The sequence below is a fragment of the Balaenoptera acutorostrata genome, chromosome 2, assembly GCF_949987535.1.
Source record: "Balaenoptera acutorostrata chromosome 2, mBalAcu1.1, whole genome shotgun sequence".
Classification (NCBI taxonomy): domain Eukaryota; kingdom Metazoa; phylum Chordata; class Mammalia; order Artiodactyla; family Balaenopteridae; genus Balaenoptera; species Balaenoptera acutorostrata.
The window spans coordinates 185,790,147-185,898,427 of record NC_080065.1 but is presented as its reverse complement, the minus strand read 5'-3'; the positions used below and the strand labels follow the sequence as shown (position 1 = coordinate 185,898,427).

General features: G+C 60.3%; 8 protein-coding genes and 1 non-coding gene across 16 annotated transcripts; 7 read left to right on the top strand and 2 right to left on the bottom strand.

Annotated features, from left to right (window-relative positions):
* Positions 1–482: 482 nt before the first annotated feature.
* AZU1 (azurocidin 1) lies at positions 483–2,898 on the top strand. The gene is made up of 5 exons (XM_007176686.2): positions 483–540; positions 820–976; positions 1,404–1,545; positions 2,080–2,316; positions 2,734–2,898. The coding sequence occupies exons 1-5, from the start codon at positions 483–485 to the stop codon at positions 2,896–2,898; spliced, it is 759 nt and encodes a 252-aa protein (XP_007176748.2).
* Positions 2,899–9,990: 7,092 nt separating this feature from the next.
* PRTN3 (proteinase 3) lies at positions 9,991–13,059 on the top strand. Its single transcript, XM_028165067.2, has 5 exons — positions 9,991–10,057; positions 10,856–11,015; positions 11,408–11,549; positions 12,246–12,476; positions 12,889–13,059. Exons 1-5 carry the CDS (start codon positions 9,991–9,993, stop codon positions 13,057–13,059), a joined length of 771 nt encoding a protein of 256 aa, XP_028020868.1.
* A 3,679-nt stretch (positions 13,060–16,738) lies between these two features.
* On the top strand, positions 16,739–18,920 carry ELANE (elastase, neutrophil expressed). The gene is made up of 5 exons (XM_007176644.3): positions 16,739–16,805; positions 17,146–17,302; positions 17,501–17,642; positions 18,316–18,546; positions 18,714–18,920. The coding sequence occupies exons 1-5, from the start codon at positions 16,739–16,741 to the stop codon at positions 18,918–18,920; spliced, it is 804 nt and encodes a 267-aa protein (XP_007176706.1).
* Positions 18,921–21,294: 2,374 nt separating this feature from the next.
* On the top strand, positions 21,295–23,702 carry CFD (complement factor D). The gene is made up of 5 exons (XM_057540957.1): positions 21,295–21,484; positions 22,143–22,299; positions 22,386–22,530; positions 22,627–22,884; positions 23,487–23,702. Exons 1-5 carry the CDS (start codon positions 21,427–21,429, stop codon positions 23,646–23,648), a joined length of 780 nt encoding a protein of 259 aa, XP_057396940.1. The 5' UTR covers positions 21,295–21,426; the 3' UTR covers positions 23,649–23,702.
* Positions 23,703–27,687: 3,985 nt separating this feature from the next.
* MED16 (mediator complex subunit 16) lies at positions 27,688–44,185 on the bottom strand. 3 transcript variants are annotated; one of them, XM_057540950.1, is made up of 17 exons: positions 44,035–44,185; positions 42,494–42,671; positions 41,823–41,930; positions 41,373–41,542; positions 38,492–38,923; positions 37,717–37,822; positions 35,523–35,678; positions 34,534–34,745; positions 33,569–33,775; positions 32,389–32,599; positions 31,846–31,979; positions 31,473–31,665; positions 30,758–30,974; positions 29,564–29,647; positions 28,913–29,055; positions 28,407–28,444; positions 27,688–27,739 (listed from the first exon to the last, which is right to left on the bottom strand). In XM_057540950.1, the coding sequence occupies exons 2-15, from the start codon at positions 42,624–42,626 to the stop codon at positions 28,929–28,931; spliced, it is 2,490 nt and encodes an 829-aa protein (XP_057396933.1). In that variant the 5' UTR covers positions 42,627–42,671; positions 44,035–44,185; the 3' UTR covers positions 27,688–27,739; positions 28,407–28,444; positions 28,913–28,928. The 3 variants fall into 3 exon arrangements, with proteins under 3 accessions (XP_057396933.1, XP_057396935.1, XP_028020850.1); XM_057540952.1 differs by having other exon boundaries at positions 42,494–42,635; XM_028165049.2 differs by lacking the exons at positions 27,688–27,739; positions 28,407–28,444; positions 28,913–29,055; positions 29,564–29,647 and adding an exon at positions 29,662–30,017.
* A 245-nt stretch (positions 44,186–44,430) lies between these two features.
* On the top strand, positions 44,431–44,537 carry LOC114236995 (U6 spliceosomal RNA). Its single transcript, XR_003622818.1, has one exon. It is a non-coding gene; the product is annotated as a U6 spliceosomal RNA (small nuclear RNA).
* A 1,778-nt stretch (positions 44,538–46,315) lies between these two features.
* R3HDM4 (R3H domain containing 4) lies at positions 46,316–55,406 on the bottom strand. Of its 4 annotated transcripts, XM_007176642.2 has the most exons (9): positions 52,469–55,218; positions 51,956–52,114; positions 50,500–50,654; positions 49,983–50,107; positions 49,444–49,567; positions 49,164–49,249; positions 48,610–48,695; positions 48,476–48,531; positions 46,316–47,321 (listed from the first exon to the last, which is right to left on the bottom strand). In XM_007176642.2, exons 2-9 carry the CDS (start codon positions 51,967–51,969, stop codon positions 47,218–47,220), a joined length of 750 nt encoding a protein of 249 aa, XP_007176704.1. In that variant the 5' UTR covers positions 51,970–52,114; positions 52,469–55,218; the 3' UTR covers positions 46,316–47,217. The 4 variants fall into 4 exon arrangements, with proteins under 4 accessions (XP_007176704.1, XP_057397489.1, XP_028020870.1 ...); XM_057541506.1 differs by lacking the exons at positions 51,956–52,114; positions 52,469–55,218 and adding an exon at positions 55,267–55,406; XM_028165069.2 differs by having other exon boundaries at positions 51,956–55,218.
* Positions 55,407–59,099: 3,693 nt separating this feature from the next.
* On the top strand, positions 59,100–62,361 carry KISS1R (KISS1 receptor). Its single transcript, XM_007176641.2, has 5 exons — positions 59,100–59,444; positions 60,232–60,356; positions 60,863–60,998; positions 61,309–61,541; positions 61,731–62,361. The coding sequence occupies exons 1-5, from the start codon at positions 59,201–59,203 to the stop codon at positions 62,178–62,180; spliced, it is 1,188 nt and encodes a 395-aa protein (XP_007176703.2). The 5' UTR covers positions 59,100–59,200; the 3' UTR covers positions 62,181–62,361.
* Positions 62,362–69,816: 7,455 nt separating this feature from the next.
* On the top strand, positions 69,817–105,191 carry ARID3A (AT-rich interaction domain 3A). Of its 3 annotated transcripts, none has more exons than XM_057541151.1 (9): positions 69,817–69,941; positions 73,488–74,142; positions 75,141–75,459; positions 94,225–94,297; positions 97,638–97,821; positions 98,159–98,406; positions 100,561–100,842; positions 101,808–101,906; positions 102,390–105,191. In XM_057541151.1, exons 2-9 carry the CDS (start codon positions 73,754–73,756, stop codon positions 102,563–102,565), a joined length of 1,770 nt encoding a protein of 589 aa, XP_057397134.1. In that variant the 5' UTR covers positions 69,817–69,941; positions 73,488–73,753; the 3' UTR covers positions 102,566–105,191. The 3 variants fall into 3 exon arrangements, with proteins under 3 accessions (XP_057397134.1, XP_057397135.1, XP_057397133.1); XM_057541152.1 differs by lacking the exon at positions 69,817–69,941 and adding an exon at positions 70,013–70,104; XM_057541150.1 differs by lacking the exon at positions 69,817–69,941 and adding an exon at positions 70,120–70,266.
* Positions 105,192–108,281: the final 3,090 nt, after the last annotated feature.

Genomic DNA, 108,281 nt, shown 5'->3' with positions numbered 1-108,281 from the left:
AAATTGGGGTGATGGCTGCGTAACTCTGAAGATACTAAAAACGATGGAATAGCACGCTTTAAACAGATGAATTGTGTGGCACTCGAATTATATCTCAATAAAGCTGTTTAAAAAAAATAAAAAGCAGTAAAACACACACACATGCAAAAGCCAGCAGGACTCAATCCCAGGCCAGGTGGGCAGTGGTGGAACGCCCAGCACTCAGGCTGGAAAGCTGAGTGGAGGCCCCATTGTGAGTGGCACGGCTGGGTGTCAGCCTCACCCACATCTGAGGGGTCGTCTACCGTACAGAGGGGAGGACGGGGCACAGGGTGGGCAGTTGGAGGGCCCAGGCAGGCCCCAGGAGCGGTTGGCTCTGGAGGCCTTGGGCAACTTCCCCTGCTCCTGACGGGAGGGGCCAGGCCCTGGGTCGGGGGTGTGCCGATGGCCAAGGCCCCGGGTATAAGGGCGCCACCATCCCAGCCACCCCCAGCGGCCCCGTCATGACGGCACTCAGACTCCTGGGCCTGCTGGCCGGCCTGCTGGCGACCTCCAGGGCCGGTGAGTGCCTGCCCCAGGCCAGATGTCCCCATCTATGCAGGGGTCCAGCTGCAGGGGGCAGGCCCTGGTGGGAGGGACCAGCGGGCGCCAGCCCCTGCTTCCCTGGACTCAAGGCTCAGGGAGGGAAAGCGACCTAGCCCAGGCCGCACAGCCAGGCTGGCCCTGACTAGCCCCGGGAGGGTGGGCCCCTGTCCTTTTGGGGAACAAGGGGGCGGGAGGCCGGGGTCTCCCCAGGGATGGGGCTGAAACTGGGGGAGCTGCAGTGCACCCTCTCCCCAGGCTCGGCACCCCTGGCGGACATCGTGGGTGGCAGGAAGGCCCAGCCACAGGAGTTCCCATTCCTGGCCTCCATTCAGACCCAAGGGCGGCACTTCTGCGGGGGCGCCCTGATCCATCCCGGCTTCATCCTGACAGCCGCCAGCTGCTTCCAAAGCCGGTGAGGAGGGTGCCACAGGGTGGGGAGGGGGGCTCGGAGAGGGAGAGAGCTCTGGCGATCCCTGGGGGGGACGGTGCCTGGTAGGTGAGAAGGGGAGGGGCTTGGCAAGGGGGAGGGGTCTTAGGAAGGGTTGAGGGGCTTGGAGAGGGAAATGGGGGGACCCAGGATAGGAAGGGGGCCCAGGAGGTTCTCTATCTGGCAACAGAGGGGAGATACGGCTGCAGAAGGAAGGAAAGAGGCTTGACCGTCACCGCTGTCCTTCCTTTGGCTCCTGGGCTGTGGTTCAGTGGGCTAGTAATTCCCTGCCTTATTTGCAAGCCTGCTCCCCATCAATGCCCGGGCCCTGGGGTGGGTGTGGAAGGTTGGGGACTTCCCCACAAGCCCCCAGGACTGCCCCAGCCTGGTGTCTGCCCCCACCTGCTCTTAGCAACACCGGGATTGCCACTGTGGTGCTGGGGGCCTACAACCTGAGGCGGCGGGAGAGGTCCCGGCAGACGTTCTCCATCAGGAGCATCAGTGAGAATGGCTATGACCCCCAAGAGAACCTGAACGATGTGCTGCTGCTGCAGGTGGGGAGAGGGGTGGGGGGGCTGATGACGGCCTGGGGGGCTAAGGAGGGACGAGCCACGTGTACGGAGCCTGTGGTTAAATCGTACAGCCAAGTGCACAATCCATTTACCTATCCTCCGGATCCTGGACACAGGAGCTGGGCCAACTTTCCCTCCCACCAGCAGAATTTAAAACTGCCCCTTTCTCTACATCATTACTGACACTGCATAATATGATTTTTAAAAACTTTCTGTCAATTGTGATGGGGGATGGTACCTTGTTTTATCTGCATTTCCTGGGCAAGCTCTTCACCTTCAGGGTCTCTCAACCACCTTTGCGATAAGAACGATTGATTCCTTCTCTGGAGGAACCAGAGGCCCAGACAGGTAAAGTCACTTGGCCAGGACCCCACGGCCAGTTACTGCCTAAACTGGCCAGGACCCAAACCACTTTACAGACCAAAACTCACGTCGCTGCCGCTCTGGCTCCCAGCTGGGCCCCGTGAGGCTCTGGTCCCCAGCTCCGCCCTCTCCTGACTCAGTTTCCCTCCCCAGCTGGACCGTCAGGCCAACCTCACCAGCAGCGCCGTGGCAGTGGTACCACTGTCCCCACAGAATGCCACGGTGGAAGCGGGCACCAACTGCCAGGTCGCAGGCTGGGGCACCCGACAGCATAGAGGGCGTCTCTCCCGAGTCCCAAGGGTCGTGAACGTCACTGTGACCCCGTCGGACCAGTGTCGCCCCAACAATGTGTGCACCGGCGTCCTTACCCGCCGGGGCGGCATCTGCCAGGTACGGGCTGGGCGTGACCTGGGGTGGGCTCCAGGTGGTGGGAAAAGCAAGGACAAGTGCCAAGCTCTGGGCTGCGGGCTGGAGACACGACAGGGAACAGGACAGGGTAGGGTCTGCCCTTTTGGAGCCAGGGGCTCCCAGACCTTGTGGGTGGGGGAGTCAGGTGTCAAGACAAGGGCGTGCACGGGACAGGCCCAGCCCGGGGCAGCAGGGAGTTCCTGGGGGCATCTGAGACCTGAGTTGCAGGTAGGAGTTAACCCAGCAAAGTTGAGGGAAAAGCGTGCAGGCAGCGGGACAGCACGTGCCAAGGGCCAGGGACGGGGACAGGATTTGCGGGTGGCATGAGCAGTGGTTCTGGGTGGGAGCAGAGTAGGGGGGCTGGGCCTGGGTTGCCCTGACTCTCCTGCCGCCCTGCAGGGGGACGGGGGCACCCCCCTCATCTGCAACGGCCTGGCGCACGGCGTGGCCTCCTGGTCCCGGGGGCCCTGCGGCAGGGGCCCCGACTTCTTCGCCCGCGTGGCACTCTTCAGGGACTGGATTGACTCGGTTATAAACCAGCCAGGCGGACGTGTGCCAGCCTGACGGACCCCCAGCCCAGCCGGTGAGGGGCGTGTGAGCTGCCACGGAGCCCAGCCCCCCACGCCTCTGTCCCATCCCGCAGCCCCACCCTGGCCCGCGCGGTTGTGACTCTAATAAAAGATCTGTTCCCATTCTGTCCACGGCACCTGATTTCTGCTTTGCGCGGGCGGGAAGGGGCTCGGTGCCGAGCGCAGGGACATCTTCCGGCAAGAGTGGCATGCACCCCAGGGGCCTCCACTCACGGAATCCGCTCGCAGCCCTGAGGACCAGGGGCTCTTGTTATCTCCACCTGAGGCGGCGCCGAGGCTCAGAGAGGTTGGGTGACTACCCTGAGGCCACACAGCCAGAGTGGGCTCTGAACCCACATCTGTGAGATTCCAGGCGCCCTTAAACGTCTCTCATTTTGGTCGAGAACACAGTCACCCCTTAGTATCTGCAGGGGCTGGGCTCCAGGACCCTGGTGGATACCCAAATCCGCGGATGCTCAAGTCCCTTATATCAAATGCCGTAATATTTGCAAGTAACCTACGCACATCCTTCAGTGCACTTAAAATCATCTCTATATGACTTAAAATACCTGATAAAATGTAAATGCTGTGGAAATATAGTTGCCCGCCTACGGCAAATTCAAGTTTTGCTTTTTAGAACTTTCTGGAAATTTTTTTCCCAAATATTTTTGATCTGCGGTTGGTTGAATCCGAGGTTGGTTCAGTCCACAGGTGTGGAACCCGCGGATACGGAGGCCCGGCTGCATATTATGCAGCAAAGTCAAGAGACACACGAGAAACTGGCTTAGACTATTTGCCACTTGAATCGGTTAAAGAGCCTAATATGAAAGGAACTAAAATATAAATGTTAAATAATAAATATAATTTTATAGGGACTTCCCTGGAGGTCCAGAGGTTAAGACTCCACGCTTCCACCGCAAGAGGCACGGGTTGGATCCCTAGTGGGGGAAATAAGATCCCACATGCCCCGTGGTGCAGCCAAACTATATATATATGTATTTATATATTTATATAAATGATATATAAAACATGACAAACATAATCGTATAACATACAAAACATAATAAAAATAATTATATAAATGATATATAAAACAATACACATAATATAGTTTATTAAACTAAATAAAATTGTTTCATTAAAATAAAAATTAGGGCTTCCCTGGTGGCGCAGTGGTTGAGAATCTGCCTGCCAATGCAGGGGACACGGGTTCGAGCCCTGGTCTGGGAAGATCCCACATGCCGCGCAGAAACTGGGCCCGTGAGCCACAGCTACTGAGCCTGCGCGTCTGGAGCCTGTGCTCCGCAACAAGAGAGGCCGCGATAGTGAGAGGCCCGCGCACCGCGATGAAGAGTGGCCCCCACTCGCCGCAACTAGAGAAAGCCCTCGCACAGAAACGAAGACCCAACACAGCCATAATTAAATAAATAAATAAATAAAAATTTAAAAAAATAAAATAATAAAAAAATAAAAAATTAAAATTAAACCATACATTACATTATATATTAGTATTTATTACATATTATACTTGTATTTTTAAAAATATATACTTAATAACACATAATAAAATATAATAAATCCATTGTGTAAATATTATACATTAATATTTATAGTATATATTTATAATATATTTATCTTATATATTTATAATATAATACATATAATGTGCACCTAAAATCAGTAAGGAAAAAAATTAAGAGCCCAGTAGTAAAAAAGTGGGTCAAGGATGTAAACAGTTCACAGCAAAGAAACACAGAAGGCTCTTGACGATGTGGGAACACTGACCCTCACCCAGTGCGTGAGAAATGCCCGCTGGCCTCCTGGGAGGTGGGCTTTTCACCCAGGGGGGTGATCACAAAGCCTGCCATCTGCGGTGTCTCGTCTGGGGGTGGGGGCGGGGTGGCAGGGACGGGTCGGGCATCCGAACCAGGTGCCGCCCTGGGGGTTGCCCACGTGTCACCTTGCACGAGACGGGAACAGGTCCTGCCATGTGGCTCGAGAGACAGAGGCTGCAAAGGATCCAGTGTTCCGGGCTGGCGGTGGGGAGACCACAGAAGCCCGGGGCGGGCGGGTAGCACACAGCTGTGGAAGAGGCTCAGCCCAGCCGGCGTCGGGGCCAAAATGGAGATGCCCAGCTCTGCCCTTTCTCCTGGGGGCCCTGCTGACGCCCCAACACGCAGGGGAGGGGAGGGGCTCGAAGGGGCGGCGCTCTGCCCTGAGCCGGGTGGTGTTGGGGTCTGTGCGGTCCCGAGCCCCCTGCCCTGACCGCGCGCCCTCCACCCCCTCACTGCCCCAGAAGCCCCCAGCGATGGCCCACACTCACCGGCCACCGAGGTTAGTTGTGTTGCCATTAAGCCATTTTACAGATGGGGAGCCCGAGGCCCAGGGAGCTCCAATCACCACTGGCGTTGCTGGCACTTATTGGGCACCAGCTGCGTGCCAGGCCCTCATCCCATCCTACAGGCCTGGTCTGTGGGTCCCGGGTCTGTTTATTTGTTTTTCGTAATTTATTGCAGTGAAAGTCACATAACATAAAATTCACTCTTTTAAAGGGAACAATTCAGTGGTTTTTAGTGTATTTCACTAGGTTGTGCAACCCTCACCGCTGTCCAGTTCCAGAACATTCCATCACCCCAAAAAGAAGCTCCGTCCCCATCAGCAGTCACCTCTCCTCCCCCTCCCCCAGCCCCTGACAACCACTAACCACTAACTCTCTGTCCCTGTGGACTGGCCTGTTCTGGACGTTTCCCATCAGTGGAATCACACCCTGTGTGTCCTTCTGTGTCTGGCTTCTCTCACTGAGCATCGTGTTCTCAGGGTCCATCCACGCTGTAGTGAGTGTCAGTGCTTCACCCCTTTTCACGGCTGAGTGATGTTCCCAGGTGTGGAGGGATGTATATCCATCGTCCGTCGATGGTCATCTGGGTTGGTTCCACCCTGGCTATTGTGAATCACGTCGCTGTGGACATTTGTGTACCCGTTTTGTTTGAACATCGATTTTCAATGCTATGGGTTTGTACCCAGGAGTGGAATTGGGGGTTCAGAATTGGTCCTGCTTTATAGAAGGGGAAACTGAGGCCCAGAGAGGAATGTCAGCGGCTCAGGAGCCCAGAATGGTCCCAGGGGCCCCGCCTGCTGATTGTTCAGATGGGGAAACTGAGGCCCTAGGGCGTTGGGGTCCAAGAGCATATCGTCCCAGCTTGGAGCCCCCAACACTGGCCCCCTCAAGAAAGGAGTGTTTTTCTTTTTTCAGGAGAGAAGAGGAAAAAGAGGCAGAGACACAGAGACTGAGCCTCTCCCGCCCTCCTTCCCTCGATCCTGGGTGGGTCGGCTCGGGTCCGCTTGCCCCCTCACCCCGCCCCAGCCCGTGTTCCCGGCGAGGCCGTTGCCTGTTGCACCAGCCACAGTTGGAGCGGGAAGGGGCCGAGGCCACAGCTTCCAGCCCCACTTCCCCTCCACCTGCCGGCCCGACCCCCAGAGGCCCCCGATGGTTCCCTCCCTCCCAGTTACAACCCCCAGGGCTCCCGGTGCCCCCAGCTCCCCAGCCAGTCCCATGCCTTCCCAAGCCTCTGCCTTCAGGCAGCCCCCCAGCCCTGCACTCACCTGACTGCCCCCACCCCAGGCCTGGAGCAGAGAGGAGGACCCCGGGCCATCCCTCTGTCTCGTTTGATGCTGTGACTCCCCTCCCCACCCCACCCCCACCCCGGGAGGCTCCCTGGGGGGGTGAGAGCTTCCGGCCAGGACCCCGTGGGCAGTTACCTAGCAAGGTTGTGTGTGTGTGTTTCTTTTTCTTTTTCAGTTAAAGCTTTATCGAAATGTACTTCTCCTACCATACAACCCACCCGCTTAACAGTTCAGCGGCGTTTAGTATAGTCACAGGGTTGTGCAACCACCACCTCTAATTCCAGAACATTCTCACCACCCTGAAAAGAAGCCCTGTCCCCAAGGGCACTCACCCCCATGCTCTCCCCCAGCCCCTGACAACCAGGAACCCATGCTCTGTGTCTGTGGACTGGCCTGTTCTGGACGTTTCCCATCAAAGGAATCACACACTGTCCGTCCTTCTGTGTCTGGCTTCTCTCACTGAGCATCGTGCTCTCAGGGTCCGTCCACGCTGTAGCGAGTGTCAGTGTCTCTCTACTTTTCAGGGCTGAGTGATGCTCCCCTGTGTGTACCCCCTTTCATCAGCTGATGGTTCATCGGGCTCTTATCTGTATTAGGGAAGTCAGCCCCTGAGGTGGGGTTGTTCTCATGACTCCCCATCATTAACAGATGGGGAAACCGAGGCCCAGAGAGGTGGCGTTTCTAGCCCAGAATCAAAAAGCACAGCAGAATGTGAACCCAGGCGAGGGGCTCCGGACCCTGGGGTGTACCCGCCCCGCGTCTGCTCCCAGAAGAGCCTGGATCTGAGAGAGGCACATGCTGACCCGGCCCAGCCGCCGAGAGGATGGGCTGAGACGGGGAGAGGCACCGCAGAAAAAGGAAGGGAGTGGTGGGGTGGCAGCGACAGGGCTGGCACCTGTGCTCACCTCACCTCACTGCGCGCCCACACACTCCAATACTCCAACTTATCAAATCCTCCTGCTGTCGCCCCGGGGGAGGGACCATTAGTACGATCACCCCACTGTACAGGTGGGGAAACCGAGGCACCAAGCAGCCTGCCCCGCTGGACCGGACAGTGCCAGTCCGCAGAGATGTTCTTGTCAAACGAGAAAAACCAGTTCTGAAAGCAAAAGGCACAGCAGCCCCGGGTTTCTGTGGAGACATGTCAGGGCCACACCCAGGGCTGGGGCCTTTCCCGAGTGACTGGGCTGATGTGTGACTTAAAAACACGTTGGCAATACAGATGGCCAACAGGCACATGAAAAGATCACTAATGATTAGAGAAGAGGAAATCAAAAATACAATGAGGTGTGAATTCTGACCTCACACCGCTCAGAATGGCCACCATCAAAAAGTCTACAAATTACAAATGCTGGAGAGGGTGTAGAGAAAAGGGAACCCTCCTACACTGTTGGTGGGAATGTAAGTTGGTGCAGCCATTAAGGAAAACAGTATGGAGGGTCCTCAAAAAACTAAAAGTAGAGTTGCCATATGATCCAGCAATCCCACTCCTGGGCATATACCCAGACAAAAGTATAATTTGAAAAGATACATGCACCCTTATATTCCTAACAGCACTGTTCACAATAGCCAAGACATGGAAACAACCTAAATGTCCATCGACAGAGGAATGGATAAATAAGATGTGGTACATTTATACAATGGAATATTACTCAGCCATAAAAAAGAATGAAATAATGCCATTTGCAGCAACATGGATGAATCTAGGGATGATCATACTAAGTGAAGTAAGTCAGAAAGAGAAAGACAAATATCATATGATATCACTTATACGTGGAATCTAAAATATGACACAAATGAACTTATCTTCGAAAGAGAAATAGACTCACGGACATAGAGAACAGAGTTATGGTTGCCAAGGGGGAGAGGGGTGGGGGAGGGATGGATTGGGAGTTTGCGGTTAGCAGATGCAAACTATTATATATAGGATGGATAAACAGCAAGGTCCTACTGTATAGCACAGGGAACTATATTCACTATCCTGGGATAAACCATAACGGAAAAGAATATGGAAAAGAATATAAAAAATAAATTAATTAATTTAAAAAAAAGAGCCTGGGGGGGGAAGAATATATATATATATGTATAACTGAGTCACCTTGCTGTTCAGTAGAAATTAACACAACATTGTAAATCAACTCTACTTCAATAAAATTTAAAAGATAAAAAATAAAAACGCATCAGCAGAAGGGCAGCCGCCTGCAGGAGGAGGGGCGGGAAGCAGTGAGGCACGCAGGCTGCACCAGGAGTCATTGGTGGGCAAAACTCAGAGCAGGTGTTTCTGCCTCAGAGACGTTCATTCATTCCAAAGAGGAAAGTGTGACTCGGCGGGAGGGACACGCAGGCACCTCAGAGATGATACCCCACGTCCTGGGGACCGCCACTCGGTATACAGACCCCATCTCCGTGTGGGGACCCCGCACAAGCCCATTAGGAGGGACGTTCCCCCCAAAAACCCGCCAGGTTGCCACCAAGGACACGGCACGAGGGACAGGAGAGGCTGAGGGGCTGCCCCAGAGCCCAGGAAACTCGGGGAGGCGGGGGGTGGGGGGGTGGATCCTGGACCAGAGACTGGCTGATTGTGAAATCCAGGCGGCCTGTGAGGGGGCAAACTTTGTGCAAGACGGGGCCCCGGGGAAGCTGGGGCAGCACATCCGGGAATTCTGCGGACTGCTGTAAGCGTGAAATGATTTCAAAATGAAACGCTTAAAAACTTTCTTTTTGGCCCCCAAATTCCGTGGGCTCCTCTATCTATGCTTCTGTAGGTTTAAGTTTTTCATAATAATGAGTCAGTTATAAATAGATACATAAATAAATGTCTCCCCGGCACCAGAGTCTCCCCCTGCCCCCTCCCGTGTCGGGCAGCATCCCTGGTCCCAGCCACTGCATGCCAGGAGCTCCCCAGTCGTGATGACCACAGGTGTCCCTGGGGGAGGAATCGCCCCAGGTGAGAGCTCTGCCTTAGAGGGAAGAGTGAATCCCCCAGACAAAGTGAGGGCAGAGAGATGAACCTGTGGGTCTCAGGAGGCGCAGGGCTCTGAGACCCTCACCCCCTTTTCTGTCCCGCTGAGTGGGACTCATCCCACCCCTGCACACGTCGGCCACATCTCACCTTGCCGGGGCTACAGGGACCCTCTGGGGGCAGGCAGTGCCCCCTTGGGGGTGTGGAAGCTGGGGTGTGTGTCACTGTGAGGGCTGTGGCCACAAGCCCCCTTGTCCAGAGGACCCCCAGCATGGGGTGGGTGGGAGCCAGCTTCCTACATCTCTTGGGGTGCCGGGACCCCGAGCCTGAGCCTGAAGCCCCTGCAGGCTTCCTGGGGTGCAGCTTTGACCCCCAAGCTCCCGAGCCCTCGAGCTGGAAGGAGGAAGTGGGGGCGCCCAGCCCGGGTATGGGGCAACCCTAATGGCCTTCCTGAATTGGGGCTATAAGAGGGGGCGGGCAGGCAGGGGGCACGGCCCAACCATGACCCGAAGCTGCAGACCCTCCAGCCCTGCCCTCGCCCCAGTGCTGTTGGCTGTGCTGCTGGGCGGTGAGTGGGGCCCAAGTCCGTCCGTCCGTCCGTCCGTCTGCCTCTCCCACGCCCTCACGGCTCAGATGGGGAAAGTGAAGCAGGACCCGGCTCGACTGGCTGCTTGGGATGAATGCCTCAAGGGGAGGGGAGGAGGAGAGAAAGGGGGGGCCTGGGATATGCAGCTCTGTTTCCGCCTCTGTAAAATAGGCAAAACCTAGTGCCTCCTGCCCAGGGAGGTGTCCTAGGGACTCAATATAACCAGAATCCCTGGACAGCACCTGGCACCCAGCAAGCACTCAGTAAGTAAGTGTGCACGCACGAACGAATGTGTCACTGGGTGAATGACGCACGTGTCAGAGGAAAAACCGGAGTGAGGGAACCCCTCCGCCCTCATCCTGATGAGGCTTTTTCATGCCTCAGTTTGTCCATCTGCAAGACGGGTCATCTTGCCAGCTTCTTCCCCCTCCTGACCTCCAGGACTGGGCGCCGCTGCTTCCTGGGAGCCTTCAGAAATAATAATGATAATGACCACCGGGATCTCCCCAGCGCTAACTGTCCCGGGCCCAGGCCTCTTCCCTCCACAGCCCCCAGCCCCCCTGTGCTGCTATGGGACCCCCAATTTGCACATGGGGAAACGGAGGCTCTGAGGGGTCCCAGGCCTGGTGGAGGCCACACAGCGGCTCTGCCCTCGTCCCCCGACCCCCGTCTGGGCTCCCTGGGCGGGGGATGGGGCGGTGGGGTGGGGTCGATCCCCCGTCCAGGGAGCCGCGGAGGGCGTTAGGCAAGGCGACGGCCGCTGACCCCCGGCGTCCCCAGGTGCAGCCCGGGCCGCGGAGATAGTGGGCGGGCGGGAAGCCCAGCCCCACTCGCGCCCCTACATGGCGTCGCTGCAGCTGTTCCCCAGCAACCACTTCTGCGGGGGGACCTTGATCCACCCGCGCTTCGTGCTGACCGCAGCCCACTGCCTGAGCAACTTGTGAGTGAGTGCGCCTGCGCGGTGCGGGCCTGCCCGGGGAGGGGGCGGTGCTCCGAGGGAGGGGGCGCGGGGCTGCCCCGGGGGTCCGAGGGGGCAAGGCGCCGCCTGCCTCCGCTTGCCTGGTCTCAGCCCCTCCGTCCATCGGCCCAACCCTCTCATCCCAAACTAGGCGGGCACCTGCCCTGCTCCCCAGCCCGCAGTGAACCCCTGATGCCCCAGGAGGATTAGCTCAAGCCAGGGGTTCAACCCTCGGGGGCAAGATGCAGACGGGGGGGGGTCTCCTGGGACGGTGGGCAGTCCCCGAGGGGCTGCACCCTGGGCCTCAGGACGGGGGTGGGGGGCACGTGGGGGGGGGGGGTCGGGGTCCCAGCGATGAACGCCCTGACCCTCAGGAACCCGTTGCTGGTGAGCGTGGTGCTCGGGGCCCACCGCCTGCAGACCTCCGAGCCCACCGAGCAGAGGTTCAGCATCAGCCGCCTGTTTGAGAACAATTACGACCCACAGGAGAAGCTGAATGACGTCCTCCTCCTGCAGGTGGGTGGGCGGGGCCAGCAGGGCCCAGGGACCCCTGTTCATTCATTTTCCAGCACCTACTGTACAGGAGCCCCGGCGGGCGTGGGACACGGCCTGGTGGGGAGAGAGCCAGTCACCACCTTCTGAGCACGCGGGATGCCCCCATGCCCCGCCCCCAGCCTTTGCCCGGCTGTGTCCCCTCCCTGCTCCCTGCGCTGTTCCCAGATACCCTCAGCCTTGGCACCAGCCTCCCCTCCTCAGGGAAGCCTCCCCTCACCCTACTTGAGTGACAGCCACCCCTCCCCCATACACTGTTCATCACTGGGCTATGTTTCCCTTGACTGTGCCACCTGCCATTCTCTTCTTGGCCCCTCCCAGCCCCAAAGATCAGCTCCCAGAAGGCAGAGGTAGGATCCCCAGGGCTTAGCCCAGGATCAAGCATACAGTTGGTGCTCAATAAGTGCTTTGTAAGTGAATGAATGCAACAGTGACCAATGCTGCAAAGGGGAGTCTCTTGGCCTCGGGGAATGTGAAACTGAGCCCTGGCAGGTTTGGAGGGGGATCAGGGCAGCCTCCCTGGAGGAGGCGACCCCTGAGGTAGAGCCAGGCGGAGGGAACAGCATGTGCAAAGGCCTGAAGGAGGCACTTTGAGATAATCGTCCATGGGTGGCTGCGGGTCCTGGAGACTCACTGCCCACCAACCGCCCTCTGCCCCAGCTGGACCGCCCGGCCACCCTCAACGCCCAGGTTGCAGTGGCCCAGCTCCCCCAGCAGAACCAGCTGCTGCCCCACGGCACCCAGTGCCTGGCCATGGGCTGGGGCCGCCTGGGCACCTTTGAGCCGCTGTCCCAGGTCCTGCAGGAGCTCAACGTCACCGTGGTCACTTTCCTGTGCCAGCCACAGAACGTGTGCACCTTTGTGCCCCAACGCAGCGCTGGCATCTGTTTTGTATGTACTGGGGGCTGCAGCTCGGTGGCTGCAGGGACAGCCGGGAGAGGGAGGGAGGGCAGGCAGGCGGGTGCCTCTGTCACACCATCTGGAAGGTGAGCACGCCCATCGTGAGGGGGTGACGGGGCCTTCATGGGTCTGGGGGCTTTTCCATCCCGCAGCCCACCTCGGGTGGGTGCCCCAGCCCCACTCCGGGGGCCACACCCAGAATTCTGGGGTCCAGGTATATAGCAGGGGGCCAATAAATGTCCGCTCTCCTCCAGAGGGGCCTCCCCTCCCTGTCTCACCCACATTACTTTAAAGAAAATTCTAGGCTGGAAACATCTCACCCCTACGTGGCCCCTTCCCCTGAGGTAGCCTCGTCTGGCTGCTGGCCTGGCCTGAGTGACTGACCGACCTGCCCCCTCCCCAGGGGGACTCGGGCGGCCCCTTGGTCTGCGACGGTGTCATCCAGGGCGTGGACTCCTTTGTGATCCGGGGGTGCGCCACCAACCAGTACCCCGACTTCTTTGCTCGCGTCTCCCTCTACGTAGACTGGATCCGCTCGGTGCTGAGCAACGCGGGGGGCGAGGACAGCCCCTGAGCACCCCCGGGCACTGAGGCCATGCTGTGGACAGACGCGGCGGGTCTGCTTCTGTGCCCGTGCCCCCCTTCCTGCCCCCCACCCCGGCTCTTGGGAGCCAGGCAGACCCACGGTGCGTCAATAAAAGCTGAACCATCCCCCTGGCTCCTGTGTGTCCTTCCCACGGGGAGATGTGGGGGAGAGTGGCCCAGGGTCCTCAGCGTCCCAAGTCCCCAAACCCCGAGCTCGGGGTGGGGGTGGGAACAGAGGCCTGGAAGTCGGAGGAGGGCGCATGTCACAGCGGATCCCGCTCCCCAGATGCCCGCAGACGTGTGTTCTAACCCAGCCCCGCCAGTGTGACCCAGGGCAATTTGCCGCCCCTCTCTGTGCCTCAGTTTCCTCATCTGGAAAACGGACTCACTCCAGACATTTCCCAAGTGTCCAAGGAGCCCTACCCTGGCCCTCAGGGCTAGGGGTGTCCTGTCCAGTTCTGTGTCTCCCAGCTCCGGGGCCACTTGAGGACCAAGCTCTCATAACATGGGGTGCCCAGGGCTGTGGGGCTCCTGACCAGTCAGGGGCAGGCAGAAGGGCTATTAGGGAGGCTTCTTGAAGGAGGCAGCAATGCCTGAATACGAACAAAAGGAGAAGTGTCGCCAGGCAAGGCACAGACAGTGTAAGGGCCCTGCATCAGGACAAGCTTGGGGGTGTGAGGAACAGCAAGGCATGACGTGTGGGGGAAGGAGAGCAGGTCAGGGAGGGTCAGGGCTGGAGCATGCAGGGCCACAGAATGAACTGGGGTCTAGAGGAGAGGCCTGAGGCCAGGCAGAGGTAGGGGTCATTGGCCAGCCGTGGAGAGGGCACGTGGCCATGGCAATGAGGCAGTGGAGGCTCAGAGAGAGGGGCCAACCAGTTCACCGGACACACCAGAGTTGGAAGGCAGCTCTTTTGTTATTGATTTACTCTGCCGCCATCTGGTGGCAGCATGCGAATTCAAGCTGGAGCCAGAACCCCCAGGGCTGCCCCCTTTTTAACTGTTTCACACCTCAGCCGACCACCCAGGGGAGGAGATGAGACTGGTTTTCCGCTTCAGCAGGAGCAAGGGTGTGCTGAGACCTGGGACAAAGCCGAAATCCTGGGAAACGCACGCTGATAAATGTTGTGGGAACGCAGGGAATTTTCCGCATTTCCCACGGGCCAGCGGCAGGGAAGTGGTTTCTATAAAAAGCCCAGAGGGATTTTGGTGCCCAGCACTGGGGGTAAATGAGGTTTGCTGGAGGGAATGTTGGATTGAGCCCATTGATGGGAACAGAAAGACCCAGAAAAAACAGCCCCGGGTGTTTTCTATTTTCTTTTTTTAAACTTTTTTTTTTTTTGGCTGCCTTGGGTCTTTGTTGCTGCGCGTGGGCTTTCTCTAGTTGCGCGAGCGGGGGCTACTCTTCGTTGGGGTGTGCGGGCTTCTCACTGCGGTGGCTTCTCTTGTGGAGCACAGGCTCTAGGCGCACAGGCTCAGTAGTTGTGGCTCACGGGCTTCAGTAGTTGTGGCTCACGGGCTCTAGAGCGCAGGCTCAGTCGTTGTGGTGCACGGGCTTAGTTGTTCCGCGGCATGTGGGATCTTCCCAGACCAGGGCTCGAACCCGTGTCCCCTGCACTGGCAGGCGGATTCTTAACCATTGCGCCACCAGGGAAGCCCGTTTTCTATTTTCTATGAGCTTGTGTACATGTGTGTGTGACAGAGGAAAGTTCTGCACAGCAAAGATCAGATCCAAGAAGGGGAGGTGAGGCTGGGGGATATAGGGGCCTGGGTTGATTTGCTGGAGGTTGGCCGGGGTTGTTGAGATTCAGGGGACAGACCCACAGGAATCATAAACAGGATGTTGGGCAGATACGACCTGGGGGACCTCGCGGAGAGCAGGGCGGCTCCCAACAGCGCAGGGGTCCCCCAGCCTCCAGCCGTGGGAAGGACACGCAAAGCATCATTTTCCTGTTGCGGTGTGACGGGGATCAAGCGAGAGACTCCCCGTGGCATCACGGCTCTGATTGTGAATCAGAATTCCCCCAGATGCCCAGCCCTGCTCCCCAAGCCAATCACCACCATGCCCTTCGGGAGCCGGTTAATGGTTAACAAGCCCTCAAGGACGGCACTTTCTCATCTGAGAACTTTACAGAAGTTCATTCATTTAATCCTCGGGATTAAATGTGAGATGGGAGCCTATAACTTCCATTTTACAGACGAGGAAACTGAGGCATGGAGGGGTTACACCCATAGCCTGAAGTCATAGTGGGCAAGTGGCCACTCCAGGATCTGAACCCAGAGTCCACAAGCTTAGCCCCCATGACCTGCGAGGAAACAGCATACAGGTGGTGCTCAATATAGATGCAGCTTTTGTTTAAATCCGGTCTCCCTGCCTGAGGCATGGTCTCCTCCATTCTTCCCACCCCCACTGGAAACAGTGTTGTGTATACAGCAGGTGCTTACCAAGTGCTCTATGGTAACTTTAACTCAACAGGGTGGGGACCCCACTGAGAGGGGAGAGATGGGGGTTTGCTTGCCTGTGGCCACAGACCAAGGAGGAGCCCAGGGACAAACTGGACTCCAGCCCCAGCCCACCTCTGGGTGTCCCTGAGGGCCCCCGCCCGCCTGTTCCTGCAGATGGATCCGTTGGTTCCCTCCCCTGAACCCTGCTCCGAGCCAGGAGAACGTTGCTTCTTGCGACAGCCTTGGCTACGGCCGTTGCAGCTGGAGCAGCCTGGGATGGGGGTGGGGGGGTGAACGGGGGCCACGGGGCTGGGAACTGGCCCTGGTGGACCCCATCTCCATTGTTCGGCTTGAGTTCTTCCAAGGTCCAGGCTGAAGTTCTCAAACTTGGTTGGAGATCCATGGTCCAGCCTCCAGGCCTGGGCGGGAATTTTTTCCTCTGCCTCAGGCTGGAAGGGGGTTCAGAGAAGCTCAGAGGGGTGCGGGTGGGGTGGGGGTGGGAGGGATTCCTTCCCAGAACCTCTGAGGGCCCCCAGAGACTGACCAGGTCCCAGGTGGGAGTGAGTTCCCCGTTAGGAGCAACAACCAAAGAGAGGTTGGAAGTCCGGGCTCCAAGAGGGAGATCCAAGGCTGAGGAATAGGCAGCAAGTCTCCCTCCAGCTGTGCATTGTGGGCACCTGGGTTCAAAGCCCGGTTCCCCCACCATGTCACTGGGTAGGCAGCTCATGGGGGGGCCCCTGCCACGCCTCCCAAATGTCAGGACAGGGCTGCGTGCACGTGGTTGCCGTTGCCCTGGGTAAACTGAGGCACGTGGGCGTCCCAGCCAACTCCTCTGGGCCGGGGTGGCCAGATTTAGCAAAAATACAGTACGCCCAGCTAACTTTGAATGTCGGATAAACAAAGACTAACTTTGTACGTAAGTACATCCTGTGCTTATACTTGGGATATACTTATGCTTAAAAAAAAAAGTTTATCTGACGTTCCAATTTAATTGTGCATCCTGAGTTTGATCTGGGGACTCTCCTGGAGCCAGCCCCGCCCCTTGCACACATCCTCTCCCCGCTGTTCTTCCCATCACCCCTTCATCCCCCACGTCCCAGGATGGGGAGAGGAAGCGGGGGCACCAGGCCCCCCCACGGGCAACTGCAACGGCCTCCGGCCATGGGGGCTATAAGAGGGGCAGGTGGGCACAAAGGGCAGAGACGCCAGAGCTCCTGCCCAACCATGATCCAAAGCTGCAGACCCTCCAGCCCTGCCCTGGCCGCTGTCCTGTTGGCCGTACTGCTGGGCGGTGAGCGGGGCCCAGGTCTGTCCCTGGGGTCCATTCCTGCCTCTCCACCTGCTGGGGACCCTCCCGGCCCCCTCATCCTCATGGGGAGTGACAGCTGGGATAAGGAGGAGGCTGAGGTCCTGAGTGGTGAGGTCTGAACAGCGGGGTCTCTGGGGACTCCCAGCGGGTGAAGTCCAGATCTAGCTGCGCCCTGGCAGGGGGACCGTGCAGGCCCCCTCCCCTCTCTGGGCGACAAGCACGCCAAGAACCCGACCCAGTGGGGTCCTGGGAGAGGAGCGGTTCCCGGGCTGGGGTGGGGCTCCTCCGCGCCGCTCACCGCCGCCACCGCCCTTGCCCCCAGGCCCCGCGCTGGCCTCGGAGATCGTGGGGGGCCGGCCGGCCAGGCCGCACGCGTGGCCCTTCATGGCGTCCCTGCAGAGGCGCGGACACCACTTCTGCGGCGCAGCCCTGATCGCGCGGAACTTCGTGCTGTCGGCCGCGCACTGTCTGAGCGACCTGTGAGTGTCCCCGCGCGTCCCCATCTCGGGTTCCAGTCCGCCCGCCGCGCGAGGGTCGCGCGGGCCGTGCTGCGGGCCCGGGGTGGGGCCTTCCGGCGAAGGCGCGAGGGTCTGCAGGTCCTCCTGCGCTCGGGCGGGCTCTCTTCGCCGCTCCCGACCCCGGGGGCGCCCCAATCACCTGCTGTCCCCCCGCCCCAGGAACTTCCGGTCGGTGCGCGTGGTGCTGGGGGCACATAACCTGCGGCAGCGAGAGCGGACCCGGCAGACGTTCAGGGTCCAGCGGGTCTTTGAAAACGGCTTCGACCCCTTGAGCCTGAAGAACGACATCACGGTTCTCCAGGTGCGCGGCCGGGGGCGAGGCAGGAAGGGCAGGTGCAAAGGCCCGCGGGAGGCTTGGGGAGGGCGGGGGAGGGGCAGGAGCCTGGGGGACAAGGCTGGCGGGCGCAGACCTGGTGTCGTCCCCATCTCTGTGTGCCTCAGTCTCCCCCTCTGTAAAACAGAGAAATACTCCCCCCCCTCACTCCCGCCGTGCAGGACTGTCAGAGAACAGATGAGGTGACAGAGAGAAAGGTATTTTTGTGCCCGCTGGCGGAGGGCAGGGACAGTCTCCCTCTTTGCCAAATGGGGCAAAATTCCCCACATTCGAGCCAGTGGGAGACTGGAGGGAGAAACCTGCCTTTCCCCTCTGTTTGCCCAGCTATGATTATTCTCAGGGAATGTTCTAGAAGAAGGGTTTTATGGTCGTTGCTGTGGCCCATAGTTTGCTTTATTACCTACTGTTTATTGCACTCAAGACAGATCCAGGGATGCCCTGAGCCACGGTGACTGCTCCCACTTTACAGACGGGGAAACTGAGGCTTGAAGTGGGAGGCACCCTGCAGGGCGGGTGTCCTGCTCTGAAACATCCCAGGACCATGGTGGAGCCTCGGTTGGGGAAACCAGGGCCCAGAGAGGCGAGGGTCGTCACTCCCCACCCTCTGTGACATGCCACTGCTCCGTCCCACCTGCTGCAGCTCAGTGGGATGGCCACCATCAACACCAACGTGCAGGTGGCCCGCCTGCCCGCCCAGGACCAAGGCGTGGGTGAAGGGGTGCAGTGTGTGGCCATGGGCTGGGGCCAGCTGGGCACGAACCGGCCACCGCCCCGAGTCCTGCAGCAGCTCAACATGACCGTGGTGACAGCCCTCTGCCGCCCCTCCAACGTGTGCACCCTGGTGCCAGGCCAGCATGCTGGCATCTGCTTTGTACGTACCCCATGTCCCCTCGAGCCACCACCCCACTCCCATCCAGGCTGCAGCAACCAGGACTACAGCCAGACCCGTGGAAGGAATCCCCGACCCTGAAGGGGGTGGATGGGGGTGTGAGGGTGGGGACTGGAAGCCCAGCCTCCCGAACTTGTCTGGCTCCACAGGGGGACTCCGGCGGGCCCCTGGTCTGCAACGGGCTGGTCCATGGGATCGATTCCTTCATCCGAGGGGGCTGCGGCTCTGGGATCTTCCCAGACACCTTTGTCTCCGTTGCCAAGTTTGCAGACTGGATCAACTCCATCATCCACCTCTACGGTGACGATAACAGCCCCTCTCTCCACCCTAGGGATGCTGCAGGCAGGACCTGCTAGAAGGGGCTTCTCCTGTCACCCCACCTCACCTGCCCCTGGCTGGGCCCTTCCCATGCAGCATCATGCGGCACCTGGCACAATAAAAACATTCTGTTTTGTAGGATGTGTCTGGGTGTTTGTTGGTTGTGCAACCGAGTGTCGAAAGTCCTCAGGAGAATGTCTTGGGCATGTCACGAGTACGCTGCCACCAGGTGGCAGCTAATTCAGGGCATTGGGGTAAGAAGTCCCTTCCCCACCCTCTACAAAAGGATACTGATTGCCGTTTCTGGTTTTTCCTCCTATAAAGCATAATTAAACTAATGTTGCAGGTGGCGATAATGAAAAGCACTGTAGCAAGTGTTCATGAGTGCTTACAAGGCATAGAAATCATTCTGAGTCTTTGCAAGTATTCACTCAACTGGTCCTCTCCACCCTCGAGGCAGGTCCTATGAGTTGCCCCACTTTACAGATGAGGAAGTGGAGGTGCAGAGAGCTGTGAAGCCATGCTCAGGAGCCTGGGTTTGAGACCCAGCTCTGTGACTTTGGGCAACTTGCTTGCTGTCTCTGAGCCTGTTTCCCTGTGGGGAAGAGTGAGGCGCTATCTGGGAAGGACCCAGCCAGGGGCTGGGGTCCTAGGCCAGCCTTGGCCTCACTGGGTGGGGAGACAATCCCTCCCCCACCTCCCCAGCCTTCTGCCTTGGCAGGGGTCGGGGGGCAAAGCCGATCAGATGTTTCACAAGGAAACACCCAGCCCCGAAGGAGTCACAGCCCTGGGGGAGACGACCAGCCTGTACCCCTCTTCTGCCTCTGAGCCTGAGAAGGAACCTCCTGGGGCCACAGGTGGGGGACCACGACACATGTGGCCTCTGCCATCACTCGGCTCACAGTCTGATGGTGGGGGAAACAATCACCCAAGCAAGCAAATGAGAGAAGTAACATCAGGCAACACCCCTTACCCCACCCCGGACCCCACACCAGGAGGCCAGGATAAATCTCTCCCTCTCTGTCCCCTCGTGCCAAATCCTCAAATACCCCATCCCTGCAGCACGCCCCCCCGGGGGTCCCACCTCAAGGTCGTTACGTTTGCTGTTCCCTCTGCCTGCCAGCTCTTCCCGCAGGTTGTCACCGGGGCACACCTCCCCCCAAGTGCCAGCGGCTCAGAAAGGTGACCCACTGCCCTGCAATCACTTTTTCCACTTAATACTACACCCTGGCGGTCTTTCCATGTCAACAAAGCATCCGGGGACATGCAGGGTTATTTATTGAACCATCTTGTCTTGTTGGGTCATTTCCAAATTTTGTTGCAATTTCCAACACTCTTACTTACATAATCTGGACTCCACATGTGAATGGGCTTTCGTTTCAGAGTTTCTGATTTGAGTAAGAAAACATGTTGGGATCTAACAAATCGCATTTGCTATGTTGTTTTCTATTTTTCTTTTCACCATGAAAAGAAGTAGAGGGGAAAAGATTGTGCACTGTTCCCACTGGGAACAGCTTGAGGTCCTCCCCGCCCTTCTGGTCACACGCAGCATCTCCCCCTAGTAGGTTCATGAGATGTTGACCCACCATCCCGAACTTATAGAGGGCCACGTGACCCAGGTTCTGCTCCTCAGAACCTGCCATCCCCTGCCCACAGTGACGGTGTAGGGGCATGAGATCCAAGCTCGGCCAGTCAGAGGCAGGCTTGAGATTCTGGCTAGAGCGATGGGGAATTTGCAGAGGGGCTGACTGAGCTCCTGGGCTGAGTCTGGGGCCCCTGGAGTCACAAGAGGGGAGCCTGGTGAGGAGAAAAGCTATCAAGGAGGAAAGGAGGAACCAAAGGCAGAAACCTGACCTTGTTCAGGTAACTGGATCAAGCTACACCTGAAGGTAGTCCCATGAACTTTCCACGTAATTTCCTTGTAGAAGGCTCCACCCAGTTTGCCTCGGTTTTTCTGTGACTTGTATCCAACAGTCTTTCCAGCTGCCCCATACACACCACCTTTCCAATATTCTACATGTTGGGGTATCAAGCTCCAGAGCCACAGCAACAGGGACAAGGGTGTTGGATGACCTCTCCCTTACCCCCACCCGACCTCCTCTCCAAGTTGCAGGAGGAAGAGAAAGAAGAGAGAAGCAGAAAATGAGGAAGTGGGTTGTTTACAAACTGTGGTTTCCAGCTGCTGTTGTGAAACTTTGGGGCTGCAAAGGCACTCTGGGGAGACGGGGCCGTGGGGTTGGGTGTAGGTCCATCCCTCTGCTCTGCCTGCTGCCAGTCCTGAGGGGCTGCTCCCCACACCGGGGCCAGCCCCGGGCCAGGCTCACAGAGGCGGGACGCACGCCCAGCAGCCTGTCTATACTCATGGTACAAAGTCCGTGGAAGACAACCACACCCCTGGGGAGGGTGGACAGGCGGCTTCCCCTTGCCCAACTGGGCTGCTGCTCACCCGGCCGATAGGACCTGTGGGAGCGCCCGCCCCCTTCCACTCTCATAAAAGCACCCCCAGGGCCTGCCCTGGGTCAGTGTCAAGGCCACGGCAGCATCATGGCGGACCGCTCCCTGCACCTAGCGGCTCTGATCCTCCTCGGGGCGGCCGTGTGTGGTGAGTGGACCTGGGCCTGCGGTGACCGCTGGGGGCCACCAGCCTGCAGGGCGGCCAGCCAGGGGGCCTGCTCCGTCAAACAGGGCTGTCCTCCAGCCCCCTAAGTGGGCAGGGAGGGGGGCAGGTTTCACGTGAACAGAAGGCTCTGAAAACCAAGGAATTCTTACAATTTTGGTGAGGTTTTTTTTGGGGGGGGGAGGGGGCCGGGCTGTGCAGTTTGTGGGATCTTAGTTCACCCACCAGGGATTGAACCCGTGCACTCGGCAGTGAAAGCAACGAGTCCTAACCACTGGACCACCAGGGGGAATTCTCAAAACTTTGGACCTAGCTTTCCACACACTGGAAAACCGGCAGCTTGAGGGGCAAATGGCTGGCAGGGGTGCTGGGTTTGGACAGTCCGGCTTTCCTTATGTTTAAATTGAAGCCTCAGGCCCAATGTGTAGGTATGGAGTTTGCCCCAGACTCAGTCACTCCCTATCATCTGTCTTCTCGGGCATTCCTCCCTGGGCCCCCCGGAGTTTGCAACTCTGTGGGGGAGGATTGTAAGGATGGAATTCCAGGTCTGAGGGGTGCTGGAGCCGCCTCGGGATAGAGATGGAATCCTAGCGGGGGGCTGCAGTCACCCCCGAAGTCCTCACGCTGACCTGACTACCTCCAGGGGCTCAGCCCCGTGGCAGGATCCTGGGCGGCCGAGAGGCCATGTCCCACTCGCGGGCCTACATGGCATCCGTGCAGGTGAAGGGCAAGCACGTGTGCGGAGGCTTCCTGGTGGCCGAGCAGTGGGTGATGAGCGCAGCGCACTGCCTGGAGGATGTGTGAGTGGCCTGGGGCAAAGGGCGGGACGGGGTGGGGTGAGGTGGGGCGGGAACGTGGCTCTGATGTGGGTCCACCCCACTCCCAGGGCCGACGGGAAGGTGCAGGTGCTCCTGGGCGCGCACTCCCTGTCACAGCCGGAGCCCTCCAAGCGCCTGTACGACGTGCTACGCGCAGTGCCCCACCCGGATAGCCGGCCGGACACCATCGACCACGACCTCCTCCTGCTGCAGGTCTGCTGAGTCTAGCCCCAGTCCCCCGTGCTGCCCCGGGGCCCCCGCCCCCGCCCCCGCCCCGACGCTAACATCCCCTTCCGCCCCAACCCCCAGCTCTCTGAGAAGGCCGTGCTGGGCCCCGCCGTGCAGCCCCTGCCCTGGCAGCGCGAGGACCGCGACGTGGCGGCCGGCACGCTCTGCGACGTGGCCGGCTGGGGCGTGGTCAGCCACACTGGCCGGCGGCCCGACCGCCTGCAGCACCTACTCCTGCCGGTGCTCGACCGCGCCACCTGCAACCTGCGCAAGTACCATGACGGTACCATCACCAACAGCATGATGTGCGCAGAGAGCAGCCGCCGGGACAGCTGCAAGGTGCAAGGGCGGGGCTGGGCCAGTAGAGGGGTGGGAGCCGCGGCCTCGGGAGGGCGGGGCAGAGGGGGGGGCCGGCCTGCTGGGGGCGGAGCCAACAGAATGGGCAGGGCGCGCGGGAATACGGGAGGCGAGGCTGATGGAAAGGCCGGGTCGTGCGGGGGAGCTCGCAGAGTGCCCCCCCCAGGAGAGTGGGCGTGGCCTGAGGCAGGTGTGGGGGCTGAGATGGGAGGGTCAATGACACAGACTGGGTGGGCGTGGCTGGCCTGAGGTCCAGGCTGGGTTGGGAGGAGAGGTGGGATTTGGAAGAGGGTGCGGACGAGTTGGGGCCCGAGCTTGGAGAGGGCCAGGAGTGGGGCAGGGTCGGAGTAGGGGGCTGCTCCACTTCCGTGGGACGGAGTGCGGACTGGAGCCCGGAGAGGGGCGGAACCGAAAGCCGGCGGAGGTGGGGCCTTGGTGGGGCCTTGGTGAGCGGGGCCTGAGATTGACGAGCGAGGGAACTGTTGGGACCGGCGGGCTGAGGGGGATTGCAGCAGGCGCCTGTGGAGCAGGACCGGACGCCTGCGGCGGCCCTGCACCGGACCTCATGACATCGTTCCCTGCAGGGTGACTCTGGAGGCCCGCTGGTGTGCGGCGGCGTGGCCGAGGGCGTGGTCACCTCGGGCTCACGTGTTTGTGGCAACCCCAAGAAGCCCGGCATCTACACGCGCTTGGCGAGCTACGTGGCCTGGATAGACGGAGTGATGGCTGAGGGCTCAGCTGCCTGAGGACATGAGGGGCGGCGGTCACGGGGGCCCGAGCAATAAAGTCATCCACTCCTGCGCCCGGTCCGCCTTTACAGATTGCACGCTGCGTGAGGGAGCGGATGGAGGCGAGCCAGACTGAGGGGGGCGGCAGCGTCCTGGTAATGCGGTACCAGGAGGTGACCCAAAGGCTTAGACGGCGTGCCTGGCGGAGGGATCTTCGGGGACAAAAGTCCGGAGACCCCACGCCCTTCAAGCCGGGCTGGAGCTGCCAGGAGTCGCTTCACGTCTCGGCCACGCGGTGGCGCCCTTACTCTCCCCTGGAAATAGGAGAGACGCCCGGAGACACAGGGAGGGGCACGAGTGGGGGTGGGTGTTCCCTTGGTCCTTGCTTCCCGAGCAGAAAGTGAGGGCCTGCTGTGTGCCAGACCCTGCTCTGGGCTGAGATCTAGGTACACAGAGAACTTGTGTTCTTAGGACCCGTGTCCCAAATGGGAAAACAGGCTGAGAGAGGCCGTGCGACTCTCTTGACATCACACAGAAGTTCCTGAGGTCACACACAAGCTCCTGAGCAAAGCCTGGAAATGAGCCCAGAGCCACAGGGCCTGCGTTCATAGGCCATCCCCAGGTGCTGTGCGGTTCACTGAGCAAAGCTGACTGGTGTCCCAGAGCAGCTCCATTGATTGGAGGCCCAGGGGACTCACTGTCCTCCTGGGTCTGTTTACCCTTTTGGGAGGTGACAGGGCAGAACCCAGGTCCTGAGGCCCTGTGCCCTCTCTCCCACTTGGACGAGGGGCCACTGAAGCCCAGCACCCACTAGGCCCCAGGTGTTAAGCCTGGTCCACAAAGGGGGTCTCTGACCTCTCTTCGGTCGAGGAGACTGAGGGTCTGAGAGGTGGTCGTGTGCGCCACCAGGGATTGGAATTGGAACCTATGGCCAGTTTTTGTTTTTCTGCTATGGAGCGTTCATTCATATGGAAGCACTAGTTGAGTGCTTACTGTGTAGACACAGCTGAGACCCAGCCCTGCTCACAGGAACCGGGTCAAATATTCCATTGCACAGGATGGAGCTCATGAGTCATCCTGAAGATGGGCCTAGGGTTCTCCTCAGCGTACTCAGGAATTCCGTGTGGAATTTAAGAAGCTGTTCACATTTAAATGAGTGGGGAAAGGGAAACATAACTGCTGGTCATTCAGCCATCACAGACTCATTCATCCCATAGGTATTTTCTGAATGAAGCGATGACACCAGGAAGTGGCCTTGAAATGATCCACTGTGGAGGTGGCAGGAGGTGGCACTGGTAGGATTACCTACCAGATTTAGCAAATAAAAATACAGCATGTCCAGTTACATGGGAATTTCAGGAAAACAACAAATACTTTTTATATCTCATGTAATATTTGAGACAGATTTAGACTAAAAAATTTATTCACTGTTATCTGAAATTCAGATTTAACTGTCGTTCTGCATTTTACCTGGCACCACTAGTGGGGGCTACAGACCAGACTAGGCTGTCCGTGTTGGTGAGCCGGGGGCCCTGCGGTCAGAGCAGGACCAGATGGAGTGGGTGGGGCGGGCAGAGGGGGAGGGGTCTGTGGGTCTCCAGGCAGGAGACATAGGCTCCATGCTTTCTACCCCATGGGGGGTTTCTGCAGTCACATGAAAACTCAGAAGTCCCTGTGACACAGCCGTCTGAGAGCCCTGTGACCCTGCAGGGCCTCTTCCAGCAATTTCCCCACAGATGCTGGTGGGAGGGGGAGGGGACAACCCTGAGCCACAGGGGAGGAGGAGCGTGCAGGGAGGGTGGCCCACGTGGCCGTGCCCCCCCACTGCAGACGGCAGCCCACTTGCCATGGGGAGTCAAGGGCAGCTTCCCGCTTCTATTTCCAGAGGATGGTGGCCTCGGCCTCCTCACCTGCAGCTGGGACCCGTGGACCTGGCTCTGAGGAGGCTGAGGGCACAGTGGACACGCAGCCCGATGGACTGACCTGCCTCTTCCTGTCACAGTAACACCTGCCCTTGTTGACCCCAGAGGGGGGGACCCGTGTGGACACATGGTGGGGGCAGGACGGGGGGCAAGGGAACATCCCCACCCACAAATCCCCTCCCAACCTGGAGGAACATTCCAGCAGGGCCCTCAGCAGGTGGCCCCCCCAGGGCCCCCAGATGAGCCCGACACTTCTGGACAGCCGGGCCCGCTTATGCCCCCTGGGCTTGTCACAGCAGTTCACAGAGCGTTCCGGTTATCTGCTGCTGCGTAACAAACTGCCCCAAACTCGGCGACGCAGAGCCATCCCCGTTCGCCATTCACTGCGCTCAGCTTGTGCGGGTCCGGGTCACAAGGATGTGGGAGGGAGGGGCGCGTGTCCCTGTCCCACCACCTAGATGACCAGAGGCCTGGAGGCTCCAGGATGAGGGCCCAGGAGCCAGGCCGGTTCCCACCAGCCTCAGGGTCACCCGGGGCCACTTCCCCTGCATAGGACAGATGGGAACAGGTGTGAGCCCCAGACCCAAGGGGAGGATATGCAGACCCACCTTCCAGGGAACGTCAGAAGATGTTGGCCGGGGTGTAAATGCCCACAATTTAACCTTAACCAATGAAACATGAGTGCAAGAAACAGGCTCATCTTCCTAAGACAAATAACTGGTTTAAAGACTTCAAATGACTTGAGAAACACAAGTTGCTTAAAAAAACATGGTCAAATGGGGTAGAAGGCTGAGAAAAAATATGTAGGAACGTGGACCACATGCCCCTCGACCAGGGAGGCAGCCCTGGGTCCCCTTTCCCCAAGGGGACAGAAGGCAGTGGCAGCAGCACGGGAGGTGAGTCCAAGGCAGGGTGTCTCCACCCCTCCCGGCACAGCCAGCAGCTCCGGGTCCCCACAGGTCCCTGCAGAAGCACCTCTCGGACGGCAGGACCTAGACACCAAGTGCTGCTGCCGCAGGTGGGCGGGCCGGCGGGGAAGCGGCCCCGGCCCAGGTAATGGGGCCCCTGGAGCGCTGCCAGCCCCTGAAAGCCCGACAGACACCGCTGCTGCGTGTTGAACTCCGCGGGGCGCCCAGCCAGCCTGCCCTCCCTTTCGCCTCCAGAAGGAAAACAAGAGAAGCAATCACCACTTAACAGGCAGGCGCTGTGCCGGGGGCCTGCGGGGAGCCAGGCATAATGGGTGGAAGCGGCTGCTGGCGAAGCAGGACCCCTGGGGGCCACGGAGCTCAGGAAACCCAGGGGAGAGGGGAGGGGGAGGGATGCAGAGGGAAAGCAGAGACAGAGACACTCATGTGCGCAGGAACCCAGGCGGCGGGGAGCAGCCCCCACCCACGTCCAGCCCACTGCTTCCCCCGTGCAGGGACCCCTGTGCCTGGCAGACACTAGGTGCTCAATAAATGCTGACAGAGCAGGAGAGCAGCACACACAGGGGCAGAACCACATGCCTGTGGAGAGGGAGGGAGGCTCCGGGGGCGAGGGGGCTGCCGGGTGGCGCCCAGGACACCGACAAGACACCAGCCACCCAGTGGGGACGTTTACTGGTCTGCCCAGGTCAGAGACGGCGGTCGCGAGGGCTCAGCAGTGACAGGTACAGGTGAGGAACCCGAAGCAGACGCCCGGGCTGGTGTCACTGACAGTGGCCACTGGACACCCGGCAGGTTCATGTGGGATGTTCTGAAGGACAGAGGCCTGAGCTGTCCTGGACCCTCTGAGCTGGGACCTGGGAAATCCAGGGCGGTCACTGCGCTCTGGGGTCCCAGGGGTCGGGACACAGCCGTGGCTCTACCCGGGGCAGTGAGATCCTCAGGGCAGGCCCAGGCCTGTCTCAGTCACCACCTGTTATGGTGGCCATGCGGCCAGGCCCTCCACCCGGATCCGCCAGTAGGCTCCGAGGAAGAAAGAGCAGGGCCCGCTGGGCCGAGGCTGCCAACTTGAGGCTTCAGGCCGTGTCCTCACCTGCCCTGCCGGTTACAGAGGTGCTGGCGCAGCTGATAAGGGCCCAAAAGCATAGTTCAAGGGTGGCATTGTCTCACGCACCCAATGAAGGTCTGGAGTGCGTGGCTGCTCTGTGACCAGCAAGGGGACAGCGTGCCTTTCCTTTAAACCCATCGGGAATCCACTGACATTCTGCACAGCAAAGGAAACCATAAACAAAACGAAAACAACCTACAGAATAGCAGAAAATATTTGCAAACGACGCGACCAACAAGGGCTTAATTTCCAAAACACACAGCTCATACAACTCAATATTAAAAAAACAAACAACCCAATCAAAAAAATGGGCAGAAGATCTAAATAGACATTTTTCCAGAGAAGACATACAGATGACCAACAGGCACATGAAAAGACGCACAACATCGCTAATTATTAGAGAAGAGCAAATCGAAACTACAACAAGGTATCACCTTACACCAGTCAATATGGCCATCATTTAAAAGTCTACAAATGACAAATGCTGGAGAGGGTGTGGAGAAAAGGGAACCCTCCTGCACTGTTGGTGGGAATGTAAATTGGTGCAGCCACTGTGGAAAACAGTATGGAAGTTCCTCAAAAAACTAAAAATAGAACTACCATATGATCCATTCCTGGGCAAATGTCCAGACAAAACTATAATTCAAAAAGACACATGCACCCCAATGTTCACAGCAGCACTATTCACAATAACCAAGACATGGAAACAACCCAAATGTCCATCGACAGATGAATGAATAAAGAACATGTGGTATATATACATATATATACACACACACACACAAAAGAATATTACTCAGTCATAAAAAGAATGAAATAATACCATTTGCAGCAACATGGATGGATCCAGAGATTATCATACTAAGTGAAGTAAGTCAGAAAGAGAAAGACAAATATCATACAATATCATTTACATGTGAAATCTAAAATATGACACAAATAAACTTATTTACCAAACAGAAACAGACTCAGACATAGAATACAAACTCATGGGTACCAAAGGAGAGAGGGATAAATTAGGAGTGTGGGATTAGAAGATACACACTGCTACATATAAAATAGATAAATGACAAAGTCCTATGGTATAGCACAGAGAACTATATTCAATATCCTGTCATAAACCATAATGGAAAAGAGTAGCAAAAAGAACATGTGTGTGTACATATATGTATATATAAAAATTTATATACTGTGTTATATACCAGAAACTAACAACCTTGTAAATCAACTACAATGAAATTTTTAGAAAAGTTATCCAACTAGTAATTAAAGACCATATTCACCAGACAAGAAAAAAAAAAAAAAAGAAAAGAAAAAGAATCTACTTACAAGGGCCTGGGCGCAGTCAGGGGTAGCTGAGGGGCATCCGCCACCAGAGCCCCCCACACAGGCAGTTCTTGATCCAGCGCTGCTCCCACTGTTTGACAGCCGTGGTCTTGTTGGGTGACTTGAGCATGGTGACACAGCCGCACCTGCGGGCAGAGTCGGGAGGGTGGGCCACTAGGCAGGGTTGGGTGGTGGCCACAGGGCCTTTGCACATGCTGTTCCACCCCAGGAATGCTGTTCCCTGCAGCCCCCACTCCCCCCACACTGATCTAATTCCTCCACATCCTTCTGTCCCAGTTCAGATACCACCCCCTCACCTCCCTCAGTGGACAGAGGAGGGGTTGTGGGTCTGAGTCCTGGCTCAGCCCGTCCCTAGTGGTGTGACCCTGGGGTCGTCTGGCAGCACTCGGGGCCACGTTTGCAAAGCACAGCACTGCTGCAGTCACTCCTTCATGTCTGCACTTGTCAGGTCACTAGGAGCCCCTCAAGGGCAGACTCGGGTCAGCCGCTCACCGCTGGGCCACCCCGGCCCTTTATGAAGACCGCCTGGGGCACCCGCTCAGCAGCCCCACAAGGGAGGCACTCCAGGACCCCCGTTCCCAGGCGGGAAACCGCCGGTGGCAGAGCGGGCCCGGCGTCTGCTGCAGCGCTCACCTGGTGCAGGCCTTGCAGGCCTCCGTCGGGTAGGCGCCCAGGTGCAGCCTCCGCAGGTGGTCCATCTTGGGCTGGCCCGGCGCCCTGACAGAGAGGGGCATGGGAGTGGCTCGGGGGCGTACACGCACGCATGCGCACGCACGCACGCACACGCACGCACAGGCCAGCACAGGTCCCTCTCTTAAAGGCAAAGCGTGCATGACGCACGCTCGCCAGGGAACAGGGAGAGTCCGCAAGCGGGGCTTCTATACGCCCTCCGCCCACAGACCCCCGGCCGGGGTCGGGGTGGCGGCCCAGAACCGCCGCGACGTCTGAGAGCCTGGCACCCAGAGCCCGTCAGAGAGGACCTGGGGCTGGGGCGGGGCGGCCCGTTATGCTCGTATCACACGTTTGAAAACTTCTGAGAGTGTGAAACCCCTTGTGCGACCAGCCACCTCTCCTTGTAAAGTTTTTTCTGAAACCGAAGCACAAACCACAGCGTGTGATTCATCAGGCTGTTCCTCCCACAGCGAGACATGCAAGAAAATGCGGAAGGTGGAGAAGCAAGGCCCAGAGCGCTTCCCGGGGAGGCAGGGACGCGAACCTCCGCTTGGGGATTCATCGCTCGAGCACCATTTCAGGCAGGCAGCCTGTGGGGTGCTGGGTTTGGGTCCTGGCCGGCTGCCTTCTGACTGCATCTCTGAGGTTCAGTTTCCTCGTCTGTTAAATGGGGACAAACCCCCACCCCAAGGCACTGCTGGGCAGTCGTGAGCTCACTCAGCAGGGGTGGGCTGTCCAGACCCCACACATTCCAAAGAATGGCTCCTGAGGTCACCTTTAAGCCCTGGGAGGTCTGCCTGAGAGGGTTCTGATTCCCTGGGGCCTCCGGCCCCACCAGGCAGTCCAGGCTACAGTGAGATTTACGGTGGGGGACTGGGGCGTCAGCTTGAGCTCTGAAAGGGCTGGAGCCCAAGTAACCAAGGTCAGCCACGTGGGCCCTCCAGGCAGGCGGTGACAGACCAGAGGGAGGATGATGTCACCCAGACAAGCGAGGGCACAGATCAGCCCAGGCCGAGGCAACTGGATGGAGGGAAGTGACCAGGAGGGGAGAGAGGGTGGAGGTGGGGGAGTCTCGGGAGCAGCACTGAGGTCAGGCTGGAAGGAAGCAGCGGGCACAGCACGTGCAAAGGCCCCGAGGCAGAAACGGGTACGCACCTGATGAGGCCGTCCAGCTGCAAGCTGGTGGCACTGCCGGGCAGAGCGGGAGGCTTGCCGAAGTGCAGACGCAGCGGCTGCTTGGGCTGCAGGCGGCTGACGAGGCCGTCGCTGACGGGCAGCCAGTCCAGGCTGGGGATGAGCAGCTGGCTGGGCAGCAGGCAGCACTCGTCAACGAGCGCCTCATCCGGCTCGCTCGTGGGGCCCTCATCGCGGCCTGCGGGGAGGGGACCACGGGGACATCTTGCTCAGCAGCCCTGCCCAGAGCGCTGCCCACCCAGGAGGCATCATGGCCTCCTCAGAGCTCACAGAGCACCAGGCGCAGGCCCCAGCCCTGCCCCGATTTCCTGAGTGGCCCTGGGAAGCTCCTTCCCCTTCTCGGGCCTCAGTCCTCTCCTCTGTAAAATGGGGACCCACTTATTCATTTAAAAAATATGCAGCGAACACTGGGTGCCCTTCCTGGCATCACGGATGTGACAACGATAGAGCCTGGCCACAGAAACACACGACCTGGTGACACAGACAAACAAGTGCCTAAGAGTGGCTGATGTTAACGAGCACACACACTGTGCCTGGACCTGTGTTGGGTGCTGGGGGAACAGTGGGGGCCACGACAGAGCCAGTTTGACCTGTGGGAGCTTATATTCTGCTGGGGGGACTCAGCCAGGGCTTGTATCTTGGTGGCGGAACAACAGTAAAGAGCTGGGCGTCTTACAGCAGATCCAGAGCTTGGTGAGCAGGCGGAAGAGCAGGGACATGCTGTCCTGGGTGTCAGAGGTGGCCGTGTACACAGGCAGGCAGCCGGGCTTCAGCAGGCCCCAGATGCGGATGACGACCATCAGCTCCCGCAGCAGGCCCAGCGACATGCCATCCCGCAGGAAGCTGTGGCCGGGCCGCAGCGGGGAGCCCTGTGGGGAGAAGGGCTCAGGTGGCTTACTTCAGCGTGTGCAGCATCCGAGGACCTCAGCAGGCCCTGGGGGGAGGGGTCTTCTGGGAGGGGCAGGGGCAGGGAGGTGGGGCTTCAGGGGACAAGGCCAGGGGTGGGGCTCCTGGGTGGGTGGGGCTTCCAAGCAGGAGCGCGGGCGCACCTGGTTGGGCAGACTAGCCAGCAGGTAGAGCACGAAGTCGCCCACCCACTGCAGGAGCTGCTGCAGCGCCTGGAGCGTGTTCATGTCCAGGACGAACTCCTCCGTCTTGAGGTTGATCATGACCTTGTCAATGTCTGGGAGGGGACAGCCAGTCAGGGGCAGTCAAAACCTCACATGTGCCCATCAGCACGCACGGTGAGCTGGGCCCACCCCCACAGGCCGACGTGGTGAACAAGCAAATGAGGGATGGGCCTGGCTGAGCCTAGGACCCTGGAGGGCGGGGTTGGAGGGAGGGGCTCTGGGTGTCCACCGCTGGCCTTCAGAACGCTCTGCCCGCCCCTCGGACCCCCTGTGCCGGGCACCCTGCAGCTCCCGCCAGCCTCCAGGCCTCCACACTGGCAGTGCCCCTGGTGATGCCATCCCCAGGCTGGGTCATCTTTGTTCCCATTAACGCCCACCGTGTGTCCCCAACACCCCACACATGCGCAACGGCCAAGGGGTCCTCTACAGCCAGGGCAGCCTGCAGGACAGGGCAGGACCCACCAACGTCCGTGATCTTGGCGCAGATCTCCGTCAGCCGGTCGCCGGGACTCTTGTCGGGCGTGTTGAGCACGTGCGGGCGCAGCAGCGACTTGAGCGTGGAGCTGGCGGCGATGAGGAAGAGCTTGGCATGGTACTCGCACACGCGGGTCACTGCGCAGGGCGACAGCTTGCAGAGCGAGGCCTTCATGGCCAGGATCCGGGTAGAGAGGACCTGGGGGGTGGAGGATGTGAGTGGGCGGGGCACGCACCTGAGGCGCAGTGGAGAGCGAGGCGCTGGGCCAGCCGGGCAAGCCGCAAACCCTCTCTGGGCCTCGCCCTCCTCATGGCGGAACCAGGTAGGAGGACCTTCCTCACAGGATGGCAGGGTCTCAACCTGCAGGCGCGTGTGCCCCAGGGGCCCGAGGGCCACGCCTGGGACACCTCACGACTGGGGGCGCTCCTGGCATGAAGTGGGTGGGGCCACAGATGCAGCTCCACCCCCCACAGTTCCTGAAACCTGTTGTCTCCCAGGATGACTGGAGGACTTGAAGCATAAAGATGCTTGCATACAGGGAACCCCCTGGTGGTCTGGTGGTTAGGACTCTGCGCTCTCACTGCAGAGGGCCCAGGTTCAATCCCTGGCGGGGGAACTAAGATCCCCCAAGGCATGAGGGGTGCGGCCAAAAAAACAAAAAACAAAAATGCTTGCACACAGCTCTGCCCGATAACAAGAGATCTGATCACTCCTGGCGTCCCTGGCTCTGAACCCAGCTCCGTCCTGTGCTGTTCCCCGGGTCATGCTCCCGGGTCAGGCCCAGCACTCTCACATCTCAGCAGGTTGCTAATGGGCATGGGAGCTCTCCTTCCTGTTTTCTCCTCAACGGCTGGCCCAGAGGACAACTTCAGATTCTTAGCAGCGCTGACCTCTACAGCTGCCCCGCTGAACTCGGAGGGGGGGCTCCGGGTTTTACAGGCACGCCACCATGGCGTCTGAACGATCACTTCTCCCTGGCTCGCCCGTCGGTAAAACTCCCGTTTACTGCTCTTATGCACAAGCAAAGGCATCCAAAGCCACCCAGAGGCAGGTGGCGTCAGGCCCACAGCCACGCACTCCTGGGCTGAGGCAGCAGCGAGAGGTGTGCCGTCTGGCCTGCGGTCACCCTGACGGAGGGACCAGGCAGCAGCCAAGGGGGGCGGGCACCTGCTGCAGCTCGGCCTTCTGGCGCGTGTACTCCTCATGCAGCTTCTCCACCAGGCTCTGCACCATGTTGGGCTGCACGTGCAGCAGGATGTCCCACCAGTCGTAGCCGGTCACCATGCAGTACTCCAGCAGGAAGAGCAGGTGCCGCAGGGCCAGCCCCGCGTCCAGCGAGTGGCCCATGGAGGGCGAGATGCGCAACATGCTCAGCTGTGGAGGAGAGGGCGGGGTGTGAGGGGGTGGGGCCCGACGGGCAGCTGGGGGCAGGGAGGGCACGGCCGGCGCGGGGCCCAGGCCTGCCCGCTGTCCTGTCACACGGGAGGGCTGCAGAGCTACAACCCAGCCACGTGGCGTGAATGGGGGCCACAAGCCCCAGGTTTCCATAGCTGTGGCGATTCCCACATAGGGTCTGAAAGGCCCCCTAGCCGGCAGGGCGCCTGTCCGGTGATGGGGCCTGCAGGTCCACTTGGGGAACCCTGGGAACACAGACCTCGTGCTCCTGAGAAGCCCAACCCACCACCCGGAGACACCGAGGATGGGGCCGGAACAGAAATCACAGGGTGCCCGACAGCAACTCACAGGAGCCCACTGCGGGGGGCCGGGGGGCACGCGCACGTGGGTGTGAGTGCGCAAACGTGTGCACGTGTGTGAACGTGCCAGTAGGACAAATGTGAGGTGTGAGCGTACAAGGGTGTGAATGAGCGTGCAAACACACGGGCAGGTGTAAGCGAAAGCGTGAGTGTGTGAGAGTGGCTGTGAGGCTGCCCGCCCTCCTGCCAGGCCACAGACAGATTCCCCCGGGAACCAGGAGGCCAACTCGCAGAGCACCTGCTGCGCACTGGGGGCCTAGGGCTCCTTGACGTCAGAGCAGCACCCTAAGGGCCCCCACTTCCTGAGCGCGGCCCCCCCCCACAGACAGCAGCACGGGGACCCCGCCTCACCCTCGGTCCCCCCGGGACAGCACTGACCCTGCCGTGGTTGTCGATGCCCACGAGGGCCAGGGAAGTCCAGGAGAGCTGCATGGCCTTGAAGTGGACGGCGGGGCCTGTGGTCCGAGGGCGCTTGATAGCCGGCTCGTCCACGGAGCGCGGGGCTGCGGAGCTATAGAAGATGGCCATGGTCTGCAGCGAGAGCCGGTGCACGATGTGGACGCTGCCGTCATGGAAGGCCAGGGCCAGCCCTGGGGGCACGTGTAGGGTCAGGCGGCCGAACCCAGCTCTGGACGATGGGAAAGGGCTGCCACCACGCCCAGCAGAGGCTGTGCTAAGGAGTGGCGTGAGCCCCAAGCCACCGGGGTGCACCACCCCCCAGTGGGGTCCAGTCCTGGCTAACCGGCCCCCGAATCGGTGGAGCAGACTGCACCCTGTCTGGGCACCTCTGCCCCGCTCCCCTGCGGCCAGCACTAAGTTTGGCCAACGTAAGGCAACAGGTGACTTCCAGGAGGACAAGTGGGAGGGGCAGGCGGAGAGGACAGCAGATGGAAAGGGCCTGGGCCTGATGTACACAAAGGGCCTCGGGGCGGAACAGAGGCCAGTGAGCTCAGGGGCTCCTAGAACCCAAAGCCCATAATCCACAGCAGGGGGCTGGGGGGCTGCCCTGGGCCGGCACCAACACAGCCAGCCTGACTCACCCAGGGTCACAGACGCCAGGGCCCAAACCCAGAATCTCCACATGAGGTACTACAACGGGGGTGGGCATGGGCATGGGAGGGAAGCTTATCTGGAAAGTTTTCCCCAAGTTCCCAGCCTCCCCTGTGGACTGCTAACAGCCCTCTACATAGTAAAGAGCACAGCTTGACGGTGGCCTCACAGCCCTTTGAGCCCATCAGATCCTGAAAGCAGCACCCTCGGCCCCACTGGGACTGACGTGAGGCCGGGGGCCAGGCTCCCAGGACCCTGTGACGGAAGCCCAAGCTCAGGGCCCACCCCCTTCCCCCGGGGGCTCTGAGACACCGTACCGAGGCCGGGGTAGAACTGGGTGTCGCTGGCCACCTTCAGGTCAGTGTTGGTGAGCGAGATGGGGAGCTTGGGCAGCGCCACGGCAGACACACGGTCCAGGTCGTTGGTGGCTGACAGGATCCGCCATTTGAGAATTGTGGGCTGTTTGTCTCCAACTAAAAGGAGGTGGGGGGGGACAGAGAGCAACAAAATGAAGACAAGACAGGGGGGTGGTGGTAGGGTGAACTGGGAGATTGAGATTGACATATATACACTAATATATATTAAATAGATAATGAGAACCTGCTGTATAAAAAAATAAATAAAATACAGAAAAAATTTAAAAAAAGAAGACAAGACAAACACGACAAGGACCCTGCCCCTCCTGGAGACCCAGCGAGCTCACGTGACTGGGGGGGGAAGGGCGGGGCACCCCAAAGGATCCGGTCCTGGGCCTTCACGGGAACAGGAGGAGGCACCCGCCTGGGCCACGAGGCTGTCAGGTGGCGGGGGCGGCTCCACCTTGTCCCCTCGAAGGAGCCAACGTGCTGAGAAGGGGAACCCACCCCCGACCCTGCCACCACACAAACCCCAAAGTTCCCCAGTGACTCGGCCGGCTTACGCGGGGTTCTGTCTCTGTGGTCTGAGAGGTCCTGGGTGGAAACCCAGCTCTCCCCATGAGCTGGACCGAAAGGTGGCCAAGACGGGCCCCTCCCTGCGCCCACACCCTCGGTGTGATCATGAAGCCCCCCAGCAAGGGGTGGGGTGGTTCCCGTCAATCTGGGGTTGGCCCCCGGCGCTGCGGGCGTGATGTGAGCAGAGGCTCAACGGCGCCCGTGCACCTGGACTCCAAGGTGACACTGAGGTGAGCCCGGGCGCCCAGCCAGCGGCCAGCACCCCAGCTGCCCTGGGGCGACAGCAGACACAGGGAACCAGGACGGGGCAGCGGAGGCGGCCTGGCCCAGCACCCTCCGGGCTGTGGTTCTGAGCCAGAGTCTGGGGCTGGTGTGTGACGCGGCAAAGCTGGCTGCGACAGCACGCCTCTACCCACCTGCCCTGAGAGCTCTTCTCTGGACGGCCCAGCACAAAGGGGCTCCTGGCAAACGTCACCCCACTGGGAGCCCGAGGCCCAGAGAGGGACGACGCTGAGCACAGCCGTAACGGCGACAGCTGCAGCGATGCCCAGGGAGGGAGGGTGAGCGGGCCAGGCACCCACACGCAGCCTGGCGGCCCCGGACATTCCTAGCTTAGAGGGGAGCGGCCGCTGTCAGAGGGGGAGCGGCTGCTGTCAGAGGGGGAGCGGCCGCTGTCAGAGGCTGAGCTGCTTGCCCAAGTCCACCGGGACCCACGCGTCCACCCAAGTCAGGCCGACCCCTGGAGCACGGGCTGGACAGTGGCTGGCAGAGCAGGGGCCTGAGGGGGAGGATGGGCTGGCGGGGGGCGCTTAGGGCAAAGGCAGGGAGGTAGGACAAGGGGCAGATCCAAGAGCCCACAGGCCGTGCGAAGCTAGGACGAGGGGCGGGGTGGGGGGAGGAGGTGTGGGTGAGCTCAGCACAGACCCTGCCGGCACTCGGACACCTGCATCAGAACAAGGCTCTACCAGCTGACGGGTGACGGCCCTTTCGCATGAGATGTGGTCCCGCTTGTGACAAGGTCCCAGGGTGTGCGTGGGGGCCATGACCCGCCTGACGGCCGCGCCCACGGCTACTAGGACAGAGGAAGGACGAGGGAAGGGCTGGGACCCCTTGTGGCCCTGCCGCCCCGCGGGGTCGCTCAGGAAAGGCAGCATGACCTTCTTCACATTTAGTTCCTCTGAGGCCACATCGAGCAGCTTAGGCAACCACCTGCGGGCAGACGGAGCCTCAAGGGGCCTCTTGACACGGCCCCTCGGCCACTCCAGGGCCAAAAGTGCTGCCATCAGCGGGAACACACCCCGTGTGGCTGCAGGTTCACCCCCGGCTTCCAGGGAAGTAGCTTTTCCGGCTTCCCAGCCACACAGGTGTCAGGAGGGGGGCCAGTCCCGGAGGGGGGCCAGTCCCAGCGGGGGACTCGGGGCTCCGCGTGGGTGTGGGGACAGAGAGGGAGGGAAGGGAGTGGCGGGCACGTTATTGGCAAACTCAGGTCACCCCCGCGCCTCGCCCTACCCAAGGGCTCCCAGAGGATCCCAGGTTCTCGGGAGGCTGCGTGTCCCTGGCTGGCCGGAGCAGGACTCACCGGCGGGCGAGAGCTGCTGGAAGATGTTGTTCACAGGGAGCCCCTCCTTGCGCAGAGACCAGCACTCCACCACGCTGCTGGTCTGGCTGGACGCACACAGCAACACCTGGGGGGGGCGGGCGGCTCGGTGAGGGGCCTGGACCAGCCCCTCGGCCTCTCCGGGCCTCCGGCTGCTCCACGGGGCTCACATCGGCACCCGCCTCACAGCCGCTGATTCCGACCCAGGTACACCCAGCCGGTGCCGCACCTGCCCCCACGACCCCGCCTCCCCTGGGGAAGGCAGTCACTCAAGGCACCCCCGGCGGGAAGCAAGGGGGCCGGGGAAACGTACTGGGACTTCGTGAAGCTGGGGGCTGATCAGTGCAAGGTTATGAGGGGACCCCGGTGCAGCTGGCTGAACCTCGCCCCCAGAAATGTCCCCATCCTGGTCCCAGGACCTGTGGATGTGTCACCTCATGGGGCAGAGGGAACTTCGCAGGTGGGATTAAGTTAAGGCCCCTGAGACGGGGACGACCCTGGATTCCCTGGGGGCCCTAGTGTCATCCCAGGGTCCTTATAAGAGGGAGGCGGGAGGGTCAGAGGCAGAGAGAGACGGGAGATGCTGCGCTGCTGGCTGTGAGGATGCAGGAGGGGCCGCGAGCCAGGGAGGCGGCGCCTCTAGAAGCTGGAAAAGGTGGGAACTGATGCTCCCCTGGAGCCTCCGGAAGGACCAGCCCTGCCCACGCGTGGGTTTAGCCCCGAGCTATCCTGCCACGGGGTGGCCGGGCGGGCACACCTGCTCTGACATGTCTCGGGCCAGAAACTTGAGGTGGGTGATGGCGGGGAGCCGGTCCCGGCGGTTGAGGTCGGTGGTGCAGCGCATGAAGAGCGAGGGCAGGATCTCGGTGTCGATGCGGCACTTCTCATTGACGACGCTCACGCACACCTTGTAGAACTGCACTGGGGATGCGCTGCTGCCGTCTGCCGTGGCCACCACGATGTTGCCGCCGCCCGTGAAGGCGATGTCGGCCAGGGCCACACGGCCACGCAGCCGGCACAGGCTCTCCGTCGAGGTCAGCACTTGCCCGCTGGGCTTGAGCAGGGACACGGTGACCAGGCCGCTGACCGTCACTGCAATCCAGCCCTCCATGGGCTTGCCCCCAAACAGCGTGAGCGATGGTGAGAACTTGACTCGGGAGAACTTCTCGCCAAAGCTGGAGGCGCCCGACTGTGGGGGAGGGGGAGGGGTCAGCTCGGGGCAGCACCAGCCCCGGGCACATGCTTGGCCTTCAGGGGTCTGCCTTTGTGACCCCAGGACGCCCTTCTGGGAGTCGCACCCTTGGGAACATGGAGGAACCACGTGGCAGAAGCCACGAGAACATGAACTTGAGTTCAGATCCTGCCTCAGCCACTCAAGCACTGTGTGACATGGGCCTCTCTGACCCTCAGTATCCTCATCTGTACATCCGAGGACTGTGGTGAGGATGACACGGCTCAACACGCGCAGGACAGGACCCACCATGTTTTCCTCACAGGGTCAGACACTCAGTATTTTTGGTTTTGTGAGCCAAGTGGTCTGCTGCAACCACTCAGCTCTTTCCCTGCGTCTGCAGCAAAGAGAAGCAGCCGCCAGTGAGACTGTTTACAAAGTGGGCGAGCGAGCGGGCTGCAGTTTACAGACCCCGGAGGTAAAGCATTCCGGCTGTGCTGCAAAGTACAGCTGCCACTGCTATTTTACCTTTCCAAACCAGGTTTAAGTTACAATTAACGTACAGCAAAACCCACCTCTTCTCGGCTTTCGGTTCAAGGAGTTGACAACCACCCCATTGTGGAAACCGCTCAGGAACGTTTCCACTCCCCTCGGAGGGGCCCTCAGGCCCCCAGCCAACCCCCGCCCGGGCCCTGGTTTCTGTCCCCAGCTGTGCCTTTCCTGGCGTTCCACCCGGGTGGACCCGGGGGCAGCCTGCGCGCCGGGTTCCCTTCAATCCGTGCAACACGTCTGTCACTGAACCAGCACGAGCTGGAGACTAAGCAGGGCTCTCTGGGCAGTGGGAGAGTATGTGCCCTCTCTGTCTGGGGAGCAGACCCACAGGGCCAGGCGTCCAGGGAGGGCAGGGCTGACCACGGCCCCAACAGAGACTTCCGGACGTGGGGGTGCTGGCAGTGTTGGAAAGAAAGAAGCAAAAGCCCCCAGATGACCCCCGAGGAGAGACGCTGGCAGTTTGAGAAAGAAACGTCCCACAGAGAGAAAGGTCCAGAAGGTTAGGCAGCAAGGCCTGCAGTTAGAATCCCTACCAAGGGGAGAGGGGACAGACGCCTGACCTCAACATCATGGGCTTCGAGAGCCGTGTACATGCCCGAGCGTTTTAAATGAGCACATACGTCTTTTATAATTTAGAGACAAAGGTATGTGGTAAGAAGAACAGTAACCCTGATGTTCGCAACAGCGTGGACAGACCTTGAAAACACGACGCTAATGAGAGAAGCCAGACACAGAAGGACACATGGTGTGTGATTCCATTGATGGGAAACATCCAGAACAGGCAAGTCCACAGGGACAGACAGTGGGTTCATGGTTGCCAGGGGCTGGGGTGGGGAAGGGGAGTGAGGCTAATGGGGACAGACTTCCTTTGAGTTGAAAAGAATGGTCTGGGGCTTCCCTAGTGGCGCAGTGGTTAAGAATCCGCCTGCCAATGCAGGGGACACGGGTTTGAGTCCTGGTCCGGGAAGATCCCACATGCCATGGAGCAACTAAGCCCGTGCGCCACAACCACAACTACTGAGCTTGCGCGCCTAGAGCCCGTGCTCCGCAACAAGAGAAGCCACCGCAATGAGAAGCCTGCACACGGCAACGAAGAGTAGCCCCCACTCGCCACAACTAGAGAAAAGCCCACGCGCAGCAATGAAGACCCAACGCAACCATAAATAAACAAATAAAGGAAATAAAGAAAGAAGATACTAAAAAAAAAAGGTCTGAAATTGACTGTGGTGATGGTTGTACTAGCCTGTGAAGATACTAAGTAAACCACCAGTCTGTATACTTCAGGTGAGTGAACCATACTAAGCGACTTGTATCTCAATAGAGCTGTTACATGAAAAAAGAGAACAGACAAAGGGAAGGCAGCACGCACCCCCTGCCCCCGCCCCCGCCCCCGGCGGCCTGGAGCCAGCGCGCATGCACTGCTGCCAGATGCGGACAGTTAACTGTCCCCAGGCCCTGCACCGGGCACAGGGAGCAGACACGGGGAAGGGATGGGAGAAAAGCCACTTCCCACAGCACCAACCCAGGAGGGGCTCCTGGCTCTGCGGAGCAGCGGCAGAGCAAGCCACGTGCGCCCCCGCAGCCCCACCGAGCCCTCTCAAGCCTTCTCGCGCTGAACCCTCACCACGGCCAGCGGCGGCCCCACTTGATGGTAAGGAGAGCGACGGGTGAGGCGTGGCATCGCGATCTGAGTTCAGCACCCTGCACCCAGGCGGCTCCCCTCTCGAGGGGACGCTGGGCTGAACCGTGGGGTACAGGCAGGAACTCTGGGATCTCACCACGTCAGTCACACGGGGGCTGCTGGCCACACGGGTGCTGACCCTGCACGGCAGGTGTGAGCCGGGCCCGGGCGAGGCAGACCAAAGGGTGCTGGTGACACAAGAGGAGGAGCCGCGCCCCCAGGTGGGACACCCACCTTTTCCACGTGCAGGGCCAGCTTCACACCGTTGTGCAGCCACGACAAGGCCACGATGGGGTCCCCCTCCACCAGGCTGCCCACGGGGCTCTCCCAGCTGTTGGCCAGGTGGTCGGCCATGCTCCAGCACTTGATTTGCCCATCGGCATCAGCCGACAGCAGCCTCGAGCCTGTGCGGGGTGGGGCGGGGGGCAAACCCGCGTCACAAGCCCCCCCCTCACTGTCCATCAGGGGCCGGGGTGGGAGAGGCCGGCCTGGGGGCAGTAGAGCAGGGAGGGGCACAGGCGAGTCCGGAAAGGGCTCTGGACAGCAGGAGTGGGCAGAGCAGGGCCCGCAAAGCCACAGGTCAAGGCTTAGAGTCCCAGCTCTGGACACCGGGGCCGGGGCCAGGACCAGGAAAAGAGCGAGCAGGTGGCCCTGGGAGTCAGGGTCAAGGAGAGCTGCCCTCACCTGACTGGTCCCACTCGAGGCAGGTGATGGCTTCGCTGTGCTCCGAGCGGATGGAGTGCACATCCCAGGGGTGCTCGGTGTCCAGGATGTGGATCATGCGGGTCAGGTCTGTGAGGGACGGTGCGGTCAACACGGCAACAACAGCCGGGTGCCCGACGACCCCGGGGGCATCGGGGAGGAAGCAGCAAAGCCCCGGCCACAGGGACTCAGGAGCCGCTGCTGACACGCCGGCGGCCCGAGTACAGATGGAGCGGCCCATGACCCTGCCTCCAGTGGGGCAAAGGAGACGTAGAAAACGGCACCGGAAGAAAACAAACCCCAAATGCTAACACTGGGCATCTCTCCGTGGAAACTAACAGCTGGTTCTTTCCCTCATCCTAAGTTTCTGTGTTTTTCTACTTCCCTCTCCTGAGTGCACGTCACTCAGTGGCAGAGACAACACGGGCCCGGCTGGCAGAGTGCACCTCAAAGCCAGGTGGTGACACGTTTGGTCTGGAAAACTCAGGCAGGAGCTTCAGCAAGCTGCATGGGGCCACCCACCCCCGGCCCCGGCCATCTCACGGGGTGCTCCCAGCGCCCCCGGCTCCAGGCCCTCTGAGCTCCTCGCCACCCCTCATCTTGGAGGAGGAGACCCTGTGGGAGCCGGGGATGGGGGGGGACAGCTGGCGCACCCTGGTCATCACTCCGCAGGTCCGTGGTGAAGGCGATGAGGTTACGGCAGGACCAGGTGCAGGCCAGGGGCACCGACGGGCAGTGGGTGCTCTTGGGCCATTTCTCCCACTCGCAGATGTAAGCCAGGTCCATTGTGCCCACCTGCCAAGGTCACACACGGAGGACAGTCACCAGCTCCTGCAGGAGGGAGGACTGGCTTGTCATCGATGTTCACGCAGCACCTGCAGGACCCCAAGGGCAGTGCTGGACACTGGGCTAGTGCGGGGGACAAAGTGGACTCAACCCCTGCCCCACACGTGGCAGGGGAGCTGCATTTTACTCATGCGTGGCCAGGGAGGCCTCCCTGGTGGAGGTGTGAGGGATCGAGGCAAGCAGCCTGAAGGAAGAGCATTCCAGGTGGACGGAAAAGCCAGTGCAAAGAACCAGAGGCTGGACTGAGTCTGGGCACTCAAGGAGTGGCATGGGACCCTGCGGGGCAGGAAAAGGGTGAGTGAGGGGGCGGGGCAAAGTAAGGGTGGGGAGGGGACACGACAGGTTGTGCAGGGTCTGGGGGGTTTCACCCTGAGGGAGGTGGCAGCCCCAGGAGGGCTGAGGCCTGTTTATGTTTCACAGGCCACTCTGGCTGTCTGGAGGGCGAGGCTGGGGGACAGGGTTGGGGTGACTGCACTGGTCCAGGTGAACAAAGCTGGGGACAGTGCAAACTGTGAGGAGCGACAGGGTAGGACCCGGGTCTATCCTTAAGGAGGAGTCCACGGACATCCAAGAGCACCGGTGGGGCTGCCTTTGACAGAGGCTGGGAGGGGGCCGGGCAGCAGCTTGGTGCCGGGCTTCCACAGGTAACTGTAACAACGCGAACGGTGAACGTTTCCTCAGCGCGCTCCATGCGCCGGGCATCGATTAAGGTTATTTCTTTTCACCTTTACCAAAGCGCAGTGAGACTGGGAGTACGATCGGCCCCGTCTTCCTCAATCACGACCCCCAGGCCCCAGGCTTCTTCAAGTCCTGCCCGGGAACACCGAGGCCCCGCCCACAAGCCCCTTCAACAGTCTTTAAGCTCTGCCCCCAAAGCCTTCCGGCCCCGGCCCCTACAGTATTTGCTTTCCACACCCCACTCCCAATTTGCCCCTTGTGTCCCCAGGCCCGGCCCAAACTCTGTTTTCATCCCAGGGTCTCCCAAACAACCCCAAGGCCCCGCCTCCATACACCTGGCCCTCCAGGTCGCGCCCCCAAGCCTCCCCACAACGCACCTCAGGCCCTCCCCGGGGAGGTATAACCTTAGGCCCCGCCCCGATTTCCCCCTGCTCCGGATGCCCCGACCCCCGGGCCGCCTCAGGTCCCCCCGTTTCCGCCACGACCCCCAGACCCCGCCCAGCGCACTCAGGCCGCGTACCCAGCACCCTTTGCTCTCCAGGCCCGCCCTCTGACCCCACAGGCCCCGCCCCGGGCCCGCTAGTTACCGCCTTCCCCGGCCGGCGCTCCCCGCTGCCGCGGCGCCGTCCGGAGCCCGGCCGACCGCCCGAGCTCCCAGCCCCGCAGTCACCGGGCCGGCCTGTGCGCCCAGCCGAGCGGGTGGCCGCAGCCTGCACTCGCCCTAATGCCCCGGCTCTGCCGCCGCCATCTTCCCAGGAGCAAAGATTCGCCCACGCAGCGCAGCCGCTTCCCGGAGACTTCTGGGACGGCAGCGGCTCCGGCTCCGCCCCCTTCCGGTATAATTTGCATGCGACCATGGATTCCCAGCAGCCACCTGAGTCATATTTGGTAGAACAAAAAACACTTTCTCAATTTCAGTGAATGACCCCATTTGTTTAAGGTATTGTTGCACTAATATCATAAAAGAAGAGACGAATTGCTGAATCAGTTTTTAATGGAGTTCGCCCTTAGTGTAAAAGAGTATATCCTGTGCACTCTAAATAGCTCTGGGGTCAAACATTATACCGTGCTCGCTTCGGCAGCACATATACTAAAATTGGAACGATACAGAGAAGATTAGCATGGCCCCTGCGCAAGGATGACACGCAAATTCGTGAAGCGTTCCATATTTTGCCCTTTTCCTTTGGTATTCGCGGTGTTATAACTGGGCTCTATAAGCGACTTAACGCATCGAGGGTCTCTCTGGATTCCACCCCCATCCGCAATTCCTCCTGCAAAAGTTGGCTCTATTGGTGTCGTACTCTTCCCAGTTTTAAAGGTCTTTTTCCAGAAAGACCTCCTAGGATTGCAGGGAAGAGCGCACCGGGGGACAGGCACCGCTTGGGCAAACGTCGGGGGGCCGGGCTCTCTGGGGGCCCGGCTGGAGTAGCGGGGTGGGGGAAAAAGCCCACGCACCAGCCAGGGGCCAGGACAGGACGGAGTTCGCCTGAACGGTTCTGGAGACAGGCTGTGGACTCCCCCAGAGACCCGACACCCGCGCCCGGAGCCCCAGCCCGTCCTGTGGGCGCCGGCAATTCGGTCCGCTTCACAGGTGGGAGCCTCCAAGCGGGTTACTCAAGTATCTCCTTGTGTCCTCCGTACGAGCCCTTGGGATTTCCGTTATTTAACATCTATGTGTAGAACTTTTTAAATGCCTGTTAAAACGGAAGACAGCACACCCAGCACCTAGATCTTGGTTTCTAAAACGGTGCCCCAGGGAAAGGAACCAGGCTCCTTGGCGAAACGGCTAGTTCTAGGACGAAGCAGGAATATGCAGAGGAGCCCTGTGCACCTTGTAGCGGCAGAAAGTAAGGAGGGTGCTGGAGGGTGCTCGAATAAATAAAACCCCGCAACTATGGGAGTGCCTCAGTGACACACAGGAGCCACTGAAAGGGCTCCCAGCAGCCGAATCTGGAACAACCTGAGGAATAAAATTAAGGAATATTGGATTATAACCCAAACTAGAAAGTAAATGCCCACGCGTCCGTACTGATATAAATGGTTAAATAAACAAATACACAGGGGAAGAGACAAATCTCCCCTGTAGAATTTCCAGTAATCAACATAGATATTCCGCCTTCAGAGAGGTGGAGGAGATCAGGGGTGAGGTCAGTAGAGAGGAGCCCTGTGGGCAGCAGGGACCCCTGATGTGGCCGGGTGAGAAGGGAACTTCCCTCAGCGCAATCACAGGAGAACAGCAGATAATCCAGGCTGGGGGATCCTGCAGGATGCACAGCCGTTCCCAGACACACACAGAAGGAAGACACGGGAAGGAGGCCACGTGAAGATGGAGACAGAGGCTGGAGGGATGCAGCCACAAGCCAGGGGAGGCCGGAGCCCCTAGAAGCTGGAAGAGGCAGGGAGGACACTCCCCTGGAGCCTCTAGAGGAAGTATGGCCCTGCCACACCTTGATCTTGCATTTCTGGCCTCCAGAACCAGGCGACAATAAACTCCTGTGGTTTTAAGCTGCAGTGTGGTGTATTTTGTTCAGCCACCCAGGAAGCTCACACAAGTGACTTTATTTTTTTTGGCCATGCCACGGGGCACGTGGGATCTTATTTCCCCAACCAGGGATCGAACCCGCAGCCCTGCAGTGGAAGTGCAGCATCTTAACCACTGGACCACCTCCAGGGAAGTCCCACAGGTGACATTTTCGGAGGTCACACAGCTGGGAGGTGGCAGAGCTGGGGTTTGAGCCTGGGCACCTGGGAGGGGACCAGCCAGGGCAGCAGAGCCAAGGGCCGGGCCACTCCTAGCAGAGTCTCCCCACACACCTGCCTCCACGGGGGGTGTCACTCAGAACCAAGCTTCATCCCCTGAGGCCTGCAACCCTCAATGACCAGGACACAAGGGCATCGTGAGTGCCCATCGTGCCCCCAGCCCTGCCCCAAAGGAAAACCCCACAGCAGCAGACCAGAGCACCAGAAATTTATTGAACGCTCCACTTTTCCCAAAGCACAACGAGCCACACACACGGGGGTGCAGGGCAGGGGTGCAGCCTCCAGCCCTGCTTCCTGTGCCAGGCCGGGGTGACCAGCAAGAGGACACCCCAGAGCCAGGCTGGGGGCAGGGGCAAGGGGACATGGAGAGAGGAACAGGACAGTCTGAGGGTGGAGGCTTCTGGCTGGAAGTCCCAGATCCTCAGTATGAAGGGAGCGGGGTGTGTAGAGCAGACGGGGCCCTAACAGCCACCAAAGGGGAGCGGGGAGGGCAACACACATTCCAAAAAGAGGGTGACACCAGCCTTTAAGACGCAGCTTCCATCCTGGGTTGCGGGGCACACACATGCACACGCGCACGCGCACACACACACAAAACGTAATGCTCCCAGGGCAAGGGGACCCTCCACCCAAGCCAAAACTGGGAGAGGGTCAAGCAGGGACTGGAATGAAGCCCCCTAATTTATCACTTGGGGCGAGTTTCTGGTTTTTTTTCTCAAAAGGGAAATTTAAAAATCTACAACAAATCACGCCAAATTCATTAAAAATGATAAAAACCCAGCCTCTCCCTCCTTGCTTAAGCTTCACACGGGGCCAAAAACGCTGACCCAGGAAGGGACAGGGAAGTGACCAGGCCGGGTGTCTCCTCCCGAGTCTAAGCCCCGGGGCGGGAGTAGAGCGGATTGTGCTCGTGCGGGGCAGCCCAGCCGCCAGCTTTAACCCGGAAAGCGGGCGGGGAAGGGGTGGGGTGCGGGAGCCACCCCAAGGGGGAGAGCACGTTTCCAAAGGAAAATTCTAAAAATAATAAAGATATTTTAGCGACGGTACGGGAGGTCTTGGCACTGGGGAGGCGGGGCCGGGGGCAGGGCCGCCATCAGCTACGCTGCTCCAGGTACGCGGACAGGAGCAGCCCCGGCGGCAGGAAGTCCAGGTGCCGATTGCTGACCTTCATCTGCCGCTTGCCCTCCAGGTCACCACCTGCCGGGGAACAGGCAAGACACGGAGGAAGGCGAGGGTTGTGGCACACAGGAGCCCAGCCCTCGGCCTGTCCTGCCCCAGGTCCCCACGAGCTGGGCTGCCCCGACCCCCCAGGTCCCAGGCCAGGCGCTGAGAGCAGCTCGAGCTGTTCCTTCCTCTCCCATTACTTATCCCGTGTCCTACGGGCACAGAGACGCACGCACCACCGAGACACACTGGCCCGAGGCCAGGGGGACTGAACGAGGGTCCCGCCCTGACCCTTGGTCTCCCACCTCCATCCCTGCCCTCAGAGGGAATCACCTAGGCCCCCGGTGGCCCAGGCCCCACCAACCTCCCTTCACCCACCTCCCGTCACCCCAAAACCTGAACCATAGCCATACACAACCCAAGCTGGGCCCACCTCCCAGCCTCTGGCCCGGCGGCTCCCTCTCCCCTGCTCCCCATCTTGCCAGGCCCCGCCTCCTATGTTCAGGCCACGGCTCCACACCCGCAGAGAGGCACCCCCAGCGCAGCCCCTCCATCCCGAGTCAGTGGGAACAAAAGCAAGTGTGGGGGCTGCATCTCCCTCCCAGGCAGCCTGAGAGGAACCATCCTGGGGTTGCCATGGAAACTGTCTCCTCAGCAACTCCAGGCAGGAGGCAGAGAGACAGGCGTGGAGAGAGAGGACCCGATGGGATGCCGAGGGCCAGCAAGGGTCTGCGAGGACCCTCCATGGGGGGGACTGTGTCCCAAGATCACTTCCATCGTAAAAGGGGCACACAGGCCCCTGGAGGAGGGACTTGCCAGAAGTCACATGTGTGGCACAGTGGAGGGGGGCTATAGCTAAATGCGAACTCTGCAGACATCGGGGTCCCCTCATCTCATCTCGGGGTCCCTGGAGGCCCAGCTTCATCAGACCCACACAGGCCCCTCTCTCCCCAGCCCTGAAGATGCAGATGGAGGGGTGTCTGTGTGCACAGCGTCATCCATCGTGGGGCCAGAGGTACAGGTGCTTCTGATGAATTAAGGCAGCATCGCACTGCCGCCTCTGTGTTCACGCTGTCCCTCCTCTTCCAAAGCCTGCCACCGGGTAAGCAGACCCCGGGGAAGCCCCGCCTTGGTTTCCCCCAGACTGAATCAGCCAACTGGGGTCCCAGGGGCCGCCAGGCACTTACTGGCTGAGATGAGGTCCATGTACTGGCAGATGGCGTGAAGCAGGAGCCTCTCAAAGCTGCAGGGAATGGATGCTGAGTGGCCAGAGCCAGACACCGGGGGAGCTCACCGCGCCCACCCCCACCCACCCAGTCACCTGTTGTCCAGCATGGCTGTGTACACGGCCTGGGGGGACACAGAGAAGAACCTCAGCAGCCGCTCCTCCCAGGTCTCCAGCGTTTCCTGCAGGAGAGACAGGCCCAGGGGTCAGGCCGACTGTGGCACCCTAGCCAAGATGTCCAGGCCCCCCACATCCATGACAGCCTCTGGAGCCCGAAGCCCTGGGTCCAAATGTGGCCTCTGATTCACTACATGAGGCTACTTAACCGTTTCCAAGGATACCAGGCACTCAGACACATCCACACCTTTGAATCTCTGAGTCTTTGGCCTGGTGAACTCCTACACATCCTTCAATACCCACCTTCATTGCCCCTGTCCCTCCCACCCTCAAGGAGAACCCTTGCCCAGCCCTGGGTCCTGCACTCGGATCTCACTAGTCTGTATCCTGCCCTGTCTGCTCCATCACACCACGTTCACTGGGTTACTGGTCTCCCCTCACTCCGCCCCTGATTGAGAAGCGGAGAAAAAGGGCCTTCAAAAAAGACCAGGCAAGTGGAAAGAGACAAGGCCAAGGCCGGGCCTGGTACTCACCATGGGAATACGGCTCCGCTTGAGAACGGCTCGTAGACGCCGGCTGATACGCTGGAAGCACTCGCGGGGCGTGTAGGCCGGGTCCTCTGCAAGAGTCCATGCAGTGGGGCAGAGATGGGAGTGAGCCGCAGGCCCCGCCCACACACCAGGCTCCTCCCACCTGCCCGGCCCCACCCACACACCGGGCTCCTCCCGACCTGCCCCGGCCCCGCCCCCACACACCAGGCCGGGCCCCCCATCATACCTCTGCCCCACACCCCCAACCCCGACCCAGGCCCACCTCTCCGCCGGTCTTCCCCGCGGGCAGGCCCCCTCCTGCGCGCCTTGCTCTTGCCCTCATTCTCCAGGTAGCGGAGAACCCGCTCCTGCTCCTCCCCAGAGCGGTTCATGAAGTCGTTCCAGACCTGGAAGAGAGGCAGGCAGGCCCTGACTAATGACTGCAAGCCCCCGAGCCTCAGTTTCCGCATTTGGCTAATGCACATTGGGGGGGCCACAAGTGCACAGAAATACTCCTTGTGCACACATGTGACCACTGGGCCGGCCAGGAGTTCGTGGGGCACTTGCGGACCCACCTGTGTGGGGCGGGGAACCGAAATGAACCAAACACACCCCCAATCACATCAGTAATTCCAAGTGTGATAAGCAGATGAACCATGGGTGCTGGAAGGTTCTGGGGTGGGTGGGTTTCAGGCCTCTGGAGGGAGACCCGGGGCATTCATCAAGGAACCAGGGAGGGGATGGGTGCTCCTGGCACAGGGTCCAGCATAGGCAGTGCCTGGTGCTGGGCGGGGGAACCCAGGGCAGGATACGGGGCCCCACCTCGACATAGGTCTCGTTGCTGCAGGCCTCTGCAAAGATGCTGGGTGCTGCAGGGGGCGCCAGGTCCCCATCCTCCAGGCCAGGTGTGCCTCCGTCTGTCTCCAGCAAGGTCAGGAGGTACTGGGCTAGATGGAAGCAGACGGTCTCTGGGCTGGGGGTTGCATTCGGGCCCCCTCCCCTCGGGCCCCGCCCCCCGCCAGGCTCCATGGGGTCCAGAGGACCATGTTTCCTCCCCCACACCTCTATATTTAGGGCCTTTACTCTCACCAGCCTCCCCTCCTCCACGCTCCAGCTGTCTTTCCCAGAAGGCACAGGAACCGTCCAGCCTCCAGAACTCCTCCTACCTCTCCCAGGCTTGGCTTGTTGAACTCCTACACCTCCTTTAAAGCCCCAGCTCCAATGCCCAGAGCTCCCTCTCGTTGTCCAGCTCAGGGCCAGGCTCAGATAACAGAACATGCACACCATTGCTGTCTGAGGCCTAGGAGCCCCCAGGAGGCGCCCCTCAACCCCTGCTCACTGTTCTCCAGGCGCTGGAGGCTCTTCCGCCCCTTGGCCTTGGGCACGAGGTCTGAGTTCCGCACAGCCTGATTGATGAAGTGTTGCTTCCGCTTGGAGGCCGAGAGCCTCTTCACCTGGGAGCCAGCTAGAGCGGGCAGGCAGCCCGGAAGGGGCCTGTGGGCCGGGTGTTGGGGGGCAGTCCTCAGGGCCAAGACAGACCAGGACGCCCAGGCACAACCCTACCATCGCCACTCTCTCACAGCCATCCCCTGCTTGGTTTCCCTCCACAATGGGACGCTCACCCCCTATCACATGTGCAGCCCTTAAAATGTCATTGTGTCTCATCGTCACATCACCCGGGAAGCAGGTACCGTGGAGGACAGGTTAGTAAACCAAGGCTCGGAGAAGGGGCGCCACACATTGGGTGGGAGGCCAAGAAAGCTGCTGCCCACTCCCCCAGGCTTCCAGGTTTGAGCTGCAAGCTGGTGAGGCCCAGAGTCTCCCTCCTCTGGGAGTTTCTCGAGACTTCATTTGATGGAGCATCCCCTCACCCCCAACCCCATGCCTCCGACAGAAGACAACCCAGAAAACGGCCCCCAGGAGCTACGGTGATGCCTCGGCCCACCTGACTCATGCCCCAGGGGCCCCCTTGCTGGAGGGGGGAGGCGGACAGAGTGGCTCCCCACCCCCACCCCGAGCACCGGGCACTAATCCTGGAGACGGATTAGCGGCCCAGGCAGGCCTCTCGCTGGGGACCCGAGGGCCAGGCGGCAGGTGGCCACGCGGGAGGGAGGGGGGGGATACTGAATGGAAACTTCCGGGCAAGAAGCTGCAGGGCGTCCTCCCCGGTCAGCCCCTGACCACAGGCTGAGAGGAGGGTCCCACCCGGATCAGAAACCCTCACGCTGGGGAGCCAGTGGTGGACTCTGAGCCTAAGCGGGTCTAGGGTGCCAGGGTTCCCCCTCCTCACCCTGCGCCTCCGCTCCAACCCGCCAGGCAGCCCGGCCTCTGGGCCTCTGCACCAGCTGTGCCCCCGCCGGTGCCCACACCCCAGGCTCCGAATGGCTCACTCCCATCTCCTTTTGGCCTCTGCTCAAACCTCCTCAGGGGGACCCCGGCCCCTCACTGCTCTGTTCTCCTGATGGCCACACGTTCTACCACCCTGCCCGCCACCCACCGTGATCTCCATGAGGGCAGGGTTTGGTGTCCACTGTAGCCCTGCCTGGCATACAGTAGGTGCTCAAAAAAATAACTGCCCAATCAGGTCTCCAGCAAAATCTCACGATTCCAAGACTGAGTAGAACCCAGAGTCCAGAATTCCACCCAAACTTTCCTAGTGTTCAAAGTTCCCAAGACACAAATTAAACAGAAAAGCATGACCCCTGCCCCACAAACAGGCACTAGAAAACGCCATGAAGCCCTAGGACAGTGGGACAAGGTGCCTCAAAGAGGTTAGGATTGAAGCCCACACTCACCAAAGTCTATACATATGTAAAGAGTCCCCAGCCTTAAGTTTTTTGCCCCGGCCAGAAAGGCTGTTACATCTTGATCACGAAGCAAATAGGCTGATGAGCCTCAGCCCTGTCTGAGGTCGGAGTGGGGCAGGCTCCATGGATGGCACTTCAGGCAAAAATCTATGAAAAATTATCTGATGGGTAAACTCATGCAGGCACAAGTACCCATCAATAGGAGACACACAACCAGTGGTTAGAATTTGGCGTTTTCACTGCCGGGGCCAGGGTTCAAAGAAGATCCCACAAGCCGCGTAGTGCAGCAAAAAAAAAAAAAAAAAAAAAAAATAGGAGACTAGGAGACACGCAGGCAGGGGTAGAGCCTGGAAGCTCAGCCCTGAGTTTGAATCCCAGCTACGACGGCCACTTCACTGTGTGACCTGGAGCCTCAGCTCTTTCTCTGCAAAGTGGGGATAACAATGGCCCCTGCTGGTCTGGGAGGGGGCACTCAGAGCCAAGAGGAACCAGGACACATACCTTTCCCCAAGCTGCCACCTGTTTGGTTTCCTCCTGTGACTGGGAGCTCACCCCCTGGACCACACCATTGATCATAGCCTGGTTAAGCGATCGCCTTCACCATCACCCCAGGAGGCAAGTACTATTGTTCTGATGCCTGTTATACAGATTTGCAAACCGAAGAGCAAAGTCATTACCCCGAGACCCCACAGCTGCAAAGGGGGCAGCTGGGACAGGGCAGGGCAACTCAAGTCAGCACAGAGCCCACAGCTCTGAGGCTGGATGCAACCTTCCTGAGGCCCAGGCACCCCCACCCCAAGCTCCAGATTCAGCCGTGGCCTCGCTGTAGCTCCAGGGCCTGTGTCTCCCCCCCGCAGCTGGACGGAGGCCAGGACAGTGGCCTGGCAGGGCAGATAACAGGACCACAGCCGGGGGGGAGCTGTCGGGGAACCTCAGAGCAGGGTGGGACTCAGTGAGAGAGCTCGGGCCCTCAGGACGTGGGGCTCCAAGAAATGGGGCTCCCTGTCACCTCGGGACCCGGGGTGGAACCAGGATTCGAACCTGGTCTGAACAGGACCACTCCCCTGAACCATCCAGCCTCCCGCTTCCCTCTGGGGCCACAGTGGTCAGAGGGGCTCAAACTCAGGTCCCGCTGGACCCCTCAGACCACAGCCCACTGGACTAAGATCCAGCTGCTCCCAGACCTGCTCCACCATCACCTGTGGCTCCTCAGCACCCTCAGGACAAGGCCCAGCCTCTCCCTGGCCTGGCATTGCAGGTCTGGTGCCTGGTCCCACAGGCCTCCTGGGGCCTCACTACCCTCTCGGATTCCAGCAGATTCCAGGAGGAGCCTGGGGCAGACTGGAGCCACAGAGAGGGCAGGCGGAGGGGGCAGCAGATTTGTAATGAACGCTGGGGAGGAGGTGTGGAGGACAGCATAAACTTTATATAAAATACATCCACATCAGAACATCAACACCCACCTCTCTCTGCCTCATGGCCCCTGCTCCAGGCACAGGGCCCTTTTACTGCATCGCAAACTGATCTGGAACAGCCCGCCTCAGGGCCTTTGCATGTGCTCAGCCTCCTGCCTGAAGAACCCTTTCTCTGGCTCCTTCTGGTCCCAGCTCAAAAGTTACCTCCTGGGAGAAACTGCCCCACCCCGCAACTAGCCCAGTCAGCCCCGTTTCCGGCTTCACCGGTTGGCATCAGAAACCAGCTGGTCCTCATACTTGTTTACTCCTGATTCTCACCTCCTTCACTAACCCGCACGATAAGGACAGGGTCCCTCTCGGCCGCTCCTGTGTCCCCAGCACCTGGCCCACGGCAGGTGCTCAATAGCTGTTTGTTGAATGAATACCCGAACTTCTGTTTACACACTCACCCGAGGGCCAGTTCATCTGCTTCCCCAGCCACCCAAAGAGACCACTTTACAGATGGGGAAACTGACCGCCCAGACGGGGCACCTGAGGCTTCCTGGGCCCAGCAGGCCTTGGGAAATGTCTGCACCATGGCAGGGGCCAGCGTCCAACAGAGGCGGACAGGCCCGACAGTGGAAACAGCTGCTAAGTCAGGTTGAGTTTGGGGAGGACAGGTTCCTTTGCCTCCCCCAATTCTCCCTGCGGGTTTTGAGATGGGGCCTTTGACACCCACTCCCCTAGACAAACACACCCCCTCTCTGGCACCTGCCCCTCCCCCAGGAACAGGCCAAAGAGGAACCTACTTTCTCTAGCAGGAAACCAAGGAGGGCTCAGAGCGGAGGTGACTCAGGCTGGGGGGGGGCACACAGGAGGAGCAGCAACTCCCCTCCCCCCCCCCCAGGGCATGGAGGTGAGGGGGGATGGGGGCAGGTTGGAGGGACCCACCTGGCAGGTAAATACCCACTTTGAGTGGTTAAGGCCCCTTAAAAGAGGGTAGATAACCACATCTGTAGAGACCAGTACAGCTTCTGGGTAATAATAACAATAAAGTAATAACAAATATAATAATAATAAAGCAATCACAAAATACCAAAATGAGAAAATTATTTTAAAATAATAAAACACCTACAATAATAAACTATTTAAGATAATTATTAAAGAATGGACACTCCGCTTTGCTGGGCACCTCCAAGTGCAGGGTCACTGACCCCAGCCCCTCAAAGAGAAGGCCGCTGTTATTTCATTTTACAGATGGGGAAACCGAGGCACCGAAGGGGTAACAGCCTGCCTGGGGCCACTCGGACGGGCACACGAAGGAGGAGAAATGAAACCCCAGCAGCCAGAGTGGACCACCTGGGTTTCTGCATCAACACTCGGGTTAGAAAGAAATCTGCGAACCTGGGGGAGGGGGGCATACCCATATGGGGCCGGAGAAAAACAAAGAGCGCGTCCACCGGGAGGTGGGGGGCTCACAACCCCGCTGGGTACACAGGACTGGCTGGGCGGTAAACCCCCGGCTGGGGGACAGGAACAGCCGCAAGTGGGTAACTACCCAGAACACCACCAGCGCGGATTCCGGGTACACCGCGCGCAGCGGCACTGCCTCACACGACGCGGCGCCCAGGACCCCCGAAGCTCGGGGACTTCAGCGCCGGGGGTCCGCACACGCGGACACGGGGGTGCCCCCTGCGCCCCGGCAAAGACCCGGGAGTACGGGGATGGGGTTTCCCCGGGAAACACCCACTGACAACAAAGCCCACCACCACCCCGCTCCACCCGAGTGGGGTACCCCCCAGGAAAGGGGGCGGGGCGGGCCGGGGGCTGCAGCCCGGGAGGGGGTAAGAGGAGGGGGCCCCGGAGCCCGGAAGCGCGCCCCGCCCGCCCGCCGGCCGCGCTCACAGCGTCCGCCGCCCGCCCGGGGCGACCCCCGCCGCCGCCGCCGCCGCCTCCTCCGGGCCGCCCTCCGGGTTCTCCAGCGCGACCATAGCTTGCACGCCGCCGCCGTTGTCGCCGCTGCCCGGCAAGGCCTTCTCGGGGCCGGGCAGGAAGTGACGGGCGCCCGGAGGCGGGGCGGGGCGGAGCCTGGAGGCTGGACGCGCCGGGTGGGGGTCGCGTCCACGTCCCGGCCGGGCCCGAGCTGCGGGCTGGGGACACCCAGCCCCGGGGCAAGGACGGGGACACTGAGGCGGGGGACACCCAGCCCCGAGGCACGGACAGGGACACTGAGGCGGGGGCACCCAGCCCCGGGGAAACCGGGGCAGAAGGCCGCGCCTGTCCTGCGCCCAGGCGGGGCTGTGGGCACGGCACCCAGCCCTAGGGGGACAGGTGGCGAAATTGAGGCCTGGGGAGGGAGGAAGGAAGCGGACGTCCTTTTCAGAGGCTTGGACAGATGAAATGACCCATGCTACCCCCACCCGGCACCAACAGGGCTTTCCTTCCACCAGACCCCTCCCTGTCCTCCGTAAAGTGCAGCCTCCGGAGTCCTGGCTGGGTGCCTCAGTCTACTCTTCTCTAAAAATAGAACAAAGCTAACCCCACCTCCTTCTGCCTTTTAGAGTTTATTCATTTAGCAAATGCCCACTCTCCTTGGGATGGGGGCTGTGCTCTCCGGACCCAGCAGTGATCAAACAGGACCTCCCCGCCATGGGCTAGGGAAGAGGAGACCTTTGGAAAGGAGACTGGCAGCCTGCAAAAGTGGGAGGGGTGTGCCAGGCAGAGGGAACAGTCAGTGCAAAGGCCCTGGGGCATCCAGAATGGCCAGAGCAGGGTACTGGGTGAAGGGGGGAGGAGCAGAATAGAGGTGGAGGAGAAGGGGCAGACCGATGAGACCGGGGGGGGGGGGGGCGGGGGGGCATTTGATGACAGACCTGGGGTTTTTTGTGTGTTTTTTTTTTAATTTTTATTTATTTATGGCTGTGTTGGGTCTTCGTTTCTGTGCAAGGGCTTTCTCCAGCTGTGGCAAGCGGGGGCCACTCTTCATCGCGGTGCGCAGGCCTCTCACTATCGCGGCCTCTCTTGTTGCGGAGCACAGGCTCCAGACGCGCAGGCTCAGTAGTTGTGGCTCACGGGCCTAGTTGCTCCACGGCATGTGGGATCTTCCCAGACCAGGGCTCGAACCCGTGTTCCCTGCATTGGCAGGCAGATTCTCAACCACTGCGCCACCAGGGAAGCCCCAGATGTGGTTTTTGACCCGAGGGTTAAGAACAGAGAATTAAACCTGCTCTAGAATCTAGAATCCACCCTTCATTCTACAAGAAAAGTGGGGAACTAGGACCACGATAAGAGTCCAGCCTGGTGGAAATTGTACAGGACAAACAACCCAGTTGCTTTAACATATAAAGAGCAAGAGGGGGAAAAAAGAAAAAAAGAAAGAAAAAGGAGGAGGAACTATTACAAGACCCAAGAAAGCACACAGTGTGTGGCCTCATGTAGATAAATATGAAAGAATCAAGGTGATACAACTTGGGTGATGGTACCTCTGGGGAGAGTGCTTGGGTGGGGGCTCTAGGGGCCGGGATGTTTGGTCTGCGGCTCTGGCCCATGATGACCAGCTGCTCAATAGATGTGCTAACTCTACAGGATGCAGCCTGGGCCTTGCCCTGATTCTTGGGCCTCACTCATTCCTGTCCTCACCTTCTTTTTTTTTTTTTTTTTGGCCTCGCAGCCCGGCATGTGGGATCCCCGACCCGGGATCGAACCTGTGTCCCCTGCAGTGGAAGCGGGAAGTCTTAACCACTGGACTGCCAAGTCCCTGTCCTCACCTTCCTAACACCCTCCCAGACCCTGGGCCAGTCCATGAGCCGTTGCTGCCAACCACCACCCCCCACCCCACCCCACCTCCCGCCGAGCCCCCCTCCAAGGTCCAGCCCCCTGCTGAGTTCTCTCCCAGGCCCACTCAACTCAGCAGCCTCCCCGGGACAGTTCCTCCATGCCCACTGAGTATCCCTGGGTCTCCTTATCCTAACCTGGCCCTCATTACCACCCCAAAGGGATTTTTTTTTTTCCTTTTCTGAATTTTTAGGCCATTGTCAAGAATGATGTTGAGGGCTTCCCTGGTGGCGCAGTGGTTGAGAATCTGCCTGCCAATGCAGGGAACACGGGTTCGAGCCCTGGTCTGGGAAGATCCCACATGCCGCGGAGCAACTAGGCCCGTGAGCCACAACTACTGAGCCTGCGCGTCTGGAGCCTGTGCTCCGCAACAAGAGAGGCCGCGATAGTGAGAGGCCCGCGCACCGCGATGAAGAGTGGCCCCCGCTTGCCGCAACTAGAGAAAGCCCTCGCACCGAGACGAAGACCCAACACAGTCAAAAATAAATAAATAAATAAAATAAATTTTTTAAAAAAAGAAAAATAATTAGCAATGGACTGCTTAGCTTTTTTTTTTTTTTTTTAATTTAGGGAAGGCTCTTTTTTATTTATTTATTTATTTTTATATTTATTTTTGGCTGTGTTGGGTCTTCGTTTCTGTGCGAGGGCTTCCTCTAGTTGCGGCAAGCGGGGGCCACTCTTCATCGCGGTGCGCGGGCCTCTTCAGTATCGCGGCCTCTCTTGTTGCGGAGCACAGGCTCCAGACACGCAGGCTCAGTAGTTGTGGCTCACGGGCCCAGTTGCTCCGCGGCATGTGGGATCTTCCCAGACCAGGGCTCAAACCCGTGTCCCCTGCATTAGCAGGCAGACTCCCAACCACTGCGCCACCAGGGAAGCCCTGGACTGCTTAGCTTTTAAAAAAAAAAAAAAAGAATGATGTTGAAGCCTGTCTCCCCCCGCAGGCTTCTTGTGCTTCCTTCTGGAGATATTTGATGCATTTTGATGCCCATGCATATTTATTCATTTCTTTTCCCCCTTTTAGTCTTTTTTACACAGATGGCATCATCTTTTCTTCTGCTACTTAGAACATCCCAGTGCCCTGTTTCATGCCTCACAGGCTAGTATCTGGGGTACATTTCTGGGTGTGGGTTTGGGGATCAACATTAACCTTTATAAACTGCCCTCCACCTGGTTCCCACTACCAGCAGCACAGGTGTCTGTGTCCCAGTGCTGGTATCTGCCAATCAGTGCCCGTTAGGTGGGAGGTGGACACTCTCAAGGGGTCTGATTCGCAGCAAAGTCCTGAGGAGGTTGAGTTTTGGTTGCGTTTTTGTTTTTCTTTTGTTTTGTTTGAGGTTAAGAACAGGCATCCTCTAACCACAAGATCCCGGGCATCCTTCTTTTGCCCTGAACCTTCCATGGCTCGCCAGTGTCCTGGGGCAAACCCTGGCAGCAGATACTGAGGACCTCTGAGCGCTGACCTCACCGCCAGCCGGGGCCCACCCACCCGGAGCCCTAGCCCCATGAAAGGTCAAAGTCATGGCCTCTGCCTCATTCCCTAGACTCTGTGGCTTTGTCCCCCTGCTTTTCCTGATGGTGGGTCTCTACCCTTCCCTCCCCTGGGGTAGGATCGGTCCTTCCCGGGTCCACAGCAGCTTCTGGGAAGCCTGCCCCACCCCTGCTCCGCCCCAACCCCCTCCTCCAGCCTCCCTCCTCCTGTGCTCTTATCCTGACCCCAAAGGTGGGAGGAGGAGGGAATGGGAGAGAAGGGTGCTGCGCTGGTGAACCGCAGGGGCGCAGGCAGGGGAGGGAGTGGCCAGCGGCTGCCGGAGAGGCGGGAAGGCGGGGACATGGTGGGATGCGGGGTATAAACGCGCGGCGGCTGAGCGCCAGCGGAGGATCCACGGAGCCCAGCGAAGCCGCGCTCCAGACCTTGTGGCGCATCCCAGGAGGGCGGCCGGGAGGAGGGTCACTGCCCCATCCCCGGGCGCAATCCCGGAGGGCGGCTGGGAGGAAGAGGGCGGCAATGCGCGCCTTGGCCGCGTCCGGGCCCAACGCGTCCTGGTGGGCGCTGGCCAACGCATCCGGCTGTCCCGGCTGTGGCGCTAACGACTCGGACGGCCCGGCCCCGGCGCCGTGGCCCGTGGACGCCTGGCTAGTGCCGCTCTTTTTTGGCGCGCTGATGCTGCTGGGCCTGGCAGGGAACTCGCTTGTCATCTTCGTCATCTGCCGCCAGAAGCAGATGCGGACGGTGACCAACTTCTACATCGGTGAGCGCCGAGGCGCTGCGCGGTGCCTGCGGGCCATTCCGGGGGTCGCCACGAGGGCAGAGTGGCCAGGGGCGCCCCTAGCGGTGCGTCGGAGTCCTCTCAGATAGGGCTCTCTCCCCTGCAGGGCTCCCTGTCCTTTCCCTATTGTCCCTGTACCTTAGGCTGGAGGTCGCAAACTCTGGCGTTGGAGGGTTCCACGGTGGCCGGAGTAGTTAGAGGGGAGGTTGGAGAGTGTGGCCCATGGAGCGCTGGCCATGCACTCAAGGAAGATGTCCGATTGAAACGTGGTTCTTATAACATGGTGTCCGATGAATAAAAGGAGTGGGGGAAAGACTGCGTGGCCCGCGGGCCCCCAGTTTGCCCCCTCTGCCCCAGAGGCTCAGTTTACACATTTGTGTGATGGGGGTGCCCTACCCGGCTGAGTAATCGGTCAGTGTTCTCCATTCTATGTTGGTTGTTGGGCAACACCACTCTACCCAATTTTCAGGTAAGAAAACTGAGGCTCAGAGGGGCGGGGGGCCTACTCGCAACCCCCACAGGGGTGAGCAGGGTCCACTGCTGCTTGAACAGCTATGAAGCCCGTGCTGGGGGGTGTTTGAAATATAAAAGGGTGAGCGGAGGCTGCCCCGACTTCTCCGCCCACGGATGCCGGGACCTCTCTGGGGGCCTCCTGAGCCACCCTGCTGGTCACTGGGACAAAGGCGAGGCCCAGGGGGCTGGGCCAGGGCGCTGGGCGGCTAGTCAGATGCACCCCACATCTAACACCTGCACGTCCCCCCCCCTGCAGCCAACCTGGCGGTCACAGACTTGACGTTCCTGCTGTGCTGCGTGCCCTTCACCGCTCTGCTCTACCCGCTGCCCGCCTGGGTGCTGGGCGACTTCATGTGCAAGTTCCTCAACTACATCCAGCAGGTGCGTGGGCGGGGGGAAGGGGTTCGAGAGCCAGGGGAGGAGTCGGTGTGGGCGGGGCTGGGCCTCCTGCTGGGCGTGGAGGTGGGCGGGGCAGGGACAGAGTCTAGGTGGGTGGGTGGGGCTGGGGCAGGTGGAGCCTGGACTGGGTGGGAGGGAGGAAGACGGGGGCAATGGGGGTTGGGCGGGGAGTGGGGTGGCGGGTGCTCGGAGCCCTGCTACTTCCTGCCCCACCCGTCTCGGGATCCTAGGATGCATCTGCCTCCCCTGGTCTCAGTCTTGGGGACCTCAGCCTACCCGTAATGACTCCGCCCTCCCCCACCACCCTGGGCTCCTCTCTGACATCCCCCTCTATCCTCCCCTTCAACCTGTGGGCCCTGGAGACCCTCCCGGGACAGGTCCTGCCTGTATTCGAGTGGCTGGACAGTGGGGGACCCGCAAGGAGGGCGCAGACAGGGAAAGGTCCAGACCAGGCAGGGGGGCACACGCTGGGCTCCCGGCCCTCCCAGGTCTCGGTGCAGGCCACGTGCGCCACCCTGACCGCCATGAGCGTGGACCGCTGGTACGTGACTGTGTTCCCGCTGCGCGCCTTGCACCGCCGCACGCCCCGCCTGGCGCTGGCCGTCAGCCTCAGCATCTGGGCGGGTGAGTGCAGCGCGGAGGCCGCACGGGGTAGGAGGGGACAAGTTTTCGTGCCCTGGGCTCCCACCCCCCACACACACTCACTGCCTCTCCCCGGGCCTCGCTCCTGCATCTGGGAAATGGACGCAATGGCGTTCCCTGCGAGGGCTACTGAGGGCGCGGACCCGGGCAGACGCGCGCCTAGGAGGCGCTCAATGTCCGCTGCCCTAACCCTAACCCTAACCGGGGTTAGAGGCACCGGGGAGACCAGGGCCCGGGCCCCCTCGCGCCCCTCGTCCCCCGGGCCAGGTCTTCAGCCGGGCCTGTGGTGCAGGCTCCGCGGCCGTGTCCGCGCCGGTTCTCGCCCTACATCGCCTCTCGCCCGGACCGCGCACCTACTGCAGAGAGGCCTTCCCCAGCCGCTCCTTCGAGCGCGCCTTCGCGCTCTACAACCTGCTGGCGCTCTACCTGCTGCCGCTGGTCGCCACCTGCGCCTGCTACGGGGCCATGCTGCGCCACCTGGGCCGGTCCGCCGTGCGCCCCGCGCCCGGCGACAGCGCCCTGCAGGTGCGCGGCTGGGTGGATGGGGGCGCGGGAGGGCAGGGGGTGGGGGGATGGCACAGTGCGGGGGAGTGAGGTGCATCTGAGCGGGGTGGCGCGGGGGAGCGAATTTAAGAGGGGCAAGGAGCGGAGAGCCCTGGGTGTCGCCCCCGCCGGTCCTTCGCCTTCCCTCCTACCACCTCCCCCCCTCCCCAGGGGCAGCTGCTGGCGGAGCGAGCGGGCGCTGTGCGGGCCAAGGTCTCGCGGCTGGTGGCGGCCGTGGTCTTGCTCTTCGCCGCCTGCTGGGGCCCCATCCAGCTGTTCCTGGTGCTGCAGGCGCTGGGCCCGGCGGGCGCCTGGCATCCGCGCAGCTACGCAGCTTACGCGCTCAAGATCTGGGCGCACTGCATGTCCTACAGCAGCTCGGCGCTGAACCCCCTGCTCTACGCCTTTCTGGGCTCCCACTTCCGTCAGGCCTTCCGCCGTGTCTGCCCCTGCGCTCCACGGCGGCCCCGCCGGTCGGAACCCTCGGACCCGGCCGCCCCCCAAACGGAGCTGCACCGCCTGACCGCCCACCAGGCCCCCGCCAGGACCCTGAAGCCAGGCAGCGGTGGGCTGGGGCCGCGCAGGCTTTGTGTCCTGAGGGAGCACGCTGCCCCCATCTGAGCCCTCTCTGGGGGAATCAAGACGAGCCCCTCTGGAAGAGGAGCTGCTTAAACAGCAGCTGCTGTAGTTCTGTTATTAATGTCTTTATTTTTGTCCATGTTCATCATAGTGAAAATGTTTTGTGCTCTTGTACAACTTTGCCACTACTGATATTGTAATTGTTATCTCTGTGTTTCCTGAAGTTGAAGATGCTTTGCTGATGGCACTTCCTGGAACTTTCAAGGAAGCATCAATAGACGTTTTCACACACTGCCTTGCAGTTGACTGTAAAATTGTAAGATTCATACCATTTTCAGAGATGTTAAAAAGTGAACACGATGTGCATCTTAAAATTGATAAAAAGGTGTTCTTCTTGCTACCAGGTGAGCATCCAGAATCCTGGCTGGAAAATAATGGGTGTCATTGAATAAATAAGGCCTCCCTGGAGCACAGTGCACAGAGCTGTTCCTGGGAGATGGAGGATTAGCACTACGTAACAAACCACCCCAAAACAGAGAGGCGTAGAACAGCATCAGTGTATTACCACTCACGATTCGGTGGGTGAGTGGGCTCAGCTGGGCGGTTCTTGTGACCCATGTGGTGTTGAGTGAGTAGCCAACCTAGCGGCTGGACCAGGAAGGCCGGAGAAGGCTTTGGTCTCACTCTGGCAGCCAAGCACTCCTCCACAGGCTGCCTGGGCTTCCTCCCAGCATGGCAGTCTGGGGAAAGTCAGGCTTATGCCTTGACGTAAACTTCCAAGTGGAGGTGGGAGCCGCAGAGCCTCACTCCTTCCACGTTGAATTGTTGGGTGCTGTCAGAGTCACACCCAGATTCAAGGTGGCGGGAACAGACCCACCTCTTGGTGGGTTGAGCTGCGTGTGCCTGCTGGGCAGGGGGAGGGTTAGGGTGAGGCCCTGCAGGCCTCAGGCTTAGTCACCCTGAAGGACAACCGCCCATCTCTTGGAGGGCCCCCGTCCTCCCAAATTATTTGGGGACATCCTAGGTCTCCAAAGAGCCCAAATTTGCAAAGATGTTATGTGAGAAGGGGAGGCCATTCCATTCTGACATAGACATTGGCCTGAAGCTCGCTTGTTCTGGTCTTCAAGTACTGGTCTCTGGACCAGGCCGGGCATGAGGGTGAAATCTCCCCTTTGCCCACAGGCCCTGCCCACCTCCCTCCCTCTCCTCGCCCCATCCCCCAAAACTCAACTCACGGAATGAGTGGCAGGATTTCTTGTGAAAAAGGAATTTGAAACAAACAAACAAACAAACAAAAACCCTGGCGGTCCAGTGGTTAGGACTCCATGATTTCACTGCTGAGGGCCCATGTTTGATCCCTGGTTGGGGAACTAAGATCCCACAAGCCGTGCGGCCAAAAAAACAAAGCAAACAAAAACAACCGAACACAGTTCCAGAGGGACTCTTGGGCACCTATCTCAGAGAAATGAAAACTTCTGTTCACACAAAAACGTGTACTCATGTGATCATAGCAGCTTTATTTGTGGTAGCCCCAAACTGGAAGTGACGCAGACATCTTTCGACAGGTGCACCCGTGGTCCGTCCACACCCACTCAGCAGGTCTGAGTTGTGAACACACTGTCGATACACACACACTCGGGGTGGATCTCTGGGAATGACGCTGAGTGTAGGAAGGAAGTCCCCAAAGGTTACATGATGTACCATTCCATCTACGTAATGTCCTTGAGGTGACAAAAATATGGGAATGGAGAGCAGATGAGTGGTGGCCGGGGTAGGAGATGACAGGAAAGGGGTAACATGAGGGACCCTTATGACAGAGCCACTCTGCCCCTGGACTGTGGTGGAGACACAAACCTACGCAGCTGATAGAATTGCAGAGAAAACTCACACACGAGTACAAGTAAAATGGGAAATACGAATCCATGGGTGGGATGTAGCAATTCCAATATCCTGATCTCCATATGGTACTACAGTTTTATAAAATGTCACTGTTGGGAGAAGCCTGGTGAATGGTATGAGGGAGATATCTGTGCATTAGAATCTACAATGATCTTGGGACTTCCCTGGTGGTCCAGTGGCTAACACTCCGCGCTCCCAATGCAGGGGGTCCGGGTTCCGTCCCTGGCCGGGGAACTAGATCCCACATGCATGCTGCAACTCAGAGTTTGCATGCCGCAACTAAAGATCCTGTGTGCCGCAACTAAGACCCGGTGCAGCCAAATAAATAAAAAATACTTTTTTAAAAAATGTGGGCTTCCCTGGTGGCGCAGTGGTTGAGAATCTGCCTGCTAATGCAGGGGACACGGGTTCGAGCCCTGGTCTGGGAAGATCCCACATGCCACGGAGCAACTGGGCCCGTGAGCCACAATTGCTGAGCCTGCGCGTCTGGAGCCTGTGCCCCGCAACGGGAGGGGCCGCGATAGAGAAAGGCCCGCGCACCGCGATGAAGAGCGGTCCCCGCACCGCGATGAAGAGTGGCCCCCGCTTGCCGCAACTGGAGAGAGCCCTCGCACGAACCGAAGACCCAATACAGACAAAAATAATAAACAAATAAAGAAAGAAAGAAAGAAAGAAAGAAAATCCTTTAAAAAAAAAAAAAATGTACAATGGGGCTTCCCTGGTGGCGCAGTGGTTAAGAATCCGCCTGCCAATGCAGGGGACACGGGTTCGTGCCTCGGTCCAGGAAGATCCCACATGCTGTGGAGCAGCTAGGCCCGTGAGCCACAACTACTGAGCCTGCGCGTCTGAAGCCTGTGCTCTGCAACGGGAGAGGCTTCGACAGTGAGAGGCCCGTGCACCGCGATGAAGAGTGGCCCCCACTCGCCGCAACTGGAGAAAGCCCTCGCACAGAAACGAAGACCCAACACAGCCAAAAATAAATAAATAAATAAATAAATTTATTTTAAAAAAAATGTACAATGATCTCGAAAAAGTTTTTTAAAAATGAAGTTAAAGTGTTTAAAGGGACATCCAGGAAGAGGCATCGTTCCAAAACTGCAGACCCTTGGTTTATCCTCAAGTCTGTTCAGCTGGGCAGTTTTCAGAGCCCCTTCTGCTTGCCAGGCTCTGTGTACGAGGCACCCTCTGACCCCTGCCCACACAGAGCCCCTGTCTAGCTGGCAAAGGGGCCAGTGAGTGGCGAACTACCTAGAGAGATGCAAATAACAGCAGTGAAAAAGGTTACAAAGGAGATATGTGTGCCCTTTGTGAGTAACTGTGAGCCTGACCTTGGTGGCAGTGATTCCAGCAAGGCTTCCTGGAGGAGGTGCGACCAGGAAGTGTGACCTGAGCTCAGAGGTGAGGGAAGAGCATACCAGATGGAGGGCACAGCCGGTGCAGCTGAACTGGGAGGGGGTGAGGTGGGGGGTGGGACCCGAAGCCACAGCATGGGGATAAGCCCCGGGGTTCCGGGCTGATCGAGAGAGGTGTTAATTCCAATTTCAGATAAACAGTGAAAAAAATTTTAGTATCATTATGTCCTGTGCAATATTTATTTGGGATACATTTAAAGTTATTCGTTGTTTATTGGAAATCCAAATGTAACTGCAAGTCCTGTATTTTGTCAGGCAACTCTACCCTGGAGCATTTCTAAGGAGCCACAGGAAGGGCTCGGCGGGCCTCAGTTTCCCCGTCCGACCCGGGAAGCTCCTTTACAGGTGAGACGGCGCCCCCTGGCGGCCTCCGGCGGAAGCCCCGCCCCCGGCTGCAGTCCACAGGTGCCCGGCAGGGGGCGCGCGCACCCCGCGGATGGTCCTGGCTTCCCTGGGTCCACCCCACAAAGGGACCCCAGGGTCTAGGGGGAGTCGCTCACGCGTATCGCAACCTGGACCCGCGGTTCAAAGTGTCCCTGCTGCAAAATGGGTCAAGCAGAGCCGCACTATGAATGTTCTGGGTCTCCTGGGCCCTTTCTATGAAAAAATATTAAAAATTCTATTTTGCAGCTGCGTTGGTATAACGACGAATTACTTTAGGCTGGATTCATGACTATCTATTCCTTATAATTATACTCGCTTTTTTCTTCCTACTTTAAAAGAAGTTATAGGGCTTCCCTGGTGGCGCAGTGGTTGAGAATCTGCCTGCCAATGCACGGGACACGGGTTCGAGCCCTGGTCTGGGAAGATCCCACATGCCGCGGAGCAACTGGGCCCGTGAGCCACAACTACTGAGCCTGCGCGTCTGGAGCCTCTGCTCCGCAACAAGAGAGGCCGCGATAGTGACAGGCCCGCGCACCGCGATGAAGAGTGGCCCCCACTCGCCGCAACTGGAGAAAGCCCTCACACAAAAACGAAGACCCAACACAGCCAAAAATAAACATAATAAATAAATAATAAATAAAAAATTAAAAAAAAAAAAAAAGAAGTTATAATTACATTTTCATAGACCCCGGTTCACAGGGACAAGGCAACCTGGAGGCTAGTCCGGGTTCTGGGATTTGGGGCTGGGCCCAGCATCCCCTCCAGGTCTTTCTTTTTTTTTTTTTTTTTTTTTTAAGAAATTCACGTTCTTTTATTTATTTATTTATGACTGTGTTGAGTCTTCGTTTCTGTGCGAGGGCTTTCTCTAGTTGCGGCAAGTGGGGACCACTCTTCATCGCGGTGCGCGGGCCTCTCACCATCGCGGCCTCTCTTGCTGCGGAGCACAGGCTCCAGACGCGCAGGCTCAGTAATTGTGGCTCACGGGCCCAGTTGCTCCGTGGCATGTGGGATCTTCCCAGACCAGGGCTCGAACCCGTGTTCCCTGCATTGGCAGGCAGATTCTCAACCACTGCGCCACCAGGGAAGCCCCAGGTCTTTCTTTTTATTTCCTTTTTTTTTGAGATTGAGATGGTGAATAGTTAACTTGCCCTCCACCTCTGTGTAGACAGACTCCAAAAATACCACGGGATGAGAGAGGACAGAAGGGAACCCATGAATTCATTCATTCAACCAACATTTATGTGTCAGGCCCAACCTCAGGATTGGAGATGCAACCAGCTGTGATCAAGGCTAAGGAGGTTAAACAACTGCAGCTGTTTTGAACAGAAGAGCCCGGATGAAGATAAAAACAGGGTGATGTGAGGTTCCAGTTTGAATGAAAAGGCACAGCTGGGGAAGGGTGGTCCAGGCAGGGGAATGGCCAGGGCAAAGGCCCTGAGGCAGAAATATGTTTCAGGGGGAATATATGTGGGAAGGAGGGCAGTTTGGGATCTGGGCCAATTTTTATTTTATTTTTTAATTTATTTTTGGCTGCATTGGGTCTTCGTTGCTGCCCTCAGGCTTTTTTTCTCTAGTTGCGGCAGGCAGGGGCGAGTAGGGGCTACTCTTCGTTGAGGTGCGCAGGTTTCTCATTGCAGTAGCTTCTCTTGTTGTGGAGCACACGGGCTCTAGGTGTGGGGGCTTCAGTAGCTGTGGCTCGCAGGCTCAGTAGTTGTGGCTCACGGGCTCTAGAGCGCAGGCTCAGTAGTTGTGGCACACGGGCTTAGTTGCTCCGCGGCATGTGGGATCTTCCCGGACCAGGGATTGAACCCCTGTCCTCTACATTGGCAGTCGGATTCTTAACCATCACGCCACCAGGGAAGTCCCAGAACTTTTAAAAAGATGCCGCACCCCCCAGCCTGAATAGAGGGCAGGAGGAGTGACTGTCTGAGGGGCTAAGTGAGAATCAGGCTGGTTTTTACAGGACCCCCACAAGCTGGTCTGGCCAGGAAACCTTAGAGGGCTGGGGGTCGCTGTACCCATTTCCCATCTTGAGAAACAGAGACCAGAGCAGGGTCTGTACTAACCTAAAATCACACAGCCAGGACCCAGGTGCAACCCAGGCCTTCTGCCCGTCCCTGGTAGAGCCAGCAAATCTGGTATCAATTCCCAGCTCCCTACTGGGCTAAAAATAGGACCCCCTTCACTAGAGGCAGCTGGGAATCCTGCAGCTCCTCACCCTTCCGGGCCAGGCACCTCTGGGAAGTTGCACCCAGCTACTTAGAGACAACCACTTCCCTCTGGGAAATGGGGGACAGAGTGGCACACTTCCTGCCCTTCGGGAGACCCCTCCCTGCCCCCTTCCCTTTGACCAGAGGGGAATGTCATCCTCAAAACCACTGTAGGAGGAATAAATTTAAATTGGCCCATTTTAGAGAGGAGGAAACTGAGACACAGGGAGGCCCATGCACCTGCCCGGGGTGGGGGAGGGGTTGCATTCTGAAATTTGGCTCTTTGGTGGAGAGGGGGCTTTCCTGCACGTTGGAACTGATCTGGGGCCTGGGCCTTAAAGGGTGGCTTCCCTCTTCCAGCTCACCTGGGTCTCCAAACTCTCCCCCCTCCTCGGGCAGGGCAGTTGTTGCCCCTCTGGTGGCAGGGGCGGAGCAGGCAGCTGGGGTTGGTGGTTTAATAGCCTCAAGGTGGAGGCCTCCCTGCCACCTGCTGTCATTAGGCTATGGGCAGCCCAGGGGCTGGAAGGCTGGGTTAGTGAAAGGGGCAGGCAGACTCTGGCCCTGGGCTGGGGGTGGCTCCCTCGCACCATCCCATGGGCTTGGGAATTCCCCAGAGAGCGGATGGGGGCGGGTGATGTCCAGAGGGGGACTACCCACAGAAGATGGCAATGCTGTGCGTTGTGTGTGTGTGTGTTGCGGGGGGGGGGGGGGGCTGCACACAACCCCCCCACCAAAGATCAGGGACTCTGGCCCCTCCCTGTGAGGGCCCTCTGGGTGGCCCCCGCCGGCCCTCCAATGCTTCCACTTGGCTCTTATCTGAGCTGGAGCCTGGGCCCCTGCGATTAGCTTGCAGGCGCGGCCTCAGGGGCTCACACCTCCCACCTGAGTCCACAACCCCAAGCCCACCTCCCCCAACCGACTCTGGGCCTCAGTTTCCCGCTCTCTGAAATGGGGACATTAAGAGTCTCTGCTACACAAAAATGTGAACCTCATCCCTTGGGCACATGGCCGCACAACCGAGCGCTCAAAACGTGGAAATTGTTGTTGAACTATTATTACCAAGAAGATAATCTTGTCTCTCCTTCTAGAAGGTGTGGGTAGTCAGGTTCCCAAGAGGTGATGGGAACCTCAGGTGGGGGTGGGAGGGTAGGGGTCAACAGGATTTCGCGAGGAGCCCTCCTAGGTATCTTGGACGCCCTTCCCCACCCCCACGCCTTTGCCAGTGCGGTGCCCCCGCGCCTGGCAGCCCCGCCCTCTCCCAGACCCCTCCCCACCGTGTAGCGCCCCCATCGCAGGGCCCTGGCTCCCTCCCTCCGACCCCGCCCCGCTCTCTTTTTCCGTCGCCGCAGCTCCTTCCTTTATCAAGTCTCTAATCCCCATTTTACAGACTTGGAAACCGAGGCACCACTCTTGGGGGGGGGGTGAAGTCTCGAGTTGCTTAGTCTAAGGGGCGGGGGTGAAACTCTGAGCCCGGTAGGTCTATCCTAGGCGCTCGGTAAGATGGGGAGGGGGGTCCCGGACCAGGCTAGCGTCCCCAAATCCCATCCAGACAGAGCCCCAACCTCCTCCCCTCCCTCTCCCCCTGGGGCACTCCCAGCCCCGCCTGCGCCCTCGGCATCATGTACGCTCGGCCCCGCGGCGCGCACTTTGCCCACTGTCCCTAGATAGGGGGCGGGGTATACCGCGTCCCTGTTCCCCTTCCCTTTTATTATTTATTATCATTTAAAGGGGCCGCGACCTGAAAATTTCCGTCCACTCTCTCCCCTTCCCCAGCACCCCTGTGCTTGTCGAGCGTAGTCGGACGAAGCGCGGGGGGCGAGGGGGCGTCCGGGAAGGCGGAGGGGGCCTCACGAGACCCCTCCCCGCGTCCCGAGCCGCGGCGCTGAATCACCGGCGAGGTATTTGCATCTGAGAGCGATTTGTCACCCGGTGATTTGTCTGCGGGGCGGTGAGCGCGCCGGTGGGGGGGGGGGAGGGAAGGGGCGGGGGAGGCCGCGCGCGGGGAGACTTTTACCAATCGGGTCGGTGGGGGGTGTAGACGCGGACTCGGCTGGAGACTCGGTGAGTCGGCGCGCGGCACAAACCCGGCGGTGGCCGGGAGCCAGCAGCGCGCAGCTCGCGGCCCGGGCCGGAGGCCAGGCGCGGCCGGGGCAGGGCCAGACGCCAGGCGTGGGGCATGCGCCCCCCGAGTGGGCCCTGCGCCCCCCGAGCGGGCCCCGCGCGGTGAGGCTGGGGCAGGGGTGGGCCGGACTTTTAAATCGCGCGTTCGGTCCCGGGTGGGCGCCGCGCGCCCTGGAAGCCAATGAGGGGGGGTCCCCAAAGTTGGTCAGGGACGTGGGTGGGGGTCCAGGGCCGGAAAGGCGATCCCAGTGGGTCGGAGTTGGTGTGGTTTTCTCTGCGACTCCCTTGGAGATCTCACCCCCTGCCATATTGTACGGGGGCGAGCGCGGGGGTGACCGGGGGTCGCGAGCGTGTGTGCCCCCTCCCAGCGGAAGGAAGTGGTCTCTATGCGCGCGCGGGGGGCTGTGGTCGGGGTTGTTTCATCTACTCCCGCTGGAATCGGTGTTTTATTCGGTAGCCCCGAGGGGAGTGGGAGCGCCGGGTGGGGAGGGCAGTTCCCTGGCGACCCTCCCCAGCCTGGATGGTTTATTTATAAAGTGTCGGCTCTGGGGCAGAAAGGGGCCCCTGGAGGGGACACCACGGGGCCCGCGGCCGGGGTGGGCTCGGCCCGGGCCCTGACTCTCTGGCGGGGATCCCCGGGAAAAGCGCCCCCTGCCCCGTTCAGTGCCCCCCCCAGACACAAAAGCGGGCGCAGGAAGCTCGGGGAGCGCGCGTTGGTCAATTCCAACGTTCCGCGGACCCCGGGCGGCCGGTTTGTCAATAATCTTCCGTTTTCAGTCGCCCGGCCCGGAGGGGTTGCCCCCCCCCCATGCAAATCGGCCGCTTTCCAAGAAGCCTTTGAAATCGGACTGGGGTTTCTGTCGTATTATTTCTTCTCTCTCTTCAGTGTTTCTTTTCTCACTTCCTCCGGGCCGCCCCCTCCGGACTCTCCTAGCCCCCTCCCCAGCTTTCTGCCCCGCCCTCCCCCTCCTCTTCCCTTCGTGAAGTGAGGGCCCCCTTTCGCCACCCGTGGGCCCCAGCCTTGCACAACTCTTTAAATAACCGTGTTTTGCAAGCCCTGGGCCGAGCGGGTGACCTCTCTCTCCGGGAGGCATGGGGGGGGGGGAGGGTGTGGCCCCAGATCCCTCCCTGCCCCCCCCATCCAGGTCCCAAGGGCCACCCAGCACCCCCCCCCCCCATCCCCGCCCGGTCCCTGCCAGGGAATGCCTCTCCCCTAGGGTTGTCATAAAGTGGGGGTAGGGCCTGAGGACAAAGGGCTCTTGGGGGGGAGGGGTCTGGAGGGGGTGGGCGTCACCAGCTTAGGGTTAATGGCGGCCATGGGGGGGGGGCCCAGGCTAGAGCCCAGGGGGGCTCCGGGGTTCCCACCTGCCCCCTCCACCAGCCCCAACGTGGAGGCCTGCCCTGCTCCCCTCCCCCACCCGTGGACCCGGAAGGGTCATTAAACCCAGCAGGCCTGTGGGGGGGGGGGGTGGCTTGAGGGGGCGTGGCTTCCTCTGGCCTCTTCCTTCTGCCCCCCAAAGAGGGGGGGCGTTGCCCAGAGCGTTTCCGTGGGGAGGGGGGGCTTGTCTTGAAGTTGTCAAAGGTGGGGGAGGGGCAGCAGACCAGACTAGACACTGGGTGAGAAGTGTCCCCTCAGCACTTCTTGGGGCTGGTGGGGGGGGTGACCGCCTGTCCCCCGGGGGTGGGGGCTGGGTGCTATCCTGCTGCCTCTAAGGACAGGCTGTGCTGGTCATTCTTCAGCACTATGGCCTCCGAGAGGGTCTTTGTGCCCTGGGACCCCTGCCCCTGCTAGATACTGAGGCCCTTCGGGGAAAGTAGGGTCCCTCCCTACTTTCCCACAGGGACCCCCCCCCACCTGCCCCCCCCACTGCCCTTTCACCTATCCTGCTGGAAGACCCAGGCACTGGGGAAAGGGCCCCTCCCATGACTGGGGAGGCTGGGAGGGTCTACACTGCAAGACTCCCCTGGGGGGGGTGGTCAGGCTTCTCTTACCAGGTCACAGGAGGGGCCGGGAGGGTGGCCAGCCTGGTGACCCAGTGTCCGCCCGCTACCAGGAGCCTCTGGCCGCTGGACCCTCCTGTGTGTGGGACCCCTTTGCCCCAGGAGCTGCTCAGGAGCCTTTGGGGATTCATTTGTTGGTTGGAGTGGCTCCTGGACCCTCCTGTGTTCCCGTGATGTACCATCTGGGGTGTCACTGCCGGGCCTGTTGGGTTCTGCCTAGTCTGTTTTATTGGCGGCCTGGGCGGGTGGGGGTGTGACCTGGGCTTGGGTGAGTGGGGCTGGGGTGGGACCTGCATCCTCCTGTCCTTGGTGGTGCCCAGCTGTGCCGGGCTCTGGGACATTTGTACCCAGAGCCCGCCTGAGGCCCTGGCAAGGTGGGTTGGCGGTGGTCCAAAGGTACCCCGGGCTGGGGGCAGAGCGCATTGCCTTCTGGGACCTTGGCCTCACTTGGGGTCCCAAAGGGCAGGGGAACTCCCTGCAGAAGGCACATGGGGGCCGTGTGGGAGGCTCTGACGTCACCCAGACCTGGGTTCAACTCCCAGCCTTGCCTGGAACCTGCTGTGTGTCCTCCAGCAGGGCAGCTCCGAGCCTCAGTTTTCCCCATCCGTAAAATGGGGACCATCCAGCCTCCTTCCCTAAGTCCAGCGAGTGCCTGCTGTGCTCCCGCCTTTACCATCACACACTCGCTTCATCCCTGCTTGGGTGCAGCGAGGTGGGTGCCATTCGGGCACCATTTTGCAGATGGGGAAACTGAGGCCTAGAGAGACTGAGGTTTAGAGATGGGGTGAGAGCATGAATGGGGGAGCTTTAGTCTGTATACAGCAGGTGCTCAATCTGGGTCGGCCGTCATGCCTGTGAGATGCCCGGAGCCCCCTGGGCCAGGCTGCACCAGCATGGCCGTGAGCAGCACCTAGAACTCAGAACCGGAACCCAGAACCCCAGGACTCTGGTGCCCGGTAGCTGGCTGTAGCCAATCAGAAGCCAGAAACACCCTGTCCCCCTGTTTCTGTGTATGAAGCCATAATCCGAGGTCTTTCCCCTGGGTGCTGTCGTCCACTAAGTGTTTCTCTGTGGCCCAGACGGGTGGGGGCCGACTCAAGGCCCTCGGGAGTCCAGTGCGGGGTGACCCTGCTTCCCAGCCCTCTGGAGGGTGGACAGAGTGGGGGCAGATGGGACAAACGTGCTCCTCCACCTCCAAGGAGGCCCCCAGGTTTGCACACTGATGGACGTGGATGGAAAGGATTTTCCCAGAGGCCTCTGAGGTCCGACCTCAGTGGGAAGGAGCCCAGGCGTGGTCTGACGGTCTCTCCTGTCACCCCCAGGTTTCTGCAGACACGTGAATGAGCCACCCGCCAACCGCCACCCCCCAGTGCCCGGTGTGAGAAGGAGGCGTCGCCTGCCTGCCGCTGGCATGCCCCGCCAGCCCTGAGCCTGAGCCCGGCGGCCCCCGCCCCTGCCCCCCGCCACCCTGCACTGCCCCGGCTCCCCCGCGGCCCCCACACTGCAGTGCGGCCGGGCCCCCTCCCCCCAGGGGCCGCCCCCGCCGCCGCCCCGCCCTGGTGCCCGGGGCGGCCCGGCCCGCAGGGCCATGAAGCTGCAGGCGGTGATGGAGACGCTCCTGCAGCGGCAGCAGCGGGCACGCCAGGAGCTGGAGGCCCGGCAGCCACCGCCGCCACCCCCCGAGCCCTCGGCTGGCCCCCCGGCCCGTGCCAGGGCCGCCCCGGACGAGGACAGGGAGCCCGAGAGCGCCCGGATGCAGCGGGCGCAGATGGCCGCGCTGGCCGCCATGCGAGCCGCCGCCGCCGGCCTCGGCCACGCGCCCAGCCCCGGCAGCTCCGAGGATGGGCCCCCCGGCTCGGAGGACGAGGACGTGGCCCCAGAGGGGGCACCAGGGTCTCCCCCCGCACCCGGCCGAGGCAGGGAGGCGACTGGCCTCCCTGAAGGTGACGGTCACTTCGAGGGCTCCGACGATGACCTGTGAGTTGGGGTGTGTGGGCGCCCCATGCTGAGCACTTGCCATGTGCCGGTGGCTCTCAGCCCTGGGGACACAGCCATAGGGGAAGGACAAAACCCCTGTCCTGTTGACCACCCAGGATGTACCATCCTTTAGAACTTCCTGGGGGACGGTGGACATTTCTCCACCTGCACCACCCAGGATCGGGGCCACCCGTCTCAAAAGGCTGACAAATACTTGAAGTGTGGCCAGTGCGGCCGGGATCTGCTTGTGTAGCTTTACTTCATCTTGATTTAAATGGAGCTACTCACACGTGGCCAATGGCCCCCATTGCCTGGCGAGGCTGTAGTAGATTTAGTGGCGGGGACAGGTGGAGTCCGTAGCCCCGGTGCAACCTGCTCAGGGTGCATCCATTGGCCCCCGGATGCGTCTCCCCGGGGTCTGATGCAGGCCCTGAGCTGGGCGCTGGCAGAACTCCGGTGGGATCCTTCTGGGAAGACGTTTAACGAGCAAAGCAGCAGGGCGATTGCAGGCTGCGATCAGAGTTGCCAAGAAAATAAAGCAGGGGTCTTGGGGAGGGGTGTGGCTGGGGCCGGGATCAACTTCGGGCAGTGGTGGGTGAAGGTCTCCCTGCGGAGGTGACAGCCTCTAGGAAGGGCAAGGGGGAGCGGGGAACAGCATGCCCGGCAGAGGGAACAGCCTTAGCAAAGGCCCCGAGGCCGGAACTGGGTTGGCATTTTCAAGGCCCAGCAAGGAAGCCTCTGTGATGGAGGGGACGGGAGGGGAGACGGGGTTAGCAGGCGGGCAGGGGCTGGGCTTTCTGCCAAAGGGGCACCTCTAGTTGCTCTGGGCTAATTGGGAACGAGGGGAGTAAGGCCCACGACCTAAGCTGGTCTCCCCACGGGTGCTCTCGGCAGCCAGAGCACGTGGGGCTGCTCACCCGCGTCCAGACAGGGAAAGTGAGGCGGAGGAGACGCGGGCCTTGCCTTCTCCCCTGACCCACGCCCTGTGTCTGCCCCAGGAAGCCGAAATGGGAGGAGGAGGAGGAGGAGGAGCTGGAGGACGATCTGGGGGACGAGGAGGACGACGAGGAGGACGAAGACTACGAGGACGAGGAGGGGCTCGGCCCCCCGGGCTCCGCCGGCCTGGGCCCCGCAGCCCTGTTCCCGCGCAAGGCCCAGCCGCTCCAGGCCTTCCGCGGCGACGGCGGGCCCCGGGCTCTGGGCGGCCAGGAGCGCCCGGGGGCTGGCCCGGCCCTCCCCGGAGGGGCTGCCCCCGCGGTGCCCCAGCTGCAGCCGCCGGACCACGGGGAGTGGACGTACGAGGAGCAGTTCAAGCAGGTGGGCCTCGCGTCCTGACCGGGGCTGTGGGCAGTCGCTGCCGGGGTCCTTCCGACCCACCCCCCGATGGTCAGGCATTCGCTTGCCGGGTGCTGGGCATCTCGTGGAAGCCACAGTGTGGGATCATGTCCTGTGGGTGGGACGGGCTGGCCGGTAAATGCATGGATGTGGGGACATGAGGGGCAAGTTCAGGGGGCTCCATCTGCACCAGAGGACAAGCAGAGAGAGAGAGCAAGGAGGGGGCTCTGAGCAGAGGGACCGGCCCTGGGAAAGGCCGCACGCCTGGACGAGGCTCCACGGGGCTCACGGGTGTGGCCGGCGGGCGGGCAGGGGCGGGGGCTCAGGGACACAGGGCCAGAGGCCTTGTCCGTGGCGTCGAGTCTGGTCTGTTGAGCCTGTGGCTGTGGAGAGGGGGTTGAGCAGCGGGTGGCCACGTTGGTGTGGACGGCCAAGCAGCTCCTGGGGGCTCCGGAGGGGTGGGGAGGAAGCGGGCCGTCCTGGTGCCTTCCCCGCGGGCGGCCAGGGCAGAGGAAGTGGCCGGGCGGGGGATCCTTTGAAGTTGGGCCTCGCTGGGCTGGGCAGATGGAAACCAGATGGCGGCCGGGGCGGCCGGCTGGGCTTGCATTCCAGCCTGAGGCCAGCTGGGCCCTGCCCCGACCTCCGAGAGTGGACGGTGGGGACCTAGCCTCCCAGGCCCAGCGCCCGAGCCTCATGTGAGGCTACGGACGCGCCAGGCGCATGGGAGCCGGGAGGTGGCCGTGTATGGCCTTGGGGCACCCTCCCCCCATGCTGGCTTCCAGAGCGGGCAGTGGGACCCTCCTGGAAGGAGCATGAGGTCCAGCCGCCATGTGGGAAAAGGGCGCTGGGACCCTGGCAACCCTCAGAAAGCTCAGATAAAGTACAGAACTGGAAACTGGACGCACAGTGTGAGAGGAACAAGCCAGGGGCTGTGATGGGAGTGACGGGGCAGGTATAAAGGCAGAAGGGTCAGTGCCCGCGGGGTGGGCACGGCCAGGGCAGCGGCCCCAAGGCAGGAGGCCAGCCTGAGGAATGGGCAGGAAGGTTAATCCCCTGCCCAGGCATCTCGGGCTGGGTGGGGCCGCCTGGCTTCCGGCTGGGTCCTGGCACGCGGGTGGCAGTGCCAAGGGGTGGGATGACAGCCAGCAGACGTCATCTCCTTAGGGCGTGGCTGGCCGCTTCCCACGCGTGGCCCCGGCTGCCCCCTCCCGCCTGAAGGCTTTTCCTCTGCGTGTGGACCCCAGCCTGAGCCAGTGCCTGGGATCAGGGCCCCCCCCTCCGCCCCCGCTCCCTGCCTCAGTTTCCCTCCTCTTCTTGAGGAGCCGCTTGTGGCTGGGTTGCTGTCTGTCTAGTTCTGCAGATAAGAAAACAGGGGCGAGGCATTGGGGGTGGGGGACGGGTTTCCCAGAACCGAGCTCTTGACGTCCGCTGGGGTCAAAATAACACAAACGGGAACCTCATGGGCGAGTTATATTTATGGACTCACCGAATATTTGCCATCTGCGCTGAGTCCAACCCTCAGGAAGCCCCAGGCTGGGGGCCAGAGCCAGACACCTCCCACCCCCCGCCTCACAGGGTCACGGCCAGGCCAGAGGAAGGGACAGGGCCGCAGCCCCTGTGGGGTTGGGGGTCGACAGGTAGCCCTGGCCCCGCCCAGCAGCTTCTGCTGCGTGGCCCAACACTGGCCCAACACTGGTGGGAGACGGGGCTTGGGTGGCCAGGCCAGGCAGAGTCCAGGGATCAGGTGTCCTGGCCACAAAGCCCCCTCGGCCCATCAGGAACAAAGGGCCTCCAGGGGCCATTGTCCCGCTGGTCTTTGGACACAATGATGATGTCTCGAGGACTCCCAGGGTCAGGGCACGGGTGGGGAAACTGAGGCCCAAGGGGCCCAGGGAACCCGGGTCACACAGTCAGTCTCACGCTTACGGAGCACCTACTGGATACGCAGCTCCTCTGCTGGGCGCAGAGAAGGCCCGTAAACAAATGGGTAGGAAGGGGTGAGGAAACGTGACCTGGCATCCAACTGGGGATGTGGGGAGGCCTCTCGGGATGTGGCACTTGCTCCAAGCCTGGTCGGAGAAGGAGCTGGGCCCTCACACTGAGGGGTGGTGGTGCGGCAGGCAGAGGAAACAGCCCGTGCAAAGGCCCCGGGGTAGGATGCAGCTTGGCTTGCGTGTGGAGGCTAGACGCCGCCGCCCGGCTGGGCCCTGCGGGGGATGGAATTGGATTCCAAGACGGTGGGGGCTGAGGGAAGTTGTGGGCAGCCGGGGGGCTGCCCTGCAGCGCCAGGATCCTGTGCCTGCCTGTTTGTGGCAGGTCCAGCTGCCAGCACTGCCCTCCCGCCCAGCTGGCCAGGCATCTGTGCGGCCAGTGTCAACAGTGGCCCGGGCCCAGCCAGCCCAGCAGATGTCGGGGGCTGTGTTGACTCTGGCGCCTGCCCCACCCCCTTCCTGGCACGTGGCAGCCGGGCCGGCCGGCCGCCTGCTTGGCACCATCACTGCCTCTTCCTCCCCGGTCTTGGCAGGGCCTGGGCCTGACTTCCGCCCGAAAACCCTCGACAGCCGTGAAATTCTGCCGCCGGCTACAGGGTCTGGGGGGCAGCCAGGCTGGGGAGGGGCCGGCAGCAGCGGGCTCAGGGCCACGGAATCTTTCCTTGAAAGCCTGGAACCTCGCTGCCACGGGGCCCCAGGGACTCATGCTGATGGAGGCCAGCACTGGCTGGGATCGCAGTGTGTCACGGGGAGCGAATGGGATCTCAGCCTGCTGCCGTCAGGTGTGGCATCCTGGTGAAATCCTGGTGGTTTCCTGTTACCAGCAGGGCTGTACCATCGTGGGATTTTAAGCAGAGTCTTTAATTGCAGCTCTTCAGCCACTTAAGGATTTGAATCTTTAGTCTCAATGACTCAAACGCCGGGGTTTTTATTAACAGCTTTATTGACTTGAGATTCACCTAGCACATAATTCACCTATCGAAAGCGCGATTTGGTCGTCTTTCGTACATTCACGGGGCTGTGCGGTCAATTTTAGAACATTTTCATCACCTCAAAAATAAACCTTTTAAAATGTACCCTTTAGCTCTTACCCCCACCCCCTCTTCTAGCCCCTGACAGCTAGGAACCCACTCTCTGACTCTGTGGATCTGCCTGTTCTGGACGTTTCCCATCCGTGGAATCACACCCTGTGTGTCCTTCCGTGTCTGGCTTCTCTCCCTGAGCATCGTGTTCTCGGGGTCCGTCCACACGGTAGCGAGTGTCAGTGCTTCTCTCCTTTTTGTGGCTGAGTGATATTCCATCATACGCACGTATATCCTGCACTTTATTTACCCATTCGTCCACCGATGGACACTGGGTCATTTCTCCCTTTGGCTGCTGTGAACGTGCGTGTACAAGTTGGTGCGTGAACGCGTGCTTTCGGCTCTCACGGGCATGGACCTAGGAGTGGAGGTGCTGCGTCATGTGGTCATGTGGCATTTTGCGTCCCCGCCAGCCACACGAAGCTTCCAGTTTCTCCACGTCCTCGCCGACGCGTGTGGTTATGACTTTGATTCCAGCCGTCCTGGTGGGGTGGCGTGCAGTCCCACTGTGGTTCTGATTTGCATTAAAGGTCGGGATCTTTATTGTCCCTCCTCTCCGAGGTCGTGTCTGCTCCCCACAACTTGTAAATGAGCTCAGAGGTATAGAGGTGACAGTTCTAGCTGGTATTTGTCGCCCAACTATGCAGAGGCAGCAGACGGAGCGTCTCACGTGTGTCTCGTGTACCTTCACTTCGGGGGGGGGCGGGGGGGGGCGCTGCATTTGCCCCGTCGTGCGGCTGTGGAAGCTGAGGCACGGAGCCGTCGAGCAGCTTTGCCCACGGTCGCACGGGGGAGGTGTCAGAGCTGGGATTTGGCCCCAGGGTGTACTGGAGGAGTGGACAGATGGTGAGGGCCAGGGGGCAAGCCCCCCCTGGCTGCAGGTTTCGGGGGAGCCCGGGTGGCCCTCCGAGCCTCGATCTCCTCGTCTGAAATGGAGGCGGTTGGTCCAGGGCCCGACAGCAGGGTGTGAGGAGCCGGTGCCTGGACACACAGGCCCCCAGGCAGGAAGGGCCTCTCGGGGCTGCTGAGGCCTTGCTGTGGACCCCGCCCGTCCCCTCTCCCCTCCCTGGGCCTCCTGGGGCCTGTTGAATTCCCGTGGGTGTCCTCCTCCACCCCAGCGTGTGTGGCCCTGGAAATGGGTTCAAGCAACTTGGGGTGAAGCCCTGGGCCTCAGCAAGAGGTCGGGGTCACATTTTGGTTTTTCTTTTCTGCTCCTTTCACCTCACTTCGATTTTTTTAAATTATGGGAGGTACACGTATATACATTTTTAAAGTCCTTTTTTGATGCCAGAAGTGACACTTGACACCATTCTGGTGGGGGATAAAAAGGGAAGGATTCCAGTGAGGCCTGAGACCTGCTAGCCCCCTCTGTGACCTAGCTGGCAGCAGCTACGGTTTTCCCAGGCCTTTCTCTGTCCATTTACACAGAAATGTGACGCATAAGGTATCGAAGTGTGGTCTCTCGGGGGGCTGCCAGGATCTGCCAAACGCTGAGCTGGACGCACTGCTTTTCTCATTTTTTCTCATCATTTTCACTCTGCATCTGTCTGTTTTATCAGAGTGTTTCAAGTAGCCGAGTTCTTTTCAGCTGTTGCGGGTTCCCTTGTGGAGCCGACACCAACACGCTGGTCTGTTTTCCTGTTTCCCTGTTGTAAACAACACTGCAGTGAACATCTCTGGGCTCACGAGAGTTGCTTGGAGCTGAATGGGGTGGGGTTAGGGAGCAGGAATTGCCAGGACTCCGGGAAGAGGTGGCAGATGGTTTCTTCATCCTACCTGGGAGCCCCCAGAGACTGGGGGCCCAGAGAGGGACACACGCACTTCAGCCCTGAAGAGTCAGGGCTGGGCTAGAGGGAAGGCTGCCCAGAGGAATGGGCTTTGGAGCTGGGGCTTTGCAGGACATGTAAGAGTTGGCCAGATGGAGAGAGAAGGGTTAGGGCCTGCATCTTGGAATGGCGTGGCTGGAACATAAAGTGGGAGGGGTAGGGGTGGGCAGACATTAGGGCAAAGCAAAGGTGGGCTCAGAGGGGGGCCTTAGCATGGTTTAGTGCTGGGGGAGAGAGAGGGATTCTGGGAGAACCCTCTGGGCTCTACAGTCCAGGGAGGAGTGGAAGAGGCCAGCGCTACAGCCAGTCCTGCGGGACCAGGGAGGAGGAGGAGGAGAATTTTTTGGTGGAGTGTGTTCTGGGCACAGGCTGGAGGTCAGGCACTGGCTTCTGAGCCCAATGACGTTGAGCCAGTTTGCTTGGGGCAGCGTGGGCTGGGCCCAGGCCCGTGGGTCCTGCAGGCCACCTCTGGCGCCGGGCGTCTTCCTGGGGCGCCGGGGTCCCTGGGCCCCGTGCTGGGGGCGGGACCTGTGCCAAGAAGCCCCCCGGGAGCCCAGCCCTGCCCGCCCGGGGCAGCGCCCACCTCATCAAAGCCACTGCGGCTGCTGGCGTGGAGCCAGGTGGGCCGTGGCGGGTGCGGGGAGGATGCCGCCTGCAGCCCTGGCACCGTGCCCCCGCCCGTGCCAGCCCTGGGAACCACACTGACTCAGCCGGAAGAGCCTTATCTGGCCCCGGCGCCGCCGCCCAGCTGCCCGGTCACCGCCGAGGGGTCACTGCCGCTGTGGCCTGGCCCCCCGCACCCACCGCTGCTCCCCACCTCCGTGGTCACTGCCAAGCACCCGGCCCCTCCCCACGCTTTCTAATGACACGCATGGTGCCCGGCGGGCATGGGGCGCACGTGGGGTCCAACCCGCTGACGTGGGCGAGCGCGTGTACGTCGGGACGTGGTGGCTACGTGGGGTCCCTGTGGGCTGGGGGTTCCCGTCTCGAGGGACGCTGTGTGTGTCGGGGTCTGTGTTTGCAGAGCCGGGTCTCTGGGGGCATCTTGAGACCCCCTCCTGTGGTGTCCGTGACCATGCGTTTGCTGGCGTGGCTCTCCCGTGTGTCTGTGTGCACGGTCTGGGGCCATGTGGACCCATCTGCAGCGTCTTGTGTGTGTATCTGTCACCTCAGGCGCCTGCTTGTGTGTCCCCGTGTCTGGAGTGTTTGTGTACGTCTGCGTGCACCCCCATGCGACGTGGCCCTGGCATGTGTGGGCGTGTTGTGAGTGTGTCCTGGGGTCTGGGTGGCTGAGCTTGTGTATCCATGTGTGTCGATCCCAGCGCTGTGCCTGTTCCACACGTCTGTACAGTGGATGACAGGTGACCCTTTCCCGTGGCTGTTTTGTGTGCACGTGGCTGTATGCTTGTGGGTCTGCAAGCACACACGTGTGTGCGTGCACGTGTGCCCGTGTGTGAGCCTTCCGTGCCCCCCGCTGGCCCCGTGTCTCGGGAATCTTGAGCGTGCGGTGGGGCCCATTAACCGTTAGCCAGAAAGTCACGTTGCCCCAGTCAGTGGCTTGAATCGGCGGCCCGGGCACAGGTCAGCCGCCCGCGCCCGTCCGCGTGGCTTCCCGAGCCGCCTTGCTGACGCAGCCCCAGGGAGCCGCGAGGTGTGACCAGGGCCTCAGGGGTTGCAGGGGGTCCCACCGCCAGGTTCCATCCCTTCCTCCCCTCACGTGCTGTGTGATCTTGGACAGGGGTGCGCCCTCTCTGATCCAGAGGTGCAGCCAGGGGATGCTGGGCAGGGCTCACCTGCTCTGTGCCTCAGTTTCCCCACCTGACACAAAGACCCTTCAACCCGCCGAGCCTTCTGATCTCGAGCCAGCACCCCCTGCGGTGACTTGGAGGGGCATCCCAGGCCCTCTGGAAGGCCCAGTGACCCCGTTTGCAGACGCCATCCACTGCTCCGGGCGGGGCCGGGGGCAGCTGGGGTTGTGGGCTGTGGGTGGGCACACGTGGGGGCGGGGCCGGACCGCCCTCCTCTGCTCGCCCAGTTGCGCTCGGCCAGAGGACAATTGGGGGTCACGGGGTTAAACGGTAACCAATCTGCCTATTGAAGGCCCCAGCTCGGGACGCAGCCTTGCCCCTCGTCAGGGCCGGCGGGGGTCTCATGGGGCCGAGGGGTGTGGCGGGCACAAAGTCAGCGCCGCCTGCCGCCACCCCCGCCTTCCAGACAATGAGCAAGGAACAGATGAAACCCTAATTCCAGGAAGAAACCTATCGGGGGGCATGAATGGGCACGTCTGCCCAAAATCTCGGAACGGGGACCTTGTTTGGAAATAGGGTCTTTGCAGGTGTGATGCGGTTAAGATGAGGCCATAGTGGAGGAGGGTGACCAGTGCCCTTAGAAAAAACAGAGACAGACACACAGAGACAGAAAATGGCCGTGTGACGTTGGGGGCAGAGACTGGGGTGATGCAGCCACAAGCCCAGAGGCCCCCAGAAGCTGGATGAGGAAGGGAGGACCCTCCCCCGAGCCTCTGGAGGGAGCGCAGCCCTGCCTCACCTGGATTCTGGACGTCTGGGCTCCAGAGCCGTGGAAGAACAAATCCCTGTGCCAAGCCCCCCGGCCTGTTGCCGCCCCAGGAAATGAATACAAAATCCAGTGAGGGCTTTGGGTCCCTGATCCTTGGGGCTCAGCAATGCCGGGCAGATTCTCATGGAGTCTCCTTAGGGGACCCCGACCGTGTGGTCCACGGGGTCATGGGACTGCTTTACGGCGCAAAGGCCAGGCTGGGCACCCGGGTGCGTGTGTGTCTGAGTCTGGACCTTCCACAGGGACGTATGGAGCTCCTGCTGTGTACCAGCCCCATTCTGGGCACCAGGTATGCACCTGTGAACAAAGCAGACAGAAGTGGCCGCCCTTGTGGCCACGTGGCAGTGGGGGCCGGGTGGGTGCAGCGGCCGAGGGCGGGCCGTCTGGGGCCATTATCTGAGAGCCAGCCAGCGGACGAGGGTGTGTCTGTGTTTGTGTGTCTGGGTCTGGCTGGACGGGCGTGTCCATGTGCGCCTGGAGACCACTCCGGGTGGTGGGACCTGCTGCGTCTGGGCAGGGCTGAGGGTCCACGTGTCGGGCTGGGAGCATGCGTCCAGATAGGACTGGGAGGGTCCGTGTGCAGCCATGGGGCAGACCCGGGTCCATGCCACGTAGAGGTCCAGGCGGGGGGCCATGTGGTCTGTCTGGGCGGGGCCAGGGGTTCTCTCAAGGCGGTGGTGTGACTCCTAGTGTCCCTGGGGTAGGTGTGGCATCTCTGTCCAGGCTGGAGTGGCCGTGGGCCCTGGGGCTGTGTCACATTCTCTTTCTGCCCCGTGAGGGGTCTCTGAGGGTCCCCGTGGCCACCCCAGCCTCTGCCTTGTTAGGTTATGTCCCCCAGCCCACCCCATGGCTTCCAATGTGTATCTTCCGGGCTTGTGAGGCCCCTACCCAGGGGGGCGCCCCCAGCCCCAGGGGCTGCCAACTCTGGGCGGGGTGGGACGCCCGCTCCTTCTGTTCTGTATCCCCCCTTTTAGGACGAGCCCCGTTACGTTCTTCCCCGGGGCTCTGGCTGGGCCTGGGGCCTTGCTGGAGGCTGGAAGCGGTGTGACTCGCCCAGGCCACCCTGCCTGGCATGGGGGAGCCGGGCCTGGAACCTGGCCGGGTCCGTCTGTCCCCAGGTCTCCGGTTTCTCTCTCTCCCTCACATCTCTCTCTGTCTCTCCCTCTGTCCTTTTCCTTTCTTCTTTCCGATCTCCACCCTCACCTGCCCACCTGCCCCCATCACCCTGTGATTACTCCCGTCTGCCCTTTTCCCGTGAGTGCCCAGTGGACGGCGTGCATGGGCCTGGCGGCCACCCTCTCCCGGCCTGGCGGCCCCCGCCTCAGCTGGCACCCTGCCCGGCCGACGGCCCGCCCGGCCCCTCCCTGTGTCCTCCAGCTGGTCCATGCATCCGCCAACAGGGTGCCCAGTTCTTGGATGAGAAGTGGGGCCTGAGGGCACCTCTGGGGCGCGGCTTGCGGGATCTTAGTTCCCTGACCAGGTATTGGACCCGCACCCTTTGCAGTGAAAGTGCAGGTTCCTAACCACTGGACCACCAGGGAATTCCCGAGCGTTATTCTTTTCTTCGATGCCATTGCCATCTGGGGGGAGCCCAGCCAAGCTGGGGTGCGGGTGGCAGCTGCTCTTGACACCCTCCTTCTGAGCACCATTTCCCCGTCCAGAAAACAGGGGCAGTGTCTGAGCTGGTGTTCTGTTGTCAACATTGTTGGTTACCGGTCACCGAGGGTCCTGGTGGAGGAGAGCGGGCGTGGTGGGCACCAGCTCGGCCCCCGGGCGCCCAGCGTGGGTCTCATCTCTCCTCCTCATTCACTGCAGGAGCTGCTCCCTGGGAAGTGGGATGTTCCAGGAGCAGGGTCCCCCCTCTTGCAGTCGGCGGGTAGGTTTGTTGGCACCCTGAGCCCGCTGGCCACCACGGGCAGGTTCTGTTTTACCGTCGGCCTGGAGTCTGGCAGAGGCTCCTGCAGGTGTGCTGGGCGGGAACCCCCAGCCCTGAACCGTCCGGGGCCCCTTCCTCTTGACTCCTGGGTGGGAGGTGGGAAGCACCCCCCTTCCTTCCTGCGCCGTCTGGGGGAGGCCCGCGGACAGTGGGGACCCGGTCAGCACAGCCAGGGAGGGGCAGCGATCTCTCTTATGCTACTGCACTTCCGTTCAGCGAACCTGGGCTGGGAGTGACAGGGACCTCGCTCCCTGGGCAGGTGGATCTTTATGAACAGCCGGACCGCTAGGAGAGTCCCTTCTGGTGCTTTCCCGGCTGCCGGTGGCTCTTCTGCAGGGAAACAGGGCTGCTTCCTTTCAGAAGAAACCCCATGGTGGGAGTTTTAATCCCCGGGCGCCAGGCCCTGGGTGCAGGGCTCAGAACCCTGAGCCAGCGGCTAAGTGGTAGCTAGATGATCGTCCTTGGGTTTTGGGGGCCTGGGACCCCCAAACGAAATGCCCTGAGAGCAGCATGGAACGTCGGGTTCATAATTGCTGGCGGAAGGGAGGGAGGGAGTGAAGAGGGAGAAGATTCTGGATTTTTGGCTGTCTGACTCCAAAGCATTTGCCCGGTGCCGCCTGAGTGCCAGGCGGTCTCGGGCAGTGTCCCACCCCCAACCCCACAAGGCTCTGAGGTGGTCCAGAGGGGCTGAGTACTGGGTTCGAATCCAGCTCTGCGGCCTTCTCTCAGCACCTCGGTTTCCCTGTCTGTGAAATGGGCTCCCATGCAGATAGCAGTCTGTTCAGAGCCAGGCCTGTGGGTGGGGGCTCCCAGGTGGATGGGAGGCTGCCCGCCCGGATTTGCATGTCGTTTGCATGCCGCGGGGCAGCTGCCTTCCTAGAAGTTTCTCCACATTGTTCCCCATCCTGAGTGCGTCCTCAATGCCAGGCCTGCTGGCATCCCCGGCTGTGACATGGAGCTGGCGGGTGACTAGCCTTGTCCTGCCACCAAGGTGGCTCCTCCTCCCTGCCCCCCAACCCCCGGCCCATTTTCCTGGAGCCAGACTCTTCTCTCTGCACAATCTTCTCCCATGGTTCCCTCGTCCCCCACCTGGGTGAGCCAGGTGCACCCTGCCCACTTCACAGGTGGGAAGACTGAGGCTCCAGGAGACCCCAATTACATGAAAGGTTGACCCAGAGACAAGGGCCCTTCCCCGGAACCTCACCATCTGGAAATCCAGAAAGAAGCGCCTTTAATCGTCAGCTTCGTGGTCAGGCTCTATGACTTGTTTCTGGAACTTTTATTAATATCTGTTTCGTGGGTGGGTGTGCCGTGTCTTTTCGGAGAGGGGGCACATGCTGGTTGCTGGGGGGGGCGGGGGTGGCCAAGCTGGCAGATGTTTCTGCCTGGCCCAGAATCACTTCCCCAATTTCCTGCAGGCCCAGTGGGGGCCCCTGCAGCCCTGGAGCGCTGACGGGAAATGAAAGGGCCATGTGGCCCTGCGCCTGGCTGGGGTGGGTGGCCCCAGGGGTCAGGTGCGCCAGGAGGGCAACTTGTGGGAAAAGCCTGAGGTCGCCCGGTGAACACTGATTAAGCCCCTACTGTGTGCAGCAGCAAGCAAGCCTGCCCTTCCCCCATCCTGCTGCAGGGATGGCTGGCTTCAAAGGCGCCCCCGCTCCCTCACCACCTCCCCCTGCCTGTGTGTGACTCCTGCTGTGCTCCTCGCAGGCCTGGGGCTCCCAAGGGTTGTCTGGGTCTCTCTTGGGCACATTGCATCCCCAGCATCCAGCACAGGCCTTAACATACAGAAGGATAGGAATTCCCTGGCGGTCCAGTGGTTAGGACTCCGTGCTTTCACTGCTGTGGGCCTGGGTTCAACCCCTGAACTAAGATCCTGCAAGCCGTGCACCGCAAACGGTGTAGTGCAGCCCAGGAAAAAAAAAAAAAGCATACAGAAGGTGCTCAGTCATGGATGCAAAATTGATTGACCTGGCCACAGCCCCGAGGGCTGACAAGGAGGGTTCCAGACTCCGGGTGCTTCCGCCCCACCCGGCCTCCTCCCGCCAGACTTCATCCATCCATCCATCCATCCGTTTGTCTGTCCCTGCCCCAGGGTCTCTGGGGAGGGGGCGAGAAGGGGCAGGAGCGCACCCTCTGGGCCGGGCTGCGGAAGAGGATGGTTAAGCGGGGCTACAGCGGGGCGGCACCAGTGCCGGACCGAGACCCGGTCACCAGGTGCGCACGGAAGCCCCTGCCCGCCTCAGTGGGCACGAGGGGAGGGGCCGTGGGGGTGTGTGGGTGCCGCCCCTGCCCCACCCGTGCCCTGCCCCGCCCCCCAGCCCTGCGTGTGGGCGTTTCTGTGAATGGGGGAGGCTGGTTGGCCCCCAGGGACCCAGCCCCTGCCCACCTGGGCAACGGCTGCCAGCGCTGAGTCATCGGGGCGCAGGGCCTCCCAGGGCCCGATAATGTGAGGAGGGGCTTTATCAGCTGGGGTGGGGCCGCCAGGAGGGGGACACCAGGGCTGAGCTGGGATGGAGCGTGAACCAGGGGCCAGAGCCCGGTGTGCCTTCTCCTCCCTTCCTTCTTTAGCACCTGCTGTATACTGTGCCTACCCACTGTTACCTGTTCTGCCCTGGGGGCTCTCATCTGGGTGGGAAGAAAGAAGGGAAGGAAACCATCCCCAAAATAAGTACAGAACCACATGACCCGTGACAGATGCTGGGGGAGGGGCAGGGAATGTCACTGGGGGCACTGCCTTGGCTTGGGGGTCAGCAGGAGCCAAAGAGGGCAAGGGTGGAGGAGGGGGACCCAGGTGGGGGGACCAGCAATGCAGAGGCCCCAGGCAGGACCAGGTTGGGAGCAGTGAGGGGCCAGCGCCGGGGAGGGACCAGGTGCAGGCATCTGCGGGGCCAGGACCACACCCCAGCCTGGCAGGCGGGAGGTCTGGCTTCTTCTGACAGCAACAGGGAGCCAAGGGCCTCTTCGAAGCAGGGGACACACAGGCTGATCTCGATGTAAAGATTAAAAGCTCCCTGGACTCTCCACCCTGGGGGGCTGCAAGGAGGAAGTGTCATCCTATTGCTTTTGGGCGTTCTGTGGGGGGACGTTGAGGGATAAAAACCAGCTGTGCGGGCTTCTCTGCTCTTTCAGTGCAGTTTCACTTTGCTTACAGGAGTTACAAGGAATCAGTTCTTGTCCAAAGCCCAAAGAATATAGAAATAGTGAGATTCGTAATAATAGCCAAAAAATGGAAATAACCCAAATGCCCATCAGTGGTGAATGGATAAACAAATGTGGTCCATCCACACACGGGAACATCACTCAGCTATGAAAAGGGGTGAAGCCCTGACACTCCTACAACGTGGACGGACCCTGAGAACACGATGCTCAGTGAGAGAAGCCAGACACAGAAGGACACACAGGGTGTGATTCCACTGATGGGAAACATCCAGAACAGGCAGATGCACAGAGACAGAGAGTGGATTCGTGGTTGTCAGGGGCTGGGGAGGGGAAGGGGGGTGACTGCTGATGGGGACGGGGCTTCCTTTGGGGTGATGGAATGTTCTGGAACTAGATAGGGGTTGTGGTTGCAGAACAATGTTCAATGCACCAAAGGCCACTGAATTGTTCACCTTAAAATGGTGAATTCTGTGTTACGTGACTTTCACCTCCATAAATATTTTTTTTAACGATCCAGGACCAGGTAGGTGAGATTAAGGCCCTGAGGCTCCCTGGCGGCACCAGCCCTGCCTGACGCCTCACTCCACCGTTCATCCTTGTCCGTTCCCAGACCCCCTCCAAGGGCCAGGGTTCCAGCGGGGTCCCCATGGTCCCCACACATGGACGGTGTCTGTTCCCGCCGTTCTGGCCGTGGGGGAAGCCATCCTTCTCTGGTTGCCCGTGAGTCATATTGGACACGAGTGCAAAAACGGGCCTTTTTCGGGACTTCCTTGGCAGTCCAGTGGTTAGGATTTGGGGCTTCCACTGCAGGGGCCCCAGGTTCAATCCCTGGTCAGGGGACTAGGATCCCACAGGCCACACGGTGGGGCCAAAAAAAAAAGAAAAAAACCACGCGGGGGCCTTTTCCACCTGTTCCCAGCTGTGGGCCTCTCCCTGCCACATCGGTGGCTGCCAGGGACAAGGTTGTTCTTCTCTGGGGCTGGGGGTTGCCGGTCCCCCGAACGCTCCCGGTTTCTCCTGATTTTGTCCCTGTATCTGCCGTCCAAGGACACGGCCTCACTCCTGGAGTCCCCCTGCCGCCCAGTGGCCTCGTGCATCCGAGGTAGGGCCCCGCGGACTTTGGAGCCGCCTGGGTGTCGGAAGGGGGGCTGAGCAGACACCGTTAAGGGGGCAAAGTTCCTCCTGGGGGCCCTGGAGCGGGTGCTTTCTTTACAGCTGGGGCCCCTCGGCCTTGGGCTGGTCGCTGCCCTGGGCCCCGTGCAGGCTGGAGCTGGGGACACGGTGCCGGGGAGGGGTCTCCCGCGTGTGGGCGGCCCTGGGGGCGCCCCTCCCCCCGCACCAGGTCCCCCCCTTGTGGTTTGATGGAGGCCACGGGCCTGTCCTCCTCTTTCAGGCTGGCAGGTGGGCCCAGGGCATGCGTGGTGCCCTGGCTCCCGAGGGGTCTGCTGTCCCCGCAGGGCGGCTTCGGGGGAGGGGGCCCCACCCCCGGGGGTCATCGAGGCCTGGTCAGCAGCACAACCCACTGACCTGGCTGGGAGCTCCTCGAAGCTGGTGGTAGTGAAAATGCTCACCTTTCGCCACAAACAAGAATTTCCTGTTTGCCCCTTGCGCACTTGGGGGAGGGGAGGTTATCTCACTTTTTCCTCCCTGGCCCCTCCCCCGCCCACTACCTGACCCCGAGCCTGCCCTGCTTTATCTGCTTCCTCCTTGCAGACTGGCCCCTCCACCCTCTGCGGAAGGGTGGGTGGCGGGGTCCCTCCGCGGGACCCCCTCCTTTCCCCTCCAGCCTCCCCCTCCCACCTGGGCTGGACCCAGAGCGAGGCAGGTGGCCTTTCGTGCTCATCCTCTTCCCAACGTGGTCGAGTGTCCACTGAGAAATCCATGTGTGGCATGAGGCTGGGTTGCGCCTTTGCTGCAAAGGAAACTGAGGCAGAGGCCGGGGTCAGAGGGTGAGGAGGGGCTGGGAGGGGAAGGAGGGAGCCTTGCGGAGATCCGGGAAACTGCATTCCAGAGGAGGGAGCAGCAGGTGCAAAGGCCCTGAGGTGAGGGCCTGTGACAAGACCCACGGGGGCCGAGCAGAGGGAGGTGAGGGCAAGGAGGTGACAGGCCAGCAGTGACGGCAGGGGAAGTGAGGTCCTTGATGGGGGCAATGGGAAGCCATGGGAGACTGTAAGGCAGGGGAGAGTCTCGCCCAGGCTGCCCGGGAAGGCCCCTCTGGCTGTTCAGCAGGGGTGGGGGCTTGGCTCTGCTTGGTCTGTGCCTCAGTTTCCCGTCTGTGAAGTAGGTGGTGCTGGGGAGGGGAAGATGGACACGCGGGCAGTCCAGCCTCGGTAACTAGCGGATGCACGCCCCCCCGTCACTGGGTAGGGGCCCAGCCACAGCAGAGACCGGCGGAGGGGCGCGGGGCCTGTCCCGGTGACCCCGCCCGGCAGGTGGAAAACGGGAAGGGAGGTGTGTGCTTGGGAGCCTCTGTGGGAGCCCCCAGCCCAGGCCCGCATGTCCACACCCACATCCTCGGGGTTCTGTACCACCTTCATAGATGCGGCTTGGGGAGGACAGGATGTGAACCCAGCAGGGCAGACTCCAAGTGCCCCCAAGACCCTTGTCTGCCCGATGCCAGGACGCAGGTGGCCCGAAGCATGGGTTGTGCACGGACACATCTCGGGCTTGGGAAAGGATAAGGGGTCCCACCCCCACGTTGCACTGAGAAATCAAGGTCCACTTAACGAGCATTTATGAAGCAGCTGCTGGGTGCCCAATTCTAGATACTGGGAACCAAGCAGACAAAATCCCGAACACCCTACCAGGGCATGTGGACAGGAGACCAGACCAGTGTGTAAACCCATGCGGCTTGGTGGTGCGGGGGAGTGGGGTACGCGGGAGAGTCACCCGTGATCGGTGCATGTGCCGCGGGGCTTCTCTCCAGGACGACGTGGGAACAGAGACCTGGGCGACGACGGGGAAGCCCGCGGGGACAGAGCTAGGGCAGAGCCAGGACGGCATTCCGAGAGAGGAGCTGCCAGGTCAAAGGCCTGGAGCGGGGACCGCGGCCCCTGGCGGGTTTGAGAAGCAGCGGGAAGGCTGGTGAGAGGTCAGCTGGGAGCGGCCCTGGCAGGTCTTCTGGGACGTGTGGCCGCAGAGAGGCGGGGTGTCCTCAGAACTGGCGGGAGGTGGAGGTGGAGGTGGCCCCGTGATCAGAGCGCGCAGTGGCCCCGGGGAAATCAGGCTCTGGGGAGGGGAGAGTGGGGCAGTTTATCTGGGGCCTCAGCCCAAGGCGGGGGTGTTTCCTGAGGTTTTGCCCAACCTCCAGCCTGGGTTTGCAGCTCGGGGTATGACAGTGCCTCCTGGTCCGTCCAGAAAGGGACAGGGTTTCAGCCAGAGGGCCCAGGTGGGCCCGAGGCCTGGGCGTGGCTCAGGATGTGTTGTGGCCCAGCTGTGTGGCTTGAGAGCCTTGTGAAGACAGGCAGCCGGGCCCAGGGGCTCACGAGGGGGGCCTGGACACCACCACAGGGGGCCTGGACACCGCCCCCAGCTCCCCCATCCCTGAGGCCTGGTGGGCAGCCCTAGCCGGCTGGCCAGGGCAGGACACACCCTGCAGGGGTGCGGAACTTGGGCCCAGAGCCCCATAAAGCTGGGGCGGCCTTTACTGCCCGTCTTTGTTGTCGGCTGCCCGCAGCAACAGCCATTAAAGCTTCCTTCTCTGTCGGCAGCCTGCCCACCCCCTTTATGGCCTCGCACAATGCCCTGGCCCCTCGGGGGTCTGGCCGTGCCACGGCAGCCCGCCCACCGTTTGGCCTGGGAGTTAACGGGCCCCCTACCAAGCCGGCCCGCCTCTGCCCGGCAGCTGTTCTCTGCCCTGAGCCTCAGTTTCCCCACCTGGAATATGGAGGTTCTGATGGTTCCAGGAGCTCAGGGTGAAGCTATTGTGTTTATCACCCACTGTCTCTGAAAGATGGGGAAACTGAGGCAGGAGGGGCACTGGGCTCTCTTGCGGGAGCTGGGCCCAGGAAGGGGTTCATGCCGGGTGGACCCCCCTCCACCAGGGTCGGGATCTCAAGGAAGGAGATGTCGCCCCCTCGTCAGGAAGGGCTTGAGGTTCGGTGGTCCCCTGTGAGCTTCCTGGAGCGGCCATAACAAATGACCACAAACTGGGCAGCTTAGAACAACAGGGATTTACTCTCAGTTCTGGAGGACTGACGTCTGCGGTCAGGGGATGGCTGGGCCTTGCTCAGGCTCCAGGGGACGGTCCTTCTTGCCTCTTCCAGCTTCTGGGGGCTCCAGGCGTCACCCCAGTCTCTGCCTCTATCTCCCCGTGTGTCTCTGTGTCTCTCCTCTCATATGGACACCAGTCACCCTACTCTGGGACCTCATCGTAACTAATGTCATCTGCAGAGACCCTATTTCCAGATCAGGTCCCATCCTGAGGTTCCGGGTGGATGGGAATTTGAGGGCAATTCCCCACAAGTCTCTCTGGTCTTCTCTGCCCAGCCTGGCCCACGTTGCGGCCGAGAAAATCAGGGTTCACTTAACGAGCATCTATTAAGCAGCTGCTGTGTGCTCAGCCCCATCTTAGACACTGAAAACAGAACAGACAAAATCCCCGACGTTCCAGCCGGGCAGACAGACAGGAGACTGGACCAGGTTGTGAACCATGGGGATCTGATGAAGGGGCTGAGGGGAGAGGGGGGCGAGGGGCGCACACAGTGCTGGGGGCCGTGCGGGCAGGGGGAATGGGGATGGGGCAGGGGCGGTGGAGGCGGCCCAGGTAGGTGCATGCCCATGGGAAGGTCCATCTGCAGGCCCCACACCCCTCAGGCAGGGGGAAAAACGGGGCCTCCCTGGCCACCATAAATCAGTGCAGGAATGCAGCTGGCCAGCCTGGCTCTGGCAGGGTGGAGACAAAGGCCCGGCCTCGACCACCCAGGTCTGGGCTCCTGGCCCCCCCGGCCTGTACCCTGCGGGCCCCACTTTCTCTCCATTACACAGATGAGGAAACTGAGGCCCAGAGAGGGGCGAGGTGGCTGAGGGGTAGCCAACCCGAGGACCCTGCCTCCCCAGGCCCGGGGATGTCCCATACCGCAGGAGCTGGGCATCAGTGTGTTCTTGGGCCCTGATGACGGATTATCCCAGCCGGGGCTAATTGGTGGTTTCAAGGCCCCACACAGTCCCACTTGCTCTGTGTCCAGGTGGCCATGGGGACTGCATTCCCCAAAGCTTAATTTGAAGCCTGCTATCTGCACTGCCCACCCCCGGCAAATCCCCCTCCCAACTTTGCTCTCTAATTATCTCTGCTGGCTTCCCCTGCCTGCCAGCACCTGGGAGCTGAGGGTTGAGTCTGGGGACCCCCTGCCCCACTGATAGCCCAGACCGAGGCCCTCTCCCCGCCCCGGTGACTGGTGAACCCAGGCAACAGGTGTGCAGGACAGAGCCTGTGCTGAGAGTCCCCGAGAATCCTGACTCCAGGCTCAGGCCTGCCTCTGTGCCTCAGCTACAAAATGGGCCGCCTCTCAGGAGCACATGCGTGTGACTCGGTGGACCATGCCGGACATCCACCATCCTCGTGGTGGCGATGGTCTAGGTGGGATAAATTGTGCCCCCAAAAAGTACATGTTCAAGTCTGAGCTCCAGGTACCTGTGAACGGGACATGATTTGGGAATCAGGTCTTTGCATATGTGATCAGTTACGGGTGGAGATGAGGTAGCTCTAAAGCCAGTGAGTGATGCCCCATAAGAAAAGGAGGATTTGGACACAGAGACACAGGGAGAAGCCACGTGAAGACAGAGGCAGAGGCTGGGGTGATGCAGCCACAGGCCCAGGACACCTGGAGCCCCACAAGCTGGAAGAGGCGGGAAGGATCCCCCCGCAGCCGCCCCCCGCCCCAGCCTCTGGAGGGAGCACAGCCCTGCCACACCTTGATCTCAGACGGCTGGCCTCCAGAGCCGGGAGAGGATAAATCTGTGTGGTTTAAGCCAAGTGTGCGGTCAGCTGTTACGGCCGCCCAGGGACAGGTATCTCAGGGTCCTTGTCTGACAGTGGCGGGGGCAGGCCTCAGGAGCTGTTTGGACTGTGGGGGGCCGGGGCCGGGACCCCTCGGTTGGCCCTCCGTGCCACGTGGACGTGGCACCCGCACCCAGGCTCTGGCACCAACTAATCCATCCCCTCCCTGCCGTCGCAGCTCTACGAACTGGACGGGGACCCCAAGAGGAAGGAGTTCCTGGATGACTTGTTCAGCTTCATGCAGAAGCGAGGTGAGGCCTGCCCGCCGGGAAGTCCCGGATATGAGCACGCAGGACGGGGGGGCCCTGCTGGCCACTGCCCGGGGCAGGTGTGTCAGTGAGGCTGTGAGTGAGTTCTCTGTGGCCGGAGGCATCCAAGAGATGCCTGAGGGGGGAGAGACAGCCCTGCCATGGTGGCGGGGGAGGTCTGGGAGAAGTAGCACCATCCCGCCATGGGTATCTGACAGGAGACACAGCCCAGCCCTGAGGGTCTGATGGGCGAGACACAGCTGTGAGAGTCTGAGGGGTAAGTCCTTGGGTCGGGGGGGTCTCAGGGCCCCAACCCAGAACTGACAGTCCAGGCTTCCTCCCTTGCTGCTGAGACGCGGGCGCAATGGGGTCCTGGCTCCCCGGATCCCCCGCAGCGGGGCTGCCCTCTGTCTGGGGAGTAGGGCTGGATTCCCAGTCAGGCAGGCGGGCGGGCGCTGGGTGGCAGGACAGAAGCTCCCCACAGGCTAGAGCCTGGCCTTCCTGCTGCCACTCTTGGGAGGTTTGGGTCCAGGCCCCTCCCTGCTCCCACCTGGGGCCTCAGTTCCCCCATCTGTAAGGTGGGCCACCAACATTCCCCCCCATGTGGCAGTGCCCCAGATGCACTGAGTGCCAGGTCCACAGTTATTATGCGCCAACAGTGTACCAGGCCCAAGCCACCTGTATTCCCCTACGCCCTGGGGTCTGGGGTGAGGCGGATGCCAGAAGCGGCCTTGAGAACAGCGAGACGACCAGGGACGGAGGCCAGGCCTGGGGAGCAGGGACTGGTCTGGGTGGGTGTCCAGGTGGGGAAACGGACGGCCCAGACGCTGGGGGACGTCGGGGGCATTCAGGGTGAGCCAGGCCCAGGGAGGATGGGGGAGGAGGGCACCCAGAGGGTCCCCAGGGCCCTCCCTCAGCTCAGAGCTGCCAGCCAGCCAGGGGTCCCAGGAGCACCCACTGTGGGTGGGGCTCATTTCCTTGATACCTCCTCCCCTCACACCCCCCCCAGCAGGGTTATCATGACCCCCACTGTTCAGGGAAGGAAACTGAGGCCTGGAGAGGGGAGAGGGCCTCTGAGCCACAGAGGCAGGAAGGGGCGGGGCCTGGGCGGGGCTGGTGGGGGTGGGTGGGGCGGGCAGGGGAGCTGCATGGGCTATGACTGTTGCAGGGGCCAGCCAGGCGGCTTCTTTGTCCAGGGCCCCTGCCTGCCCCTCCCTGCCAGCAGCTTCTGTAAACACAGACCCAACCAGGCCCAGGCCGGAAGGGAAGGAGATGAAAGGGGAGGGGGCTGCGGCCTCCACGTTAACCCCTCCTGTGCCAGGGGTGGAGGAATCCAGACCCAGCCAGGCCTGCTGCCCCCCCTCTCCCCCCCCCACCCCCCCATGTGGTCAGAGAGATCGACCCACCCTTTATCATCCTGTCCACACCTACCTGAGCCCCCCACTACCTCTCCCCCCACCATGGGGCTCCAAGCTCCCAGGCCCGGAGCCCACCCATTTTGCCCCAGACTGGGCTCCTGGTGTCCTGGAGGCACAGAGGAAGTATGGTGAGCTGCCCCAGAGTGGTGAGGCTGGGGTCCTCTGGGGACCCCAGCTCCTGGCCACACAGGGCTTCAAGGGTCTGTGTCCAGCCCTGTCTCCCTCACCAAGCCAGGTGCTCCTGGAGGACAGGAAGCAACAAACTCCTATGCAACCCTCAAAACCCAGCTCCAAGGCCCTCTCTTCCCTACCTTCCTCTTGAACCCTCCCCTCTATAATTGGAGTCGGGGGCTTTGGGGCTGAGAATCTGGATACCATGTCCTGCATCCCTTAATAAAGTAGTCTTTCCCCCACATCACAAAGTAAAAACCTCCAACTGGATATCTCTCAGAATTCTCTGGGGGTTGGACATGGAGGAGGGGTCCTGCCTGCACCCCACCCTCCTGCAGTTTCCTTGATGACCCCTCCGCCCTTCCTTATCGCCCCCCCCACCCCCGCCTGCCTCCATCAATGCCTCTCTGTGCTCTCCCAGCCCCGCTCCTTCTATAAACATCCGCCGCCTGGCTGCCGAGCCAGGGCGCAGGGTCCCAGGAGGAGCTTTGGTGTGATTCCTTCTTTTTCCCAATGCAGAGCCTAAACCAGCGTCCTGGGTGGGCCGGGTGGGCGCTGTGGGCGCATCTCTGGGGCTGGGTGTGCTTCTGACACCTGGCGTTGCTTTTCTCTCTCCTTCCTGGGCTGGAAAATGAAGCGGGTAGCGTGGGGGTCTGAGGCCCATCTTCCTCCACCCACTCCAGGAGGTCTTCATTCGTTGGGGATTTTGCAACCCGGGAAGGGCCCGGCGGTGGCCAAGGTTGGCAGGAGGTGGTTCCGGGATGTCCAGCTTGTAGAGGGGGGACCAGGAAGCAGGGTCCTGGGTACAGGGCATTGTCCAGGGCGGGGGCAGGGAGCAGGAGCCCATCCTGGAGCTTCCCTTTGCCATCTCTGCAGGGGCGGCAAGCGTGCCCCCAGGGCTGGGATGGGGGCCATCAACCAACCTTCACTGTTTATTGAGCACCTGCTGTATGCCAGGCTGGGCGCCGGGGGACCCCATGTGAGCAGGACCGCAGGTGGGGGCCACAGACAGGAAACCCGTACTTCCACTGCCAGGGAGAGAGGTTTAAGCGGGGGCTTCTCCGCCCTCAGCCAGGATGGTGCCAGGCAGGCTGAGCTGAGACCTAAGGGCTCCCACGGCTGGGGCTTCTGGGTGACAGGCGCGTGCAGGGGCTTGGAGCGCCAGGGTGGGTGTAAGATGGGAGCAGGGCTGTCTTGAGGGAGGAGCCCCCTCCTGGGGCTGGGCCACCCCCAGCCTCCCTCCCAGGCCTGGCCCACCTCCCCACTGTCTAAGCTGCAAAGTGGATTAATCAAGCCCTCCCTCCCCCACTGCAAAGCCCCCAACACAGCAGAGTTGTTTTGGCAGCTGTCGTGTCCGTAGGAGGAATAACAGCGGCTGTGTTTCTCATGCTGGGCCCCCGGGTTGGCCCTGCAGCTCCCCCCTCACCCACCCAGGTGAGAGCAGCATGAGCCCAGATCACTGATGGAGAGACTGAGGCAGAGCTGCCTCCTCAGGGCTCTCGCAAGCAGGGGTCTCACCCGGGCGACCCTGCCCCCAGGGGACACTGGGTGACGCCTGGGACAGCTGTGGTTGTCACACTGGGGGCTTCTCTCCTGGCATCCAGTGGGTGGGGCAGGGAGGCTGCTCCCCCACTCGCAGCGTCCGGGACGGCCCCCCAGAGAGTGAGCCGCCCCAGCTCAGCTATGCCGAGGGGACCCGCTCTCACCGACGCGTCGGGCACCACCCCAGGTGACAGCATCCCCCCTCCCTGCAGGGACGCCCGTGAACCGCATCCCCATCATGGCCAAGCAGGTGCTCGACCTGTTCATGCTGTACGTGCTGGTAACGGAGAAGGGCGGCCTGGTGGAGGTCATCAACAAGAAGCTGTGGCGGGAGATCACCAAGGGCCTCAACCTGCCCACGTCCATCACCAGCGCCGCCTTCACGCTGCGCACCCAGTGAGTGCCCACCCGCGGCGTCTGGGCAGAAAGGACCCAAGGCAGGGAGGAGTGGGGAGGGTGGAGGGTGGAATGTCCTGGCTCTGAGGCTATGCAAATTGAGTGTTGAAGGAACAGCAGGTAGTCGATGTGGGGACGGGGATGGGGACATGTCACAGGACAGGCATTGAGACAGAGGGAACAGCACAGGCAAAGACCACGGCTTGGAGGGCTGCCGGGTGCTTCTGGGCAGAGCTGCGGGATGGGGATGGGGAGCTGGTGCTGCAGCGGGGCTTGGCTTTATGCAGACCCCAGAGACATCCCAGGTGCCATCCTGTACCCTTGCCCCTGCCCGCAGGTACATGAAGTACCTGTACCCCTACGAGTGTGAGAAGCGTGGCCTCAGCAACCCCAATGAGCTCCAGGCGGCCATCGACAGCAACCGGAGGGAGGGCCGGCGCCAGAGCTTTGGAGGCTCCCTCTTCGCCTACTCACCGGGCGGGGCCCACAGCATGCTCTCCTCGCCCAAGCTCCCTGTGTCCTCCCTGGGCCTGGCCGCCAGCACCAATGGCAGCTCCATCACCCCAGCCCCCAAGATCAAGAAAGGTGAGGGCTGCATGGGGCCTGGGGCCTGATCTTGACTCAGCTTCAGCCTGGCAGTGTGTCCCAGGGAGGGGGCCGCCTTTTCCCTTCCCTGGGTAACCGGGATGATAGACCCCAAAGTTGGTGTGTAAGAGGGCGGCCAACCTGCTTGTGCTGTGCCTGTGGCAGACATTACTAATCAATTGCCATTTTTCCAGCCCCAGGTCCATAGCAGGCAGACATCACTAATCAATTCATTTCTCCTGAACCTGTGCCCTCGGCAGACATCACGAATCAATAATTTTTTCCTCCAGTTCTATGCCAAGGCAGACATGGCAAATCAAGCCCAATTTTCCCATCCTATACCCGTGGCAGACATTACTAATTAATCACTGTTTTACTGTACCATTGGCCCAGTCCACTTGCCTGTGGCTGGTGTTTTTATTTTATTTATTTATTTATTTATTTATTTATTTTTGATTTTTTGATTTTTTATTTATTTTTTGGCCACACAGCATGTGGGATTTTAGTTCGCTGACCAGGGATCAAACCTGGGCCCCCTGCATTGGAAGGCAGATTCTTAACCACTGTGCCACCAGGGAAGTCCAAGGCTGATGCTTTTCATCGCTGTCGTTCTCTCTAGTCCCTTGCACGTGGCGGACATTACTAGCTGATCACTGTGTTCTTTTCCCTTTGAGCTTTAGAATCCTCCTGAACACACTGACCCACCAGACACCAAGGGTGTCGTGTGGGTCATCAAATGGACTCTTTAACCACCCCTGAAGCTATTGCTAGGTGCCCCTGGGCAGCTCACTGCCCCTTTCTGAGCCCAGCTTTCCTTACACGTAAAGTGGGGGAAATTATGCCTTCTCTGTGGGGGTGTTAGGGAGCCTTCAGCGTGTAAAATGCCCAGCGTGCAACAGGCCTGGGGTTGCAGGTAGCTGGCAGCCCCCCACCCCTAGTCCCCATCCATGGCAGACATCACCAGCCGATCACAGTCCCCTCTTCCAGCAAGTCTCTGAATCCTCGGTAACACAGAAGCACCAACAGCACATGTGGTGGCCCAGCCTCAAGCAGGTCGGTGCACCTGTCCGAGGTTCCGTTTCTCATTTGCCACATGAGCTGTGACTCCCTACTTCCCAAGCTTGGCCCGGGGAGCCGAGGTGATCCTCACAGCGCCCTGAAAATTGGGGGCTAGTCAGATCTAAGGCGAATGGGGTCTCAGCAGTGTCAGCTCCCTCCGGCCTCTGTGAGCCTCAGTTTACCCCCCAGCCTTGGGGAGTTGCAGCGATACCCGTGAATGTCATTAGGCATCTGCTGCATGCGAGGTCCTGTGCTGGAGCTAGGGAGGACGGGGGCGGATAAGAGAGAGGTTCGGACCTAATGGAGCTACTGAGGGGGCCAGGAAAAGCTGGTTCTGATGGGTCCCAGGGGCTCTTTTCAGCTGAGAGGGAGGCAAGCAGAAAGGGCTACAGGGACTCCAGGGCAGAGGGCCTGGCAACTGCAAAGTTTGGAGTGGGGACCCTCCTGGAGAGGCGGCCCCAGGCCACCAGGGATAGACACGGGAGGGAGAGTCAGAAGAGGAGACAGTGGGACCAGTGGGTGGGAACCACGGGGACGTTTGTTTCAACCACAGGACAGGGGAATGGTTAGGAGCTGGTTCTGGAGTTGGGCTGCATGGGTTTCATTTCAGCTCAACCTCTCTCCAGGTCTGTGGCCTCAGGAAAATTATCCATCCTCTCTGAGCTTTGGTTTCCTCAGCGGTAAAGTGGAGAAAAGGGTGACTAGGTGGTTATGGGATTGTTGAGACGGTTCACGTTAAGTGCTTTAGACAAGGCATGTGGTGAGCTCTTGTCGTAACTAGTATTATAAGTAATATGTGCTATTGTGGTCTCTCTATAACACTAATGCTAAATACTACTATGATACTGTCACTGTAACTAGTATTGTCACCATGACCTATATTACCATTATGCTGGTATCTGATGTCAGCCTGATACTAGAAAGGATCTTATAGCACTTGTGTCTTTTCAAAAACCTGTCCACTTCCCTGGAAAGGAAGTGAGAGCCCCATTGGTGGAGGTATTCAAGGGGGCACATTCCTACCTTGGATGGGAGGTGGGGAGTGGGCCACCTCTGTTCCATTCTGGCCACCAACCCCTTTTCTCTCCTGTCCAGAGGAGGACTCGGCCATCCCCATCACGGTCCCCGGCCGCCTGCCAGTCTCCCTGGCGGGTCACCCTGTGGTGGCAGCCCAGGCAGTAGCGGCCCAGGCGGCCGTGGCGGCACAGGCAGCCGCCCTGGAGCAGCTCCGGGAGAAGCTGGAGTCTGGGGAGCCTCCTGAGAAGAAGATGGCCCTGGTGGCAGAGGAACAGCAGAGGCTCATGCAGCGAGCGCTACAGCAGAACTTTCTGGCCATGACGGCCCAGCTGCCCATGAGCATCCGGATCAACAGCCAAGGTACCACCCTGGCGCTCAGACCCTCTGTGCTTCCTGCATGCACACAAGGGCCTCGTAGCCACCATGTGTAAAGAGTGCTTACAGATCAATAAGATACAAAGGCAAACAAACCAGTAGAAGAAATGGGCAGCTGTGACTCGTAAACTCATAGGAAAAACTGTTCAACTCCATCTAGTTGGGGATCTGCAAGTTAACGAGGAGATACCATTTTTCACCCGTCAGAGTTTGATAATATCAAACGTTGGTCAGGATGTGCAGAAATGGGCCCCATCGGTCCTGCTGGTGGGAACGTAAATAGGTGACAACTTGGCAATCTCTTTTAAAAATAGAAAATGTGCTTGCCCCATGACTGGGTGATTCTGCTTGGTATCTAGAGCAGAACTAATGTAGGGAAACAAGGAAACACAGGTTTTCAAGGATGTTCACTGCAGTTATTTGCATGACGTCACTAGTGTGTCCATCAGTAGGGGAATTCATGAATCAAGTCTGGAATACTTTGTGGTCATTAAAAAGAATGACATGGGGAATTCCCTGGCGGTCCAGTGGTTAGGACTCTGCGCTCTCACTGCCGAGGGCCTGGGTCCAATCCCTGGTCGGGGAACTAAGATCCCACAAGCCACGTGGCACAGCCAAAAAAAAAAGAATGACATGATTTGGGTGTGGGGACACCGCTTAAGACTTGTAATCATGCTGTACACCTGAAACTAACACACTGTAAATCAACTATAGTCCAGTAAAAATTATAAAAAAGAAAAAGAAAAAATACTTGTAATCAAGAAAAAAGCAAACTTGAGACAAATTCATTCTTATTCAATAAATATTTATTGAGTACCTACCGTGTGCGCTGCTGAGAGATCCTGTCCAGCGCTTCGTGAAGCTTCACGTCTGGTGGGTGACCCACGTGACCCAGATCATTGCATAGGTGGGTTTATGATTACAAAGCGTGGTTTTTCTTCTCCCCGCAGGCTCCGAGAGCCGCCAGGACTCGGCTGCGAACCTGACCAGCACCAATGGCAGCAACAGTATTAGCATGTCAGTAGAGATTAATGGAATCATGTACACAGGTAGGACCACCCAGCCCCCATGCCCACCTTGACCACATCTCTCTTTCCCGAGTCCTGGTTGCCCCCCCCCCGGGGGGTGTGGCTTCTTGAGCCCAGACCTCTTCCCTCATGAGACTCAAGCGAGATAGTCTGTGTCCTATACTTAGCACGGAGCTCAGCACAGAGTAAGTGCTCAGAAATACATATCCTGTGTTACATATCTTATAGCAAACGATGTTTCCAGGTTCCTTCTAAAAAAAAATGTGATTAGACCCATGGCTCCTATAGACCACCAGGTGGCGATGTTGACACAGAACAGCTCGGTTGCTGTAAAGACCGCCCCCCCCCCATGGGGGGAGGCTGAGGAGATAGATGGTGGTGACCTGGAAGCCGGGGGTAGGGGGGCGGGCATGCTCTTTACAGGGGGTCAGCGCTCAGGAATCCCTCGCACCTGTCACATGATCTTTTAAATTCTCCACGACTTGTCTCCTGTCCTTGCACCAGGAGTGCTGTTCGCCCAGCCGCCGGCCCCCACGCCACCCTCGGCTCCCAGCAAAGGCGGAGGTGGCAGCAGCCGGGGAGCAAACAGCGGGACCAGCAGCAGCGCGGGCAGCCAGGCGGGGCCAGCGGGGTTGTCTGCACCCCCCGCATCTTCTACCTCAAATAACTCATTGCCTTAACCGCTACACTCCTCACCCTGGGAGCCCACCAGACGGGGCAGGGGGTCCAGGTGGGCCAAGCAGGGGCCGGGATGGCGGGAGATACGGGTGGGGAGGGGAGGTATCCACAAAGGAGCGACAGCTAACGCCAAAAAGAAAAGAAAATATATATATACATATATATATATATATATATATATAAAGAAAATTTAATAAAACAGGGGAAAACCAAGGAACACTTGAATTACTCAGGTTTCGGACATTCAGAGAGACGAATTGTGAGAGCAGCAAAGGAAATGAGAAACAAGGGAGGCAGATGTCTCCCAGGGCTTTCCTGCAGCCCTGGTGGACCCACGTGGACTGGTGTCTAGTTTGGACAGGCCAATCCTGTTTACCTCATACATCCCTGCACTGTGTTTTTTCATTTTTAATCTGTTTTTTTCCCTTTTTTTTTTCCCTCTTCATTACACACTCACCACACCCAGCTCCTTGCATTGAATGAAACCCCTGAGCCAAGATCAGTTGAATTTCTTTTCTTGTTGCTTTCGGGAACTTTTTTTTTTTTTTTTAAAGAAATAGTGAACTTCAAAGTCTGTAGGGTTTTTAAGAGGTTTCGGGGGTTTTGTTTTGTAAATATTCTATTTTATTCTTGGGGGAGGAATCAAACCTAGGAAAAGGATATATATATCTATATATTTGTGTTCATTCAGGGAAACTGGACTTGAAAAAGCAAAAAAAAAAAAGAAAAAAAGAAAAAAGTAATACCCTTTTTATTTTTCCCATGACTGATTTGGGTTCGGTTGTGCATTTCCTGTGGCGCAGTGGGCAGCTGGCAGGTCCAGGACACTGGATCCCTGGGCTAGAGTCAGCAGAGCCGATGAACTCAGGTGCTGTGGGCCGGGCTGGGGTAGGGGCTGCATGCCGGGGGTCCGTGGGGAAGGGGAGCAGGAATGTTGAATGGTAGACATCACCGTACTTGTTCTTACTTCATGCGGGGCTCCTCAGTCAGGAATCCCGAAGTCTTAACTCGAGAGGAGAAAGTGCTGGGAGGGGGTTCACCTGTCAGCCCCAGGCTCCTGTCTCAGGGATGAATACGGCCTGGGGACTCCCTTGCCTGAAAGGGCTGCTTTTGGAGACTTGTCCATGCCGGGGGACAGGGGTGAGCCGGCCTTAGCTCAGGGCAGGGTTTCTGTGGGGCCACGGCACCCTGAACACCACCCCTCCCCCCAGCATTTTCATCTCCTCCACTTTGTCCCTTCTTACTTCCTGGGGGCCCTGCAGTAACTAAAGGAACTAAATAGAGGCCGAGAAGGGGCCGCGCCCCTCCCTCTGTGACCCCGTCCCCCGGGTCAGAAGGTGGGCATCGGGTGGGGCACAGCTGGGGGGGCATTAGTTCAGGGCTGGTGAAGGTCTCCACCAGGCGAGCTGCACATCCGTCCTAAACCCAGGCGCGGTTTGGGGTCCCGGGGGACCAGGTGGTGTTGGGTGGGGCCGTAGCTCCCACAAGGTAGCGCTCTTTCACGTTCCTCTGGGGTGGGGTGGGAAGAACTCAGCTGTTCCCAGGGTGAGCCTGGAACCTCTAATTGGGCCCAGGGAACCCGGCCTAACGAGCCCGGAGCGGGAGGGCACCGCCGGCCGCCTCCGGCCTCCAGACCCAGGCGTCATCTTGTTGCCTTGCAGACCATGAGGGTGGTCCTGAGCTCACCCCCACCCCAGTCTTTGGGAGGGAGCCCGTTTCCTTGGTATATCTCAGGGTCGCTGACGCCCCCCACCCTTCCAGGAGGGGGTAGCGCTGGGCGTGGGGCTTTCTTCCTGCTTTTCCTTCTGGAAGGTTCTCCCCTCCCGTCTCTCACTGCAGCGGCACAATCATTGTGGGAGGGGGATCCTTTTGTCCCCAGACACAATCTGCCCCCCTCTCGCCATCACCCCCCCTTCTCCCTCTCCTCTCCCCGCACCTGACGGCAGGAGCGTGGGAGGCTACCCTCTGCCCCCCCCCTCCGCCCCCCATTCTGCCGGCTGCGTGGGTGGGGGGGGTCTCTGCTGCGAGTTTCTTTCTACCTCAGGTCTGACTTTTGATGCCAAAACCCCCGCCCGGCCGCCCACCCCCACCAGCCCCCAGCTCAGGGTCCCACCCCCGTGTGTCCTGTTGAGCATCCACATGTGTCTGGGGGAGCGGGTGTCCTGCAGGAGAGGTGCCTTCCCCCAGGTCTAACTCAGGGTGTGCCTGCGGTGCTGGGCGACGCTGATGATTGTAGGGGATGGGGTTGGGGGGGCGTGGGCCCAGGATGGGGGGAGTCTACCGGCCGTGGAAACGCGAGGGGGGCCCGGGGCCAGCAGGCACTCAGCCCCCAGGGGGCCCTGCCTTTGCCTGGGGTGCCCCCATCAGCCCCCTACACTCCCAACCTCGCCTGTCAGTGGGGGTTTCTCGGGTGCCGCTCAGCACCCCTTATGCAAACCGGGGCGGGGATGGGGGCTGAGTGCTGTTCATTTCAGAACAGGTGGGGCTTAGCAGCATGCTGAGGGTGGGGACCCCCAAACTCAGGGTGGAGAGGGGCTCCAGAGGCTCCCCTGCTCTGGAGATGCTTGTGGATGGGCTGCTTCTAGAACCTTCCTTGTGACCTCCAAACCGGCCGCAGGGCTGTAGCTGTCCGGCTGGGGGGCGGGCGGGGGGGCGGGACGGGGCATGGGGTGGCAGGTTGGTTTGTAATAGTTGTGTGTTTGTACAGTCACTTTTCTCACTGTTAGCATTTTTGCCCACTACCATCCTTTTTTTTTTTTTTTCCCCTTAATTTTGCTTCTGCATTTTTTCTTGGCAAACATGACTTCAGCCTTTCATTCCTGACATGTGAAATTTCAGTTTCTCTGGGGTTTGTCAGAGGGCGTGGGGACCGCGCCTGAACTCAGGTTAAAGGGAAAAAAAAAACTTCTAATAAAAAGATGTAAAACTACTCTCTACCTCTGGCCGGGCCCAGCCTGTCGCGCCCTGGCCGCGGCGGGGCAGCCTGTGACGATTTATTTCAGTTTTTGCAGGACATTCAGGTATTAAAAGGGAGGGGAAAAAAAAAAAAAGACCAAAAAAAGAAAAAAAGAAAAAAAAAGGTGTGATTTTGAAATTTAAAAGAACACTGAAAGTTTACATTTTATAACATTATTATGCAGATTGTATTTAAACTTCAGAAATATTTAAGACAATTGTAACCCTGTAAAGCTGATGAAATATTAAAACAAGACAAAACACTTCTGACTTTTAACAGAGAACGGCTCCTGTGGTGGTTTTTTGGGCGTCGCCCCACCCCCACCCTGGGTCCTGGCAGCAGAAAGCACAGGGCCTGACCCAGACGGCGTCCAGCAGGGACTGTGCCCCCCAGGGGACACTGGGCCACGTCCAGGGATGTGTGCGCTCCTGGCATCTAGTGGGGGGGATGGGGGGCCCACAGAGGACCACCCTCCCCCATGTCAGCAGTGCTGGGTGGTGTCACCCTGACCTTCTGTGGGTGAGATGCAGGAGCTGCCCCACGCCCACTGGGAGCAGCCCAAGCAGTCTTGGCCGTGACAGGGGTCCACTCTGCCCCCCAACCCCCAGCCTTCCTGCTGTGGTTCAGTCCACATTTCTACACTTGACTTGTGGCCCCAAAGAAAGCAGACCAAGGGGCGGGCTCAGCCCTGGGGACAGTTTGCGACCCCTGGGCTCAGGGCACGTGGAAGGGAAACACCCCACACAGAGGCAAACCAGCACAGCAGGATTTTCTGGGCATCCATTCCTCAGCCACCTCTCGCCCCCACCCCCTGCCCAGAGGACGTGAAGGGCTCAAGGTCAGCGTGGCCGGATGGTGGGCAGGGTGGGCCTCCTGCCACCTAGCTCCCCTGCCACCTGCTCCGGCCACGGCTGGCCTGGGCCGGTCCCTCCCGCCGGGGTCAGCCCCCAGGTCTGCTTTGAGTGAGGAAAAACAACTCACTCCTCCTGTTGCAGATGCCTCCCTGTGGCCCATCCGCGTGGTTCCAGCCTCTGCGGGCCCGGGGGACCAGGAGAGGTCAGAGGACAGGGGTCAACCCACCTGCCCCTCAGAGCCCCCTGCCCCCCCAGGGAGGTAAAGGAAAAGTGTTTTTTTGTTTTGTTTGTTTTTTTGTTTTAAAAAGGCCCATTCAGCAAACTGGATCGGCCTGTCCAACATCTTCATTCCTCCTCTGAAGAGGCCCAGAGATGGGGCAAGAGGCCCTGAGGTCACACAGCCCTGGGGCAGGGGGGAAGCAGGGAGGGGTCGGGCCCCGCCACCTCCTCCCCAGCCTCCCAGATCCCTGAGGAGCCTCCCGCCTGCTGGGCCTCCTGCTCTGTGCTTGTGAGGAGGCCCAGGGAGCCTCCCAGGTGAAACTCAAAACCATGTCTGATCAGCGGAGCTGCGGGAGCCCACCAGAAGCCAAAGGAAGGTTTGGATGAAAGGACGCCGGAAAAAGAAGAGGGTTTTCGCTTGAGTCATCTGCCTTCCCCTCCACCGTTAGTGCACTTAACGGGGCGGCTCCACAAAGGCCAGGGCTGCTGGGTTTGTTCTGGGCCCCCGCCGCCCCAGGTGGGCAGGGGGTGAGATGGGGCAGTGTGTACCCTGGGCCTGCAAACAGGAGGCGCTCAGTACATGTGTAGGGAATGAAGAATGCGGGGCTTAGACCCGGAGGGGTTGTGCAGACCTCTGTGCCTCAGTTTCCCCGTCCTGCTCCCGCCGCCAGCCTCGTGCCCTCCAGGCCTAGGATTTAGTGGATCTAGGACCAGGAGCCAGGCTGGCACCAAGGAGGTCTGGTGGCTGGGTGGTCCGAGAGGCCCCCAAAGTGTGGCTTTTGTCCTGCCCTTCTGACACAACTGGTCTGTCCTCATTCCGGAACCAGGCTGGGGGTGGGGTGACCTCTGACCTCACACAGCAGCCTGGCCGAGCTGGGTCCCCCCAGGAGGGGTGGAGGGGAAACAGGAGGAGTGGAGAGAGAGGCCTGGGAGGGGGCCGGGCCAGCACTCCAGCTGCCCTGCCCTCCAGCAGAGCCCGGGCCTGCCCCTGCCTGAGTGTCCACAACAGCGACTTCTGTTTGCACAACTGGTCCCCCTGCAACCGGAACCTGCAGGGCCCATCCTGCGTCCTGGAACCTGGGTGCTTGGCAACTTCCAGGCCAGACCTCCGCAGATGAGGACACACACCCAGGGCTCGAATCAGCATCCCTGATTTGCACATGGGGAAACTGAGGCCCAGAGCTGTGCAGTGACCTGCCCCGCTGCTCAGAAGGACCAGGTTCAGGCCCTGAGTTGGTGGTTAGAAGAAGGCTACCTTGGTCCACCCCCGGGGGTCGCAGAATGTGCCCATTCTCAAATGGAGCTCCACAGAATGCCCAGGATTCAGGATTCAAAGAAAGATGTGGTTTTGCGAAAACAGTATCTGAAAAATGTAAACTAGCATTCAAAGTGTTTCATTTTTCTTATTCACAGTAAGAAAAAAAGGAAAAAAGTTTGAGGAACCAGGGAGGGAGCATCAGCCGGTTCTGGGGGTGGAAATCAGGAACAGTTGGTTCTAGCTCCCATCTGTCTTTGGACTAGATGGTCCTTGCCTCAGTGTCCCCTTTTGGCAGCTTCTGGAGGTTTGGACACCCAGCTCTCCTCAATTTACAAAAGTTCTTCAGTTTCACATGACCTCCCCCCACCCTCCGCCGGGGATAAAATAAAATCCAGGTCCCCATATCCAGCTTCCCCCTCCATGATCTGCCT

What these genes read in the sequence shown, in the direction of transcription:
- MED16 (XM_057540950.1), bottom strand. Translation starts at nt 42,626, where the DNA reads ATGGACCTGGCTTACATCTGCGAGTGGGAGAAATGGCCCAAGAGCACC. An exon ending in TGGCTAGTCTGCCCAACCAG is followed by an intron (nt 31,666 to 31,845) that starts GTGCGCCCGCGC and finishes TTCTCCCCACAG; the next exon opens with GGCTCCCCGCTGCGGCCCGG. An exon ending in GCCTGCAAGGCCTGCACCAG is followed by an intron (nt 29,056 to 29,563) that starts GTGAGCGCTGCA and finishes CTCTGCCCGCAG; the next exon opens with GTGCGGCTGTGTCACCATGC.
- ELANE (XM_007176644.3), top strand. Translation starts at nt 16,739, where the DNA reads ATGATCCAAAGCTGCAGACCCTCCAGCCCTGCCCTGGCCGCTGTCCTG. An exon ending in GCGCACTGTCTGAGCGACCT is followed by an intron (nt 17,303 to 17,500) that starts GTGAGTGTCCCC and finishes CCCCCGCCCCAG; the next exon opens with GAACTTCCGGTCGGTGCGCG. An exon ending in AGCATGCTGGCATCTGCTTT is followed by an intron (nt 18,547 to 18,713) that starts GTACGTACCCCA and finishes CTGGCTCCACAG; the next exon opens with GGGGACTCCGGCGGGCCCCT.
- AZU1 (XM_007176686.2), top strand. Translation starts at nt 483, where the DNA reads ATGACGGCACTCAGACTCCTGGGCCTGCTGGCCGGCCTGCTGGCGACC. An exon ending in GCTGGCGACCTCCAGGGCCG is followed by an intron (nt 541 to 819) that starts GTGAGTGCCTGC and finishes CCCTCTCCCCAG; the next exon opens with GCTCGGCACCCCTGGCGGAC. An exon ending in ACGATGTGCTGCTGCTGCAG is followed by an intron (nt 1,546 to 2,079) that starts GTGGGGAGAGGG and finishes TTCCCTCCCCAG; the next exon opens with CTGGACCGTCAGGCCAACCT.
- KISS1R (XM_007176641.2), top strand. Translation starts at nt 59,201, where the DNA reads ATGCGCGCCTTGGCCGCGTCCGGGCCCAACGCGTCCTGGTGGGCGCTG. An exon ending in TCCTCAACTACATCCAGCAG is followed by an intron (nt 60,357 to 60,862) that starts GTGCGTGGGCGG and finishes CGGCCCTCCCAG; the next exon opens with GTCTCGGTGCAGGCCACGTG. An exon ending in CAGCCTCAGCATCTGGGCGG is followed by an intron (nt 60,999 to 61,308) that starts GTGAGTGCAGCG and finishes CCTGTGGTGCAG; the next exon opens with GCTCCGCGGCCGTGTCCGCG.
- PRTN3 (XM_028165067.2), top strand. Translation starts at nt 9,991, where the DNA reads ATGACCCGAAGCTGCAGACCCTCCAGCCCTGCCCTCGCCCCAGTGCTG. An exon ending in ATGACGTCCTCCTCCTGCAG is followed by an intron (nt 11,550 to 12,245) that starts GTGGGTGGGCGG and finishes CCTCTGCCCCAG; the next exon opens with CTGGACCGCCCGGCCACCCT. An exon ending in GCAGCGCTGGCATCTGTTTT is followed by an intron (nt 12,477 to 12,888) that starts GTATGTACTGGG and finishes CCCCCTCCCCAG; the next exon opens with GGGGACTCGGGCGGCCCCTT.
- CFD (XM_057540957.1), top strand. Translation starts at nt 21,427, where the DNA reads ATGGCGGACCGCTCCCTGCACCTAGCGGCTCTGATCCTCCTCGGGGCG. An exon ending in CCTCGGGGCGGCCGTGTGTG is followed by an intron (nt 21,485 to 22,142) that starts GTGAGTGGACCT and finishes GACTACCTCCAG; the next exon opens with GGGCTCAGCCCCGTGGCAGG. An exon ending in GCCGCCGGGACAGCTGCAAG is followed by an intron (nt 22,885 to 23,486) that starts GTGCAAGGGCGG and finishes CGTTCCCTGCAG; the next exon opens with GGTGACTCTGGAGGCCCGCT.
- R3HDM4 (XM_057541506.1), bottom strand. Translation starts at nt 55,352, where the DNA reads ATGGTCGCGCTGGAGAACCCGGAGGGCGGCCCGGAGGAGGCGGCGGCG. An exon ending in GCAACGAGACCTATGTCGAG is followed by an intron (nt 49,568 to 49,982) that starts GTGGGGCCCCGT and finishes CCTCTCTTCCAG; the next exon opens with GTCTGGAACGACTTCATGAA. An exon ending in CGGGGAAGACCGGCGGAGAG is followed by an intron (nt 49,250 to 49,443) that starts GTGGGCCTGGGT and finishes GGACTCTTGCAG; the next exon opens with AGGACCCGGCCTACACGCCC.
- ARID3A (XM_057541151.1), top strand. Translation starts at nt 73,754, where the DNA reads ATGAAGCTGCAGGCGGTGATGGAGACGCTCCTGCAGCGGCAGCAGCGG. An exon ending in ACGAGGAGCAGTTCAAGCAG is followed by an intron (nt 75,460 to 94,224) that starts GTGGGCCTCGCG and finishes CTGCCGTCGCAG; the next exon opens with CTCTACGAACTGGACGGGGA. An exon ending in GCCTTCACGCTGCGCACCCA is followed by an intron (nt 97,822 to 98,158) that starts GTGAGTGCCCAC and finishes CCCTGCCCGCAG; the next exon opens with GTACATGAAGTACCTGTACC.